This window comes from Colius striatus, chromosome 1 (assembly GCF_028858725.1).
Source record: "Colius striatus isolate bColStr4 chromosome 1, bColStr4.1.hap1, whole genome shotgun sequence".
In the NCBI taxonomy this organism is placed as follows: domain Eukaryota; kingdom Metazoa; phylum Chordata; class Aves; order Coliiformes; family Coliidae; genus Colius; species Colius striatus.
In genome coordinates, this window is record NC_084759.1 from 199524314 (window position 1) to 199668492 (window position 144179).

Below are 144179 nucleotides of genomic sequence, written 5' to 3' on the forward strand. Positions count from 1 at the left end.
GCCTCTCCTACTGAGTCCTGGACTTGGGAGACTGGTTTGGATTTTGTCACCTATCATGTGGTTCTTGTGGGCAATTTCACGTTTGCATGAGTGATTCATAGACTATTCTAAATTGTTTGAAGCTCAGTGGGGTGATCCAAAGTGACCTTCACAGTGACACCTTCCTGCCACGCTGAGAAGAGTGTCCATGAAGGGGGCACTTGGAGTTTGCATCTGTGTCAGGTGTCAGGGCTTTGACCAAGACAAACCAGAAAACCCTTTCTCCTCAGGAGGAAAAATTGTGGTATTTCTCACTGGAGAGGGTGGACATTTTGAGGGCAGCTCCAGGCATTTGTGTGAAAGGGCAGGGGAGTTCTTTGCTGGGATTTAGGAGAGCCTGGGAGCGGAAGCTGGGAAGCGTGGGTGGCTGTGATGTCCCCCGTGGCTTGTCTGGGCTGAAGAAAACCATCTGTCAGACGGAGTGCTCACTGCTGGCCTGGTGGGCAGTTAGAAGATACGGCAGACAGCATGTATGTGAACACCCATCCTCCAGCTTTCCTGTGCATCCTGTTACCAATGGCTTTTTCAGGATCCCACAGCTTTCTCCAAGCTTTACTTTTACCTCTGGAGACTTGGTGGTTTTTGCTCTGTGTCAGGGACTGAAGAGGTGCAATCTGTGTCATGGAGACATGAAGGCAGATTTTCTGCCAAGGGGAAAATGCTGTGTCCTGTCTGTGAGCAGCAGTAGCACCTCAGAAAGAAGTGGTGATGGAAGCTGGAAGATCAGACAGTGCTATAGTCCTCATATCACCTGTCTTCTTCCCATTGACATGGACTTGGAGAGATGAGTTAGGAAGGTGTAGTGATCCTTTGTTGGAGTTTCATTGAAGGTGAATCCTCTACCACTTACCACATCTTTGGGCTCCCTTTTCAATGTGTTTCCTAGGTGTCCTTTCCAGGGTTGTGCAACATCTCAAGAACCCACTGGACATGCATGTCCTGGCATACAAAGTGGACTGGTGTGCCCTAGGAAGAAGCCCAGGCATCACCAGAGGCCACAGATGAGTTGTGACTGTGAGACTGAAGTTACCCAGCCCCAACTGCCAGCCTCTAAATCTTACCAGGTCTTTGCCATGAGAGTGAAACACCTCCAAATCTGTTCTGGGGAGAGGAGTATAGCCCTCATCCCATGGGGTTTAGAGTGGGTGCTGTCACCACATCCCATAGGGTCAAGAAGCAACTTTAATGGAACAGGGAATGACTTGAGAATAAAAATAAACCTCTCTAATGCTGCCCACCCAGGAAAGCCTGTGCCAGCCATATTTTTTCCCGGGTATTTGTCTCTCTAACCAGTCTTCTCTCTGTCATTTAATTGGGCTGAACTGAACAGTGTGATTTTAACCTCAAATCTTGTTTCCAGAATATTTTAACCCTCTTTTCCACATCCTCCTTGACAGGTAGGAACAGAAACACTAAGACATGATGATCCTAAGGGTCATGTTACAAATACAGAGCATGAGGGCAGCATCACTTTCTCTATTGCCCAGTCTGGCAAATCTACAGACCTCACCAGCCTCTGCATGATGTGTGCAATGCAGGATGAGATGCCTATTTTCCTCAGCATTACCTGGCTGAAGTCTTCAAGGTGGGCTTTGCCAAAGTTGCTGAGCTGACCCCCAGCTGCTGTTTCAGAAGCTCTGGTCTTGCCAGGCAAGACAGTTTTGCCAGGATACTTTTCCCAGAGGTGCTAAGGCAAGATTTCATTTTTCTTCTGAAAAACCAGAGCATGTTCATCTACACCTTTCAGTGCTCAACCCTGAAGCTATCCTGCTATGTGCACAGCTACCATCACAGGAGCTTCAGCAGGTCTCAAGCAGGAAAGCTGAGAGAAGGGTGATTTATTCCATAGCCTCCTATAGCTCCATGCTGCGTATCAGTAGAAGACAAGCTAATGCACAGGGAAGGGGTCAAGGTGACTTAGTAGAGGAGATGAGTCAGGAGAGGAGAGGGAAGAGCTAAACAGCCAAAGCCCTGCCAGAACCATAGTCCACACTCCGCCATATGCTGACTTCTATGCAGGATGGTAGAGCTGCTGGGCTGAGGAGAAACAGAAAGGTCATCAGCATTTATTAACAGCCCAAACTACACAATGGAATAGGCTGATCATGTAGTTTGCCTCTATGTCATAGCTGGCATATGAAGCATATACACACATTTCTAAGGAATACTGGCCAGAAATGTAGCTGTTATAAATCCTCTTATCTATCCCAGAAGGCTTGTAAGAAAACCTTTTCTTTTTATCTTGGAAGTGCTGAAATATGTATGAAATGTTACTTGCCCTGTACACCCATAAATATGGCTCTTGCCTGTCACTGTGCTTTCATTCAAGACATTATTTCAGCCCCTTGGCATATCACTGTGCAGTCCCTTCCTTATCAGCCCACTCCTAACAGGAAGGAGCACTCATGTACCCCTTGGCTTTCTGATCCATTTGAATTGGGCTCATGATCTCAGTTTTGGACTGAGTACATAACCCTCTCTGCTAGACAAGACTCGTTCACAGCCTCCAGAGCCACTCGCTTGCAGCCTCCAGAGCCTTTGCTGCACCAGAAAAGTTTATCTGGGACTCAAGCCAGTCTAAACCTCTCCTCAGTGTAAGCACTGGGGACGTGAGCATCCTCCTTTCTCTCAGAAGAGTCCTTGATACCTGGTACTGAGAAAACATTCACAGCATTTACTGGACAGGGAGTATATATCAGCAGGAGTGGGAAGCACAAAGGCATTTGTTGCAATTCATTTTTTGCTCTGAGCTACCATGATGGCAAGCTCATTATGATGCTGGACACAGCCTAGAGAGAGGATACAGAGAGAGATGGCCTGATACTTCCTGGGTACAGAGAGACACATCCTAGAGAGAGCAGGTACAAAGTGCTAATTTTAAAGGATAAATAATAGATATGGTAAATATTGACTTCCCTGGTTACTGCTCTGTTTTAAACACTTTGTTTATGGACACTGCATCTGGCTCTAAGCACTTACTGTTTCTTTGGTGCAGTATTAAGTTGAAAGTTTTACTATATCACAATGAGAACAGGCAAGGGTCTATGGGGCATCCCCCCATGCTACAGTCAGAGATAGTGTGAGCTAGAGGCAGTTTCAGGCTTCAGCTGTCTGGCTTCTCTCCTGTGTAGTTGTGCAGCTGCCCTGCGTGAAGCCATCTATCTATTTGCATCCTTCCTATTGCCCTTCTCTGAACCCCTTCCAATCTAAGTATGTAACATGGAAATGTTCTTTAGATCCTTCATAAAAAGTAAGCACTCCATCTGACTGAGATACTGAAGTCTGATTAAACTTTGCCAGGAGAAGGTGGTCGCCCTATTTAGTAATAAGCCACATTGTCTGGATGCCTTGATGTTACACCTACTTGCAACATCAATGTGGTATCTTTCAGCTACAACAAATGCTTCCCCTTCATAAATTGTGGTATGCTGCAGCAAAGACTGATGGAATATATTTCATTTATCTCAGATCCCCATTGCATCCTGATCTGTATCTTTTAGGCCATCTGGCCTTTATCTCCCCAGGTGCTTTACTGGCTGGAATTTACACTTCCTGAAAAAGGAAGATGGTTTTGGAGATGGAGTGATATTTATGAATGAGAATGCAGCACTTACAGCATAAACCACTCATCTATAAGCTCAAACCCAAACTAAACATCTATGAGACATCTTGGCAACATTTCCAGAGCTGCTGCCTTCAGTGTCTGAGGAATACTGTTGTTTTTTTCATTTTCACCAAACAGGAAAATTTTTCCACTGAGATTCTTTCTAGAGGGAAGGTTCAAATTGCAGCAAGTTAATGGTGTTATCAACAAGGTGGTGAGACAGCTATTGAGCAGCTTCTTGGGAGTGAAAGATGAGGGGGAATGAAATGGTGAGGGGCATGGAAGGCCTGTCATCTACCTTTGCACCAGACACTGTCAGCTTTAGCCTACTAAAGTCGCTCTGGCCAAGAAATGTTACAGCAGGTGAAACCCAGTGTGCTGCATAGCAGACACTGCAGTGGAAAGCTGGGGAGACAGCAGAAGGTGGTGGTGCCTTCACCCATCATGTCCCACCAGTGTTGCTTGCTCTTCCTCTCCATCATTGCTGTTGACATCTCCACCCACCTTTCCCCCGTGACTTCTCTCCCCTCCCCATTCTGACTCACTAAACTGGTTTTCCTGAGCCAATTCAGGGTTTAAATCTCATTCATGGTCATATTTCCCTACTGCAAGATTATAAACAAACCTCCAATAATGTTTGCTCCCTGCCCTCTACACAGTTGCTTTGTGTAGTTGCTGTCAAAGCAATGCTGAATGGCAGCAAACTAGTCACCAACCTGTCACTTGAGAGGCTGTTGTTGTCAGCAGGTTCTCCATAACCGCCTCATCCAGCCTCCTGCTCCACGTGCTGTCTTGGCTGTGTGACAGATTTGCAATCCACACTGCATTTTTAATCAGCCTGTCCTCCCTCTTTGGACATCAAACACATCGTTCTGAAAGTCAATCTCAGCCTCTGACCTCTCTGAGCATCACTCTCATACTTAATCTGGAAATACTACTCTGAAGACGAATATGATCTCCTGCATGCTTTATGCACCAGCAGCTCCTGCCTCCCTTGCCAGCAACCACGTGGCATCTGGCCATTGCCAGTATGGAGCCCTCCAGGCTGCATCGCTCACATGCCCATGGCCAGCTCACCACCAAATGTCCCAGCAGAGCTGTATGCACAGTGTAGAGCCTGCAGGAGGGCTGCTTGTTTTTGATGGAAAACTAAGGCATGGGGAGATGGAAGTTTGTAAGCAGGAGGGGATGAAACCCTGACCACAGGCTGACTGCTGGGCTGTGCCATGGTGAGCAAAACACACTGATGTGATGCATAATCCATACTGTATCCTTTTTGCCACTGCTGCTGAGAAAGCTCTGCTGCTGATATTTATGTTCACCTTGAGAGGCTGGATGAAATCACATCTTTGTGGGTTTCTTGATGATTATCTGCTTGGCTATACTTGCAGCACGAGGTCAAGCTGTCTGTGCCATTGACTGTAACCACAGAATCATAACGATTGGAAAAGACCTCTAAGATCATCGAGTCCAACACTAACCTAACACCACCACCTCCCTGGGCAACCTGTTCCAATGCTTGATAACTTTTTTGGTGAAGAAATCTTTCCTGATATGTAATCTAAACCTCCCCATATGTAACTTGAAGCCATTTCCTCTTGTCTCTTTGCTCATTATTTGGGAGAAGAGACCAATACCCACCTCACCACAACCTCCTTTCAGTTGTAGTTATAAGGGAGTGATCATGTCTCCCCTCAGCCTCCTTTTCCCCAGACTAAACACCCTCAGCTCCCTCAGCCACTCCTCATCAGACTTGTGCTCCAGACCCTTCCCCAGCTCCAATGCCCATCTCTGGACATGCTCCAGCACCTCAGTGTCCCTCTTGTAGTGAGGTGCCCAACACCGAACACAGAACTTGAGGTGAGGCCTTACTTGGTCCTGGTACGATGGGGCATTCTCTTCCCTGGTCCTGCTGGCCCACACTGTTTCTGATACAGTAGGCAATAGGGCACATCTGATCTTCCTCAAGACATCCACAACTGTGTGTCTGTCCCAGGACAGTGCCTGGAGTTCATCCTAAACTGTCAACAGCCTCACTTCACTTATCTTGGGTGACCATCTTAGATGGGACATTCATCACCTGGAGGCACCCGTCTCTAGAGCCTACGGGGGAAACTTGGAGTAGACTTGAGGCAGACAAAACAGGAGAAAGGGTTTTCTCTTGAGCCACCTTGCCTAAAACATTAGAAGACTAATGTGGAGCCAGAGACTTGCATTGCAACCTGTGGTGATCCTTCATTCCCAGCTCTACCTTCCCCTCACTCTGCAAAATGCAGTAACAAAGCTATTTCCACCCCATCGAATGCAGCCATGTGTGTACTGTACAGGCAGCACTGGAGGCCATCAGGTTAGACTCTTACTTATATGAACCCATCTACAGAAAATATTAGGTTGCTTCTCTTACCTAAACATTGGGAGAGATGACAAGTCAGAAGATTAGCTGTGACCAGATTTTTCCTCTGATTGCAGAAGACATTCATTTCGCCAGAGGCAAAGTCTCAGGAAAGGAAACAATCCCGTCTTTCACTTTGTTGTGCATTTGGCATCTGTGGGGTTTTCAAATTAATGGAGTTAGTATTCTAACAAGAAAAAAATGAATAATTCTGGCAAAACTTTATTTATCTTCTGAAATGGACAGAGAAGCTTAATGTCTTCTGTTGACCATAAACAGGCAACAGTGGGTTTTACTGTCAAGATCAAAGCTGAGATTTTCATCTCCAGCCAGCTCTACCATTCAAATGCTGGGTGAGTTTTGTGAGGTTTCACATGATTTCTGAGGTTCACATTTCAGACTGTATCATCTGTGTGAGCTGCATTGTGAGGAAGTGATGCCTGACACAGGGCTGTTAATAGGCTTGCTTTCATGCTAGGCATAAATTACCAGACTGATGAAATGTTTTTGAGGCAATTAATGTTTCTACTTGGTATTAGCACCATTTAAAATTTTCTGTCTCTTTTTGAGTGATTTTCTCTTTTGTTTTCTATTTTCTCTTGGGAAATGCAACATAAAAGGAAGAAGATGAAGAAGAAAAAGAGGAGCCACAGAAGGAGCCAGATTTGCCAGTCTTGGAGAATGAACCCTTGCCAGGTATAAGTGACATGCAGAGCTTGCATCCACTCTGTTCTGCAAATTAAAACCTGTCTTTTCTAAATAGACCTGAACTGGGATGATAATGTGATGACATTCAGATCATTGCAAATGAAAGAGAGATATCTGTGATACCAGACCTGGGAATTTTTGTATGTCTATTATAACCTATCTGTCGTCTTGGGATATGTTTCAATTAACACAGTGATTCTATGGGACCGATATTTGCAGCTAATGCAATTAAAAATGGCTTTGACTTCATCCCTTCCAAAAGATAGTGACTGTGAGTATGTGCATTATGTGATCTCTCCTTCGATCTATACACTGGAGAGACATGTTCTTACAATGTGAATGAAGACTTTATCCATTTCCCTTTTCAAAGAACTTTTTCCTCTTTTGCTAACAAGAAACGATGGGCCATGAAATCCCTCTATAAAGTTTTGGATATGAATCACAGCCAGACTGAAGGTTGTTAACTCCAGCTTTGTAGATCTGGCTGTTAAAATCATTGGCAGTTCCCAAAACATCTGTGAAAAAGATATCCAGCAGCGTCTATTCCCTCCCATTCTGAGCTTGTTTTGGTGGGAAGCTCTTGTTCCTCCTACCTTTGCCTGGCCAGACTTGTTTTTATGAGTCTCATGCACCTCCTACTCCTAGACATGCATTGAAAGAGGTGGACAACAGGTATTTCCTAAAAAGAGAAGACTTCAGCCCTGCTAAGAGAGTATCCATCATCAATACGCCGGTCACTTATCAGGTTTAGCTGCTGCATAGGCCTTGCAGGCTCCAAACTCAGCAGGGTGGTTAATCTGGTCCTGTGCCCAGTCCCTGTTTAAATTTGGGGTGATTTGGTAAAACTGTGGATTCTGCTAGTCACATGGGTGGAAGGACATCTCAGTGAAATGCCCTCGTCTCCTAAGACATGGACTCTGCCTGCCAGCAGTGAGAGGGAGGAGATCTTAAGGGTGATCCCAGATGGGTATGACCATAAACATCCATATTTCTTGCACAGATGCTTATTATCACAGATTCCCATAATCTTTGCAAGTGCTGAGCACACATTGATGCCACAGGAGTTCTGCACGTGGGGTTGGACTCAGAGGTACTATATCTTACCCTGGTGGATTCCTAGATAAGGCAAAACAATCAGGCCAGCACAGGTTTCAGCTGTGTAGGATCTCCTCCACCTTTCCCTCCCTGACTGGTTTGCTATGAGCAGACCAAGAAAATAAAACATTCTCAGCAACTCTGCAGTTATAGATTGAAGTGAGGCCAGTGTTTAATATGGGCCCACCCAGGCAGCAAGTGAGAGAATAGAGCTGGCAAAAGAGCCTGGAAAAAGCTGCCCAAGCATCTATTTAGAATGTTTAAAATTGTATGGGCAAGTGAATGAATTGCTTGATAATATCATTATATTATAATATCCAGTGCTTGAACATACGTGAGCTCTAACCCAAACCCTCAGCTTCTTGATGACAATACAAGCCCCTGTGTAAATGGTTGCTACCAGCCACAGATCCTGAGATTCAGATTGCTCCAGAGAAAGGAAAAAGCCACAGCATCAACTGAGCTGCTACTGCAGTAGGGCTGCCCATGCTGATGGGGACAAGGCAGCAGGACAAAGATGCTGAGGGATGGCATCGACCCATTATGGTCATGGAAAAAGTGTAGGGGTGAAAAAAAAGCATAAAAAACCCCCTCTCTCATCTTCTCCATTCATGTTAGTGCTGAATCTGCCCAGCTTTTACACAGGGGGTTCAGGGGCAGTGTCTGTGCCACATCACAGAGGCAGCATTGCAAGGAAGTGGCAACGAAACGAAACGTTTCTCCTATTGTAGCTTTTACCCTTTGTCAGTTAGAATCAGTTGCACAATTGCTTTTATCTCTTGTGGCAGAGAAAGGAAAGCAAACCTTCCAGCTCTTATGTTTGCAATCCAACAGACAAATTAATGATCGGAGATGTTCTGGGCAGCACACAGCTCTGGGACTGGTGTAAGAACAGTCAGCTGGAGATCAATATTGAACTGAAGAGTTGCCCTCTGAGCTGTGGCTTATCTAAATTCCACTAAAGAGAGAACCTGAGCAAGACTTATGTCTGAGCAGAAGAACAGTAAACATTTTCCACATAAAGTCTGAAAAGTTCAAACAGTATTTTGTTGTTGTTTTTTAGCACTGCTCACAGGAATGGGTCATTTTTAAAACTGAAAACCCACGTATTTTCCTGACTTAAAAACAAGGCAGTGACAAATGAAAGCTTGGAAAGAAAATACCCCTTAGAAAAGAGTTGTTTTTCATAAATATGTGAGCAAAATCCAGTTCAGGGTTGGCAAGATGCCAAGAGGAACTGTGAGAAGAGACCAAAGCACCAGGAGCTGATGCCCAGCTGCCATCAACATCTGTCTGCAGATAACTGTGCAGCACAGAACAGCCTTTCCCCACCCAGACTCCTACAATATGGGAGATGATGCTCGTGTGAAGGTGGCAGAGGATGCGCTGGGTGGCTGTGAAGCTGCTTTCTCAATCCTCTATGTTGAGGCAGAGGGAGTTTCCCCTTGGCACTTCCTTAGATTTACCCCTAGGTAAGGACTAGATTAAGTCTTCCACAGCTGTGATTGCCCATGACCTGGTACTGGCAAAAAGGAGTTAACTGCCTCCCGGCAGTACCCATATGTTGCTGTGGACCATCTTGGCAGACATGCCAAGTAAAAAGTCCTAATGAGCTGTAAGAAGGAAGGGAGCAGTGGAAGAAGGAGCAGCTGAGATCCATTGCACTTCCAGGCAGAGCCAGGAGGAAGAGAGAGTGTTTCACTGCTTGAGGAGTGAAAGGGGATGGGAAGCTCTGCCACAAATCACAGAATCACAGAATCTTAATGGTTGGAAGGGACCTTAAAAGATCATCCGGTCCAACCCCGCTGCCAGAGCAGGACCACCTAGAGTAGGTCACACAGGAACTCATCCACTACTAATGTCTTCTAAGCTAGCTGCAGGAGGCCTGCTCCATGTTCCCTTGCTGGCCTAGAGCAAGCTGTCACTCCCCTCTCTTGCTCTCTGCTGGTATGTTCCTCCTTAGCTCTGGGCCATAGCTTAAAACAGGAATCCATGCTAGCTGTTTCAGTGTAAGCCCTGTGCAATGCAAAGTGGAGGTTTTGACAGCCTTCTCATCACTACATCTTCATCAGCTCCATTGTTTGGCACTTCTGCCAGCAGCCAGTCAGTGTCACGGGGACACAGTGCCCGCTGAAATGTAAACACCACAAACCAGCTCAAAACCACCCATTCCTCCTCCACAAACCTTCAAAGCAAAGACAAAGAAGAAAACCAAGGGAAATGAAGAAAACCCCATTATTTTGGCTTCTTGCTAGCAGAAATCCCCAGTCAGCTCCTTGTGCCTTGCTGCTGTGGTGTGGTTATGTGCTGTGTTGTACCATGAGCGGCCTGACTGCCCGCCAAGCAAAGCAAGAAGCACATTCCTGCACAGAAACCAGGGTGTTTGCAGGTAATCAGCAAGTGCATGTAGCTTCAGTAATGCAAGGCATTGAGGACTCCAGCTGGAAGTGCTGCTCACCTGCTTCTGCACCAGGGTTGGAGAATGAAGGTGCTTAAAGCAACTCATAGTGATAAAGAAGATGAAAATGGGGATGCTGGATGGTGAGCTGCCTGGTAAGCCATGGACACAGCTTCATTTCTGCTGCTTTTCAGGTGACACTAAAGCAAACATCTGCAGCATTGCAAAATGTTGGGTTTTTTTTCAAATGCCTTTCTTAACCCAGGCCAGACTTCCTGCAATTGCACCAGGGGTGGGCCATAGGTATTTTTAACCAGTGCTGAAGCAACTGCATTGTTGCTCAGCTGCAAAACACACATAGATTTCCTGGTTCAGCAGGTCTGCCCTCCACTCATGGCTCTCTGCTGCCTGCAGGGCTTCTCCTTTAAGCCACAGCTTCCTTCTTCAGTTACCAGAGAATGAAATATTTTGTCATCTGGAACTTTGTCCTTTTGTAAGATAGCAACTAATGCAAGAAAAGCCTAAACTGGCCAAGATGTGTATATCCTTGGCAAAAAATCTACTGGAGCAGAAATGGAGCAGCAGGTTAAAAAATGACAAAGGGAGCAGGGTCTAAAAAGGTATTTTGCTGAAATAACTCGCTGGTGCCAAGCAGAGTTCAAAGCAAAGTGAATCTGTGTCTTGCAAACCAGGAAATACCCCGTGTTTCTGATTTACCTCCCTTCCACTTCCCCCAAGCACGTGTGCCGATTTCTTTGTGTGTGTGACCGATGACAGAGCCAGTCATGACCCTGCAACAAAAGCATGAGGCTGTGGGCAGGGAGATCTGGATTCTGTTTCCATGCTTTTTACATAGCAACCACATCTTAGGGTCCAAAGATACTTCTCTCTGCAATGCCACATACAAATGGAATGCTGAAAAATCATAGGGAATGCTGGAAATAGATGGGGAGAAAGGGTTAATGATGGGGGGGGGGTTATTACAAGGAACTCCCTCAAAGTAGCTTACCCTACAGAAACAAAAATGGAGTGTTTTTTTCCTCAAAGCATCTGCACAGATACCCTTTCAAACTATGACTCGTTTGTTTGTAGTGAGATCAAAATAATAACTTTTAGAAACTCCCTTCCTGCAGTGCAGGGTGTAGATATACATCAGACACTGTGAATGCAATTTGAAATAATCAATGGCACATGTGACTTAGTCCAACATATAAATGTCATGTAATATGTCAGGGCTCAGAAAGCAGATCCCTTCATGTTATATCCCTTCAGGTCCATTCCCCTGCCCTCGGCTGCTGTGTAGAGAGGGTGCAGGGCAGGAAGCACCAGCCAATGCAGGAGCAAACTGCATTCAGTATCACTTGTCAAATAGATCACAGAATCACAGAATGGTGGAGGTTGGAAAGGCCCTGTAGTGATCATCCAGCCCAACTCCCTGCTAAAGTAGGTTCACTTCAATCAAGGGGCACAGGAACGTGTCCAGGCAGATTTGAAAACCTCCAAAGAAGGAGACTCCACAACTTCCCTGGGCAGCCTGTGCCAGGGCTCCCTCACCTCAACAGTAAAGAAGTTTCTCTTCAAGTGAAACTTCTTGTGTTCTAGCTTGTGCCTGTTACCCCTTGTCCTGTCACTGGGCACTATAGAAAAAAGACTGTCCCATCCTCTTGACAGCTGCCCTTTAGATATTTTTAAGTGTTAATGAGATCCTCAGTCTTCTCTGGGCTAAACAGCCCCAGATCACTCAGCCTTTATTTGTAAGAGTGATGTTCCAATCCCCTCATCTTCTCGGTGGCCCTGCACTGGACTCTCTCCAGCACTTCCCTGTCTCTCTTGAGCTGAGGAGCCTAGAACTGGACACAGGACTCCAGATGAGGCCTCACCAGGGCAGAGCAGAGAGGGAGAAGAACCTCCCTTGACCTGCTGACCACACTCTTCTTGATGCATCCCAGGATGCCATTGGCCTTCTTGACCACAGGGCAAATTGCTTGCTCATGGTTAGTTTATTGTCAACGAGCACTTCCATCTCTCTCTCTTCAGAGCTGCTCTCCAGCAGATCACCCCCAGCCTGTACTGGTGAATGGGGTTGTTCCTTCCCAGATGTAGGACTCTGCACTTGCTATGTTAAATCTCCTGAGGTTCCTCTCTGCCCAGTTCTCAAGCCAGTCAAGATCCTGCTGAATAGCAGCACAGTCTTGCAGGGAACTAGACAGTCCTCTCAGTTTCGTGTCATCAGCATGAGATAGTTTGCAGTTTCCCATTAGTGTGGCTGACAAGAAAGCAGATGTTGGGGGATTTATCTGTGTTTCTTGAAATGGCCAAGTGAGACTAGGAATCAGGAGGGATTTCTGGTATTTCCTACTTCCAGTCAGGCTAAATATACTCAAGGATGACCTTTATCTTGATATCTTAACCTTGCCTCTTCTAATCTTGATGTGAAAAGCAAAGCAAAGTGATTCCTGGAAATGTGAGGTTAAAAAAAAAGGTGCCAGTCCTTTTTTCCATCTCTGGAAAGGGAATGTGATCATTAAGGGGTTTGGCAGTTCAACCTGGTTATTATTTTATTCCTTATAAATCCAGAGCTCTTTCATTGTGCTCTGTGAAGCTGTCCTCACCTCCTGCTTTTTTTTTAATAGAAAATGTAAATCACTTCTTCTTAAATTCCTTTTGGACCACTTCAGATCCCTAGCCATCAAAAATGTCTTGCTGGAGAATGTAATGTTCTCAGTTAAAATACCAGTATCCATGAAACAGAGTGAGAATAACTCCTGACCATTTAAAACTTTTGTTTTTAATTAGAAAAGTTGTTTCCCAAAGCAAATCCCAGAGGAGAAATCTGTAGCCAGCGTGGCCTTTAGGTAACATTGAACCTTTGGCAGACCTGCTAGATAGAAATCCTCTTCTGGAAGCTCCTTCAAAGAGTTTTCTTCAGGTTTTTTGCACCTCACAGATTTTTATTCTCCAAAACTAGGTGTTTCCCTGCACTCTATGAGGAAATCAGACACTTTGGCACTATGGACTTGATCCAGGTGGCAATCCTATCTCTCACTCTGGATCGTCAAGCAGCTCCAAGCTAACTTAGAAAAAAAACTCGACTGTTATTGTTTTTTAAAGGAAGTTTTGTATTTTAAAATATTGCATGCCAAAGTAAGGAAAGTGAGGTAAGTCTGTGTGCAAGGATCCAGGTGAACTTTCCTTCTCTGAGTCTGCTTGTGTAAGGAAGGACAAACCTTGGTTCTTTTAACTCAAGGTGATAACTGCTATATTTTGAGGAGGTAAATTGAGATGTTAGAATTTCTCAAAATCTTCAGTCTCAAGTTTGGGGTTTTTTCAGTTGGAACCTACAGGGTTTATAAGGGGCCAGATAGGGCAGGAAAGCTACATAAAGACCAAATCTAAGGATTTGCAAGTTATCAGCACTTCTGGAAGAGAGATATAATCATCATGGATGAAGAGGTATGCTTATCTGTTCTTAAAGTCACTGGTTTGAGCCTTGCTTGGGGACTGGATACTGAGATAATTGGACATCAGATCAGATCATCACACCCCATTTTTCCACTCGCATGCCACACTGCAGCTAAACTCTTTGTGATGAATGAGGTTTGTGCCTAGGTTGGGTCGAGCCCTGCCTCTCTGGTCTCACAGTAGTAGCCTCTAAACTGAGTGCATATGCAACAGAGCATGTGTATGGTCTGCAGAGCAGGTATGGGGCATGGGGTTCAAGGTCTGTCAGTGGTTAGTGGGGACCATTCCTTGGCTCTGCAGCTTTGCTGTGTCTCTTTGGTCAGCCCGCAAAGGCAAAGCCATTATTGCCACAGCAAAGCTTCAGTCCCAGCTGGGGCATTAGGATGCTGCTAGAAAGCAAATCACAGTAAGAAGGAGCTACTTGCAAGAAGCTGAAGGATCTGGCAGATGCTCTTACTCAAATTAGTAGAAAATAACATCATTCTCTTCCAAGCTCTGAGTGTCACTCTGCAAGTTTGGTGGCACTGTGTTTACTGTGAAAGAAGAGCTGCAAACAAAGCTCTGGCTATTGTCTCCAGGAGCGGGGGAGGCTGCATTTCCTGCAGGGAGGAAGCTGGGCAGGTGGTGAAAACTTTGTGGAAAGATTTGTTTTGCCAGCTGTGGTGCAGTGGGATACATCTCAAACACCCCACACCTACGGTGCCTGCTGTTTGTCATACAGAGAGAATAAAACCCAGAGTCTCTGCGGATTTGTTTGCACTGGAAAGTGCCTCTCTAGGGCCAAAGAGATTAGTAGAGTATTTTGTGTGTCCACCCTGCAGAAAGTGGGATGTCAGAGAGTAACATCACATCTCTTAGGGCTAAGAGGAGACAGGGAAAACCACTGAGAGGTTACACAGAGGCCAAGTGTAATGCTGGAAACTGCAAAGAGACAGTGTAATATCACAGAAACACAGGATGATGGGGTTGGAAAGGCCCTTCAGAGCTCATCCATCTCAACTCCCTGCTAAAGCAGGTTCACCTTGGTCAGGCCACACAAGAATGGGTCCAAGAGGGTTTGGAAACCTCCAGAGAAGGAGACTCCACACCCTCCCTGGTCAGCATGTGCCAGGTCTCCCTCACCTGAACAGTAAAGAAGTTTCTCCTCATGTTCAAGTGGAACTTCCTCTGTTTCAGCTTGTGCCCATTAATGCCTTGTCCTGTCACAGGGCATTATAGAATGAAGACTGGCCCCATCCTCTCAACACCCACCCTTTAGGTATTGGTAAGCACTGATAAGGGCCCCTCTCAGTCTTTTCTTCTCCAGGCTGAACAGCCCCAGGTCTTGCAGCCTTTTCTCGTGAGCGAGATGTTCCAGTCCCCTCATCATCTTAATAGCTCTCTGCTGGATTGCAGAGAGAGATGGGTTTCTATATTTTCTGCTACTGACAGCATAAAGCACCCACAGCCCCCAACACTGAGGCACATCCTGAGCATTGGACCAGGTTGTTGTCCCAAGCAGGGATCTAGGCTCCTGGTGCTCTGGGGTTAGAGCATGCAGGGCTGCAGCTCACAGGGGTTAGCATGGACAGATTAAACAGGTCTGCAAAAAGACCGAGGAGAGTGGGACAAGAGGTATGCCAAGATGTACCTACAGGTCATCCAACAACACTGATGGAGGAGTAAATAAAGAAGCAGGTGAAGTTAGGGGTTTAGTTTTCCAGCTGATGCAGCAAAAATTGTGTTTTTCCTCATCTGATTGCTGGAGAAAGGGCCCTCCTTGCTAATAGGTGGAACTGCATGAAGCCTTCCGACCCCAGGCCCTGCCTGGAGAGGAGTAAATGATTTGATTTGTAAAATATGGTCAGGTTTCAGTATCAGATTGGCTAAATACGCTTCTGAGACAGCAAGGTCTTCTCCACGCTAGACTATGCTGATGTGTTTAAAATAGCTCCTACACTTCAGCAAAAGTCATTTCGTGCTCTTGCTGAGGCTCCTCCAATCCGTCTGCTCATGCTGGCAGAGCCCAACTGCAAGAAGCAACAAGTTGCAGGACCATCTGGCTCCAAAACACCAGTGCCAGGCACAGCATGGTCCAGTGCAAAAGAGCAAGAAGAGGAGAGATCCACCAGGAGTGGTCTGTGGCCACCGTGTGCCAGCAGGCCTCATGCTAAGTGTCCACAAAGCACATCTGCACTTATTTCCCAGAAGAATACCCCCAGGGAGGGAGAGGAGAAGAAAATCTCATGTCATCCTGGGTAACTTTAGGGTGTTAAAGCTCAAGATACAAGTAAGAATAACACATAGTGCTGTTGTGATTGGCCCCAGGAAAACCAACCTCTGTGCTGGGAGCCTCGGGCTGAGGAGAGATGAATCATCTGCCCCGAGTGCCTCTTCAATATTCAGCATTGTTGCAGGAGGAGACTTGGGCCCAGTTGCCTTCAGGAAACATAAAGAGGAAGAAAATAGAGTATTTTTCTGTTTTCAGTCTGAGAAGTACTCACTGTGACATGTCAGATGATGACTCAGTACTGATTTCTGTAGGAATACTCCCATATGTGGCAATAAGGTGAACATCCCAGGCCATTGAAAGGGCATGGCCATGGGTGGGAGCATGGTCCAAGGGTTAGAACAACAACCTGAGGACCTGGGTTCAGGCTTTGGTCTGCCACAGACCCTCTGTATGAAACAAGAGGACAGAATATTCACACGTAGAGGATCACATGATTTTTTGTCTAAGAGATATCTAAGCTTGTTGTCTCTGAAGCACTGGGATACATACAGAAGGCAGATGGGAAGAGAAGCTCAGTGTACCTGAATATCACCACTCAATTCATGTCTTACTCACCTGGTGTTAATGGAGGACAATGCCACTTTCCTTGCTAACTGGGATGTGGAAGAAGAAAGACATGCAAGACTGTGAAGGGCTCAGATGTTGCAGTAGAAGCACAGGACATAGGTAAATGCAAGGAAGCTGAGGGCACACAAGAAATCCATCCCAGTGGCAATTTCTTATGTTTCCACTTGGTGCTTTCTTATGCTTCCACTTGGCCTCCTGACCCAATCCAGCTCCCCACCCTCTCACTGAATATCTGATTTCCCAGCTAGTAATCTTCACCCTGTCCACATCCCCTCTGAATGTGGTCTAGACACTCTAATTGTATATAATCCTGGAACTATACTGAACACCTGACACTAAGCCCTACAGTTCTGTGCATGCCAGGGATTCATTTGTGGTTGTCTTTGCTGAGCATTCAGAGCATGTTTTATTAAGGAGGACTTCAGGGATTAAAAGGTTGGAGTGAAGTGAAGATGAAAGCACATTCTTTGCAGTGTGTGAGAAACAACACGGCCTTGTACTGAGTTTTGCTTAGGAAATGACAAATGTTGAAAGGAGTCACAATGTTATCTCTGTCTCTTGTGTTCTTTCTCTGACTCTTTGCATCTCTTGCTCTCCTACTGACCTTGCACACTCTCCTCTGCCACCCAGATGTGGACATCTGTGCACACTCTGCCATCTGAAGATGGGAACAACTACCAGAAAGACTCAATGGTGTCTCTGCATGCTCAACCTGCCTTGCACAGGCAGCCAGCTTCTTCATGAATTCAGTTCAGTGTTGCCTTCTCATTTTCAGCTGTAGAAGCTAGAAATCCCTTAATATTTCAACCTCTTTCCCTTTTTGTTTCCTACCCCTCACTGGTGAGGGGAATCAGCCTTCAGCAGGGCCCCTCTATCAGTCCCAGTGGAGACCCAAGCTGAAGAGCTGACCTCTGAATTGATCCTCCAGCCTCCACTGAATCAGACCAAGTGCTCTGTGAGGTGCTGGCACAGGCTGTTGCACAGCAAAGGCCTGGCTGGTGTTTTTGCCTAACACAAGCTGTTTTTAATCAGTCTCAAGGGCTCATCAGCATGCAAGTTTAAAATTTTGGAAAGTGTGAAAACGAGTTGGACCAAATCAAGAAAGGAACTTATCTGGCTTTGTGGTAAGAGACAGGAGCCAGATGCCTAGAGATTACTGGGAAAGGAGGTTTTGAATGGCAAGGGTTTATCTTTCATTGCTCATAAGCATTCTTTGTCAGGCGGGGATGGGTGGAGAAGAACAACATGTTTTTCTGGGCTTTACTATGACAAATATTCTTGCAAGGTATGACATTCACATGCAGTGAGGAAGCACCAGAGCAAGTGGGAGAGTTTCTTGGCAAATAATGTTGGGGAGATAACACTGGCTGGTGGCACCTCAAATAAAGTTTGAAGGGAAACTTCACAGGAGTCAGGGGCAGAGGGCAGACAGGGGCAAATCTTTTCACAGGGCTGGGCTCTTTGGGGTGGGACAAGGAAGGTGTTGGAGTTGCTCCATCCAAGTGACGAAATTTTAAGGACCTGTGTGTAGCAGAAATGAGTCAAACACAGCTCCCGAAGAGAGGACATCCTGAAGGAGATTTATGAAGCAGACAGAGGTGGTCAGTAAGGGAACTCTTGATAGTACTGATCTGTAGCACAGCTGAAAGGACAGCCAGGGCATACCCACGAAAGAGCCAGCCCCTCACACTGACATGCACAGCTACTGAAATATCCCCGGTGAAGCCAGTTTTTAGTATATTTACCTTCCCTTCACTGACTTCTTTTTTTGATTTCCCTTTTTTCTTTACTACACCCAAAGTAAACCAAACACTCTGTTCAGACTCCTGCCCTGACACAGCAAGTTGGGCTGGGTTTAATAACAATCCATGTTTTCAAAGCTCCATGAGATGAAGTGTGAAGGACTTCCAGTCCTGCTGGCAGGCTGACTCCCAGAGGGGTCAGCGGCTGGTGCACAGAGCAGCACGCTTCCTGCCCTGCCGCAGAGAACAGGAGGTGAAGGGAGGAAACAGATGTGGAAAATCTCTCTTTCCCTATTCCCCAGCCTATTGCTCAAAAGCAGCAAAAAGCAGATTCAGGCTCTTTTTTGGTGTGGTGATAATGACTGCTGAGTCTTGCTAACGGAAAAAGGCTACTGATCCTGATAGAGGGGTTATCATGTCGCTACACAAGTAAGCAAGAAAGGAGGAAAACAGATGTTGTTTTGTTCTCTTGATATTTTTTCTGACTTATCATTCAGGTAAAAAACTTCACAGGGTTTCTCAAGTGCAGTCAACAGAAATACTCTTCTTTTGTACCCTTGACTGCAGTGATTGGGCGTGATGACTGTTACCTGCCTCCCACCTCCTTGCAGTGACAGCTAAAAGGCATTGAGTTAGGTTCAGCCATCACAAGTAAGCAGAAGCAGGTTTTATCTCCAACAGAGGTGAGCATTCATTACAGTCAGTTTGCATTGTTAACAGCTCAGCTCACTACAGGGGAACAAATACACAATTTACAGATGCATTACAGACGCTGTGGTTACCTAAAGCCTGAGTACATAAACCCTGAAACATTCATTCAGGTTTCCTCTGAAAATGAAGTTTGATGGGACTAAGCCTTTTTGCATATGAATTTCCTTAAAGACAAGGACTGCATTCTGCACAGCTCTGAGCAGAGGTTTGCTGATGCTCATTAGATAGCATCCTATGTGTTATAACTAATGCACATGCTGTTCCTCTCATCCTAATGTGTTATATCTAGCTGGGAAAAACTGTGATGGAAACCTCTGCAGTTATTAGCTATACACTTACAACTTAGTCTTGGTTCACATTCGATCAGGAAGAAAAGACTGATAAGGGCTTGTGAGAGGGTATGAACTCTTCAAAATATTTTGAAGTGAATAAAAACATGGGGGAATATTTGATTTTCTGTTTGTCATGCTAGAAGGATGGTGTGAAGATTACAGCTGCTTCTATGGGGCCAGCCAGGATCCAAGTTCTGCAGTACAGATACGAAAGAAGGGGCAGTCACCTCATTTTCCTGATGGCAAATTCAAAGACATCGACAAAGAGTAACATCCCTTCATGCAAAGCCTACGAGATACAGGAGTATCTTGTGTTTAAGGGAGTATCTATGGGAGCAGGACCCAGAACTGAGGCCATCTGTTTTGCATAGACAGAGGAGTCACTTTTACGTAGACAGGATCCACTGGGCCAAAACTTGAATTGGAGGAAAGTCTTGATGCATACTGTGTCTCTTAGTTAAATATCTGTGTGTGATCCCAAAATACCTCTGTAGCTCTTCCTTTGGGTGACTTTCCCAAAGAAATTCCCATTAGTTGCTGTAATCTCCCCCAAATACCTGGAAACCCAGGAGACTCCTAGAGCATCACTGGTGCAGCCTCCTTCCTCTTCTCTTTGCATTTGCCATGGACAAGAGAAGTTTTATAAGTTGCCAGAATGCAAACACCAGAGCCAAGGGGGCTGGGACTGCTGCCTGGTTCAGCCTATCGATCCAATAAATAATTCCAAAATGAAGAAAGCTCTGCTGTAGCTATACAAACTAGTGGAAATTTTATCTTTGATTTCACAGGAAACTGGATGGGCCCCTTAATCTTCCCTACTTAGGAAGGAGTATGGGTGGGAAAATACAACTTTTGCTAAGGAAGAAAAAAACAACGCAGATAATGTGTAGTGTTTTTGTCAGGCTCTTAATTGTTGTTGCCAAGGAAATGTGTCCTCTTGGGTCAGGGGTAGAGTAATGACAAAATGCAAACAACTTGATTCGTGTTTATAGAGAGACAGTGCCAAATTCATCCCTGGTGCAACTCGACCGACACGCAGAGATGGATTTGGCTCGTTACCTAGCTAGCAGTTCTGTATTAACATGTTCTCCTGAGCTATTTTATAAACACCTAATTTATTAAAAGGAAGAGTTTAGGAAATGTTTTTTCCATGATTTATTGCTACTTGCCTGCCAGTTGTTCAAACAAGTACTCCACCAGTCTGTTCATCTTTGCATTTTTGTTGGCTAAAACAAATACTCTAGCTCTGGGATTTTGACTCAGCCTCAGCAAGCTTTTAAATCACCAGCAGTAATCCCTTTCACTCTTGATTATCACTTATTTCTATGTCTTTTTTACAAGGCAACATTTCCAAAGTAATCAGCAATTCTTAAACTCCCATTTGCAATATCACACCGACTGTGCAATAGTTTTAGTACAGATCTGCAGTATAAATTACCACTATAGATCATGGTTACAGTCTTAAAGTGAGAGGCTGTAATTAAAACACTTACAAAGCTCTCCTGTGTGTGAAGTGTTTCCTCAGTCCCAGCTCATTCATGTCCTCATCCCACATAATGAAGATCTATGGGAACTTTTCCATATGTGTAGGATCACGTACACCGACCTAGCCCACGATCGTGAAATAACTCCAGCTCTCTGTGTCTGCACAGGATCCTCTTTGACTTCAGCACAGCCTTAAGCATTATTCAGTCCTTGTTTTTTAATTTCTGTGCCTCTATGCTACGCTGTGCTGGGAGTCTGTACTCAATGCCTCCTCCTTTGCTACACAAAGTGGGAAAATCAGAGCACTCAGCTTGCAAAGACAAGGAGTTTGGGAATGCTCAGCCACTTAGCTTTCAGATCAGGGCAGATCATGTCCAGTCAAGTTCAAGAAGAGCTCAGATCTCTATGTACTTCTATTTGTACTTTGGGGATACCTACAGCCCTTCATTCCCCAGCAGAGTTTGCAGCAGCTTTTCCCAGCAAAGCTGACGTCGGTTTCTGCTGCTTTTCCAGCAGAACCAGAGAGAAAAGCAGCACTTCTCCAAAACCAAAATGTGTTTTTGAAGGAAACATATCTTCCAAGAAGCTTCTGATGTAAACCTCATGGAAAAAATGAAAATGTTTCAAGGTTTGCAATGCAAAACTGAAAATGATCTGATCCTAACTCAGCATTTTGGATTTTTTTGGTTTACAGAGAGCCCCAAACATGCCTGTAGAGGAAACATCCAGTTAGCAGATATCTGACTGGATTCTTGCAACTTATGTTAAGTATTGATATGGGAACTATCAGGGTGGCTAAATCTGTCTCTAAAATGCCAAAGAGGAAGCAAGCAGAGAAAGAAGTGAAGGAGGGGTATGAGCAGATCATTGATAATGGGTAGCTTTTAAGTTGTAAAATGAACTTGCCATGCAGTTAGAGGAGAGCCTGGATGCTATCTTTAGGAGCCAGGAAAGATTAACCTTAATCTTCCAAAAGGCCTTGCTACCCCAGCAGAAAATGATAGATGCAGTTGGATGCAATGACATCATCTTTCATAACTCTTTTAGGTGGATATTAGCAGGGCCCATCAGTGTGTAGGGGGCAAACTCCTGTAACAGTCCACATACCAACAATTCTTTCACTGATAGTGGGTCTGTGTTTGCATCAACCTGGATTTTTGTTCCCAAGGTCTGGGGCCTAACAGTACTGGTAAATACAGAGATGAAGAAGGTGTTGAGAACCTCTGCTTTTTCAGCGTTATTGATGAGTAACCCCCCATTCCTGTTTAACAGGGGGCTAATATTTTCCTTCTGTGTCTGCTTGGTTTTTATATACCTTAAACCCTTTCATGTAGTTTTTGACATCTCCAGCCAATTTCAACTCAAGCTGAGCTTTTCTATCTGCATCTTTGCATGCCCTGGCAATGCCCTTGTAGTTGTCCAAGGGTATTTTCCATCTCTGATACTCTTCTTGTTTGGTTTTGAGCAGACTCAAAAGCTTACAGTTAAGCCAAGGGAGTGGTTTTGTGCTTCCAGGAGAGTGTTCTTGAAAAACTCTCAATACTCACTAGCTCTTTTATCCTCTATGGAAGCTTCACACAGAATCTCTTCCCAGCTGAGCTCTATGTGAGCTGAAGTTTGCTTTTCCAAAACTTTTGTTTTAGTGTTAACCTTCAGGGTGTTCAGCAGGGTCCCAGACTCCACAGACTGTGATCACTGTAGCCAAGGCTATCACTAACCAAAATGTTACAAAGCAAGTTTTCCTGGTTTATAAGTAGCAAGTCCAGCAGTGCCTCATTCCTGGTTGGCACATCTAACATTTGTATGAGGAAGCAGTCGACTATGCATTCCAAGGACTTGATGGATGATATGTCAGCTGCTGTATTGTTCTTCCAACAAATGTCTAGATAGTTGAAGTCACCCATAAGAACCAGGTTCTGTTGACCTGAAGCTTGCTTAGGTGGCCCAAATATTGCTTTGTTGGCATTATCATCTTGGTTTGGAGGTCGGTAGCAGATGCTTACTCTAAGATCTGCCTTGGAGACAATCCCTCTGATCTTGACTCGCAGGCATTCAATAAGGCTTCCACAATTGCCAAAGTTGGCAATGCTTCTCCTTATCATAGAGTGCAATCTCTCCTCTTCTTCTTCCCTGCCTGTCTTTACAAAACAACCTACAACCATCCATCATGATCCTCCAGTCATGTGAATTGTCCCGTCATGTTTCATTTAGCCCTGTGATATCATAACTCTCTGACTGGACGTAGAGCTTGTTCCTCCTCTTTGTTCCCCAGGTTCCTGCATTGGGATACATATACTTGGGGTGGCTGATCTTCTGATTCTCATCTTGGAAGTCAGCTAAAGAACTTTGGTCACTGCTTTGGTTGCAATGGTGTGAGTGTTGTCACTTTGGATCCTGCCTCCCAAGCCATTCAGTTTAAAACCCACCTCACCGTTGGCCAGCCTCCTGCCAAATATTCCCTTGCCACTCATAGACAAGAAGGGGTGGATCCCATCCGTCCCTAACAGACTGTAGTCATTGAAAAATGTCCTGTCACCACAATCTTTCCTATGGATGAAAGGCACTTACAGCCAAAACAGATATTTCTTGCTAACTTGTCCTTCACAGATGTCTACTGTTATTTTTTTCCCATATAACCCTAACATTGTCTATTTTTAACTTGCTTTTTACCGTTATCTGTTGCACAAGAACACTGCAAAAGCAGAATTCAAACAGATCAAGTTTTATATAATTTGGGATACCCTGGAGAGACCTTCTGCTGGTGGTTTTGTTTTCAGTTTCAAGAAGCTGTTGCATTTTGTAGACATGTAATACCACATTAAAAAAAAAATTAAAATCCAAGATCAAATTAGGCTGCTCATGGGCAAACTTAACAAAGTTTTTCTATTTCCTGTCAGACACACAGACTGTTGTGCTCAGGAATTTGTGCCTTTCAGTCCACATTTAATTTCATTTGCTGCCTAATTTCTATTTATAATGCACAAAGCAATATTATTTGCCAGTAATACTTTAAACAATGACAGCAATATATTGCAATGTGAGTGGTACAAGCAAGAGGAGAAGGCCTTCCTAAATAAGTTAACTGACTACATTTCTGTCTCATTTGGATGTTCAGGGAACCACAGGAATGAATTAGAAGTATTCAAGGTTCGTAGAGGAGCCTGACAATTCTGCATTAATAAGGGGTTGGGGAATAAAGGTTCTGTTAACCATGTGGTGGAAAGAGTCAGAGTCCTTTCCAAAGAGATCTTGTTTTCCTCAGTTTATGACATTCCTATAGTCTGTGATTTTCTTAATTCTGCATACACATTCAAATAAATTATTGCAAACAGCATGCAGAACAATGGGCTTTTTTCCTCCCTCCATCCTGTTGACCTCCTCATCTATTACTGTACCTCTGTACATGTGCCTTCTCCAGATCTTTTCAGAGACACTCATTTTCCCTCTCACTGAGCTGTCTTCCTCTCCTTTTGCAGTGTGTTCCTCTACCTCCTTTCATGTTTCCTCTGAATACTTAAGCGTCCAAACTTTTGTTGAGTGTCTCAGCGAGTTACACAGGTAAAAGCAAAGTTATTGAACCATTGAGCTTATGACTGAATATCCACATTTTTAGATCCTTCAAACACATTTGTTAATTCTTTCCTCACAGGGAACTCAACCTCAGGTTTGATGATCAGCAGAGACGAACAAAAATGGGACAACTGGATTTCTGAGTCTTGTCTCAAGTATCTGTTGGTCTCTTCTGTTGGTCTGAAGTATCTCATGCTGTCAGTTAAACTCTGTTACAACCTGAATACCATGTTACACCTAAATACCATGTAGGAAGTGTAGTGATTAGCAAACAGCAAGTACAAAACAAACAAAAGGAGAATGTTCTTCACACGTTTGCTTGAGTGGTGGGATGTTTGGGCTGACAGCAGTTTACATGAGTTCAATAATGGACAAATTCATAGAAATCACTGAAATGACTGAAATGGGAAGTTAAACCGGTGGCATCTTGCACAGGATGACTGTCTTTGGCTTTGCTGCTGCCTTAAGTTTACTGTTTGATAAAGTTACAGTAATTCAGAACAGAGGCATTCACAGTCCAAAGCAATTAGCTCTTAGTCAGGAAGTTCTCTCAATGTCAAGAGCATAAATCTCCCAGCCCACGCAGAACTTTGCATTCCTGGAGCACATGGGGCCCATTAACTCCCTATGCAGTGCTTAGGAATGGTAATGCTGGAGCAGCTCCATTACAGTGTCTTTTAGCTGCTACATCTGCCCTGTTTGTCCCTCATCTCTTTGGGAATACTTCTGGTTTGGTTAGTATGCCATACACTACCATGATGGCAGACCCCTCAGAAAACTCTTAGTTGATCCTCTGCCTTGATCCTGAGTCAGTGCCAGGTAGTGCAGGAAGGCTTGATAGCTCTTATTTTGCTGACTTTGAGGAGGGTTACAGTGTTGAATTGCTGAGTGGTGCCAGCAAACCCAGTAATTTTGCCTCATTATGTTCTAATGAAGCAGTATGAGACAGAGCTTCAAATTAGTGCTGTTCTTTTCTGACAAGGCTGGAGGAGAAATGTCATCTGTCACTGAGCAATGAACCTCAGAGGACTCAGCAGTGTCTGAGTTAAGATTCATCTTGTTCAGATTAATTCTTTGAAGTAAGAGGCTTTTATAGGAAAAAAAAAAAAAGAAAAAAAAAAGATTCTTCCAAACCCCTCATTCTTTTCAGCATAAAATTTACAAATAAGTCAGGACTAGTCTGCAGCATCAGTGGGGAAATGTGCTCTGGCACCTCATCCTGGCTGTGGAGTAGCACTCAATTCTAAGACAGGACATCCATGATGGAGGACCTGTGTCAGTAGCACTTTGAGAGAGCCATATCTCACCTCATGCCTTGGCCTCTTGTCCACATTTCAGCTGTGCTGCAGCATGGTGAGGGAACCAGGAGCGCAGTGTACAGCCACAGACACCTCTTCATATGGCCTCACTACCAGGTTTCTGTCAACTATGTCTGGCCAGGGCTATTTGTTGGAGCCTAGGACAGATGATTGCTTCCCCTGTGATTCTTCTATGTAGAAGGAAAGGGGTTGTAAAAAATCACAGAATGGTAGGGGTTAGAAGGGACCTTTAGAAATCATCTAGTCCAACCCCCCCTGAAAAACGTGCAGGTTTTTTTTTCACATGGAGAAAAATGCATATGTGGTCTCCTACCAGAAAAAAAGGAGGCAGATATGGCCCATAGCATATGCATGGAGTATCTAGAGCCATCTGGACTAAGCCTGCCTGGATTTCAAGGTTATTTATCATTATCAACAGGCATTTTAAGAAACCAATGCTAGCAGAGATTTCTTTTACTTCTCCTCAAGGGTGATGCGTAATGTGTTTGAGGCTTGAAAAGTCTTACATCATTTTCACTCTGAAGAGTTTCTTCTAAAGTCAGGTCTCTGGGATTTGCCTGAAAGGAATATGCTTTTAGGTAACTGTACAAGATGTGAAGATTATTGGGAGCTTCTTTGCTCAGTGTGAACATGTCCAAAGCCCTAAGCTAATGCCTGAGGGGAGGCAATTACCTGGAACCTGTATTCAGTCGTACATGGCTTGTCAGAAAGGTTTGCATGTCCACCATCTGAGACTTCACTCTGTCTAAACAAAGACCTAACTGTGACCTTCAGTCTCAGTAAGTCCTGTGATTACTAAGGTAGAGTCAGCCAGTCTTCCTAGAGTTGAATCAGTGTTTTAGATGAGGCCACATCAAAGCCATTGGGAAGGAATCACTGGTAGCCTCGCAGGCAGGGCATGCACTGAAGATGTGAGACCTCAGAACCAATTACTTCTGAATTAAGAAAAGTGAGATTTGACATGGGCACCCATAGGTTAAGTAAAAGCTCTAAATTCTGAGTTCTTGCTATTCTGAGGTGGGTAAAGTTGATTATTGCTCTATGTGGTTGTCCCCAGAAATGCCATCATTGTTGAAACTGGCATGAACATTCCCCCAAACCCCTCAGCTCAGGCTAAATCAGTTTTTTTTTCTTTGTTTCCCAGCAAAACAGCCACCTCAGTGGAAAATTCCCAACCTTGTCTAAGCATTGTCCTTTTAATTTGCACCCATGGATATATAATTGCAGGTGCATTTTGTTTTCCACAATTGGGCACAGATGAAGCAGTGCCTGCTGTTTTGCTAAGGCCTCCGAGAGGCACAAATTATAATCTTACATAACAGATGACAGAAAATCACACCCACAGTCATCTGCAGGTGCAAAAGAATTAAAAATAAAAAAGGAAGAAATAGAGTCAAGGCCATGTCACAGAGCAGGGCCCCAAGTCTGCCAGGTTCAAATACACATTCAGAGTGGGAAAGGGCACAGGGGTGAAAGAAGACGGTGTGGGTGAGAGAGAGAAGTAGCTGCATCAGTTGTCTGAGGAATTTAAAGCCGTGCCAGGAAAGCAGGAAAGCAAAGTGAGAAGATAAAACAGTGTGGAGAGTTGCATGCTGATTAATGGACTCCTTGCTCTCAATGTCTGCTACAGGCCAAAGAGATGGGCACAAGAATGTCCTGCAGCTGCGCCTTTGTGCACACAATTGAAACTGTCTATTAATGAAAGTAGTAGAATTCTACTCAATTCTATCACTTTTAATTCATAGCATGACTAGGAAGGAGTTCATGTTGTAGTCCAAGCACATAAGCAGGGATGTGGGATCTGACCTGAACTGTTCAAACCAAACACAAGGTGGGCAAACCTATGATGGTGTCATTCATACATTCCTCCATACATGTGCAAGTTTATTACAACTGGGACTCCTTTTGTTTACAGGTTAGTTATTCTGGGTCAAGGGCACTCCACACCGTAAGGACTAAGGATGTAAGAAATGCTTCAATGCTCAGATCAGTGGTCCAGTTGCAAGTCTTTCTCCATCATGGTCTGACCATGACCAGTTTTATCTGGGAGGCCTCCTTGCCTTCCCTGGTGGTGGTGTGTCCCTGGGCAGAGCACCCTTGGCAGCAGTGCATCAAGTCAGTGGATCCTCCAACGAAGAATCTGGTGCTCTTGGGGTGCTGTACTAGTTAGAACATTGAGGGTTGGGTAAATGACTGTTCTTTGACATTACCCACCATCTTTGTGAGCTGGTAGGTCTCAGCCATATCTCTTCTCAACTGCCTCTTCTCCAAACCAGAGAGTCCCAGCCTTTCCCATCTCTCCTTGTAAGGCAGTTGCTCCATCTTCTTGACTTCAGCTGCCTTTCTCTGTACTTTCTCCAGCTCCAGTAGATTCTCTGCTGCCTTTCATGCACCAAAGCTTTCAGTTCACTACTGAGATGAATTGTGCTGGTTTTAAGTCCTACAAAGCCCTCTGATTTGTGTGACAAAACTATGCTGTGCAAATTATGACTGTCCCACAGTCCCAGTTCATGAAACTTGGAGACCAAGAATTATCTCTAACTTGTAACATATTGTATATCAGTTATTTCAATAGCGAATAAATGCTTTCACATTTGTCTTCTTGTTTTAATTTTGCAGTCTGCTCATGAACAGTTTATGAACCTAAATGGTGCAAAATACATGGGGAAATAATATATGCTTGGAGTATTTTGTTTGCCCTGAGTTTCCAGCCCTTGTTTCAGTTAAGTTCTCACTTTAATTTCTTCAGCATTCCTTGTTTTTAATCCCAGTCTTGTGAGTGAGAATCCCCCAGAAAGACCTTGCTTGCTGGTTCCTAGCAAATAGATCAGCTTGCAGCTGGGTTTAAGTACAGTTGATGAGAAAAGCATTTCATTGTTTCAGTCTAACTACTCCCTTCTCCTTGTTTCCCTCCACTATGAACTCCCTAGTTATCAGATTATTTCCTACAGCAGAAGAGAAGCATTGAGCCTTTGGTAAGGCTTCAGCTCTGCTAGAAAAGCCCTTGGGCTGATGGACTGAATACTTCTCACTCTCTTCCTCTGTCCTATCTTGCCATCACTTCAGCACATTCCCATGATCCCAGGGCCCCAAGTGGATTTGCAGACCGAAGTCCTATATCCTGTAGTCAGACATAGAGCTGTACCAAGGGATTTCAATATCGAGTCCTTCCTTTAGGAACTGGTGTATTAAGGAAATTGACTGGGACTATTGCATCATGTATGAAATATGACAATCTCCTAACCCATATGTGCAATTTATTAATGATAGTTGAGATGAAAGGAGATAAAGTGACAATATAACCATTCATGCTCTGGAGGTCTGAACAATCTAAAATGTTAGAAGCACTGAAATTTAGTCTGGTTCTGCAGATCTAAATAGCTCAGGATTGTTTTAATTGGGTTATGTATTTAGTTTAAATGAGCACGGGATGACTCTAAGCAGTCATTGAATAATAAGATTAACAAAGGAGATAGATTGAAATCAGAACCATTTATCTAACACTTCCCAGTCAGGGACTTTTGATTACATCCTGGCCATTCCCACTTTGGATTTTGCAAAACCAAAACTTGTCTGGCATACACTGCCCCTGCAAGCAAGACTTCAGATTCAGTGCTCGGACTCGTAAAGTATTTGTTTGCAAGACACAGCATGGATCACTGCTGCCATGAGCATGTACATCTTCCATGAGACCAGGTTGTTCACAGCCCCATTCAACCTGCCCTTCAACTGGGGATGGAATATCCTCAGTTTCACTGGGCAGCCTGTGCCAGGACCTTACCACTCTTGCAGTGAAGAAGTTTGTCCTAATATCTAACCTAAACCTTTCCTCTTTCAGTTTCAAGCCATTACCCTTTGTTCTACTACTTTGAGCCCTTGTGAAAAGCCTCTCTGTTGCTTTCTTGTTGGTCCCTTTAGGGGCTGGAGGGCTGCTATAAGGTGTCCCTGATCATCTTTGTGGACCTTCTCTGAACTCACTCCCAAGCCAATGTTTCTGGGGATTCCAGAGCTGGACACAGGACTCCAGGTGAGGTCCAGGAGAGTGGAGCAGAAGGGGAGAATCATCTACATCTCTTCAGTTTAGAGACAAGGATGTTGTATGGGATGGTATCAAACGCTTTGCACAGTCCAGGTGCAAAGATGATGTTGGTTACTCTTCCCTTATCCACCAATGATGTAACTCCATTGTAGAAGGCCACAAAATTTGTCAGGCACAATTTACCCTTAGTGAAGCCATGTTGACTGTCACCAGTCACCTCCTTATTTTCTATGTGCCTTGGTGTAGTTTTCATGAAGATCTGCTCCACGATGTTGTCTCATATAGAGGTGAGACTGATCAACTTGTAGTTCCCCAGATCCTCCTTTTTTCTCTTTTTAAAAATGAAGATTATGTTTCCTCTTTTCCAGTCAGCAGGGACTTCACCCAACTGCCATTTTTATCAAATATGATGAATAGAGGCTTAGCTGCTTCATCTTCCAGTTTTCTCAGGCCTCATGGATGCATCTCATCAGGTCACAATGGACTGGTGCACCTTCAAGTTCCCCAGATGGTCTTGAACTCTGTCTTCTCCTATGGTGGGTGGTTCTTCATTGTCCCAATTCTTGCTTTTGTCTTTTGTGACTTGGGTGGTGAGGATGGAGAACTTGTCGGTGAAGACTGAAGCCAAAAAGTCATGGAGTACCTCAGCCTTCTCCATGGCACAGGCAACCAGGTCTCTTGTTCCCTTCTAGAGAGAGCCCACATTTTCCCTAGTCTTCCTTTTATGCTTTCCTAACACAACTCCCAGCTGCTCAGTTTCCCTATACTCCTCCCAGGAAGCAGGTCCAGCACAGCATCTCATCTTTTTTGGCTTCTTTGTCACTTGGAGAAAGAAGTTATCATCAATGCATTCCAGGAACCTCCTGTATTGCTTATGCCCTGCATGTTGTTCCTCCAACAGATATTGAGGTGGCTGAAGTGCCCCATGAAGACCAGGGCTTGTTCATAGAAGGCCTCAGCTGCTTGGTCTTCCTGGTTGGGTGACCTCTAGTAGATCATCACTGCAATGTCACTCGTTCCTGCTCTCCCTTTAATCCTGGCCCATAAAATCTCAGTTGTCTCCTCATCCATGGTAAGCTTCAGCTTGTTTTCTCTGAATCCCTTATCTCATAGGTCTATGAAACAAAATGTGCTATGGGCCCAAATTTGCCAACCTTTGTCCACTGATTTCATTGTCCTGGTCTAAGACATACATCTTGTTAGTAGTGGACAAAACCAAAGGGCCATGACTAAATACTCCTGAGCTTCTCTCTCCAAAATCTATCCTGTAACACATACATAAACAACAAAAAAATCCCCATTGATTTTCCATCCTGTCTCTTTCTAAGAAGGGACATATGGGAAACCACCACTCATCACAGATGAAGGAAATGTCCCTGCACTGCCTTTAAATCCATGGTATACAGACAATGAGATACACACAGGGGATGATGTGATGTTAAAGGCAATGGATATGCTATTTGTCCAGAGCTTAATGCATAGGAGGGAGCTGTAAGGTGCCTACGAGGAAGAAAAACTGAGAATCACCCACATTATAGGTTCTGACCAGGATCACCATGAGTCTAACATCAGTTTTTCTAGAACTGCTATCTTCAAAAGAGTTTTCCTAGAAATGGGTTTTTAGACTACATGGTAAATATTTGTCAGAAGTTTTAGAAAGGCATGTAGGTTTTTTTGTTAATATATGAGCAAACTCTGAAAACATGTTTAATTTTAAATTGAAACAAAATAATTTTCAAGATTTTATTGAAGTATTTTGCAAGAAAACCAGAAATAATGTCTAAACAACTCCTTTTATCAGGCCAGAATCAGCTTGGGTATTATATGTGTACCAATAAAGACAAATTTGCAACTCAGTAAAACAGGGCAGAGGAGTTTACTGCCAAAAACACACTCTGCAACTGTCCATCCAAGTGGTGCTTTTTCCCTTTGTGGTTTGCACAGTACAAGGACATTTAGTTTGAATAAAGATTAAGTGCTTTCTCTGGGGCTGTGATGGTAAGTGAATGCACTGTGAAAACTTCATTCCTCTCAAAAGGCAAGATGTTTACTATTTCACTTTCAGGACTGTATTTTTGTTAAGGTTCATTTCTAATGCTTTCTAACTACCCTTTATTTCCATAAGACACTAAAGTGAATTATTTCACTTCTATGCTTCCAGGAAAAGCTAGCAGGAAGCTTTTTGTTTCTTTTTTTCCCCCTCTTTTGTGCTAAAGGGATTTATTTAATACAGCTGGGAGGCCAGGGCCCCCTGAGGTCTATTTGTACGTAAATCTACAACTGACTTGTATTATAAAAGAATGCAAATGCAATACATATTGACTATATGGGTCAGGCTGGCACATCTAGTTCAGGGAAATATTGAAGTTATCTGTTAGTACATAAATAAGAGGGTCCTCTTCACAGAAGTATACTGTATTTACAGGGTACCTCTGCACAGTAAAAAATAGCTGATCAAAACCAGAATTTAAATGGCATAAATTTGAGGGAATTACAAGGAGATCATCTGGATTTAAATCCTTTGATAATAGGGGCCATAATTTAGCTAGATGAGTTCTGTAGCCATGTAAATAAGAGCAGAGCTTTTTATTGGACCTATTTGTGTCCATAATTGCTTGTCGTGAGGCAGCCTCACTCACCAGTCATCCTTTCATCTTTCCTTAAGAAAGACTCTGTAGCTTTTTTTGAAGTAAAATCAATTTTTTGATGAATCCTGCTGGAAACCAAAGCAGTATTATACAAAGTCAGAACTGCACTAAAGGATACTGGCTACATAGGAGAAATTAAATCTCACTTTGACTGTATCATAATTTAGAATATGTTTTTCTTTCTGGCAGCTAGGAATTGTGGACCTAACTAAAATTGAGAATCTCCTGCTGTTTTTGAGGAGGCTTGAGTTAGACCATATTGCTGAAGTCCAACACCAGAGAAGCTTTTACAAGTTTGCCTCCATTTATTGAAGAGTCATGTTTCCTACAAGAAAAATTGTACTAAGTGATAGTGATTAACAGTTACAAAGCATATTGATAACCAGTGGTAGCACAGTGACCTCTCCCATGAGAAGACTATAGAGGTTTGCAATTTCTTGCCAAAAGATACTGCCAAAACCTTACATAAACTTAAGAGGATGCTGTACAGCTTCAAGGAAAAATGATCTGTTGAGAGTTATTTATAGAAATCTAAATCTATTTATAAAAATGAGTAGAAATGTCCATTCATCTCAGAAGGCTGTGGGTGCCTGGGACTGTGATTGGGATATCATGTATGTTTGCCATTTTCTTGTAGTATTTCCTGGGCATCTGCTTTTGTTCACTGCTGGAAATGGGTCTAGACAGATTTGCAATCTGAACACTGGAGCCACTCTTATAGTCTTTTTATGTCTTTATACTACGACTGATGAGGAGGAAGTTCAAGAAAATAGGTTTCTAAAAGGATCCTACGTGTCCACAGAACAGACACTGCTCCCTTGGGCTGACAACGTAGGCTGAGCTTGAGGAAGGATGATCTGTGTGTAGTCCCACCATGTCCTCAGATGAGTTCCCCTACTTGTATCACCTGATATCCCAACCTATCTTGTCCTCCTTGGCACAAATTAATGATCTAACAAACAGCAAATAGCAGCAATGAGACAGCTAATTCATTTCCCACCAGAGACTGCAAAATTCACTTATTATTTGGATCTGGGTAGTAATATTCTTCCCTTAGAAAGAAATGCCGTGGAATAAACATAATCTGGGTTTTTAATGCACAATTAGAGTAAGTCATTAAAGTTACATTGAGTTCAACTGTCATATAACCTTGGCTTGTGTTCACAAGTTCCATTAATTTAGTTGCTAGATGTGCATTTGCCCCCAAATGAAAGAAATCCTTCTGTTTTGTCCTATTTATCCAGACAAAAACACAAAGCTGTAAATAAAAGGTCATCTATCAAGTAATGCTCAAATACACTTTTCAGATTTGTATAGACAATATGAAACTTAACGCTTTCTCCAGTGAAAATGTGCTCAAAAAAGGTGAGGTTCAGGGAAGGCAGGACCTGCAAAGCTGGACATTGGTGCTACAATGTGTGTGGAAGGCCATGGAAACTGATGGCAGCTGTCTTAATTGCTGGAATTTGCAGCAGGTACTGACCCAACAGGAGCACTAACAGGCTCCTTTATTCAACCTTTATTTTTTTATGGTAGGATGCTTCCACAGCACAAGATATTTTTCTTCATAGAGCTATGAACTAGACTAACTCATCTCCATCAGCACTGATGTGTTGAACTCACCCTGCAATCCAGGACATAATTTATCTGCCTAATGTGCAAAAATGTTAAGATAAGCTTGTTCCTTTTCCATTTTGTCTCTGACATTCATTGATGTCATAAATGAAATGTTCTTCCTGTATCTTGGCATGGACATGAAACATCTCTCAAGGCTTTCTGTGGCAGACTGGGGAGTCAAAAGTAAGTGACTTATCCAGTACCTTTCCTAGGGCTGTCACCTGAGTTGTCATATATGTGGTTCTTGCAGACAGACATACTTACAGGTAGTTCTACTGACAGATGTATGGACATCTAGTTTTTTACCAAGTTTTGTGGGGAAAGAACAGTCAACATTAACAGGAGTAGCACCATAAATATTCCATCAGAAGTCGCATGCAAATCAGAAGGACACTAGCCTGGAAATATTCAGCTTCACTCTTGAGTATTCATGTTTACCCTACTTAGGAATAGTTTATCTCATTTCCTGTTCACTGGGAAAGCCACTTCTTGAATTGTACACTCCAATAATTGAAGAGACATGCAGGATTAGATCAGGTTTTATAATGAGGGGAAAGCATCCTTGAGACAGATGCTCTTAAGAAGAGCTATAATTTACTGGCAACCTTATCTAAGATATGATTATTCAATAAGAAAGCCTCAGAGGACTTCAGGGTAGCCACAGCCTCAATCAACCTGCTGATTTCTTTATAAGGAATGCCAGCTGGCTACTAAACTGCAGGGGGTAGATAAAAATCAAGAGTTATGGACACAATAATCATGTATTTCAACTGGAAAACCAGGAAAAAAAGTTGAAATTCTGTTTCTGTTAATTGCTCATGTTGCTGTCATTACTCTTTGGTATTATTTGTGTTAGAATCAATGACTAGAGCCTCAGCTGAGATTATAAACTGATCAAGCTGAAATGGATCTATTGTGCTCACACTGCCTTCACTACCCTCTCCTGAAGGCTCTGATACAGTGTTCCCCATATTTTCTTTCTTGATCATATAGGATACACTATTACCCAGCTTTGAAGCCATGGTTGGAAGTGCAGGCTGTGGTTCTGCTTTCCCTTGGGATGACAGTTCATTTACTTTGTCTCTTCCCACAGTTTTCCCCATGTGTCTAGAAGACCAAGACAAGTGATGAATGACTCACTGAGAAAGAATCAGAGAGACTTTGAACTTATTTTAGCACAACTTCCCCAGGAAGAATGACCCCAGAAGTCCTAGTAGCATGCAGGGCCAGAGATAATGCAGGCAGAATTCCACAATGCAACAGCCTCAGATGTGCCTTAGACAGAGGGAGATGTCACACGCAGACCTGAGCCAGTTCTGAGGTGAGCATGAACTCCAGTGCACAACTCACCTGTGACTGGGACAGGAAGAACCAGGAGCTCTGACTCCTGTTCCCAGAATTGCTACTAGCCCAGTGTGTTGACTTGGGTGTCTCTGTCGACTCTGCCACTTCTCTAAGTCATCTATCATCCTGCGCCTTTTCTTTGTAGGAATTTATGTAAAACCAGATGTGGTGGTTTAGCCTGATGTCCACCAAGTCATAAAATCACCCCCCCTCCTCAACTGGACAGGAGAGAGAGAGAAATATAACAAAAGGCTTGTGAGTTGAGATAAGGATTGAGAGATCACTCGGCAATTAGTGTCATGGGCAAAACAGACTCAACATAGGGAGAAAAAGGTTTGATTTATTAAAGAAACAATAAGACCAGGGAGATGAGAAATAAAACTGTATTAAAAACACCTCCCCCCCACTCCTCTTCTTCCCAGGACTCTCCTTCCTTCCCCCACAGTGGCGCAGGGGATGGGGGATGGGGGTTGTGGTCAGTTCATTACAGATGGACTTTGCTGCTGCTTCTTCTTAGGGGGAGGCCTCATCACACTTCCTACTGCTACAGTGTGGGGTCCCTCCCATGGAAGACAGTCCCTCATGAACTTCTCCAGTGTGGGTCCTTCTCATGGGCTGCAGCTCCTCATGAACTGCAACAGCATGGTGTTACCCACCGGGAGAACAGTCCTTCAGGTACCGACTGCTCCAGCCTAAGTCCCTCACAGGATCACAAGTCCTGGCAGCAAATGTGCTCTGGCATGGGCTCCTCTCTCCCCATGGGCTCCCAGGTCCTGTCAGGAACTTGCTCCAGGGTGAACTTCTTATGGAGTCACAGCCTCCTTCAGGCATCCACCCTCTGGCATGGGCTCCTCCACAGGCTGTGAGTGGGTCTCTGCTTCCCGGTGGTCCTCCAAGGACTTCAGGGGGACAACCTGCTTCACCATGGCACTCACCACAGGTCACAGGGCAGCCTTTTCTTTCAGCGCCTAAGCACCCTCTTCCCCCCTCCTCCACCCACCTTGGTGTCTGTGGAGATGTCTTCACATTCTCACTCCCTGTTGCTGCTGCAGTTTTGCAACTGCGCGACAACTTCTTCTCCTTCTCAAATACGTTACTCACAGAGGCGTTACCTCCATCACTAATTGGCTAGGCCTGGGTCAGGTGCAGGGTCAGCTTAGAATTGACTCTGTGAGCTACAGGGGAAGCCTCTGCCAACTCTTTGTTTAAAGAAGCCACCCCTGCAGCCCCCCGCTACCAAAACACCTGACCCAGGCAAAACCATGACACCAGATCAGCTAATATTAAGGATTTCTAGGTCTCAGTAACTGTTGTGCTATGATAAGCAGGGCTAGTCTGTCCATGCAAGGGGATTTGGACACACTGAAAACTATTTGGACATACTGTGCATGTACCCACTGATTTTGTGGAGCTTACACAGAAGGTCTGAGATTTTGAGCTTGCACAAGACTTGCCGCTCTACACAACATGACTCATGTTTGTGGATTTCTGCATAGGAAATCCTATGTTGAAATGTAGGGCACTCAATACCTAGAGGTTAAACTTTTTGCTTTTAGGTGTCAAATGTCAGCAGCTGTGATGTGGGTTTTTTTCCTTTATCTACTTCATTTTCAGTTGTGGTGATCTCATTAACTTCAACTTGCATTTGCAGTTGTTGGAAAATGAAAATCTGTAGTTTATCATCCTGAAATGTGCCATCTCTAGACATGTTTATATATTCTGGTGATAGACATGCTGGAAATGGCATGGTTATTGATTTCTTACACTTGTTAGATTTAACCAGCACTTTGAGATCCTGTGATGGAAGATGCTGTAGAGTTTCAGTACATGTGCATGTTCCTTTGCATGTATGTGGCCTATGGAAAGTCTTTGGAGTGCAATTTTAATACATGAAAGAAACAAAAAAGCTACTTGCCACTTGCATGTACTGTATGGTTCAGAGCACAGAGACTATCTTCTCCTTCATGGGGGAAAGGGTACTTGATTACTTGCTTTAGTGGGAATTGGTACGAGATTCTCTGTTCCAACTGCCATAAGGCCTCCCTCAGTACAGTCTGCTAACAGCCTGTCATCTCTGGTAAATAAACCAGCTTGGGAATGGAAAAATGTGCCCAGCCTGTGCAACAGTCCATATGTGTCGTGGCTGGAGGTAGAGACAGACCTCAGAGGCCTGTCTCACATTTTTCTGTGTCTCTAGATATTACAGCTGTGTTTTTATAGACTTTTCTGTATCATCCCTAGCAAGATAGCTAGGTATGTCTTTGTAGGCCCAGTCCAAGCAAAATTCCTTGTGATCTCCATAGGAGCAGGTGCAGTTTCCAAGCCTTCATCAGGCTTTGCTGCTTCATCTCATCTAGGAGGAAGGCAGAAATGGGGGCTCAGTCTAAACTTACTTTAGTGCTTTAACTTTTTTTTTTCCAAGGTTTTAACCCTACAGTAGATAACCAGTGCACATGTTCATAGAATCATAAAATCATAGAATCATAGAATGGTTTGAGCTGGAAGGGAACTTCAAAGATCATCTAGTCCAACCCCCCTGCCATGGGCAGGGACACCTTCCACTAGACCAGGTTGCTCAAAGTCCTGTCTAACCTGGCCTTCAATACTTCTACAGGGATCGGCATCCACAGTCTCTTTGAGCAACCTGTTCCAGTGCGTCACCACCCTCACAGGGAAGAATTTCTTCCTAATACCTAACCTCAATCTCCTCTTTCAGGTTGAAGCCATTTCCCCTCATCCTATCAATACAGGCTCATGTAAATGTCCCTCTCTGGCTTTCTTGTTGGCCCCTTTAGGTACCATACAGCTGCTAAAGTTCTCCCTGGAGCCTTCTCCAGGCTGAACAACCTCAACTCTTGCAGCCTGTTTTTATAAGGAGAGGTGCTCAAGCACCCTGACCATCTTCGTAGTCTCATCCCTAACCACTCTAACAGGTCCATGTTCATGTTGTTTGAGTTTGTATAATGTTCTGCATTACAGCTCTGAGCCCACCTATTACTGTATGTTTGAGGTTCTGATTTCCCCAGAAAAGTGCCTGTGTATTTGTAATATACACGATGAGCATTGCGTTCACAGATCCTGTGTCCTTCAGGATAAAACTGATACACAGGCTCAGAAATCTTCACACCTGCTTACCTATTCCAGGGCCAGTGGTACAGTTTATGTTATTAGAATGATGTAAGATTACTAAAATAACATGAGAAGGCAAACACAACCTATGGCATATCAGAATTTCAAGACAGTGGAAGAAGGTGGCCAGAAAACCATGATCAAAGCACAGCTATGATTTTCTGAGCTAATCCTGTGAGATATCTAGATTCTAGGGGTTAATATCTAGTTTTGTGTAAAGATGAACCTAAGGATGAGAGTTGTTTAGTGTCTTCTATCTGCAAGTTTCAAAGTGTGTCAGCAAGGAAGTCAGAATGATTTTTGTTGTTCTACTAGACTAGAAATGGAGGCAAAGTGACTCATTTCAGGTTGCCACTGAGCCAGTAGTGGAGGCCATAGTGGACCCTGAGAAGCTGGGTCTTGAATCTAGCTGATGAAGAACAGAACAGCTCTTCAGAGACCAACTGACAGGAAGGCATAAAATCAGTCTCCAAAAGAGTGATCAAATGAAATGTTGTGGTTTGAAGGTAAATTGAATCCCTTGTTTTTCTGCAGCCTGGGGAATGAGCATGTTTTGAATCCAACTGTGCAACATTAATCACAATACGGAATATTTGAGCCAAAGGTCAGCCACAGGGGTTCAACTATTAACATATGGGATTTATCTGTCTCCTTCTTCCACAAAGATGCAGCATGCTGGATAATTAAACTTCTGACTGCCAGCGTGGAGCGTAGCCTCTTTTTTTCCACTGCTCTTTGTTGATTCGATCCAGAACCATTTCCTCTCACTATATGCTCAGAAGGGGAGGAAACAAAGGTGGCATCCTGATCTTCATTATTAATACACAGGAAAACTTGGAGGAAATCCCTTTTATACGCTTGGCTTTGTGTAAAGAAAACCCTGCAAACTCAAACGTCATATTGTTCAGTTCCTATATATATTTATACATCTATGTGCATAGCAGATGTTTCTTCAGATACTTAACTGATGTTTCTGCAGATTTATTGTATGGGAAAACCTTCATAGCAACCTGCATCTCAGTTGATTTGCTTTGATTAAATTGGAAATACAGAAAAAAGCATTTAAAGTGGCCACATTGGATTAAGAAATCTTGTGACATAGTCAGTGCTTCTCCAAGTTATGTGAAATAAAAATATTGGTATACAGGCAGCTCTCATCTCTTGTTTACAAATGGAAGCAGGTATTGGGGAGGCATTTTGCCATTTTGGGTAAAGGAATTACTCAAGAAATTCTGAGGAAGGCATCTAGCTGAAGCTTGCCAGGCTGCTGCCTTGTATAATCAGCAGAAGCACTTCCAAGAACAATTAAACAATTCTACTACAGATACCTAAGGTAGGAGGCATGAATCTCCATTTGGAGGCACCCACCTCTCCCCCAGCCTACATGACCTGCTTAGACAAGATGTCTGCTTTCAGACAGCTAAAATTAGGCAAGGGGAATCCCACAGCAGCTGACTCCATACTCCACTTTGTTTCTGCCACAGTAAAATGGATATTATTATTTATGGTTACATTATGGTAACACTCAAAGGCCAGGTGTGGTACAGGCATGGAGTAAAATGCAATTCACTATCCCACAAAGAGGACAACTCAAGTAATTAAAGGATGATTTTGCTTTTAATTCTGCAGTTTGGCTGAGAAGAAAGAAAAACACCAACAAGCAATTAAAATACATAATACTTGATTCATAAGATACAAAAATGCCAAACTACATACTACATACATCCCATGACACTTGTACAATAGCAATGACTATGTACTTTTGGCTACAGTGTTAATAAAAATGGAATTTGTCTTGTTAAGTATTTCCACTGCATCATTCTTTCTGAGAGTTGTTCTAAAGGGCAGCCAGTTTATTCATTTTTTGGATTCCAGTACACTATTTTTCATTTAAAATAAAACGGTAATGTCTTACATTTATATAACACTTTTCATCTAGAAGATCCCTGAGGCTTTCTCAAGTACTTTCTGGAGCTGCAGTACCCACAGTGCTGGAGGAAGAGGAGTTATCATGAGTAAAATGCAGTTGTGGCCAAATTTATCATATGAACAATGAACTATAATCTTCCTGTGCTCAAGAGGCACGAGACACATGTGACGTGTCTTAAAGAAGCAAGGGGAAAGCCAGGAACCTGAGTGGCTCACAGATGCGAGACAATACTGACTCCTCATGTGTCCCTGTTCCTCACTTAGAGGCTGGAGCCTAGCTGGACTGATTCACTCTCTCCCCAACCAGAGTTTGGGGTACCTAGCAGCTCTTGCACCAAAACCAGGTGACCTGATGACTCAAACTGTCCCTTAAATTACTTGTGAGGTGGTTAACTCAAGGCTATGATTTGACCTCTTATGTGAGGCACTGAGTGAGGAATTAGGATAGTAAGACAGTAGGTTAATCTCAGTCATTACTGGTCCTCAGTTGTGTTCTTGGTATGTACTTTCAACTTTCTGCCTCTTCCAAATCTTCCTCTTTATTGCTTATGTCTAGCAATAGTTTCCAGGTCTGGATACAGTTAAGGCAGCTTTAGGAGTTGCATGGCATTACAGTCATTTGATAGGATGTGTGGGGGAGAGATTTGGCTAAATCTGCACCTGATACCCCCAAGGGTACCACATAGTCACACACTTAAACTGAAAGTAACACTGGAACAAAGTAGCTGTCACCATGAAAATTGCATATGCTCTTTTTGACAAGCGGTGGCAACATACTCAGAAACTTTTGGTAGCTTCAGCAAAGTGTTACATTCCATTTAAAGGTGTGGACATGTAGGGTTTGCTGGGCAGAAGGTACATATTGCCACAAAATAGCTGTCTGAGCTGAGAAAGGGTTGGGAAACACTGATGTAAAGTGTCAGATATCAGAGCAGGGACAACTCCCTGTGCAGTGTCTAAGGCAATTGAGATAAAATTTGGTCAGGACTACAAAGTCTCTTTGGAATACAAATGGTTAATGCTTACATACAGAAATGATATGGAGAGGTCCATAAGGTCAAGAATGCAAAAGATAGGGACACCCAACATTCCAGCTGGCCTTGCAGCTCACGTTATTTCTTTGCTGTTTGACACTCCCTGGTCATACACCATCTCCTAGTGCTTCAGAAGGAAGGTTGACTGTAGAACAGGGAATTATTCAGTTTTTATATTCACTTATTCATCTAGCACCATCATTGTATTGCATTTAATAATAATAAAAAAATCAATTTTAATGAGGTTTTACTCTACACAGTATCCATGGGCTCTATATACAGAACAATACTGCTATGAAGGAAAGGACACCTGATGAATGAAGCTGCAAATAACCAGGGCTGACATTGAACATGGACAACACAAACGAGTAGCCAACTTGTCACACCACAAGTGACTTTTTGAGGAGCATGTAATATTTTACAGCATTTCATTTGTTTACAACATAGCTCTGATTGCATATGTTGGTGCTCAGCAACAGACTCAAATTAAATCAGAACTGACAGTGGCCATCCATGCTCTGGATTTCATCCATTCGTTAGGTTTCACACAGGCTGGTTTTTTCTTCCTAGTCAAACACACAAAGACTGTTTGTCTTTCAGGATGTAACAGCACTCTGGATTTCAGCCCTGGTCCTCAGAAAACATATTCCTCCTGACCCACTCGTTCCTTTTACCATGCAGGGGCAGTGGGTTACTTAGGACAGATTCGGTGGAAATAGCACCATCTACTGAGCACCCAATATCCTTCCTGAAGGGACCTGGGAGTTTTGGAGAAGAGTCCGTCTCTGTAGTCCAAGTGATGTTGAATGTTTGGTTCTTTAAGTTACTGAGCTCCTCAAATCAGCCTGAAACTTTCCATTCCTGGGGTGAATTTGCATCTGTCACTTTGCTGGTATTCAGGTCTTCTGCTCTGAAGATATCATAGAATCATAGAATGGTAGGGGTTGGAAGCGACCTTTGGAGATCATCTAGTACAACTCCCCTGCAGAAGCAGGTCCACCTAGATCAGGTCACACAGGAACGTGTCCGGGTAAAGAAAACCATCCAACCCAAGTGTGCACACCAATGTATGAAAACGTATTTCGTCCTCAAAGGTCTCTTTTTTGGGTTAATTCCGAAAGTCTGTGCACGCTATGTTGTGTTCCAGGCTCTCTGTCGTGTCCCATTGCACAGTAGTCACTATGAAACAGATTCTGGGGTAGGATGAGGCATGTTTTGGCTGACTGACTGTGATTTCATGGTCTCTTACTTGGAAGGGTCCCCTCGAAGAGTGGGGACCTCAATTCCTACAGACTGGGAGGTGCAAACAGTTATGGGAGACAGAGATCTGGAAAGCGAGGAGAAACCACGCTGGGAAAGTTAAACAAAGGCACAGGTGGGAGATTCCTGTTCCTTGAAGAGAGGGGTGGCTCTTGCAGGTGAGTGAGGCCACTCAGAAGAACCAGCAGCCCCAGCAGCCGTTGCAAACCTCGCCCTCCCAACGCCCCGGTGAGTCGGGGCTCCTCACTCCGCTTTTTTCCCCCGTTTCCCTCGGGATTTCCACCCAGCCAGGCTCCATCTTCCACCCCGGATTTTTCCACGCCTGACAACAAAGGAGGCGGCCGGGCGGCCGCGGCGGTGACTCAGCGGCGGGCCCGCCCCCGGCCCGCCCCGCCGCTCCCCTCAGGCGAGGCCGGGCCGGCTCCGCGCGTGTGGCGGGGCCGCGCTGGCGGGCGGGCAGTCAGTGAGCCGCTGCCTTCCTCCCTCCCTCGCTCCCGCCTTCCTTCCCTCCTCCTGCCCGGCGCCTCGGGGTCTCGCTACCCTCGTCCTCCGCTCTGCCGGCGGGGAGAGCTGCTTCGCCGAGGTAGGTTTTGTGTCTCCTCACACAAAGGCGCGGCGCTGGCGGGGTGGGATGGACGGCCCAGAGGTGGCTGAGGGAAGGCGGCTCCCCGGTGTGAGGGGGGTCCCGTCCGCGCACCTCCCCCCCAGGCTGTCGGGGTGCCGGTGGTGAGAGGGCTGCAGGCGGCGGCATCCCCGGCCGTGGGGCTCCCGCGGCAAAGCCCCGTTCCTGCTCCTTTATTCGTGAAGAGAAACCCGGGGAGCTAATTGTGGCTCTGCAGAAAGGGGAAAAAAGGGGAGCGAAGCAGAACGGTGCCCGTGGGGGCTGTGCAGAGATGCGGCCGGTCCTGCCGGCCGGGTGCACGCTGACCCTCGCGGCCGAGGCGGGGATGTGGAGCCGGGGGGACGTTTGGGGTTGCCCGTGGGGGCAAATTGATTCTCTGGTGACTTTGGCTGTGGTCGGGGCACCCACGGTCCGTGGGCTGCAGCCTGGTGGGACCGGGGACCTGTGGTGCCAGATAGGATGAAGAGGTGAAAAAGGAAAAGCAAAACCCAACTGTACTTTATTTTCTATATATCCTGTGCTGTAAATAATAATTCAGAAACTTCTGATGTGGGCAGTATATGTTTCCTTACAAATCTTTGAAGAAAGCTGAAAGTGCTGACGACTTGGGGTGTCTACTGGTGCTTCTATCCCTGCTAGGGTTGATCTGTCAAAGTTTCCCTCAAGGGCCCCAAGAACCCACATGTCCAGATTTTCCAGTGTTGGGTTGAAAGGCAGCGCAGCTGACCAAGGGTAACTGCAGGGATGAATGTATTTTAGGGGTTCACAAAGGGAAGGGGTGCAATGTGGAAGCTCTTGTAACTTCTTTGCATCTTCTGTTGAATCTTTCTCATAGCTTAATGAGTTCTGGCATATGTCAATACTTTGTGAAAGCAGTGTACAGCCGTGGCTGGCACTGGAGTAGAATCTGGTCCTGTAATCTCAGGGCATGCAAACTTTAGGGAGAGGCAGGACTATGCCAACTTTGAGTTTTGTTGAGAATTTCCAAAGTCAAACCTAAACAAGGAAAAGATGCTTCTGTGTGAGCACAGCATGGTTGCTGCATGTAATTTGTGGTGGAAGTATTGTTGAATAACTCTTTGGTGACAGTGCACCATATGCACAGATATGTGTGCACACTAAATCCTGTAACACCAATGAGGGTGTTTAACTTGCATTGACTTGGCAGAGAAGTAGGAATGGGGAAGAATGTTGTTAAGAAAATGGGAATAATTGCTTGTGGTTCTTTTGTAGGCAGTTTGAGAGGCATTTAAACTGTCTTTAATCTTGTGATATGAACAGGACTCTGATAATCTCCTGCTTTATTGATGGTTGTTTGTCTAGCAATATATGGACAGATAGTGTGTACTGTGAATGTGATAGCTGCTTGTTTATTGTTAGTGATATTTGCTCAGGGATAATAAACAATCATTTACTGGGCTTTATTAGAAAGAACTACAAATGCTCCATATCTCCTAAAACAAAGCCTTTATTGTGTTAAAGCAACTGTGTGCCAATTTCATGCTTGGTGTAGTTCCACTGATATCAGTGGACTTTTGCCAGGGATCATTCTGGCAGGTGAAGTGTCACTTCTGTTTTTCAGAGTCCAAAATGATCAAAAGTAACATTGCTATTTATCCTCTAGTACTTAAGTACTGCTAATTAAATTGTTATGCTTATGCTTCCTAAAAGTAAGATGTACAGGTAGGAGAGTCATCTCACCAGGCCCTCTAAATACTTTCCACCTTGTATACTCCTTTCTGCTTCAGCTCTTCTATGCCTTAATTTAGTTTCTTCCTTCTTTTTCAGTCTTGGTATCTTTTTTCTCTCTGCAAAATTAAGAAGTTTCTCTGAACTCCAGCTCACTCTTGATCATTTAAGATTTTGAGACTACCTGTGTTGAACCCTACACCACCCTTGCATGACTAGGTAAGTGAGGAGCTGTATGACAGCTGCAGTTGGGAGATCTTTCTTGTACATGCCTCTTCTTTACAAGCTGATTTGTAGGGTGGCTATGGTCAGTGCATTTGCTGAAGTGGCAAATGGTTTGACAGAGTCACACAGTGAAACAACTGGGCTTGGGAGAGACTGAGCAGACCAGGGTGAGCATGGGGCAGGGAGAGCACTCATTTTTTACATAGTACCATCCTCTGGATGTTAAGAAACAACTTTTTGAGAAGGCTCCCTTCATAACATCAGTAAAGACAGCAAAATCATCTAAAAATGTGGAGGGGAAGGAAAAATGGGGAAAGAAAGAAGGAAATACTCTTGTTTTACTATCTGTGGGGAAGAAGAGTGGAAGTGTTTAATCAGTAATGGGTTTGAAGAGAATTTTGGCTCCATCAAATAAACTATGAATAAACTGAATAAAACTATGTTATCTCTGTACGTGGCTAACTTAAATTCATGTGTCCAACTCTAAGGCTGTTCTGGGACTGTGGTAATTTTAAACAGAGCAAGTTTCAGTGCTCAGTTTTGCAGAGTCTCTGCTGAAACGTTTTTGTATCTGACATCTTTGTGCTGTACAACTGTGGCTCTATTTGCATCTCGTAAGTACACAAAAAGAGCGTGTCAGACACAACTCAGCTGATACTATTCTGGCACTTTTGGAAAAAGCAAGCATCAAAGAGCAAGATGCTGCACTGTCTAGCTTTGGAGGAGGAAAGAATGTGCTTAATGCTGCTTCAATTCAGTGGTTAGTCTAAAGTTTATTCTGGTTTGGCCAGACCTAGCATGTTCTTTAGTATCAGTGGAAGTGTGGTCTGCAGCTTAACGTGATGTTGCAACTCTTTTGTATTTACTTAAACAGCATGTAAGTTGAGGTTTTGATGTTTAATTTTAACATGAGACCATGGGAGGATTCAGCTGGGGAAAGTTAATTAGTCACATGCTAACTTGAATACAGAGCTGCAGATTGATTGGAAAAGCGTGTTTTAGGTGATAGGTAAGTTATCTGGCTAGAACTACATTTCTCAGTGATACTACGTCTTTCCACATTTTGCATGTTCTTGTCAGGTTTATCTCTCTGTGTGCTTCACTTGTACTAATCCTCTCAAAGTCGTGGTGAAGTGGAAAGGTGTTGAACGTTCCCACTGTGAGGAAGACACCTTCCTTTTGCAGGTAGGGAGTAAAACCACAAGAAAGTAAATGGGTCACCCGTGACTATGCAGGAACTCTGTAGTGGTGCAAGAACTTGAACTTGTCACCTGAAATATTGGCTAGTATTGAAATGAAAGAACTTCCCCATGTGTGAAGAAGTAAGAGAATTGAAGAGGCAAAGTGCAAAAGGCACAGTATGAAAATCATTTTAGTTACCCAGCTGTGATACAGCCTGCTTTAGCAGAGAGAGTTAGACTGGATGATCTCTAAAGATCCTTTCCAACCCCTACCGTTCTGTATTCTATGACTGCTCTTCCCCCAACATGATTGTTGGTCATTGTTAGATCATGAAGATAGGAAGGTTTTGTAATGGTAAGTGTTTAAATACATTCAGCATACACAGGAGAGAGGAAAAACAGTAGGGGATATTCTTTCTACACCTGCTTTTAGGTAGTGGGTGCTGTTTTTACTGTCTGAGTCTTTTGGAGGTCCTTCATCTTACATGTACAGCAGAAGGGAAGAGAATGCTTTGCAGAGCCAGGAGGGTTGTGGCAAAGATCATGATTGCCTTTCTGACTCCAGCAGCTGGGTGGGACGATGTGAGTGCAGCTCTCCACCTTGAGAGATCAGACTCGTGTTCCTTTTTGAAGGTGGTTTCTAAAGGGATGGCTGCTCTCACTTTTGCTATGCACAGATGTTCACGTAGCTGCTGTTCTTGCTTGGCTGCTCTTCTGCTTCAGGGCGTTGGTGCAAAGGGCTGTGTGTGGCAATTCTCTTGTGACAGAAGTCTTATAGGGAGTATATGAACAGGGAGCACCAACACTTGCAAGAAAAGGAAGGATGTGGTCTTTTTTTCCCCCTTTCTATGTAACTCCAAAACAGAGAAGGATACCTGTTACCTCCAGGTTTTGTCACATTGGGAAACCCGAGGTCTGAAGTAACACTTTTCCTTACAGCACTGTGTTTGGCAGTTGTCTGTTTTAATTGCAAAACCTGTCTGTCATAGTTTTAACTTCAGTTTCAAAACATGTTTCAAGCTGGCAGCCTACTGCTTGTGTTTAGGCTAACGCTGCAAGTTTTGTGCAATGAAGGGTGGGAAACTCACAGGTGCGAGAGCAGCATTTCCAAGTTGTGTCTGTAAGAGAATAGCCATGAAGATTTTTGAGCAATTGTGTGCAGTGCTCTTGACCACTGATCTGTATCACATTTAAAAATAACATTTGAAATCAGTAGTTCCTCTAATTTTTTTAGCCTGGGTCTATAGCTGGAAGGGCAGGGTTTGTCGTGGCTTGGTGCAGTTTGCTTTCTAGTGGAGATCCAGTCTGACTTGGAGTTAGTCTTCAGCAGGCCATCAGCCTGCCTAGGTGAGGGAAGTATCCTAATTTCATGGTGACAGCAAGGAGCAAAAATGCAATAAGCTTTGCCTTATTTAGCTTTATTTATTCTAGAAGCAAAACTACTGGATTTGCTTGCATTTTTAAAATGTCTCTGGCAGCGTGGAGCCAGAAGGTTGACTTTGAAGAGGAGCAAATACATGCTACTCTTCAAAGGCAGTTATTTAGGAACATTGGATCAAACTAATTTCTTTGAGATGAGATTAATTTCTTTATTTTTTTAAAATTATACCATAATTTCAGACAATGCATATGCCTGAACTGTAACACCTCTGTTCTATCCTTTAGCAAATTTCAACCTCTGACATTTACTGTCCCCCTGTATGAGCTGCATTAGAGTCCTGTAGAGAACTGTCTTTATGATGATGAAGCATGGAATGTGATGAGGAATGTGCTCTTGCTATAAGGGATGCTTTAATGTCCTGGACAACAACTTGCTGCTTGTTTTTAGTGGGATGTGTCTTTTTTTTTTCCTCATACCCAGGAATTATTCATTTTTCCCATAAGCTGGAGAGCTAAATTCCTCATCTATGTGCATGTAAAGGAGAACCTGCACTCACGTTTGATTTTGGTTGAGGCAGACGCTTTGCTTTGCAGTATTGTATATTTCAGGGCAGGGAAACTGAGTCTTGAAATAGTTTGTTCCACTGTAGAGAGAAATCGACATTAAGCTGCTTTTGCTTGCTTGAATATTAAGAGCTGTCTTGTCCATCTCAGCTGGTACATTCAGCATACTTGTGCCTGCTGGTGCTGGCTGACTCACCGGGTCCGATGGCATCTGCTCTGAATGGGAGCCAAATGCTGCCAGTCAGAGGTATTTCAGTAGCAGTGGCATTCAGTGGGTCTTTCGGTGGGCTGGCGAGAGGAGGATGATGATGGAAAATAACAGAACGATTCTTTTCATTCCTTGCCTGTACAGTGAATGGGCATTCATGAGACTCATGTACATACACAGGCTTTTGTTCGGGTGCTAATAATAAAACAGAGTTCACAGCTCTGAGTAGTCAAGACAATGTGGTGAGAAGTGGGTCAAGACCATTCGTGTGTGCATAACTGCGCTCCTGATCTAGGCCACCGACTGTGCTGGGTACTTCTAAACAAGCTGAACAGATTTCAGGGAAGCTGGAGTTTGTGCTGTCAGATGTGCAGTGCCCCTCTAGCTCAGTAGAGCACTGGAGGATGGGGATTTGAATGAATGGTCTTGAGTCACTTTGCGTGTTAATACGATCGTATAGGAAAAGCTTTACTGTTTAGTATCTCTGGAGAGTAAGGAATTTGGTTTGAGCCAAAGGAAATGTTCTTCTTCCTGGCAGGATGAGTTGCTGAGCAGCTCTTCAAATATGTGCATGCCACTGCTGTTTCAACTGAGAAATATCTCTACTACCTCAGTTTCCTCAGTGTCATGGGAAAAAAAGGTGACTTGCAGAGTATCCCACTGTATTGCTGCTATGTCCTGCGGGCTTGCTGTGGTGGTTGAGCTCCTCTGTTCCCTTCAAGGAAGAGGAGATGCCTGGGCTTGCTTTGAGATGCAGTCTGGGGCTTGGCTGTTGGTAGAGGAGGAAAGCCAATTCTCATTTGAAGTCACTGGGATTTGGGGAGGTTATTTTTAGAGAGAACAGGGAGGAGTGATGTGATTATGATACTCTTTACATTATATATGTCTTTTTCTTTTTTCATCCTAGAGCTTTTCCAGGTAACTGTCCTTTAAGATGAGCTATACCATATAATGCAAGCTGTAATATATGTGTTTTAACTTGCATACTACCTGGAACATCACCGCTGCTCTCCGAAAACAGACTGAGAGAAATTTATAGCTAGTTTGGGTGTCTTAAGAGAATAAATGAAAGGAAAAAAGTCTTGGTGATTTTGGGGTTTTTTTCTTTGGGTGGGAGGTTTTTGGTTTTTTTTTTTTGGTATTTCTAAAAGTAAACTAACATTTTCTTCCAAGCCTTAGAAGTACTTTTGGCCATTCTTCCATGTAACATACAGAACCAAACCAGAGTGCTTGAGGATTGCAACACACTTCCCAGTTGTGCTGGCAGTAAATTTGGCAAGGTGGAGAGATGACTTTTGTAGGGGTCTGCTAGGGTAAGGGCTGTTTGCCTTGCCTCTCCCAGCTTCCTCCTGTGTCTTTAGCCATAGTGATCAGCTCAACAACACACTAACTGATCAGAAATGCTCAGGCACAGGGAGTCTTGTGTGTTCTGGAAGGACACACAACTGTCCTGTCTGTGCCTGGGGTTGTCCTGTGTGCACGGGCACAGGCTGCCCAGGGAGGTTGTGGAGTCTCCTTCTCTGGAGGTTTCCAAATTCACCTGGATGTATTCCTGTGTGACCTGATTGATGTGAACCTACTTTAGCAGAGGGTTGGGCTGGATGACCTCTGGAGGTCTCTTTCAACTCCCACCATTCTGTGCTTCTGTGACCACAGACAGCAACTGTGAGGAGCAGGATGGCTCTCCAAAGACAGCCTAAATATGCCTTTTACTCTCCAGTTACCCATTTCTTCTTTCAAGTACAAGAAGGCAGAACAAGGCATAAACTTCTTATGCGAAGTATGAGCAAACATTTTCTTCCTTTTTCAGAAAATATCTTAAAAGCTAGCTTTAGTATTTGAGAAATTCAATATTTCTGAAAAGCAGAAAGCAGGTATCTCTTGGGGTGAAGCGGTATCCCATTGAAAAGATTTACAGAACCATTTTCCTGAAGTTTGAGCAGCTAGAAAGCCAACCTTGAAGATTGTTAGGAAGCCTGCAGTTTGTGAGTGTCCGTGCCTGTCAGTCTCTGGTGAGGGATTTAGTTTAAAAGCCTGAAGCATGTGTTACAGATGCCAATGTACCAAAACACTGACTCGTTTGAAGAAACTCAGATCTGAGTTCTTGGGCCTGTCTTGCTTTCTCTTTAGTTAGTGACTGATGATACCAACTGAAAAGAGGGAGAGGCTGGAGGGATCAACTAGCTGTGTTATATACCACATCCTTTTCCTAATCGTGCAAAAGTGATATACTTTCAACATTTCCCTTATAAACCAAAGAGTTGACTGAAAGTGCAATGACTGAATTATTTTTTGTGATATAGTATATAAGCAGAACAATTTTGCTTGAGGATGTGAGGACAAATTAGCACATCAAGTTAGAAAATCTGGGCCAACTCTCAGTTTTGTTTTCCAGTAACCTGAGGGCCCTTCCTGTATAGCACTGTCCCATAGAGACAGCCTCTGCCCTGGGGAACTTAGTTTAAGTAGGGAGGAGAGGCACAAAAAGGTTAAGTGTGTTGTTTAGTGTGAGACCAGCTCAATGTTTTGCAAACCTGAAGTAAGAAATTTTCTTGTGATAGAGATCAGATTTGCACTGAATGCAGATGCTTTGCTGGAGAGAAATTTTTACTGAAACTTCCAGTGTAGATATAGCTTTATGTATCTATATTAAAGTACTTTGTCGCTCCTGTTTATTACTTGAACAAATTTTAACACTCTAGGTTACCCTGTAGGGATCTATACTTTCCATATAGTTAAGGACTACTTCTCTGTAGAAGTGCTAAAAAGAGTATCTCCTCAACCTTGTTACCTGTATCCAGATAATTAAAAGGATTAAGAGAGCTAAGACAACATGTTCCTTTAGCTGAATGTAATCCATTTGCCAGTTTGAAATAAAAATTATATTTCAGGGAGGAGAAGCACAGGTCTATACAGTAAATCCCATTTTCAAAGAAAACCACAAAGAAGTTAGATGAGTACTTTTCACTAGGTAATTTCTGCAACTGATGTCACTTTTATTGTGAAATTTGATAGCAGATGACTCTAAAACTGGGGACCTGTTTGAGATGCAGAGTTGGAGATTGGTCTGGTTAGTGATGGTGGTAAAGGAACTGGATGAAGAACTTCAAAAGAGGGCCAAGTCTTTAAATCCTGGGAGACTTCTTGGATGCTGTAGCAGGGGATCATATCAGTAGATAGATCGTTTTTCTACTTAATTTGTAATTCTAGTATTTGTTTGGTCTTTTCCTTATCCACTACCACGATTTCCTGTGGTGAAATTCCTCAAAGCTCTCAAGGTATTGCTGGTGTGGGATGACTACAGGCAGCATCTGCCAGGGAAAGGCTCCCATTTCGCTGGTGCTGAGGTTGTGGTTGGCTCAGTTTGTCCTGTGCTCAGCTCTGCACCCAGCAGGATGCCAGGTTTTATAATCTAATGGTAGTTAAGGTCTTGGTGTCTGCTGTATGAAATCTTAGTTGCTGAAGCATTACCATATCAGCTTTCAGTAAAAGAGGTTTTTGGAGCTTTTTTCCCCTTTCTCAGAATTATTTAAGAAAAAAGACCCTGTAGCTGCTGAAACACAATGCTATCACCCATTTTTACTTTGCTATGTTTTTTTTCTGTATTGATGGAAGAGTTTCTTTTAATGCTTGATTCTTTTGACTGCCATTATCTGGTAGCATACAGGGGGAGGGCTGTATTTGGAGTGCCTGTTCTGTGCAACGAAAGGTGAGAGTTTAGAATGAACTTTCAGGTAGAGCAATGTGTACTTTCAAAGAACTTGTTCCTTCTAGCATTGACTGAAATGGAATTAATGAAGAGTCTCATCAAATTGGGCATAACATGCATTGATAAAATAGTGCTTCATTAAATGTCTACTCTACCTGATCATTTTGATCCCTTTGCCCCATTTTTGTATTAGATCTTGATCTCTTTATTACGAGTAACATTGAAGTTTGAGCCAGCTCATTTATTCCTTTATCTTTAATGGTGAAGAAGCCTCATCTCATTTCCTGTTCAGGTTTGATGTTTCACAAGACTACAAATTCATCTTTATTTTGTCTCCAGAATCTTTGGTTTAGTGTATTTTTTTTTAATTTCTATTAGGAAGCTGATTAATTGACTGCTAAAACAGCCACAGATGTAGTTAATTTACTTTCCAAGTGCAAACGTTGGGAGTGCTGTGAAGTCAGACAGAGATTAGATTTAGAAAACACCAGATTATACATACTAGTCAACAAAATATTGTCTGTCAGAGAACTCATTACTGTAAAATCAATTAATAAAGAGCTCTCCTTACTTCTAGGTGTTCTCCTCCAAGAAGAAGCCTGAAAGCTCTAAAATAGAACCATTTGTAATCTTAAGATGAAAAGTACTTGAGATGCCATGAACTCGGCCTAAGGTATCATGGTTTGCCAAATGACAGGCTTAGAGCTTATGGTGTCCCTCAGGAAGGAAAGGCTTTGTGAAAGCTCAACAAGCCCTTTACAGCAATTACAATCATTTCAGTTAATGTGGTTAAACCAGGTAATTTCTGCTTAGAATTTAGAGAGTCATTGTGTATCTGAAAAAAAACCAAAACAACAAAACCCCACTGTTAAGGTGAACAAATGCTTCCAATATCTATTTAAAAGAGATAAATATTATTGTCCTTTTATGGATTGAGAAACAAGGCTTGAATTGACTTGCCTACAGCTATAACCAATTAGTGCAAGGATAAAATGTGGATTTAGGGCTTTGAACCAAGAGAAAAACAAGTGAGATGAAACATTGTAAACGGAAACATAAAGAAAAGATAATATAAACTTCATATTTCAAATATAAACTTACTACCCTAATATAGAAATCATCTTCCCAAAAAGGCCTTTAGGCAAGAAGGCAGCCTAAAAAGCTACTGCTTACTAAAAGCAGGATCTGGTTAGACCATGATCATTATCTTACTTGTGTGTCTTACATTACTGGTGTGAGTCACCTGAAGCTGTTGTACTAAATGTGGAAATGGAGCTGACTCCAAGACAAGTAATTGGCATCGTTTTGGACTGTCAGTATCTGCTGCTTTCTCTCTATCCTGGTCCAATGTTAATTTTCATTACAATTTGGGCTAAGCATAGAATAAACTTCTTTTCTTTGTCATTTTTTTGACAAGATCCAGAACAAGGACCAGGACCTTTGCTTTTCTTTTTTTTTTTTTAATGTAAAAGACAATGCATCTTGAAGTGCAATACTTGCTTTTCTGGAGGGGACTGGCAGTACTCACATGATTTCTGTACCTCTTCAGTATTTCAGCATTTTGGGAGAACTGTGTGGTCCCCTTTCCTGGAGATACATTTGGAAAGATTTTAATTAATTACAGTACCTATTGTTTAAAGTCAAGTCCTTTGTGTCACAGATGAAAATGGAGAGGGACTTTTATGTAAGTTTAAGCAATTTCAGACTTTCTTAATGATAATGTTTTTGTTTAGAAACATGCCAAGTTAAAAAACAAAAGCAAACTTCTCTTGGTTTTCTGAACTTCTAAGTGTTTCCTGCACTGGATGTTGTTTGAATTGGATTCCTTTGCCTTAACTGTCTTGTTTGCTCTTGTGATGGTTTGAATGTTGAACTAGCCATCACTTGACTAATGGAAGGCCTAAAGTAAATAGGTGATAGTGCACACTGTAGCATCAAAAGGTCTTACAGTGAGCCATGGTGCTCTTGAAAACAGTTTAAATATCTTTCTGTAAACCAATTGTTGAATGAAGAGTGGATGAATGGCAATTTAAAAGCTTGAATCATTAAAGTTTGAGGCATTGAAAGCCTAGACTAGATTTAATTAAGTGTTATTACTTGGAAGTCCTTAATGGAAAGGGACTAGAAGAGCATTGTATAAGGATGTTCTTTATCTTTTCCTAGGTTTTATGATTGAATCTAGCACTTGGATTTGACAGGGTTGGTTTGGCATTGGAGCGGAAGCATCGACAAAATGCAGGGTGGTCAACTTAAATGATACCAGTTTTTCAGTGTCTTACTCTCAACCCTCTAACAGTTTGGTTTCTACTGTGAGTTGGGTTTTTTTAATATGCAAATCTTTAACATCTTTTATGGGAGATAAATTTACAGTGCAATTCCTGTCTCTTTGGCCTGAGCAGTGTTTAAGAATATGAAACTTTTTATCCAGAGCCAGCTGTTTTGAAGCTGAAAACCTAACTGCAGAAGTTAAAGACTCTCAACTGAAATCTGGTGAAGGTGTACACATATATGTGCACTAAATCAATGCAAGCTACCTTGCCTCTCATGGTGGTACCAGGCTTTCTCTCCTCAACAGCCTCATTCTGGACTCCATGTGTTTGTTTTTCATAGGTAGAGTATAAAGTACAGAGCAAAACTGTGTGGCTCAGTGCAAGCATGTATGTGTCTTCCAGAGCCAAATGAAGATCATAGAATTATAGAATTGTTTAGGTTAGAAGAGACTTTTAAGATCACTGAGCCCAACTATTAATCCCACACTGCCATGGCCACCACTAAATCACGTCCCTAAGCACCCCATCTACACATCTTTAAAATATCTTTAGGGATGGTGACTCCATCACCTCTTTGGGAAGCCCGTGACAGTGTTTAACAACCCTTTAAGTGAAAAAGTTTATCCTAATATCCAATATAAACCTCCTTTGGTACAACTGCAGCCAGGTCTGTACCTGATTCTGCTTTAGGTATTAACAACTTAGCAAGAGAAGTAAAGGCGAAGTAAACAGTAACCGGAAAGGTTTTTGGTGATATGACTTTTCCTCAACTGAATAACTACTGGTTTGGGATTAAACTGGGTTTATTCTCATTGCAGCAGGATCAGACCTCAGTACATTACCACATGTAAGACAACTTGTTTTTATTTCTTTTCCTAGAGTGAAAGGTGCTTTAGATTATAGGTGTCAGGTAACTGACAAATGACAGGAAGTTTGTGAAGTGACCAAAAGAGGTTCTTGCAAGAATCTGAAATGTTAATGTTATGTTTTTCTTGATATAAAAGGTATTTGTACTTAAAGCTGGAATAGATTTTGCTTTTGGGGCTTTTTTGATAGTAGTGGTTTCTTGGTTCTTTTTTTGTTTTTTTAAAATTTTTCTTACTTAAGTGTGCTGCAGCAGCCAGAGATCTCCTACAACACAGCTATGTGCCTGCATTCTTTCTCAAACTACATACATTAGAGTTGACCTCTTCATCTTCATCATGTTTGATAATATTATGTTTGATATTTGATAATATGTTTGATATATGTTTTGTGTTAGCACTGGGATAAGCCCTGTCAGAGCCTAGTCTCCTGGTTGGAGTCTTCTGTTACTCTGCCACCAGTTTGTTAAAATCTAGGGGAGCTTTGTGTCTTGGAGGCTTCAGACACTTTAAAAATTTCTGAAACCAGTGAACACTTATGAGGAGAGATGGGAAGATACACTTAAATTATCATATAAGGAATCTAAGAAGATCATTTAACTTAAATACCTGACCTGATCTTGTGCTTCCTTCTTGGTTATGAAACAGTCTCTCTGGATATATTTTTCAGCATAGCTTTGTACCAAGGGAACTCCCTGTGCTGGCTCTTTTAGCCCAGCTCTTGCAGTCTGGTTTTGTTGGAGCTGTACCAATTTCACTAAGATGTCAACATCAGAATAACATCCCCCCCCTACTTTTTGTCTAAATTCTTTACAACATGGTTCCTTCCTCTTTAGAAAGTCTGTTAGGTAAGCAAACCACATGGATTTCCTTCAGCTCTGTTTAACTGTCATTTGGTGGGTAGCTGAGATGGGAATTAGCTGAGACACTTTCATTCTTGTTAACTTTCCAACCAATGAACCACATGAAAATTTTGTAAAGCTGAAGACAGGAGAAAAACCCCTATGTATTATAGTCCCCTCGTTTACAATTGCAAAGGTGCAATGTTCATTTATCACTTTGTCCTAGAAGCTTTTTGTAAGCAAATGAGTTATTCCTGAAATTCAGTGACATGTACATCACAAAGACTTGAAAATTGGAATGGACAGGAAACTCCTGCTATTTCAAATTAAGCATGTAAACTGGCTTCAGACCTTTGAGTGGAAAGATTAATCATTGAATTCAACGTACTACTTGGCTATTTCACAGAAAGATAAAAGCCAGTTTTACATGAAGTAGAAACTTACCAGTATGAAACTCAGTAAGCCACAGTAAGTATACACTGGATGGATGTTTTGGGGTTTATTGTTGTGGTGTTTGGCTGCTTTTTTTTTCCTTTTACAGTCAAGGATCATATCATAAAGCATTTTTTCTTTTATTCAGTGTCCAGTCACATTGTATCACATCAATCTTTGCTTAAAGAGGAAATATTTATCAATGAATGCTGCTGCAGACCTGAGCATGTGTTCTGACTCTTATTATCTCTGCTGGCCAGTAACCACATGTTTTATCTGGTATACTTCCCAGTGCACAAACATGCCTTGTGAGTAACACTTGAAAAACAAATATAACAAGGGTTGATACATTTTGCCAACTTTAATTTTTACTTTGTGCCTTTTTTTTATTTGAAACATACTTTTTTCATACAACTTTTCCACTTCACAGCCCATGCAAAGTTCTTCCCCATTTCATCTGCATGTTAGTGTTTCTAGGGGAATGGCTATGTTAATGATGAATTCAGTTTTGATTTATTTATTCAGGCAGTAGATTTTTATTTGGATTTTGCAGGAAGTTGCAGAGTACCTTTTTTCTTAATTTGTTTTTTGCTATTGTATAGAAAAGAAAGGCCAAGGACTCCATTCTATAGGGGGGGAAAAAAGAAGGATGTAAAAAATGTACTACATACTCCTATCAATAAAACTTTTATTAACAAAATACTCTGTCCAATTTCTCACTCGTGTAATAAAATCAGAGGGACTCTCCTAAGTCATTATTACCTGATATCAAAAATACTTTTGTTTCCATTTACATTTCTATCCCACTGTGAAGCTGAAGAAAAAATGGTTATCAAGTGTCTATATGCAAAGAAATCGTGCTTTTATTTGGGTTACATGGTTCCCTACATTTGTGTGTTTGCACTGGTGTCATCAAGGTAATCTGTATTATATATACAGAGTATGGATCCTGCAACAGGAGTCCTGTTGACTTTGCTTGTAACGTCTGCCCAGGGTTGTCTCGAATTACTGCAATATGCAGGATGTCACCTGCAGAATTCCTTAGAGAGGAAAATTCCTGCCTGCCAAAGCCTATATCTTGCCTCCTCTCATAGCATTAACCTGGTTCATCTTGATGCAAGGCCTTCCTGCAGGTGCTTCTGAACCCAGTAAGTCTGGATTTAAACCGTCTGAGCAGGTATTGGACAGCTGGGCTGCCAACACAGACAATGGCTCATATTGCCTCCCCCCAAGAAGGAATGAACCTCTCGGATCCAAACCTGTGCAAAGTACTTCTCAGATTTTCCTGCTGGATACTGGTAGTGGCTTACCCGCCTCTCCAGAAGAAATTGAACCCCTGTCAGTGCTGTCTGTAAATGGTTGTCTTTGAGGTGCAGTTACAGTGATGAGTAATGAGGAAGGAAACAACTCTTGACTGCCTAGCTTCACTTTTTGTTCCTGAATCTCCTGGTTTTTATCTCTAATCTTCAGGCTCAGCCAATGAGGTTTAAGTGCAGCTCCTACCACTGAGCTGATTACACTCAGATCTGTGGGTGAAACATTAAGCTGTCAGAAAGGAGACTTGCTGTGCTGCCTGAGATCTTCATCATGCAGACCACATGTTACTGTGACCTTCCAGAACCCTCCTGCTGGAGCCAGAGCTGTGGGGGTCCCTGAGCACCAACCCATACTGCACAAGGGAAGAGCACAGGGGCAGCATCCACATTGGGCTTTCAGTGCGATCCTGACAGCAGGTGGTAGCTGGGACTCAGCTGCAGCTTGGGGTGACTCTCGTTAGGTCATCCTGTGGGCTCGTGCTGGGGGACTGTGGGACCCTCTTTCCAAAGGATCACCTGCTGCAGGAACTGCTGGGACTGAACTCTGGTTGGCCCCGCACAATCTGGGTGCTGGCAGACAGATATCAACTCCAGGCAGCATTCCCCACACCCCTCAGCTAGCCATTTCCCATAAATCACAGACACTGTCAGAGCATGTCCTGGCTCAGCTTTGTGTTGGCACAGTTTTTGCAAGATTGTATTTTTAGTAGCTGCTTTTCACTACCAAAAAAATTATTTTTCTGTGAATCAGAACTGACTTATAAGAAGTGCAGGTGAAGGTGACTCCCTAAGCCAGGGTGCTTGTCCCAGACCCCTGAAGTAGTTAACTGCACATTAGCTGTCCTGAGCTGGCTTACAGCTTCTCTGTATCCCAGAGGAAGGTTTACTGCAGCTGATAGCAGCGTCTTGTGACAGCCAGCAAAGGGTGGGGTAAAGGAAACATCATCTTGAATCCCCACTCCCTACAGATAGAAAGTCCTGGCAACCATCAAGTGGGATTCTCTGTTTAGAGCTGGAACTTCCCAGCGCTGCTTCTTGAGGCACAGGAAAATCCATCATTTTCTTCCAGCCATTTTTTTCATTTCCTGGTTCAGCACTCAAGTTAAATTTCTTTTTAAGTTTCGTTTACGTTCGCAGCCTTAAAAATGTGGAAGGGCACTCTCCTGGCAGGCTGTAATATAGCACAGTAATTATTTCAGAGATGGCCCGTGGGTTGCCTCTTGCCCTCTCATCTGTCATCAGCTTCCTCCTGTGTTTCATGAAGTTTTTGCTTTGCTGCTGACTGTGGCACAGCAAAAAGTGAGCTCATAGAGAGCTCAAATTACTCTTGAACCAGTTCAGATCTGTTTAATGGAAACCTTCCTGCTCCAAACCCTTTTCATTCATTTTACTTGAGTCATAAAACTTCTGTTTGAACTTTATGAAAACAAACCAAAACCTTCTCCTGTGTTAGTTACAAAACACTTTGGTTCTTTTCCCTGTTTTTGTTTTGTATTATTTACTTAACTGCCACTGGAGTAGGTCTTGGGGTAAAAAGACACTGCTTCTTAGCCAAACAATTTAAATTTTTCATAAAGGAAGTATAAAGTCTGTGAAATGAGTTAAACATCCATTGCAGCTCAAGCTTGAAATAGGATGTGTGGATCACTTAAAAAACCAGAACAATTTGGATATGATAAAGTTTGGATGTGTTAACACTTCTCAGCAGCTGTGGAAATAAAGGAAAGCTTCTGACCGTTTCTGGCAAAAGCTTGCAGAAATTTATAACGTAGGGTGTATGCACAAGATCTCATGAGATGGCACATTTTTGCAACCACATGTAACTGCCTTATGTGAGCATCAACCCATATTTACAAAATCCTACGGTAAGTGTCTCTTCAATTTTTGTTTTTCTTTTTTTCCTGAGGCAGAGATGTGCCAGGATCTATTGTAGACCTTAAATTCTGTCGCTCCTTTTGTATTCTTGTTTTGCTTTTTGGCTTTCTGTGTTGCTGGCTAATCTGCTAGTGATGCTTAAGTTTAAAGGGACCTCAGTTGCACAGTCATTCATGTGAAGAAAAAACTCAAATTTTGTATGCTTCTGAGTTGTTTCTCTGAACTCATTGTTACCCTTGTTGGTTTTTCTTTCTGAGATGGCGTGATATTGTCTGACTTGGCAGGCTGTAAAAAGCTTTTTAAAATGGTCAGCCTTGCATTTATGCAGGAAAAGCTTTTGTGTCTTCTGCTTTCAGAATTTCAGTGAACCCATGATTGCTGCAGAATCATTTGGGTATGGGTTCTGTCTAGTTGCTGTGTTTGACTTTTACAAGGAACTGTGCATGTTTAAAAGAAAAAAAAAGTAATGAGAAATAATGAAATGCTTTAGCCCTACAGACTCAGCCCTCTGTAAGCATTCAGTAAATGACTCTGAGATCAATGGTTTCCTGTGTTTTATTAGCATGGCAGTTTCAGCTGGTCCTGTAATCTCATATTTCTTTTTATAACTATTTTATAAGAGAAGGACCCAATTAAAGCAGTTCAAGTTTCTCTGTTACAGTGCTGTTATCCTTGCTCTCATCATACCATGTCTGCCTTGGCTGTCCCTCTGCTGAGCTTCACAAGCTCTGGTGTGTCCTACTGGAACTTCTGCATTTACATCAAAAGCTCCTACAGTCTCTTATGCAGCAGTATCCTTTTGACCCTCTTTGCCTCCTTTTATTCTGATGTGTACACAACAGCGCACAGTCCCATGTTTGCTTTGTATTTTGGAGACAACACAGGCTGAGATGAGAAGGTGGTTCCACCTCTCTGTGTGGGACAGCTCCAGACACTGAAACCTCCCAAGCTGGAGCTACCTGCCTTTCATCCTCTGTGCAATTCCTGAATCCTGTGCCAGCTTCCCAGAGCAGGGCTGGCGAGGTGGCAAAGGACAGAGGAGGGTGGGAAAGCAGGTGGCAGCTGCTGTGTGGTGATTAGGACAGCTTCTGCTATCTGATCTAGTAGCCAGGTGGTTTCTGTTGTTGCCAGTAAAGGGGAGGACAGAAGGTAGAAAGGAAAGAGGGACCGTCCTCTACTCACAGTGGCCATCACTCAAATGCAGGTAACTGGGCTGTAGCAGGAAGAAAAGGAAGACTTTTAGCTCTTGGGGCAGTGTGTCTCTCAGAGTAATTTTCTGCTTCTCCAAGGAAGAATAACACAGGTGAGCAGTGCCTGAGGACTTTCTGCTGGATGTAAGTTGGACATGAATCTGCTCTTACTCTGGGTTCTTGGTGTGTGGTAAAGCAGCTCTGCTGTCATCTTCACTGCTCTACTGTTTATCTGGTAGCTCCATGAGGTATAGAAGCATCCACTATGTTTCTACCTTTGTCTTACTGTACAAGCATCCTACCAATGTTGTGATACAGAAGTGAGTTGTGTCTAAGATAAGGTCAGAGGAGTGTTTGTTAGATTCTCTGTTGGGGATATAAGACTTAAACACTAACTGTAAACTAATGATTGGCAAAGACCTGGTTTAGGATGGAGTGCCCCATGACTTTGGCGTGTCTGCTTTGAGATATAAGTATTTTGTTGAATGGAGGAATGTCTTCAGAATTGTGTAGGTTGAAACATTAATTTCAACAGGATGAGAAATACATAAAAATAACAGGAGGGGAAAAAACTTATTTACAAATAAGTTTAAAATAAATGTGTAGCTTAGCCATAATGAAATAGTCTAACTTAACCTTCCCTGCCACCCTTTATCTAAGCACTTTAAGGCTTCCTCCATGCCCCCAACATTTGTGTCTTGTTGACATTTACTGATTAAGAAGTTATAACCAGTTTTTTTGAGAAACAAACAAAATTTTCCACTGGTCTTTCTGTCAAATCCAGAGATTTTTCCTTGGTTTTCATGTAATGAATTAAGTTACTAGTTGTTTCAATTCAATAAGCAGTTACTCCAAAGTTGAGAAAATGATGAATAGTTAGGAATATGATTAAGATAGACAAGCATGAATTTAATAGTTCTAAAATCTGGAATCAGGACCGAAATTAATCAAATTGCTAACTGTAGATAATAATGAATTTCATAAATTTGATCTATAAACAAAATGCCAGTTCCACTTTGTGCCCTGCCTGCTTCAGGGGATTTTATCTAAGTAAATAAAATCAGTTTTGTTTTGATGGTTTTGTGAACTTACTCTGCTTTCACTTACATCTCTTAATGCAACCTTGATAACAGCTGAAAATGTGTTCACTTAGAACATTAGAACTGAGTCATTTTCTGTGCGCAATAAAGAATTTGAATAAGTATGTGTTATGTGTGACCAATTAGTGGTGTAACTTATCTGTCTCTTCACCAAACAAAAGGCTCATGTTACAGCAACCCTTCTGCAGAGAATAACTGAAACACAGAAAATGCTACAAATATTTAACAATTGTGACTTTTGCTTAAATAATTTTAATTCTTAGCATCTGCTCATTTCTAGAATACAAATCAACACCAGTGTTTTATCCTCTGATGTGACTCGTTGAATCCCTTTTAGCTGAAGCAATAAATGAAGGCATGAGATTATTTTGAACCCTGTATGTTCTTTGCTCTGAAAGCAGTAAAGTAAAGCACTGACACTTGTAGGTTTTGACACACAGAAGTTGCCCCTGGCCGTTTGGGAAGATACTGATATGTGCAGAACATGAAGAAACTTTGTGGTCTTTTAAGGAAGGACTGAACTAGAAGGCTTGAACGAGTTTCAAAGTTGAAGTTTGCTATGATTTCTTTCTTAAACATCATAGATGCCTGGGTGAAGGGAATTAGTCAAGAGAAAGAAATCTTAAAACTGTTTTGATTAGATTTCAAAGGTGAGGCTTATGTCGGTCATTTAAAACTCTGGATATCTCACCACTGCCAGAGTCAATAAATGGCAAACTAACACAAGGTTCTGACAAGATACAGTCTGGGCTGTATGCATGTTAACAGATGTGTTTTGAGATCATCTTTAGCATCTGTGGCTGGTGATAGAGTAGTGCCTGAGAGGGGATGACTTGTTCTCACCTGCACAGGATGGTTGTACATTCAGCTGATAAGGACCAGTCATTTATGTACATTTTGCCTAGTCCTCCAACACTGAGTTGGGGAATATAGGTCAAGGGCACCAGTGAGGCTCTGGTTTCTGAAAGAAGGTTTGTAATCTTCTCCCAGTGCCTCTTTCTTTTTTTTTGGAGTACCATGTGGAAGACACTGCTTTCCTGTGTCACCTGAAGCCAGCGTCCTGCAGCCCATGCACAAAATGCATGGGCCGGAAAGGGACCTGCTTCTGCACAGGCCCCTGTTTTTAGTCACTGTGAACCTCTCACGTGGCTTTCTGGCTCGCTGGAGGAAAACACGTGCTGCTTTGCATATTTGCTCAGTAAATAAAGGAAATAGGTATCAAGTACATTACATCCTTCCAAAGCTGTAACAATTTCCCCACTACCACCTTTAATATTAATCTGAATATTAACACAATCGCATTAGATTAAATAGCATTTTCAATTCCAACTTGATGTGATTGCTGTAATTGTTGCCAGGCAGGATGTGAAGACATTTCTATCTAAATACAAAACCTAACTGATGGAAGAAGGAAGAAGAGACTGCTAATGAGATAAAGAAGTAAACTACTGATGAACAATGTTCTCTGTCATGGAGACTGGGAAAGGAGGAGAGCAATTAATGCAAGAGGAGAATCACCAGAGGACTTAGTTTGCATATTAATTATGGATTAAAATTTGTAGTTTAAACAATGGAATTTAATCTGTTTGCTGAATTCGGGTTTTATAGTTAAAGTATGTGGAATGGGCTGAGTTGGGGAAAAATAATCAAAGCCTAAGTATTTAAACCAGAAGCAGGAGGATGAAGGGAGAGAAGTTGGAAGCAATTGGTTTCTCTTTCTGTAAAATACTCAGACTAGGACTTGTGTATCCAGCTGAGGATTTTCCTTTGAAGCCTTTTGAAGGGCAGTCAGTAATACACATGCCTTCTCTGGGAAGTCAAGGAGCACTCAGAAATTAACTTGGGTTATCAAATAAAAACATGTTTTAATTTGCTTTGCAATTTAAAACAACAGACTATTTCAGCTTCTATAGCTCTCACCTCCTATTACATTTTTTTCAACATCAAAGATCTTTCACCAAGGATAAGTTTTCTTCTGTTTCATGTGGTCCACACTTCATTTTGGTGCTTAGATTCAGCATATGGCTGGTTGCTGTGATGACATTTGTGTGAAGGACTTGTGCTGTTTCTCACATACATCCTTCTGTGCAGACTTTGCACGGGGTAATGAAGCCACTTGATGTCTTGGTAAAGAGGTTTTTTTCTGTAGTTAGGAATTAATCAATTTTTACTACAGAAAACATTTGCACAGTGATGGCACCTATTAAACATAAAATGCTTCTGTAATATCCACTAGAAAGACTAGCATGAATAAAAAATGAACTACTTGAATCAATGCTGTTGTTTTTCATTCTGTGCTTTCTTCGCCTTGCCTGTTGCTTTTATTCTCTTTATTAGCTTTCCATGATGGTGGAGTTTTCTTTGCAAAAGAGGCAACATAGCCCTGTTATTCTCCATTGCTTTGTTTCATCTGCAGCACATGCAGTAATGGGATAGGGAAGCTGGGAGTTATAATTTCAGAACTGCTCATGCAGATAGTTTCTCTTTAAAACATTCCCCCCACTCCCTTCTGCCTCTTGCCATATCAGCTTTTTCCTTTTACCTCTTTTTATTGTTTTGTTTTATGGTATGTTGCACATACTCTGTGAACACAAAGTAAATTGTTGCCCTCTGAGTCGGAGGCTATTAGAACATATTCCTGATGAGATGAGGTCTCCTGGCTCTTGCTTATATAAATCTTAAATAATCCAGAGTGCTTTAGGTACAAATATGGTTTTAATAATAAAACCTACCCTGTCTTAAATTCCTGGATATCTTTTATCTTTGTAATAGCAATCCTCATCACGGTTATTAATTTTCAGATGTTCACCAAGGCCATGTCTTGTTCACTTCTCTTCAGTGTTCTTTTACTGGTTTAATAAAATAGCATTGTCTCTGTTACACAGCTGGACCTGTCTCCTGTGTGCAGAGGGTAGTGATGATTTACTGTTTCAATTTTCCAAATTTCCAAATTTTATGTGAAGCACAGTGGCCAGTGTTCAGTGAAGCTGATAAGCCTTCCCCAGAGGAGGGCTAGTTTGATAACAACAAAGGATGAGGAGAATGATGGAGTCACTGGTTTGGAGAAGTGAGCATTAATGCTAGGCAAAGAATAAGTGTGCATATGATAGACAGCTAGTGAGAGTAACCCTCCAGCATTGACTTCGCTTCACATTGATTGTGTTCCCTTATTCTTCTCGTCATCACAGAACTAGATTCTAAGTTAGTGCACGTTTTTATCTTCCTTATCCTTGTTAGTGTGGAGCTGGTCACAGCTGCTGGCAGCAATGAGCCCAGGTACTGTACCAGCTCAGGGCGACTGCAGATCGTCACCACTGAGCCCAGCCCCACGTAAGAAAGCTTTTTGAGAGCACACAGCACTAGTGCATGCATTTTGTAATGATGACAGTCTGTTAGGTCTTAAATGTGATTTCTTTCCAGAAGCATGACAGGGTTTTTCATGCACCTTGTTGCTGTATTGAAGGTTACATCGCCATTTCCATAATAAACATATTTCCAGTTATAATGCTGTGCAGTAGCCCTGTTACAAAGTAGCACCAGAAAAATGCTTTGTCAAGATGCAGAATGGAAAAAAATTCAGCCTCTTCTAATGTTATGCTCACTAAAAATATTGAGAGGGAAGAAAGCCTCCTTGTCCATGATTAATATGGGCTTGGATGGAGTTTAAGGTGCTTGGAATAAGAGGCATGTCCTTTGTACTGTGGGAACACGGGGAAGGTTGAAGCTAGAGCGGGGTAGCACTTTTCAGTAGGTAAGGACTGTGAAGCTGTTGGCATTGACCTAGAGTAGGACACACAAATCTGAGCAAGGCTCCTGCAGTGAGCAGGGCTGTGAGCCCCTGGGAGGTTGTTATGCTAGAGTCCGTCACACCCGTGCAGTGGGAGCTGTGCCAACCACAAGCACTGACTGCTGCAGAACTGCTCCTCTGTACTGGTGTTTCTGTTAAATATTTGCCAAAGAAGAGCTCTGGCTCATTTTAGTCAGCTTGGTGCTTCTGTTTTTCTGGTAATTGTCTCTAGTTTTGGAAGGGAGACTCTTGGATCTCTACTGGTGGCATATTTGTGACTTATAATAGACTATTCTGTGACTTTGGACCATGTGCTTCACAAAAAATGAAAGAGAAAATGAATGGAATATCTGACCTCACTTTTTAAGACTTGGACTTTCATTTTTACTTTCTGGACTAAAGTTTTGTGAGTTCTAAGTTAATCCAAATTGCAGTGACTTTTTGACTAGGATGAAGCAATATCTTCTCTTTTTTTCTGTCCCCATTTAAAAACTTCCCTTTTCTTGGTCTCTGAAACTAATTCCCCTTGGTCCATAAGATAATCATTCTGTGCTCGTACACTCAGATCTAAACTCATAATAGTTGGAGGCAGTCTGTGGTATTCAATTAGTGGAAAGGAAAGCTTTGAGATAAACAACTCTATTCTAATTAGTAAATGAAATCTTAATAGTTATATTGACAGACTTCTAATGCTACCCATGTGGACTGTTGTAGCAATTCATCAGCATGCAATAATATTGACTTCCAAACTGAAAGTCTGTTAAAAAAAGAAGTGCTGTGTTTGCATGACTTCAGTTCTAAATCATCTGTATTAATTTCTAATTTCCTACTTCTAATGTAAAGTAAACGAATGATTGATTTAGAGCTATTAAAGCAAATGGTATGTCAGATTTTTAGAGTGAGAGGGGATCTGGCATTAATGCTAAACAGGCTCATGACTTATTCAGCCTACAACTTTAGTCTGCGAATCAGACCTTGTTTTTTCACATATTTTTGTAATAATTTGCACATTGGCAGATTGCTTTTCACAAGAATCACTGTAAAAAATCAAATAGATTTATCAAGATCTGTTCTGATTATTAAGAACAGCTATATATATGTGTAAGTGTACATATGTATGTACATAGATATCTGTATGATTTAAAATAGCAGGCTTCAGGCTTTAACCATATGCAGAATGCAAGCACTTTGTTTTTTCTTTGCCACATTTGTGGCCAAGCAATGGACTTGGCCAAGGAATGAACTACTTATTCTCCTTTTAAGTCCATTTATGGAGTAGATATAAGCTGAAGAGACACTTGGGATTATAAGGGAGTCTAGTATTTTCTGCCAGGGTTAGGGTTGTATTTTTTTGCAATGATGGAAATTCAAGAGTCTTCTGTTAAAGTTTGACTAGGCAGGATTTGAAATTGCATCTAGAAGTGTAGTAGACGGTCAAACACAGAAGGGCTGATGTTACAAGGCTCAACAGAGATTTGTGTGACCAAACTTTAGTTTCCAGTTCTACCTAAGTTCTCATATAGCTTTGGGCAAAAACTGTATTTATGGGTTGTGGGTTTTTTCATCTTACCAAATAAGGAGATTTGAAGTGTTCGGTGGACAGCTACGGACTTCTGCTTCTAACTTTAGCCCTGAGCTACCATGATAACCAGTCAGGTAGGGAGAGACATCTTCAGAAAGTGACTCTAGATTGATGCACTTCAGAAAATGTCAGCGAGTGAATGTGAGTTGCTCAAGAGTTGTGGCATAGTCTGTGTTCACTAGTGTTGGGGCCTTTCTATAGTCTGTTTTTCCTTCTAAGCAGCTGGGGAGTCGCTGACCTGGGTTTGCTCAGCACATGATCAGAGTGGGTGTGCGGGTGTGCCTCTGCTCATCAGTTGTTGGCTCTGTTCTGCCATTGGTTCCTGTGAAACACTTGAATGACTGATGATTGATATGAAGCATGTCTTTAGTAGACATATTTCCATAGCTCTACCATCTCTAATGACAAAGTATTCTCAACTCCATTTTTTAACTGGGGGGAAATGTGTGTAGGTTTGTGAAGCAGCACCATGCTGCAGCTGCCTTCCTGCATAAGCACATGCTCCTAAGGACAGAGTGCAAAGCAGTTCAAAAAAGCTCTTAAAACCTGGAAAAAAAAAAAAAGGCCTGTGCCTAATGAGAAATCTTTTGCTGATTTAAACACGTATTTGAATTGAGTCTATTTAAATAACTGTGAGAACATATGCTACCAAAGCCACTTTTCTCAAGACCTAATTGCTTTGAAGTCTTGAAAAACTCATCTTGTACATGCAGGTCTACAATTCTAAACATCTTTAAGATAAATGTAGATTAATGAAGTGGCTTGAGAGTACTTGCCTATACATGCACTTAACCTAAATGGATGATGAACTGAATATATGAATGCTTCATTACAGCAAGACAGAGGCGAGTCTTAAGTTTTTAATTTGAATGAAAAAAGCTGGGACTGACTTTCATACGTGTCCAAATTGTGCTTGCTTGGCTCTTTGCTAGGAGTCTGCCATGCATTTACAGTCTGATCTCATTCCTCTCAAAATGGGAGCAGATGAGGATTCTTGAACTTGGCCCAAATTCCTAGAAAGTCACTCCTCTGACATATTACAAAGGTGTAAGAGGGAGTGGGAATTTGGATGGCAGAGGGTGCTATAGCAGAGAATGATACAAGCAAGAAGCAGCAACACTTTCTTTGACTTTATTCAACACTGTGGCAATGACTGTGAATATAAAATATTTCAGTGTGGTAGAATAAATACTTCTCTCTTGCCATCTAGATGCCACATCAAACTGATCCTCTTTGCTTGATTTTTGTTTCACTCCCAATGTAATTAGCTCAGAATTGTCATTCTTAATAACACTTTCAAATTGGAACAGCCTAATACTTGACTCTTTCCCTCCTTCCTTCCCAGTTCAGATTGTATGGGAATTTTGGCTTCCTTGTGGGTGTTTTGAGGCTGACGAAGAAGATGGGTCTGAGAGCCATGTGTGGGTATTTCCTACTCATCTTTCCCCTGCACATGCCTGCCTGTTTCCCCGTGCTCTCAGCATTGCAGTTTCCCTCTGGGAGAGGGTGAGGGAGTGCTCAAATCCCAAATTTTGGCTCTGCTCGCTGTTGTTATCTAATGGAACAAGCAGAGATGAGTGAATATTCATTATTGTCAATGAAATCATACCATTCTATGATTCTATGAAATAAGGGGGGTGGAAAATCTGAGCTGTTATATTTAGTAATTTTAAAGTTTTCCCCATGGAAATGAGCTTCTGCCTTTTTTTTAACAGGCTGTTCTCACTTGCAGGCCAGGCTGGTAATCCTCTTTGTCTACAACTTTTTTGATCGAGTTTTTTTTTGCTCTGCCTGAGGGATTGGAGATTCTGTGAGCAATCTTACAAGTTGGTTATCCCTAATTTAAAACAAAGTGTTTAAGAAAACAACGTGTCCTTCTGATGGAATAACTACTAAACGTTAAATTCTCTTGCTTCTCTCAAAACATTAAATGTTCACACTAGGCAGGATCTAGTAGCTTTCCTTGAAAAGGAAAGGGCTTCTGCCCCAGTGCCAGTAAGATTTTGTGTTAGATTGAAATTGTCATATTGCATCAAACTATAGTTGTCTCTGTTTATTAGATACCTACTTTCATAATGAGCACATCTTTTGTTCTACGTAGCATTAGTTTAATATATGATTCTATAAAACCCGTGTCTCTGTGTGTATGTAAAATTACACACTGAATCACTGCTTTTCAATTGGTGATCTTCCATTTTTTGCAATTTTTTTTTCTTTTAATTTTAATGTTTAAGTTTCAATCAGTTATTTTGTTCCAGGAAAATAAAAATCATGTCTTTTGGACAGATGAAACTGTGTAAGAGAAAATTGAAGCAAGAAAGGGAACTATTGCTGGTGAGTGATTAGATATTTGCTGTTTTTCAGCATCTATCAAGAAAACTGGCAGATGTGTAGGCTGCAAACCTGGTATCTATATAATGCAGGCTGTTGGAGTTATTATCTGTAATACTCAGCTCTGACTAGCATGGACTAGTCATGCGTGCATGTTACGGTATGAGTCATTTGCTGCTCTCCTCGCTGCAGAGGTTTCTGTCTCTTGCTGACTCTTACTGACTGCTTCCTTCTTTGTCTGTCCTCATGACAAAATAACTAGCACTGGATATGGTTCCTGCTGATGCAAACCTGCTGAGCTGTGTCCTCAAAAATTATGTGACAACTTTCCAGGCATCTCTGGCATCAGTACATTTCTGTTTCGGTGTGCTGTGTAAACCATGTGCAGTTTTGACTAGGCACTTATTGAGCCTAAAGGTACTCTGGTCCCATATGAAAAAATGCTGCTGTTTGTCACTGCTGCATCCGCAAAGCAGTTTAGCAGTACAGCTAAAAGACATACCAAAGAAAATACAAGGAATATTCCTCTTTCTGCTTTGGAGCAGCAACCCTACCAGTTCCTGTAAAACCAGTTGTCTGGGTACACTTGATAATAGCATCCCTCACTGTTGAATCTCCTGCCTTATAAGGAGCAGGTCTCAGCTGACATTTCTCATGGCTTTTACCCCTGTTTTCAGGCCTGCACATGTGTTTGTAGTGTAGATCTCTTTCAAACAGTATGATACAGTTCCCATAGTGAGTCTTAATTGTCTGACAAAGGTCCTCTTGTCTCTTTTACATGAAGCATATGCTGACATCCACTCAGTTCTTTTCATCAAGTATTTGGCAGCACAATTTTGTATGAAGAATTGTTCGAACCATGTTGACTTGTACCTGCTGAAAGATCTGGCTCACATTTATCTCTAGGTTTGGATTTACTGGGCATTTGGAAGGTAAGTGGAAGTATTGGAAGGCAGAGGAATAACCATCGATATTTAAAATCTGCAATTGTTTCTTTATTTCACTTTTAACTATTAGGGTTTGCTATATGAAACTAAAACCAGTAATCCACACTTGCTGATATATAGATTGTATAAAAGATTTAGAGGGATATGAAAAAAAGGAAACTTGAGGATTTTGGTGACTGTGAGGCTAATGATTCACTACTGAAGGCTTTATAATTGCTGTTCCTCTTGGAGGGACTGAACCTCAAGGCATTGCTTGGATAAAGAATTCTCCTTGAGTCATGACTGTCTCGTTCCTTTGTTCAATGGCAAGTTAGGACCTAATAAGAGATCAGTTAAGAGGCAATTTTTTTAGCCTCTTATTTAACATAGCTTTTAGCAGCTGGTGGGCTGTTAGACTTCTGTAAGTCTACCCTGGACATCCGTGGGACAGCTGGCCATGGGTCCAAAATTCAGTTAATGTGCAAGCTAACAGTTGTGCAATTCTTGCACTTGTGTATGCTATATGGGATTCAGCTTCAGCATGTTTGTATACAGATGTCCTGGATCCCTCATTGGTAACTCACTTTTCATGAGACAGGTTTGCAATATTCAAGTTCAGGCAGTCTTTCACAGTGAATACACCCTGAGAGTTTATCTGGTCAGTGACCTGTTTTCTTGTTGTCTGAGCTTTGCTGTGGTCGCAGTCTGTATTTCACAGCACACAACTGAGTGATGGGCAGCACTGGGGATTGACACTGGGACAACCCTCTGACTTCAGAGGTGATAAGCCAACATACAGCTACTTCTAGAGATGCAAGTACAGAAGCTATAGTTACAGAAGAGCTCAGCATTACTCCAGCTTCTACATCCTTTTTACCCCATTTGAACATTGTCAAAGAACAAGCAGGTGATGCACCAAGTGAACAAATTACAAGACTTCTGTAGCAACGTGAGGAAACATCAGAATTTCCCACTTCCATCAGCTGGGGCAGTGCTGACTGTTGCAGCAACTGGCTGTTCCTTGCTAAAGTGGAGCAGTTGTTTTTATTGCAACTGCCAAATGAGACCAGTTGGGTATTCAGGAGGGCATGAACTGGTGCAGAACACCTCCTGCTTCGTGGGGATAACTGTGCTTGTTGCCTCTCAGCAAATGTGTCAGAGGAGGGCAGAAAAGTTTCTTGCATGGGCAGCTGTGAGAATTCAAGCCCCAGGATGGAAAGCTGCCAGCACAGCTCTCTGACCACAACATGTACAACATCTTTATTGTGGGTCATGGGAAGGCTCACACATTTGTCACCCAAGAGATACTCTGCCTGTCACTTGTACAGAAAGAAACAGAGCCACTACAGATGCTCCTTGTTCAGTACTTCAGCCTTTTCTTGGTGATTTTATAATTTACTGAGGATTTTTAATCCTGAAAGACAAATTATTTTATGTATTATGGCTTCTAAGACAACACTTTGCAGGGCTCCATCTCATTAATGGCTTTCTTCAGAGTGAGGGCTAATAATAGAGTTTAACGTTACTTTTGATTTGAGAACTGCATGAAGAATGTAGTAAAATTAAAATACATAGTGTTTTGTGTGTTGCTCTTTCTAGTCTGAAATCCTTTTGTGACAAGTGACATTGCTTTTCATACAGTTCTGGAAGAAAGTAATCAGATATCCATTTCTAATTGCTACTGGTTAGGAATGTGATATGTGTGTAACATAGGATAGATTGATTAGACTCATTATGACATGAAATGAAAATGTCAGACCACAAAAATAAGCAATAGAGTAGCTGCATTTTTATTACACTCTTGCCTTAGGTTTTGCATAATTGAAAAAGGATCATACACATAAAAAATAACCTTGCCCTGAAAAACAGAGCATCAGAGAAGAAAAAGGCCCTCTCAATTATTGAAATAAACTGGGTCTCAGGAGATTGAGGAATACAATTTGTCTGAATAATTGCATGCAAAGAAATGTATGTGGAAAAAATAGAAGAAATACATATCCTGGTTTAGAATCCCAAATGAGGAGTTGCATCTCTTTACAAGCACAAAATTGTTTACAGGACTGTGGCAGAAGCAATGGAAACACTTCCAAGCAGATCCTAGTGATGGCATGCCTGGAAGATGTGGAAGGAAAAAAAATGTTCATATTAGTGCTTTGTTTTCTTGAAATAAGCTGCACTGCCTTCTTACAAGAACTGATGCCTTGCTTAATAATTTAAAACTCTTCTAAGACTAGGCTCTGATGTCTTGAACCTTCTCGCTTTACCTCACCACAGAAGCACCATCATTAGCACTGTTACTGCTGAATCGTTCATTGCTGATGGGAATCATCCAGGTACTTTTTTACAAAATGGCACACTTACTGGCCTTCCCTGCCAGCCTCCCCGTTCCACCCTCCACAGACTCAATCTCTGGATTTGTGCCCTGGGAGGTAGGAGAGCCAGGAGCCATCTTGCTCTGTGGGACTTTCTTCTAAGCCTGTGACTTTCTAGTGGGAGAAGAGGGTGGAGAAGAACTATGTGCCCCTGTGCTGTTGCAAGGAGACTTTGTCACAAGTTTGTAAAAGCAAGGGGATGGAAAACAGGCTTGGTCAGAGCAATGCTGGAGACAGCAGTGCTGTCTGGGAACAGAGTGGCCTCTTGTACAGCAGCGTGAGGGTATGTATACCCACTGCCTCTCATGGAGAGGATGGCCTCAATGAGAGCATTGCAGATTTTCTCATGACCTCTTTGGCCTCCTCCATTGGTACTAAAAATATCTCTTGCAATGGAGATCTGTTGAACAGATTTATTTGATTTCTGTTATGTTTGACTCTTGCTCTAAAAAAAACCCATCAGTCCTACCTGTTTATATCTTCTGCTGTCCCTGCATTAGCAAAGGCTCAGCTCTGTGTTCGTGTAGGAACTAGCATCCAGTTTCATGTTCTGTATGTTAGCATTAAAGACCAACACCTGGAGCTTAAAATTAGATGAACGACTAGTTTTAAATCACATCTCGTTTTGAACTGAGATCACGAATAAAAGTTTTGGCTCCAAATTTAAGTGGAAGGAGACATCAGGGGTGAGTAGGTGTGCTACAGCTTGCCCTGGGGCAGGGAAGGGATGAATGGCCTCTTGAAGTTCCATCCGGTCCAGTTTTCTATGATTCTGCAAAAATGTGATTACAATGGTTACTAGCAGTGCAAATTTCTGTAGATAAATTGCTTTCAGCAACTTGTAAGAGTTTTATGGCTGTTTCCATCCTTTTAGTTGATGCACTCTTTTGTGGGAGCACTGTTAGGGGTGCATTCATTCAGGTCTCCTGCATGACACTGCTGCATGTGAAGGTTAACCAAGGCCATTGCCCTTGCCAGCACTTCTGCATATGCAACTCCATGGAGAACTCAAATATTAATATTGCACACATTCCCGGAGTGAGTCAGATAAGCTGGGGAAGATTAATTGATTTTAGCAGACTGGCTTGAGCTCATGCCAGCTGAGAGCCTAACCTGATGCTATTTATGGTGGTATTTCATCTGATTGTGTAAAAATTTGAAATTTCTTGAATGTTTGTGTCTGATTCTCCAAGTACACCTGAAATTTCTGAGCTCCTCAATGCTTGGTACCTGAATTGAGCTGCATATAAAGTAGCCTTTATTTAAGATTGCATCTACTTAGGTATTTAAAAAAAAAACAAACAAACCCAAAACATCCTCCAATCCTTTCCCAAAAACCTGATTGAAAACAAACAAACAAACAAAAAGACACAGAAACAGCAACAACAACAAAAGCACTGCCACAAATCCAGGCTGTAAGAATATCAGGTTAATCACCTGGAAACAGAGTATTCTAAAATGCTGTCTTTACATTTGCTGCCTATTTAATACTGAGAACTATCTGTTCCAATATATTTTTTAACAGGTGCTCTGAGAACGCAAGTGAAAATGTTTCAAGTGTTTCCACACAGACCTATTTTGGTAGAATTTATTCTGAGATTCATCTTTGTTGAAAAACATCACTGGGCCAGATTTATCCCTGGAGTAATTTTCCTTGATTTTTTAATAGCATTGCAGGAAGGGTGAATTTGGTTTGTGTTTTAATTTATACCACAGGAAATATGTACAAGTGACAGCACATCTTTGCCCAGGGTATGGTACACAAGGGAAAATCATGCATGATTCTATCAGTACTTTGTTAATTTAATTATAACAACAGATGCAGCATTTAATCTATTTGACTTTTGTTATTGAGTTACTAAATCCTACTTAAAGAATACTTTTATTTTCCTGAGCTACAGCACTGAGTGAAAAGCCTCACAGCTTCTTGAAATGTTAAGCAGCTTTGCAACTTCCTCTCTCTCTGCAACAATAACCTAATATTTTTGCTGATAGCATTTTGTTTTGAAACTGGGAGATGTAAATCTGTCTTCCTTTCTGCTTGTACCAACACCTATTTCTTCCTGTGTTTGCAGAAAGAAAAATTACACAAAAGAGACCTTCTTCCTATTTTCCTCTTTTTCTTTTGTTATTTTTCCCCTCTTCTCCCTTTTTAGGTTAGAACATGCTCAAGGTTAATTTGAAAACAGAGCTCTCTTGGAGACGCAGTTTAGGCACATTTATGTTCAGTGGCATTTGGTATGTGTTCAAGAAAGTGCTTTTGTTAAAGACATTACTCAAATTGGAAACCAGACCAGTAAACTAGTAAGTGCTATTGATGTTTGATGGCCTGGAAATAACAGAAGTATTTCCACTGGTATTTCCAGAAGTGTGGTTTATATTGCCTTCAAACAGAAATCTGTGGTTCTTGCTTAATGAGGATACCCAGAAATGAGACATTTCCAGCCATGAGAGCTGCATCAGATGGTGATACCTGGCCATGTCTGTGATTAGGGAGAGCAGTAATTCTGCTGGACGGCTTCCTTCCCTTGTGTGCATATCCTGAGTCCAGGAGAGCCCGGTCACCTGGAGTGTGGCATCTCTTAGTATCAGGCTGCTTTTGTTGATCAGTACAAGCACTCTCAAAAATACATTTACCTCATCCAAATATAAATGTGATCAGTCATAGTATCACAGAAGGGTTTGAGTCAGAGGGATCTTTAAAGTTCATCTCATCTACACCCCCCTGCCATGGCCAGGGGCAAATTCCCCTAGACCAGGTTGCTCAGAGCCCTGTGCAGTCTGGCCTTAAACACTTCTAATGATAGGGCAGTCACCGCTTCTCGGGGTAACCTGTGCCAGTGCTTCCCCACCCTCACTGTAAAAAATGTCTTTCTTATGTCCAATCTAAACCTACTGTCTTTTCAGTTAAAACCATTGCCCCATGTCCCATCACTGCAGGTCCTTCGTCTTTCTTGTAACTCTTCTTTATGTATTGAAAGGCTGCAATAATGTCTCCCTAGAGCTATCTCCAGACAGCCCCTATTTTCTCAGCCTTTCCTCACAAGAGAGGTGTTCTAGATTCTGACCATTTTCATGGTCTTCCTCTTGACCTACTCTAACAAGTAATTTCCTGGAGGTCTAGAGTGGCTTGGCCTAGCTGAAAGGACCAGCTTAGCTTGGGTGTGCATCTTTTAGATGTCACTGTTAGATGAAATGGATCATGTGGTGACTGTGGTTTCGTTCCACCCATGCTCTGCTCTCAGTGTGCCAAGAGATAAGCATTTCTGGCCCAGTTTATGTGCTTGGGTAGAAGGCGGGGTATGTACACCTCTGAGTAGACATATTGGGGATACACTGGGCTCCACAGTGAGTTCAGCCATTGATGGTGTTGCACTACTCTTTGAGACTCTACATACAGGAATAAAAAGAGTTTTCACCATATAGCACTGACTGTGTAGTAAGTTAGTGTACTGACTGATAAGAAGACCCAGCCATGTTATTGGTGACCCTCCTCTCCATTCTTTTGAACAGTTTGGCTTCCAGATAGAAAAGCCTTTTCCTCTCTTTTTTTCCTCCCATCTCCAGTCATTGGAATTTTGCAGTTGCATAATGGTTTAGTCACCTTCCTGCATGGGGAGGAAGGGTTTTTTCTCACCAGTATGTAGCAGGTAGAAGGGCTTCTTCTTCCATTCAGCTTCCCTCAGCCATAAATCATAGGAGCACGTTGCTGTACTTCTTTAGATGAATACTTCAGACCAACATTAATGCACTTGCAGTCATTTTGTTATGTAGGTAATTAATCCACAAGGTATTGCATACAACGTGGTGAATAATACAGGAAATGATTAAACTGAGTATTTTCCCTGATTTTACGTTACTGAGTATGTGAAGCTGGCAGTAATTGGCATAATGGACATAATGCAGAAAGCAGTGGCACATTTGATTTGTTCAGTGTTACTGTAGTTTATGAAATTTGAGCTGGAAGATCTAACTACTTTGATATTTGAAAGGATGTTTTTCACTGCTATAAAAAGCAGTTTGGGAGTCCAGGCTTTCTGGACTTCTCCTAACCCCTGTGGAAGAAGGCAAGTGTCTCTAGAAGCTGCTTGAGAGCGATGATATTTGACATTAGTGCTCAGTATAGTTGCTTTGATTTGACCTCTGAATAACCATGCTAATGCTATAAGGAGCTTGCTTTCCCATTTTAGCTACAGCAGTTAAAGACCTAAAGGTAGGTGACATGAATTCTTCTCTAAAGATGTATGTTTTAATCAAGCCATTGTTTATAATTAGATGATAATCATAATATTATAAGCAAGGGCTAGAGTGGGATGTAGAAAAGGTCTTAAGAGAGGGACGAGTGGTTGATGTCTTCAGTTTTTAGCTGAGGTCTTGGGTAAGATTAACAGAAGGCGTTTGCGACTGAACTGTGTTGGTTTATCTGATGTAAGGGAGGGGAGAACGAGACATGAGAATTTGGATGAAATTCTTGTTGCCTCGGCCTTCTATGTGTCTGCTGTAGGCATTTAACATACTGTCTCCTCTTGCCTCCCAAGTCCCTTGTTGAAGTGATGCAGCTGCCCCATGGGTGATTTTGGGAAGGGGCATTTAGAAGATACATTCAGAAGCTTTATCCAAAATGGATGTCAGCACTCTCTAGCAATGGAAATAACCCCCAGAGAAGATTACAGAACTCTGTGCATCAACCTCTTTTCCCTGACAAGATCCTGTGCTCTGTCCTCTACAAACCCAACATCCAACAAATTTGTTAATCTCCCTTCTAGTAAGACTGGTACTTCTGATTGTGGGCATGCACTCAAGTAAACCCACTGCAGCTGACTTACAGAGTTTATCCATTGACTTAAAACTTTTAATGGTCTATTGTAATTTTTTATCACTGTGTGAATTTAACTAAACATTGTTTTCCTGGAAACACTGGCTTTTCAATGGTGATAAATGTTTATGTTGAATAGAAGCCATAGGAAGACACTGAGCGCAGTAGGATGTGGATCAAAATTTATTTGCAGACATATACTTCCTTGAATCAAAATCTGTACCTCTGTACAACCACAAAGACTTATTGTTTGCTGCACCAGACCCTGAGGTGTTTGTTTATTTAAGTGTTTTTTGTGAGAGGGAAATGGCTCTTGAAAAAGGGTGTTTAACCTGAAACTGTGGGGTTGTTAGCTTAGCTCTGTTCAAGATGATGCCATGTTGGTTGGTGGACTCTCATGGAGGTGACACATAATATTGCATCTCATGCAGCAAATAGGTTAATAGTGGTGGCAAGGTGAGATCTGGGGATGAAGGTGGCAACCAGCATTTTTTGTTTGGAAAATTGAAACTAAACAGTTATGTAAAGCCTGAGTGGGATGTTATCTTCGTGTGAAAGATGAGCTGAGGGTTGTGCCTCTCTGCAAGGATACAACAGAGCAGTCAAAGGTAAAATTTCCAAAAGTTCTGATATTTTATAAGCCCCAAAGGCTTTCTGGAAGATAAGGGATATGAAATGGGGGTAATGGTTCAGCCCTCTGCATAGACTAAGCTCAGGGAGCATAATGACTCTTTCACTTGTGTGTGGACTGAGGTTGTTCTAAGCTTGACTTTAATTGCTACATGCAAAATAAATGTAGTACATGAGCTCTAATGAAACTCCAATAATAATGACTAAAATCTTGCCATTTCAGCTTCTCGTAACTCCTGTCTCATTGCCTGCATATATCATGAAAGATGAAGAAGCTCAGATTTTTTTCTGACAATGTCCTTAATAGAGATATTTCACTTTTCCACCTGCACTTAGTCTGATTTTACATTTTACTGGGATTTTAACTTTCTCCTACAAGTTGTGCAGCTTTGTCTGTAGGGTTGAAGTGGTAGGGTTCTCTGCAATAGCTGACTGTGTGTGTGCTGGCAAAGCTGTTCCTAGTCTGCAATAACTGCTTGATACTGATACAGATAGACCTGTGCACTTATTTTTGCGAATACCTTGCACTGGTAGAAGTTATGTGATCCCAGCTGACTGTGTCTTGCCTCTTCTGGAGGTTTTGTTTCCTTGTAGGGCCTGTTTGCTTATGTGAGTGCAGCAGGAGCTGATCACTGCTATAGTTTCTCAAACACAACTGATTTGAGACTGACTGGAGCAAGCTGTCATCTGCTGGAAAGATCATAGAATCGTAGAATAGTAGGGGTTGGAAGGGACTTTTAGAGATCATCTAGTCCAACCCCCCTGCAGAAGCAGGTCAACCTAGATCAAGTTGCAATACACACATCTGGTTGAGCAAACACCATGTTCAAACAGTGTTTGCCATGTTAAAACATTTACCAGTTGTAGTTTGGTGCCATTGGTAGCTGTGATGTTCCTGCTTTCAGCAGTGCTAGAACAGTGTAGGTGAGGGAACAAGCAGCATTAATGACAAGTTGTGCAGGGGCAGGCTCCTGGATGACTTCTGATAGCCTATTTGCTTTCATAACCATTTCTAAACCGGAAGTGTATCCTGTTGCTGTCTGGCAGTAAAAATGCTGCCTTTGTTGTGCTTCTCTGCAGCTTTTCCAAGCACTTTTCTTTGGGATCAGTATCAAAGGTGGGACAATATTCTCTGTGTAGTCAGGCTTCTGGATTCAGCGCAATGGGTAGGAATCCTGGGTTTACAACACCATATATCTCCATGAGATGAAAAAAAACTATGGTTGACTTGTTAACATTCATATTAAAGGATGACTATTAACATTCTCTTGATGAAACAGGACTTAACTGCAGCAAACACTTGCTGTAATCTTAAAGACTAATGCATATGGTAAACTTGCATTGATGTAATGCCTCAAGATGCAATATTTCCCCCCTGCTGAGCACTGAGACTGTTGAGGAGTACATGCTGTTTTAAAGAGGATAGATTTTGATAAATGGGTTTCTGTCTTATTACTAACATGCTTGGGAAGATCATGCTGAATTCAGTAGTGGGATAGGAAGGCCCTCAGGCTCCCAGCTCTCATTCCTGGTTTTCAATGGGGGTCTTCGTCTTGGAGTTGTTCCCGAGAATGTATTTACTAGTGCATCTTACAAAAGCCATGTGTTTAATGTGTCTTTTTTGTGGTTGAGATGATAAATCCGTAACTTTTTAGCTTATTTTAAACATAATCAATGTTCATTTTCTAAACTTCATTCAGCAAATTACCCATTTGGATTTTGCCTCTTGATTCTAAAACAAGATTCTAAAAAAAGAGTGCTTAATGTGAAATCACTCCAAAACACGTCCTATAATAGAACAAAGAATGGTGTTGTCATAATTTATGATGTTTCTTACTGGTCTGTTCATCCAAAAAAGCCCGTCTTGCTCTCTCAGCCTTTGGCATCCAACATGTCATCTTGTGCTGACAACCACAGCCTGTTCCAGATTAATTTAAGCTTCACTGACTTGCTCAGCATCAGGTTTTGGTAGAGCTGAGAACAGAACCCCTCTCTTTTGTCATGACTTGATGTAATTACAGGGCAGCTTTTCTGCTGAGTGAGAGAGCCTCTGTTGTGACCAAGCCCCTTATAATGGACAGGTCTCACTTCATATTTTTATGGGTTCCCCTTGCTCAGTATTTTTTATTCAATTTTAAAACATAATTCCTCAGTGAATCATGGCAAATCATGATTGTTTAATTGAAAAAGAAAAAAAAAAGCAGCAGATGTTAATTTTCTCCTTTGGCAATCTGGAATTCTCCACGACTTAAGTACACAGGTTGAGAAAGACATTCTGTTGTGACAAGCTGTGATGTATGTAGGAACTTGAATAACTCGGGTTAAAATGTTGGAAAGTGTTGTGGAAGGTTGATTTGTTTTACTCAGATTTATGAGACTAATAACAGGTTGAGAATTTATGGTAAAAGAAAGGGGCTTGCACCTTCTTTTATTTTTTAGAAGTAATGCTCAGATTTGCAGACCGCCTTTCGTGTAGTGTGGTACAACCCAGGGAATCAAGGATGCATGAGGTGCCCACACAATTATCAATTCCTCTTTCACCCTTGGTCACAAAGACAGTTCCTCTCTTTCTAACAAGTCTATAATGTCTTTGTAGTGTATACAGTCAAGGAGAAAACTAGTAACGAATTCAGTGATAGGGAACATGAAAGGCAATGCTTGCTAGGACACTGGAGTGCCGAGTATCCACCCATGACCATTTGTTGATCTGATTGCAAAACAGATCTGTGCTTTTTTAAAAACACGGTAGTCATATAGCTTTACTGCAATTGTAATGAAAATTTTCTGTTGGGGAGGTTGTGCCTTTGGTTTTTTTTAAATAAACCATTTAACCACTGAAGGGGGGCAGGAAGAGGACTGCAGAAACACCTCCTGCCATTTCTGCCTGCCTTCTACAAACAGCTGAGACAGTAAGATGATATCCTGCTGGGGATACCACATGGTAATAGTTTTAAGGAGTCCTTAACATTCAGTTTATTGCCATCATATAAAGTTTGTTGGCCTGAAAGCTTCCTCATTTGCTTCTAGGCCCAGCAGGTGCTAAGAGCCCCCTGAGTTGCCTGTTCAGCAGAGAAACAAAAGAACAGGGCTAGCTTAAGGCATGAAGAGGTGCAGCTGGCAATTGGTGGTTATGATTGCCTATCAATTGGTATTCATTGTATTAATGAAGCTGCTGCTGCTGCTGTTAAAACCAGAGCTAGGGAACAGCTTTTCAGCCTGCCTGTTCTAAAGTAAGCTGGGTCACCTGTGATATGGTGTTAATAAGAGGGCTTCGAGGCTTGAGAGAAGGCTTTTTTTTTTTTTTAACCTTAAACCTTTTCTCTTCAGACTTCTTTCAGAGATGGGACCGAATGACAAATGGCATTCACTTCTCTGGAAGCTCTGTATGCTGCTTTAGTGAGCCTTGACTACCAAGAGCCAAGCTCTGACCTAATACCACTTTTGTTCCTCAGCTGCAGGCATCTTAAAACAAAGACTTTCAGCCCCTTTCTTGGCTCTGTGTGTCCTGTTTTGCAGCCCTTTGGATTTTGGCATCTTTAGAGTTTTTATTTATTTCTCAGCATGAAGAGAATATGCACATTTTATTTTCTTTTATCAGACCATTGTGAGTTAGTGTGTGACTCTTTGGGATGCAGGTTGTTTATTTTAACAGTTTGATGGAGATCCCTGGTAGTGCCTCTTAGGACTATTGAGGTTTGGTTTTTGCTTGTTTAACTTTGGAGTTCTTCCAGTTCGGTTCCACTTCTGTAGCACATAAAGTAAGCGAGAAGTCTTCTCAGAAGCCCTGGAGAAGGATGTGAGGAGCAGAGTTGAGCAGTCCCAGTAACTCTGGTGGCAGACCTGGCTCTGAGTGCTGTTGTGGAAAGACAGTCTGTGAGACTTTCCTCCAGGTGGTCTGTCAAGCAGAAAGGTAACAATTGTAGGAAATTCCTTTCCTGCCACCAGCTCACAAGCTCAACAAACAATCCCTTTGTGGAGAGGCTGGGGTCATCCCTCTAGTTTCTTGTTTGTCTTCATAAAGTATTTGGAATTTGTTGAGCAGTTCCTTTCTGGAGGGATTAGGCAGTGATGCTCTGATTCTCCCTCCTTGAACCTCTTCAAGCCTCTCTAAGAAAATAACAACAAAAAAGATATAGAAATGATGTAGAAAACATCCTAGAAACAGTCCTGTGTCACCATATGTGACTTTTGCCAGGGGAAAAGCTAAATCTCACCTGTGTACATAGAATCATAGAATGGTAGGGGTTGGAAGGGACCTTTAGAGATCATCTAGTCCAACTCTCCTGCAGAAGCAGGTTCACCTAGATCAGGTCACACAGGAACGTGTCCAGGTGGGTCTTGAAGACCTCCAAAGGAGACTCCACACTCTCCCTGGGCAGCCTGGGCTAGGGCCCTCTCATATTAAAACAGTTTTTTCTTATGTTTAAGTGGAACTTTTTGTGTTCCAGCTTCACCCCATTACCCCTTGTTCTGTTGCTAGATACCATTTGAGGTGTTGACATTCAGAGTTCTTCATTCCAGGGAGGTTAGAAGGCCAAAGGCAAGGCAGCTGTGTGAGTTCATCGGTTTTTTGTTCAGATGGGGGCATGTTTCTTTGCAGAAAACGCCCTTCCGCCTGAGGAGCGAGGCAGGCTGTGTTAGCCTTTTAAGTGCTTGCTGATACTCAGCCCTGCCCTGGTGTCAGAGCTTCCTGATTTATGAGGTTGCGGTAGAAGCTGCTGATGGGAGCTGCCCATAAAGAACATGTAAAAAATCACCAGCTTTGGCAGATGTTACCTGGTGTCAATATTTTTTTTTCTTCAATTTTGGTTTTCTATAAATCCTTGTTCTTTAGAACTCTTGTTTCTTCCCTCTGTGAGACGATGGAATTCCATTAAATAGCCTGTGGCATGTCCTGTTCTGTGCAGGGCCCCCATTGGTCACTGTTGCAGTTTAATAGTTTCATGTGTATCAGGCTGGGGTGTCCTAAACCCATACGGTGTATGCCCTTGCCTCCTGTAGCATATGTTTCCAGGAGGCTTGTTCTGGTAGATATACCTTCTTCCACCCTCTCATTTCTTTTAAACCCATCAAGGTATCATGCCTTTGGTTAAGATCATGAGTAGGATGTGGAACATGGAACAGTCTTCTCTTTATTTTCTTGCTTCACCTTGCTTTTGGAAGATCAGGTCACCAGTTTTACTGAGAGAGGATAAAAAAGGTCTCAGCAAGGAAGGGTGTCTCTGGTCACAGTGCAGGCTGGAATGTGGATGTTGTTGTCTGAGCCAAGACTAACTCTTCGAGGGGAAGGTTTTCTTTCTTTCCTGTGAGCAAGCTGGGAGTCTGTTAGCTTGGAGTAGCAATAGGTTTAAGAAAACAGCGTCTTTTTGTTCCCTTTTATCTGTTTTTAAGAAAGGATACTCCTTGTGCTAAGAAATCAAAGCAGAGACTGGATGCTTGCTCTCAGCCAATTGCACCAGAGAGCAAAAAAAGCAATCTTTACTAGTGTGGATTTTTTTTTTGGTCTTTTTCTACCCCTTCCTAGGAAAGGAGTTTCTTCCTAGAAATGAAGGGAATGGGAGTTGTTGAGTTGGCAGGTAATTGATACATATCTGAAGAAGTACTTAAGTTTTACATAGCTACCTATGAATATATTTAAGAAACTGGCAAGCTGCAGTGGCCTGTGTGGTTTTCATTATGTCTGTGTTTTTAAATTTGTTGAAAATGAGCTGCTTTTATGGGTGGTAGAATTCCTTTTAAGTTGTCATTCAGAAACAGCCAGAGGGGAGGGGAGGTGAGGCGTGACAGCACGGCAGATCGTGCTGTGCCATGTCTCCAGGCAGGATGCTGGTGTGCCCTAAGGAACAGCTTGTGGCACGAAGTGTAGTCTGGAGGTTCACCAGCCCTGCTCTGCTCCCATGGGCAAGGCTTGGGGGTTTACAGCACTGCTCTAACTTAGTCAGCATGTGAAATACTTAGCTTGCTTGGTCTCATTTTTTTTGCTGCTATAGCTACTGAATGCATTAAAGCAGAGATTGTAATCTTCTGACCCCCTTGCAAACACTTATTAATTGCATTCGGAGATTTATAAATTTGTAAAATTAGAAGAGATCATTATGGTCCTGTAATTTGGTCTCTCCTTATGACTGAACACAAATCTTTTATTAAATCTAGAGGTTTATTCCCCTTGCTTTTGAAGTGTGTGCTTTATTGTGGGCATTTGATTTCTATCCTTGATCTCCAGTCAATGAAATGTCTCAAACTGTTGTCAGACTTGAGGATAATCAGACTAGTCTTAATCTTCACTTTATAAATATCAAATAAGCAGAGCTTCGAGCTGCCTCCATATAGAGCACGTTCTGCAGTTCACAGATGTCGTTCTTCTGTTTTCTTCTTAACTTTCTGTTTTCTTATAAATAAGAAAACTGTGTTTGCTGTGCCAACCATATTTAAGTGGGTACCAAGTAACCTGTCTCTTTTCTTGCTCCAAAATTCTGTTGCATACATCAAAGGTAATTTTTCCCTTTCTGGCTTATATCAGGCACAATAATCTGCCTGGTTGAATATTTTCTAGGACCCTCCATCATCATTTTCATCACTACAGCATGCAGAGGAGGATTTCTGTTTCAGGACCATGACCTATACTCTTTTGTTCCTAGACCTTGCTTGGCCTTACCGTGACACATGTTACTGTCTCATCTCACTCAAGAGATGTTGTGAAGAGAATAAGGAACAAATGTAGAAACAAACACCATCAGTGTGTTTCTTCTGTGGCAGAATCTTGCTGACTCTAGGAGCATTCAGGAATCACCAGGGTCCTTTTAAGCATCTAAATCCAGATGTTTGAAATGTTTCTGCTCTCTTAGTTAATAAGAAGCTGATGACTACTCTGGCTTTCCCCCCAGTGCTCCCTCTGGGATACACCTCTTTAGTGTTAAACCTTTTATATTTGAAGAATCATAATTCTAATATTTTTCAGAAATAAGATAACTTAGAAGTAAGACTTGCTACTGAAATGGGGTGAGATTTAGTCTGTTTTCTCTTCTAGTTTAGCGGTTTTGTTACATAAACATGGATTTAGGTCAGTTGTTCCCCTTCTCTCCTCCAGCTTCTACTCTCTTCCTGTCTGCAGGAAGTCCTTTACCACTGGGTGACACTGTTTGATAGTTCTTAACATTTGCAACGGTGAAGCCCTGAAGAAACTGTCCTCTGACTCTTTGGACTTCTGATTTTTTATCAAGCTTTGCTTATCATACCAAATCCCGTATTTTAACATAGTTTAGTTGGATTCAATCAAACCCACCCAGAATTTCAATGTAGTGGTCCAAATTGAGGAGACTAGAACACTGATGGTACACTGTAGCTGCAGGGAGTATAAACTGATTTTACTTGCTTTTCTAATCCTAAAATCTCTCTTTAAAATGAGTCATTTCAGAATTGCATATAGGTCACTGTTCACCTATGTATAAATAAATTGCTAGTTACCTTTTGGGATTAATCTAGTTGCAAACTGTGCCGTGGGTTGCATTTCCTAGGAGGTGTAATTTCAGTGATCTGCTCCTGAAAGTCATGTTTACCATGGTGTGATAATTACCTGTGTAGTGTAGTGGTGAAAGTCAGATCTAGATGCAGTTGCATGCCTGTGGTAGTCATGATTTATTCCTTTCAAATGAATGACATTAGATGAGGTGGAGGGGAGGGGTGTGTGCATGACATGCTGTTCTGCAGGGAGAAAGCAGTATCATTGCTAAGGGCCTTTCTGATGAGAGGTGTCTAGAACACTGGATGTTATTCTTGCTATCAGGATGGCTTTCTGCATCCCCAACCCTACCTAGGGATTTCAGTAATCGCAAAGAACTGAGCAAAATAAATATGGAGAATATAAAGTTCTTAATAAACAGGAAAGACTTTTGGGGAAGTGATGTATGATACATAGTCTGCTTTATCTGCTGTAAGTCTCAGATTGGAAACATGGTGTTACAGTGGTTTGAGCATAGACCAGGAAGATGGGTGCTGTTCACAGTGTCCTAGTCTTCAACCCGTGTCTTTCTTTTTTACTGTCTGTATTAAAAATTACATGCCCAGTAGTTTTTTTCAGGGAAATTCTGTATCTGAGTGTGGCCTGTGTCTGAAAAAAAGGTGTCTAGTCTCTAACTGTGGTGGTGAACGAAGGTGATTTTCTCTCCCAGTGCTCTTGCAGCCCATGTTGCATGGGGCAGTAGGAGTGGAGAGCCACTTTCTTCCATCTTCCACTTATGCACAGCTGCATTGACACCTCTTTAGCCTTTTAACTGAGCAAAGAGAAGAATGAGATGGAACTGCTTAGAGCTGGTGCTTTCAGCTGGTCTCAAAGCTAGTGGCAGAGAGCTTCATCACAGATCTTGCAGCTTGAGGGAAAATCCTTTTGTATTAATATAACTTCCTGTTCATCTGGCCTGGTGATTGTAGTAGAAGGTGAGGCTCTTCTTAAAGGCATTTGTGTCTTTCTGCATCTCTTTTCCAAGTAGACTGAGACCAACAGGAACCAGCTGTTCTCACCAGCATTGCTCTTTAGCCTCTGGGGGGATTGAAGCTCTTCCCTTAGCACCCAAGACTTGGCTGAACTGCGAAGCAGAGGAAGAGAGACTGCCTGGTGATGTTTGAATGGAATGAGAGCCATTAGTGACTCATTGCGTTGGATACAATTGGAACTGTGTGGAGCACCGTCCCAAGTCTTGCACTCTGGTTCCCTTTAGGTGTCAGTGCCAACGCAAGCATCTTCAAAATGACCCTCTTTCTTCTGGTTTTTCATCTAGTGGATGTTTTAGCTGTGCTTTGTTGACATTACACTCTCAGCAGCACTTAAGAAAATGAGCATTAACAGGATTTCCTTGAGATTTTGAGTTGCTTATTTCATTTTATTTTTGCAAGTGATAAAATGAACAATTTTGGTAGTCACCAAGCCCTGCTTCTTTCCATATCCTTGACATCTCTGAGGTTGCTTTGGGCAGCCTGGACCAAGCGAGCAGCACTCTTGTTCCTCAGAAAAGTGTATGTGGTGTGTCAGTCTCTTTTGACAGCCATGCAACTAATGAAGCCATCAACTGGTGATACCCAGTGTAAGGAGGGTGTTGTGATTTAAATGATTCTGGCATAATGGGCATAGAAGTTTTTCTGTCTTCCTACTTCCTTTTGTCTGGATCTGGAGATTTTTAAGAGCATGACAAAAAGCAGTGAGATTGGCCATGCAGAACCTTGTGGTGCTTTCGAAGATGCTCTTCTCTTGTATATGTGTGAGTTGGGGCACATGGAGGTGAAATAACCTGCCTAAGAGCAGTAAGGCAAGGCTAGAGCCATAAACAAAAGCCAGATGCCCACCAAAGAGTTTGAAAGTCTGATGGTCTTAATTTGATTAGAATAGTAATGTAGTAATTAAGCTGGTAACAGGCACAGTGGGTACATGCTGCCCTAAAAGCATCTGATTTTGAGGCAGATGAAGACACTTTGCTCTTCTGATCTAGACGCAGAAGCCTTGTAGCTGGAAAGTGGTAGTGTTTTTGGATAAATTGTGAGGGATCCAGAGGAACTGCAGCCATCAGGACCTCTGTAGTCCTTCCCTCTCCCTCTGTAGGCAGGCTGCCTGTGTTTTGCCATGATCCGAACCCTGACATACCTTTCAGTCACAAAAGACCATGTGAATAAGAGCCAAACACCTTGAACAGTGGCTGGCTTGAGCATCCTGACTGGGAAGAATATTTCGTGTTCTGTTTTCAGGAACTCTTACCTTGAGTTTAAGGTTGCACTGTGGGAACTTATTAATAATATCTATAATCAAGGATTAATCAAGTAAATCTCTCTAGTCAAGTACCTCTTACTGCACTGGGAGCATACAGATAAAACTGATAAGGGTGAGCTTTCATGTGCAAACAGTGCTGAGGTGGTACCTGGAAAAGCCCACTCTGCATTTCAGTAGCTCTTTTACTTTCCACCTGAGCTGGCTGATGGGAGGCAGTGCTGGTCCTGTGGTGTCTGAGCAGAGACATGATGATGAATTTTCATGCCAGTTCCTCTCAAAATCAGAAGGGGGAGAGTAAAACCCATATTTCTTCTCAAGGAATGCCTTTGGGTTACTTGTACCAAACCGCAAGCCTACACGGTAGTTTAAAGAGCTAAAAATGTAAGTCTTAAAAAATAGCATTTGATAGTTTACTCCACAGCTCAGAGCAGATGTTGAAGCTTTTTTGAGAATAAAATCTTCGGGAGACATTCAGCATTTGAGCTAATGCTTCTGTGGAAGATATTAATTCAAGAATTTATTAAGTCAAAGAGGAAATCATGGGAATTTAGCCTTAACATAACTGGACTAGTCTATATTTTGATGTTCATTGGTATTTTTAGGCATTTATTTATCTGCTTTTTAAGGGGCCTCAACCCTACGTCTACTTTTGCATCTGGAAATAATTGTGGGAATCGTTTGAAGGGTGAAAATGCCATATTTGTGTGTAATAATATAAATATATGGTGTCTCGCAGGAATTTTTATATTCAAATTCCACATGTAGAGGGTGATTTCTGGTATGAGGAATACCAGATAGAAAATAAATGCAAATCCCTGAATGCCATATAAACACAAGAGGTTTTTTGGCATGAACTTCCTTCTCTTGCAGAAGCCACAGGAGTCCTGTTGCAGCAAAAGCTCTGGCAGCTACTGAAGCCTTAATCCGATGTTGTTAAGATCTACTTTGAATGTGTCTGTAGCTTTCTGTAGCATTCGTTGTACATGTTTTAATGTTACTACCATTAAGGGACTTTTGCTGAAAAAAACCCCCACATACAGATAGAATAAAAAATAGCATTGGAAGCAAGTGTGCCTGTTGGATGTGTTCCCCAGACTGTAACTTGCATGCTTCTGGCACATTCTGGTTCTATTGTATCTATTCAGTATGATCAACTGAAAGTGTCTCTTCTGTTCTCCCTGAATTTACTTGCACTTCAAGGAAAAGAAATGAGATAATTGCAAATATCTGACACCTTGGTCTTGGCTCTCTGAGGTATCTCAAAAACACTTCCTGATTGTCTAAGAGCACTTTGTCTAGTGGGATTTTGAAATTGCTTTGCAGTTCTGTTTGAGGACATAAAATTCTTCTTCCATGAAGGATTCCAGTTTTATTCTTGATGAAAATCTACATGTACATAAGAAGTCACAGACAAAATCTGTGAGAGTTAGGCAGGACAAGCTAGGGTAGATAAATGCTTTTGTGCTGCTTGTGCTGCAACAGCTAATTCAGCAAACACACTGCTGAACCACTTGCCAAATTAGTGGGTGTATTAAACTTGAGTCAAACTCAGCTAAAACATCCCCCAAATCCAAATCTCTTTCTTTCCTCTCGGAGCAAAGTAATGGGGAAACAAAAATGGGTTTTGCCTTCTCAATTGGTCATGTAACAGCAGGTGGTTAAAAGGAGCATCTCGGATGCTCTTAGGGCAATATATTGCTGCTAAGTTAGTATTTGTCTTGTTCCTGTCCCACTGTAGTATTTGTCTTGTTCCTGTCCCACTGTTGCATCTAGTAATGATCTCAAAGCAGTTTTATGTGGTGATGAGCTCATGGAATTAATATTTTTTTAATTGTTATTGCTTGAACATTGATTTCACTTTAAGGACTTTTAAGAGATTCTGTAATCAAGCTTGGCTGGTTTATTGGTGTAAGCCCGAACCTCAGAATAGAAACTCTGGGGCTGCACTGCCAGCTCTGTTCCTGTCTACCCTTGTACCTCAGTTTCCTTTGTAAGTGAAACTTGCCTGTGCTTTTGCAAATGTTTGCTTTGAAAGGGTGTGGGTAGAACTCACACCATCTTAATTGTATTGTTTGCATATAATATTTCACGGTGGCTTTGCAGGACTGGGTTAGTGGCTTCCAGCCAGACCAAGGTTTGCAAAGGATGTGAGAGGATTGACCAAGTGAGAACTGGGTGCCCTATTTCACTGGCTCTGTTTGGAAATCCCACCTGAAAATTTGCAGCTTAATCACACACGGAAGGCATTTACAGCTCCCAAGGGAGTTTTATTCATTCCAGTTTGCTGCTAGTACAGTTCAGGTTACGTTAGGAAACCACAATTTCTGACCTCTGAGTTAAATATGTGTTTAAAAAACAGAGATGGGACAGAAAAAAAGAATAAAAACACTAAGGCTTACCAAAAGCAAATCTGTGTGCTGCAAGATATTACATGAAACTTTCTGAGAAATGATTGAATCAAATCGTTTGTCAGGGGCTTGTGTTAAAAAAAGGTACATTGTTTATGACAGACAGTTGTAGGGTAATTATGCATTTGTCTTGTTTGCCTGAACAAACAGAAGACTTGCCTTGAAGAAGCAGCAGGTTACTTTGAGATTTACTTCCGCAGAGAGCTGTCATTGATAAATGCCTTCTAGGAGACTTGCAGACCCATCAATGCAATGGAACTGGTGGAGGAGTACAGAAAAGCAAATGTTTACCGAGCAGGTTTATTTTGGGTGGAGGGTAGATATGTAACATTTGAGTTGGTTTAGGTGTGGTAAACCTGCTGCAAACACCGAGGAAGTAAGAATCATGTCCTCATTTAGAAAAAAAAAAAAAAAAGAACTGTAGCTAGTTTGTTTATCATCTGTGGTGAAGAGAATAAAGAGCTAGAATTAAGGGCGTGGTGCTATGTGGTATATGTTGTGGTTGTTGTCTACCTATACTTTAGTAAAGCCCTTGACACTGTTCCCCACAGCATCTTCCTGGAGAAGCTGTCTGCCCACAGCTTGGATGGATGTTGGGTGGAAAACTGGCTGGATGGCTGGGCTCAGAGTGGAGGGGAACGGAGTTTAATCCATTTGTTGGCTGGTCACCAGTGGTGTTCCCCAAGGCTCAGTGTTAGCGTTTTTGCAGGGATGGAAGTGAGGCTGACTGGCCTGTAGTTTCCTAGATCAGCCTTCTTACCCTTTTTGAAGACTGGAGTGACATTGGCCTTTCTCCAGTCCTCAGGCACCTCACCTGTCCTCCATGATTGTTAAAAAATGATGGAAATCAGTTTAGCAATCACATCAGCCAGCTCCCTCAACACTCTTGGATGCATCCCATCAGGTTCCATTGACTCATGAGCCTTAAGCTAGGCCAACAAGTCTTTAACCTCTTCCACCCAGGCCAAGTCCTCTGTTGTCCAGGCCATCCTACTATCCTTGCTGGACTGGGCTTCCCAAGGTCTGGCCTTTGTTGTAAAGACTGAAGCAAAGAAGACATTCATTGTTCAATGCTGTGTTCAGTGTTGGGCCCTTCATTACAAGAAAGACACTGAGGTGCTGGAGCATGTCCAGAGACGGGCACTGGAGCTGGTGAAAGGTCTGGAGCACAAGCCTGATGAGGAGCAGCTGAGGGAGCTGGGAGTGTTTACTCTGGAGGAGAGGAGGCTGAGGGGAGACATGATCACTCTCTGCAACTACTTGAAAGGAGTGTGGGGGGAGTTGGTCTCTTCTCCCAAGTAACAAGTGATAGGACAAGAGGAAACACCCTGAAGTTGCATCAGGGGAAATTTACATTGGAGATTGGGAAAAACTTCCTCATTGAAAAGGTTGTTAGATGCTGGCACAGGCTGCCCAGGAAGGTGGTGGAGTCACCATCCCTGGAAGACATGTAACTGAGGTGAAGAGGGACGTGGTTGATGGGTCAGTGATGAGCTTGACAGTGGGAGGTTAGTGGTTGTACTTGATCTTAAAGATCTTTTCCAACCAAAATAATTCTGTGACTCTATGATATTTTGAGAAGTATGCTGCAGTTCAGATTCTGGGGGACTGTGGGTTCTTATTTGTCTTTTTTTTATATGGTGTTCAATTAAACATTGAGGGATTTGAGGCATGAGTGAAGGGCCCCTGAGCTGGGCTGAGAGCTGGGATGCAGGGTGAGGGACCTGTGCTGGCTCAGGGTCTGCTGGAGCAGAGATAGAACTGGGGGCACCTGATAGCAGTGTCCTGTGCCTGGGAGGAACTTACTGAAAACATGGAGATAGGCTCTTCACCATGATACCTGACCAGAGGGCAAGAGGCAGTGGGCATGAGTTGAAACAGGAGGTTCACATGGGTGTCACAAAACCTTTACCATGAAAACAGGCAAGGAGAGTTGCCCATAGAGGCTGTGCAGCCTTGGAGGACTTGCTCTGATCTCATAGCTGTTCCTGCTGTCAGTAGGAGGTCGATGTAGAAGTATTCCTTTGACCTCAGTTTTCCAACGATCCTGTACATTTGGCACATAGTGATAGCTAGTTGCTTGATTGAAGAGAGAAGGATTCTGAAGGGGTGACGGAGGTATTTTTATTGCATGGTCAATGTCAGTAAGAGGTTTATGTCATGCACAGCAATCTACTTACATAGTTCTGAACTGTGGGCAATTTTTATATTAGTTTCAGAGGTCCTTGTGAGAACTAACACCCCCCCAGAGTTCAAAAACACTACATATAAACTTGCTTTGAAAAATCAACGTAGAGGCCACCCTGAGAGCACTTTACACTGACTGGTAAGCTGTTTCTCATTGGATTTGCTCCACAGAAACTTGGTCTGTGAGATGTAGCACCAATAAAACATAAATCACATTATCCATTCCAACAAAGAAGCTGAAAGGGCTGTGCCAGGTCCACTGGACACATTCAAATCCAGAGTGGTTTCCCTGCAGCCACTGAAAGCTTAGTCCTGTCATTTTGCTCTTTCATCTGTACGCACACAGGCAGCTGAAGCAGTTTGACAGTGATTCTGTTCAGTATGAACATACTAAAGTATTAGTGGAAATCTTCCCATTATATCAAGTGGATTTTGAATCAGACCTGAGCAACAATATGAGATTCCTAATGAAAGAAAATAGTTCAGGAAATAAACTGAGACTGAATTTAGACAGGATTTACAGCCTGCAGAGTGAGAGAGGGAGGGAAGGGCTGCTAACAGTGGGATCTAAATTAAAGTACACAGTCAGCTTTTACTGGAAAATACGCAGTGAATCCCAGTGCTTCTCTCATTTGTCTCATAGCCCAGTACAGTGTGCAGCATTCAGCTGCCCTGCCTGTCAGGCTAATGGAGGTTTCTCTGCTTTTCTTTCATGTCCCATTGATTCATCTCTGTAAGCCCACATGCTGTGAGGTTATTTTTTGGGGGTCTGTTGGAGAGGCCAGTGTTTCATCAGACTGATAATTGCACATTCTGCTTGTGGATTTCCACGACAGCGAATGGAGGCAGAGTTGCTCTCAATGTGCTTTGTTTTGGATGCAGAACTTTTTGTGACTGAGGCTTTTTTTAATGGAAGGGAGTATGAATGATCACATATCAATTATTTGAAGACTATAGCTTACTTGTCAGCTGCTGATTAAAAGAGTTGGTGTACAGACACATTTTCTGTATCAGGATAGGAAAATGTCACTTTGCCAGGTGATATAAATCAAGACTTTGTTACCTTCAGATTGGTGAATTTTTGTGGATTTTAACTGAGTGAAATAGGGCCTTTAAGAAACAACCTCACCCAACTTTTTATCCTCCACCTTTCCACTCAAAAATCTGTCCCCCATCCCAACAATGGCAGATCTGGCAATTTCCACATGCAAGCTTTTGCTCGATACAGTACAGTTCAGGACTTAACCACTGAAGGTGTTTTCCCCCTAGCTCACATGATACTGATGCCAGAAAATCAGACTCTGTACAGTTTAGGTACCATTTTGAAAGTATTTAAAATAACCAGTATTTAAAATGTCTTTAGGGTCTTGGTATTGCTGATCTAAAAATGCATCATCTCAGTAGGCTTATTAAAATCAATAGAGCTCTTCACACAACCTGAATTACTTGTTTAGTTCTTCTTAAAAAGGGGGGAAATCTGTGTCTCTGAGTCAATGGATGAAGGTTGTTGGAGATGACTTTGTTGTGAAATTGCCATCTATTTAAAAAGATGCTACAGACCTTTGTTCTGAGAGCCCTTGCTTACTACAGCCAAAATTAATCTAGGCAAATCATAACTGTTACCTATGTAGTATTCAGCCTTCATGTTTTAATACATCTCTAAAAGGCCTTTCGATGTAGATTTACTGCAGTTTTTCTCCTCTTTTACAGATACCAAGAACAAGGACACTGAACCCAAAGATCCATATCCCTTTCCAAGAAAGATTATGGCTGAACCAGACTACATAGATGATGACAATCCTGAATTAATTAGACCTCAGAAATTAATTAATCCTGTGAAGTCATCTCGGAATCATCAAGATCTCCATAGAGAGCTACTTATGAATCAGAAAAGGTAAGAATCTACAAATCACTTGTGCCATCCTCCCACCCTGAATGCACAGCTTGAATTTTAGTTCATCAAAATGACATTCTACCCAAACCCCAGCAAACACTTCGAGTTGATTCAGTTCTTGTAGATGAAAAGACTTTGATTCTTAAGCGTGGCATTTATTTCTGTTTGAATTTCAGTTGCTCTGCGAAAGTTTGCTGTAAAAGACTTCTCGTTTTTGTGAGTACTCACAAAGGGTCAGTTTCAAGAGGAAGCAGTTTAGTTCTCTCCTATCACATTTCAGATTGGTTATATGGGACTGTAATTTGTCTTTAACTCTTAATTATCAAGTATTTGACAAAACTTTGCCATTAGCAGTAAGATGATAAATTTGTGGGTTTTCACCACTCCCAGTGCACTGATTTTATGGGACCACTTTTAAATCAAAGAAGTCTTACATTTTGTTTCACATGAAACCATTATCTACTTGGTTGATCTTTCTTGCAGTGTGATAGTCTGGTGTCTGCTCTGCTGATGCATAAGGGTTTCTTTGTGTGTTATGCAAATACTGCTTCCTCCATTCTGGGATGGGATGCACAGCTGTTGCTCTATGTATTGTTTCTAAAGATATAAATAACTGGAATTTTATTTCATCAACTTCAGAGACACAGGCATTTGGCCCAGAAATGGCTGAAGCTCTATTATTAAAGCTCTTCAGCAATGGAGAACTCAGTTAGAAAACATACTAACAAAGCCATCAGACTACGTGGTGGAAAAAAAAGCCACTAAGGTTGTTCATGCTTCTCCATTTAATCAAAGAGAATCTAACTATGATATAAATTAGTGATTTGCATTGAAGCCACCCAAAGTGGATTTTCCAAAGGCAAGGGTATGGGGATCCATAAAACAGAAGTGGAAAAACAGTTTTTCAGAGTGTATTTGAGAATAAAGTTGGTGGTAGCAGCTATTCAGGCTTTTTGAGACTCAGGACCTTGATAAAGGAGAGGAGGAAGCTACTGCATTGGCTACTCCAGCACAACTGGATTTGGCAGGAAGAGTCATATGATGAAGGTTTGTGGATTGGGGTTTTTTTCCTCCCTTTGGCAGGGTAGTATTTTGAGGGGAGGAGTCTTTTCTACGTGTAATAGCAAAATCCTCACAAATGTGAGGCTTAGGTACTTATATTCAAAATGAATTACAGAGATGAAGACACAGAAGTGGTTTACAGAATGCCAGCTGAATTGGAAGAAACTGGCCTAAATAGGTGTTTGCCCTATTTTTTGTTAATGGGATTAAACATCAAAGTCAGTTTGTATCACCAAGAAGTTTATAGTCATTGAAGGAAAGAGAGTTGAAGTTTCCTGACTTATGATCTTATTTGAAAGGATGTGGAGGCTGCAATAAATTAAGGCTATTTTTTTCTTTTCAGTTTATGAAAGCATAAAGCATTTTTAAATAGCAGGGAGTTCTTTTCTTCTAGGAGAAGATCCTCTTACACAGAGGAGTTGTGCAGTACCCATTCTTCTCTTACTGTGACTTTGATTAGCTGCAGGTATTAATTTTAGAATCTTATTTATTGGTGAAGAAATTAGATACTTTGAGGGTTTTCACCAGCAGAAAACTTGGTATTTTTGAGAAGAAGGATAGTCTTCTGTGCTTCATGCCACTGTTCTAGCTCTGATATGAGGCTTCTTGGTAATCATAGAATCATAGAGTCATTTCAGTCGGAAAAGACCTTTAAGATCGAGTCCAACCACTAATCTTACACTGCCAAACCATGTCCCTCAGCACCTCATCTACATGGCTTCGGAATCCCTCCAGGGATGGGGACTCCAACACCTCCCTGGGCAGCCTGGGCCAGGTTTTGACAACTGTCGAAGAAGTTTTTTTCCCTAATCTCCAATCTAAACCCCACTTTGCACAACTTGAGGCCATGTAGATATTAAACTTGTGTTCTGCTTTGGTACTGCAAACTGTCGTATGTATGGGGGACTTTTTGTGCTCTTACAGAAATCTGTTTAACATGCAGCTCATTTTATTGTGAAGACTCAGTGTAGGTACCAGTAACTTCACTTTTTGACCAATCAGCTTTGAACAGCCATTTCTGAATCTTAGAAGATAACTGACCAGTGCTGGTCTGATCATTCTCCATTCCTGCTGTGAGCAGTGGCTATTGGGTCTTGAACCGATGTATTTACTTACTTGCAGAAACTATGGTTGTTTTGAGTGAACAAAAATCCATGTAGTGTTATCTTAAGGCACTGAGGATATCTTAAACTGGTTTTATGTGTTAAAAGTCAGACTCAGCTCTGCAAAGTATTGGTCCTGTCCCTTCCAGAGGTTTTAACCCTATCAGCTCTAAATTGTGTGACAGCACAGTTTGCTCATTCTAAATCAAAGCTTTAGGATTTTTTATTTAACAGTCACTAGGAGGTGATACAAGACTCTCAGTTAATCCAGTAGCCTCCTGCTTGTTGCTTTTCTTTTTTAAATATGAGAGTGGAAATAGGATTGCCCTTCCAGTTGTTTCATTGCAGATGTAACCACCAACCCCACTTGACTAGCCTGATATTTACTTGTATCTCCTGCAGGTCCCCTTTATTATAGCTACTGTACATCTACATCAGTCTCACGTTTCTGCTTTATTATAGTACAACTTGACTGAAAAAAAAAAGCAAGAACCAGTAAGGTTACTTAGCAGCTTGCCTCTGGTTTGTGGCTCTCTTGGTTGCTAGTTACCAACGTGGAAGTTTTCATTGATTCAGCTCTCACTAATCCAGCAGTAGTAGTAGCAGTAATAAAAAAATCACTCCAACTTTTCTCTGCTTGAGTTTTACGTGTTAAGTCTAATTAAAATAGTATGAAACATAAAACACAAACAGGATCTTGTAGCTTCTGTTGCATTCAGGCCATTATGAGAAATAGGGAACAGCATTTGGTGGTGGTAAATATTTGATTTTGATGTCAGTGTTGAATAATATATGGAGTAATTCATAGATCTCACCATAAAATGGCATTTTAATGTATTATTGGACATGCTGTCAGATACGCTGTGGTGGTTTGGCCCTGGCTGGGTGCCAGGTGCCCACCAAGTTGTTCTGTCACTCTCTCTTCTAACTGGACAGGGGGGAGAGAGAGAGAGAGATATAACAAGTGGCTTGTGAGTCAAGATAAGGACAGAGAGATCACTCAGCAATTAGCATCAGGGGCAAAACAGACACAGCTTGGGGTAAAATGCTTTGATTTATTAATGAACAATCAAACCAAAGCAAGGAACATGAGAAATAAAGCCAAATCCTAAAACATCTCCCTTATTCCCAGGACTCTCCGTCCTCCCCCCACAGCAGTGCAGGGGATAAGGGATGGGGGTTGTGTTCATTACAGTTCATTACAGATGGCCTTTGCCACTGCTTCTTCTCAGGGGGAGGCCTCCTCACACCACTGCTACAATGTGGGTCCCTCCCAGGGGACACAGCTCCTCACAAACTCCTCCAGCATGGGGCCTGCCACAGGGGCAGCTCCTCACACCCTGCCCCAACATGGGTCACCCACTGTGAGAACAGTCCTTCAGGTACTGACTGCTCCAGCCTGGGTCCATCACGGGATCACAAGTCCTGGCAGCAAACCTGGTCTGGTGTGGGCTCCTCTCTTCCCACAGGCTCCCAGGTCCTGCCAGGCACTTGCTCCAGGGTGAGCTTCCCACAATCACAGCCTCCTTCATGCATCCACCTGCTCCAGTGTGGGCTCCTCCACAGGCTGTGAGTGGATCTCTGCTCCCCTGGGGCCTCCATGGACTGCAGGGGCACAGCTGCCTCACCGTGGTCTTCACCACAGGGCACAGGGGAGTCTTTCTTTCAGTACCTGGGCACTTCCTCCCCTTTTTCCACTGACCTTGGTGTCTGCAGAGATGTTTTCACATTCTCACTCCCTGTTGCTGCTGCAGTTTAGCACTGCCCCACAACTTCTTCCCCTTCTCCAATCCATTAATCACAGAGGTGTTACCTCAGTCACTAATTGGCCAGGCTTTGGTCAGCTGTGGGTCCATCTTAGAATTGACTGGCACTGGCCCTATCAGCTACAGTGGAAGCTTCTGGCAGCTCTTTGTTTAAAGAAGCCACCCCTGTAGCTCCCCTTGCTACGAAAAAACCTGGCCCAGGCAAAACCACTACATATGCAGATCATGGAAGAATTAGGCAACCACAGATATGTGGCAAGTAGGGAGGAGTATAACTACACTTTCTGAAAGCTTGTTCAGATTGCTGAATTTCTTAAAGTTGCAATAAAAAATGGTAGGTATTAAACAGTGCTGAATGTTTTCACATAATAGTCTTCACAGGGAAGACAACAATAACAAAGGCAAATTTTGGAACATTCTGCTCTGAGATGACACTAATATCCGAGAAACGAGGAGAGCTTTGAGGCTTATCATAACAAATTTTGAAAACATTGTAGCATAACAGAGATAAAAGAGATAGCTGATGTCACAAAAAGAAGTAGGAGTGAGCGTGTATCTCTGTGCGTGCCTGTATCATGCATCTGCTCAAAGAGTAAGCTCTCTCATTTTAGAGCAGCTGGCTTGGAAAGCAATTTGTGCTGAACAGACACGAAACATCAGTTGATGTAGTACTTAAAGTCTTGTGAGAGGGAGAGTCATCCAGCCTTGGTCTGGTCTCCAAGGTGGCTGCAACTTGTTTTATTCTGGAGTTTTATCGTCTGGGCCTCTTTGTGACTTTGAGTGTATCCTGGGAGCTATCACTGGAAATAGCTTTGCACACAGGCATAGGTAAAGCTCTCACGTTTTCAAGGAAGGACGGGATTCATGATTTCCAGGAGCAGAGTGACAAAATACAGAGGGACACCACTTCTTACATCTGTCTGTGAAAATGTCTGTGGGTGTAATACCCTGTCTGAATACAATCTCTGCAAGTTATCAGCCAGCAAGGGAAGGTGTTTGGTCCAAAAGTTGTTTCTGAGTCTTGATTTGTTATTTCTTTTTAATTATATTTTTATTTTTTAAATCCATTCTTCTGGAATGGAGAGAATAGAGGGAAGGCTAAAGATGAGTCAAAATAGTGAATTATACAGGAGAAATACTTACATGCACATTGCAAGGAGATACCCTCAGTAGTAATATGGCTTAAATTCTAGTTTAGGGGGTTTGTTAGAAACCAGGCAAATATCTGTATGATTTTTCTAGGTGGATTTGGCAGGGGGGTTGGACTGGATGATCCCTAAAGGTCCCTTCCAACCCATACCATTCTATGATTTATGAATTAATTATATTTCAGTGTATCTAAATAAGCAATTACTTGACTTCAGAAGACCTGGCTACAGTTCTGTGTGAATTTCTGCAAATTAAAACTGATTTCTTTCTTTTCTGTTTCCCTTACCACTCCTCCCATTTGTATTTGAAGGGGTCTTGCACCTCAGAACAAACCAGAGCTACAGAAGGTGATGGAGAAAAGGAAACGAGATCAAGTTATTAAACAACAAAAAGAAGAGGAAGCACAAAAGAAGAAATCAGACCTGGAAATAGAGCTACTGAAACGCCAGCAGAAACTGGAGCAGGTAAGATGGAGGATAACACTACCTTTACACAGCTACATCTGAGCTGCTCACCCCAGGCTGTCTTTGTAGGCAGGAAAGAAGCAGCAGCTGGTTTTTGGCACATTTCCTCTGATCATATGCAGGTATCTTTCCAATCACACTCTGTGATTACCTATTTGTTGTCACTGTGTAGGAGCTGCATATGACGTCTGCCTTTGGTCAGATGAATCCTGCACCAGACAGCAGGAGTATGTGTGGAGCACTGACCTTATTTAGCCATTGAAACTGTAGTGAATTAGTCAGCTTTTGACATCTAACTCTTAAGAGATGATCCACTAAGAATGCCTGTCAGGTTGTAGTGCACCAAAACTGGTGGATGCTTAAAGACTGAAAGAATCAATTGGTTCCTTCTCCCAAGTTACCTAAGAAACTAGGTGACTTCAAAAAGACCTTTTGCCTCCTTAAAACATGTGAGCCCATTGGCATTTTCAAATGAAGGAAAAGACCCTTAGACCCTGGGTATGGAGGTAATGTGGCACTGGAGTTCATTGTGGTGAAGCTTACTGCTAGGCACAGGGCCAGCCAAACCTCTCTGAGCCTCTTAAAGCACTTGCTGTACCTGCAAGGAAACATCTCTGCAGCAAAACACCTCATCTAAGAAGCCACTGTGCATCAAGCACTGCATTTATTTCTAAATAAACAAATGCTTTAAAACAGTATGTCCTGTTTTCCTCAATGGAAATCAATTGAGTCAAATAAGCAGGTGTAATCCAATCATTATTTAGGTTGTGGGGGTTTTACAATAGTTTTGGGTTTTGGTTTTTTTTTTAATTCAGCTCATAAGTATTTTTTGAGAGAGAAAACTGTTGTGTTTGTATCATCCTGTCACTTTCCCTTGCTGCTCTTAAGGACCCAACTTCCACTGGTTGAGATGGTGGTAATTTGAAACTGAGCCACTCAAGGGTGTATGTAGAATAAAAAATTCTGTTGGAAGAGGAAAAGACTGCCCATTGCAAACAGTGTTGTGACTTTGTAAACATCACAGGAATGGCATTAATTGACAACAGGACTCATGGAGGAATGTTGTCATGATTTACTGTAGCAAGGCATGTCTCTTGCCAGTGATCCAGAGTCAAAGGAGAGATTATTTAGGTGAGCTGTACGTGATCCCCATTAATCAGGGAGACCTTTGTCTGTTAAGAAACAACAATAAAAGCTCCTTTCAGGAGCTTTTGTTAGTTTTCTAAAGGATTGTTTCTTTCTTTCTTTGATTTCTCTGCCTTCACTGAAGATTGCCAGGCAATCCATAGTCTGTGTGCCTTGCCCTATCGAGCACTTTCTAACCTCGTGTGGCAATTGTAAGTGGCTGCGTGGGCAGGAGCTCCAACTGGCTTAAAAATGTCACCAAATGGGCTCTCAAAAATGAACTAAGGGCCAAGGAGGATTTCTTGAGTTGTTTATTGCATTGTGTGATAGACAAAACAGATACACCAGAAGAGGCTCAAGTTAGATACAGAAATCCATAGCTAGACACTCAGAAAGAAATTCCGCAAGTGTGCTCAGTAGCAGCTGTTGGCTTGTTTTCTCTCACAGGCCACATTTGTCCTTGACCTGTTGTAAAAGCCAGAGAAGAGAATTATCATTGTTTCTTTAATGAAGATGTCCAAGAATTTCTTCAGAAATGCTTCATCTCGTTCTTGTACTAGGCTCATAGAGTTTTTGTGGCAAAGGTTGACATCTGACACAAGCTAGAGCCAAGGATTTGAAAAGGTTTATCATTTATGAGAACCAATACTCCCAAAGACATGCAATTTTATCTTTTCCATAAGATAAAGAAAGGAAGCAGTTCCAAGAGCTTTACATGGCCAGTTATTGAAACCTTTAGGTTTTTTGGCTTGTATTTCAAGGGTCTGTTTCATATAATTGTTTTTTACATATGATTCTCTTTTTAGCTTGAACTGGAGCAACAGAAGATACAGGAAGAGCAGGAAAACACGCCTGAATTTGTCAAAGTCAAGGGCAACTTGAGGAGGACGGTCCAGGAAGCAACAGAAGCACCAGAGTCCTAAAGCCAGAGCCTGCTAAGACTTCCAGCTTTCCTGCAGAGAGAGGCTTTTGCAAGTTGTCTCAGATTTTGCCCCTCAAGAGGAAAGATAACGTGTGGATTAAACAGACAGTCCCATAAACAGATTGACTTGCCAAATGCAGTCCTGAGATCAATGGATGAGGCGGCTGCTTGTCAGTTGGGTGTCATGGACCAGTCTGACGTGCTTACTCAGAGATTTGAACCAGGGATACTAGAGAAGTTCCTTCAGTGTTGCACTGCTTTATCTCTTGTGATCCTAGTTTAGTGGAGATACACAGATTATATTTTGCTTTAAAACAGAACAAAAAATCCTCCTGTGATATCTGATGAAGCTTTGCTGTGCAGGTAGATTTCCTCCATCTAGACCTACAGCCTGTGTTTATCTCACAATACTTTGTGTCTAGTTGGAATTTTTATCAAATCTGGGAGGATACAAAGTGTGTTGATCACTGCTGCCCATCCCCACTAGGATAGGCAGGCTGTGGGCAAGATCAGAATGCTTAGAATTCACCAGCAGTGAAGAGTTAAGCAGCCTTAAAGCCCATTTCTCCACATTCATCATGTAGAATTTGGGCTATGAAAGAGCTGATGATCCTCTCACCAGGGAGAATCCAGAAGCTGATTTATCTCAGTCTCTAAACCATTGTGTACAGGCCTGTGCAGTGCTACCTGTGAATTTACCTCTCAATGCAAAATAATCTGTCTTCTACTTCTTGTCTTTTGAAATCTTACTTCCTTTGCTGTTGTGGCCTTTCTCCTCTGAGGACATGCTGATCTGAGTGCAGTGTTAACCCATTATTTGGTAGTGTTTAAACTCATTTGCTGGAACTGATACCAGGAATCTGATTTGCCATCAGTTCCTGCTCTTTGCTCGTAGGAACTTGTTGCTGTGTCTGCAACAGCACACTGTTTAAGCCACACCAAACTGATCACTGAAATCTACTGAAATGGAGATTTTTTTCCCTCACTTCCCAAAGTGAGGCATAAAATGAAATTCAGTTAATCCTATCCTGCCTTCAGTCTCAAGAAAGAAAGGAAATATGTTACCACTGAGTCTTAGGGTCCACTTCTGTCACCTTTTGCCTTTCCACAAGTTGCCCCTGTGACTTGCCATTAATAAAATGTTGCTCAGCTTGCACAGGGATTGCAGAATCTGGTCCTTCAGCCTGGGATGAGGAAGGAGGAATAGATTACTCACGTAGAATTATAGAGCTGGATTCTTAACTGATGTGAATGGGTGCAGCTATCTTCAGAATCTGGGGAGAGATAGAGCCTCATCTTCCTTGGTCGGCACAGTCCTAGCTCTCACTGAACCTGTGCTCATCCCTATCAGCTGAGGATCTAATCCTAGTCTTTGCCTTATGATGCTGAACAAAACAATTTTTGCTCTGTAATTACATTGGACATAAGTGTTAGAGAACATTTTTTCTTAATACCAGCAGTGGCATGGTTTTTTTTGTAGAGGTGGTGGGGGAGGGTTTGTTGGTTTGGTTTTTAGTTCCTTCTGCCTTTCCTGTAAGTATTGGATGTTTTAAATACAATTTCAGCAGAGCACTTGGGACAAAATGCTCACAATTAGAAATGTTTCCTAGATACAGACTTCGATTTGTCAACATCCAGGCATTTTTTTATGAGGCCATAATCATACTGAGAGTATATTGAATTGTGATAAGTGTGTTGCCATTGATTTACACTTGCAGTGTGACTCACGTCTAGAAGATGAAATGTGAAGTTGGCCTACCAGACTGTTTGGATTATGGACATATAAAAGACAAAGGCCAAACGTAAGATTCTTCCACGTATTTTCTCAACCAAGGACATGTTGAGTGCTGCACGTCCTTCCCTCTCTCCTTCCCTTCTTCTGGAAGGAAAGAATCTTCCTTTCTGGCAGTACATTAGCACTGATTGAGTTTGTTTTGTATCATTGAGACAGCACTATAAATGAGCTTTTCCACACCATGCTCATGTTTTATCTTAGCCTCTCCCAGCCTACCAAGCTTCATACCTCTTGGTTTCCACTCCACAATTCACCTTCTGCTTGGTATGGAAATGTCTGGAAGTTGGAGAGGAAACCCTCCTCTGGCCTGAGCAGACCATTGCTTCTCAGCTGGTTCCCCTCGGTGAGCATGGCTATCCTACCACATGTGCACAGTGAAAGGACTTGGTGTAATCTACCTGGCTTGATGGGAGACGAGGACCTCTCCTTGGCTTCAGGGAGCGTGTTGGCTTGGGCCCTTCAAGGCTGAAGGCATTCTGTTTTCTGTCTGTGTCAGTCTGTGATTCAGGGTAGGGTTTCTCTTTCTGGAACACAGGAGGCCAGAAAACTCCCTTGTACATACAGCTTGAAAGTAGATTTTTGTTTTCAGTTACAATTAATTTCCTGTGTGAACAGAACATCAACGTGTGTGTTAGAACATCTTCGATTCCTGCTGACCTTGTAGTCTAGAAATCCCATCCACCTCCACATCAGTTTGATAGGCAAAGGTTTGTCTTTAAAGTCAGGATTGGGCTAGAATGGTCAACCCTTAAATGTGGATGGTCAGCTAGTCACACCACAAGTGTCCTGGGAGGCTTCTCAAGGGAGAAACTGCTTGCCAGTGAGCATAAGCAATTCCTCATCTGCCCTTTAGCTATATGGGTTTTGGAGCAATCTGGAAAATACTTCAGTGATTTGAAAACAGCTGACTTACCACTTTGTACTTTTTTAAAACTCTTGCTTTTGATAGTATAGTAGTAAATTTTTTAGCATTTTTGTGGCTTTAACCTTCTGTTCATATCTGCACTTGTTTGAGTGTACATATATAAATATATATAAATATAAAATGGGAGCCTTAATGGATTTGTTTTCATAATTTAATATTTTTTGTATTTGCCTCTTGTATAATTGTTTTTAACTAAAGGTATTACGAGAATGAGGGTGAAATACTTAGAACCAAAGTTATGCTTAATAAAATCTACTCCATGCTTGGCGTATGCAGTGATGTCTGTCCTATCCTGCTGGAAACAAAGCCTCTGAGATCATGCTGAGAAATCCAGGTTGGTTAAAATTCTGCCGTGCAGGGAGAGGTATCAAGATCATGATGACTTTTGGGTTCCTTACAAGTGCATCTGTGTTTATATATGCAAATTTATTAGCAAATTAATTAGCAAAGATAAAGCTCATTGTGTCTTGGCCTTATTGTGAGTAGTTTTGATGCAGAATGTGTTTGGGACTGGATGGATGTTCAGTGAGTGCAAGGTGAGGCAGAGCATGAGGGAAAACTTAGTGGGAATTAAACCATTGTGGAACTCACTCCCTGTCCTGCGAACTTCATCAAAGTGCACCAGGCAAAATGCAACCCTGGAATCAGCAGCGCAACGGCTCCATCCTAAAACAGAGCGTGGAAAGCATAATGAGCCTGGTCCTGGGTTCCACCCTGCAAAGGTCCTTTTAATTTAGCCAGCACTCAAGCCTGTGGTTCTGGTAGGGAAAACATGGACATGTGAAGGAAAGTGCATGCACAACTGATTTGCTGGGTTAGGGTCTGATTGCTCAGGACCATTGCTAAGAGCAAAATCCCGAGTCAACAGCAGATGGAGAAAAATAGCAGGGGGGGAAGAGAGGTGGAACAGGTGTGGGCCATGGATTCTCCTTGAAGATCCTCAGCTCTTACTGGTGAGCCCTGGTGAGCCAGGGACAGGTGGTGATGGAGGGGTAGCTGGAGAGGAGTGTGGGGTGAAACAGAGTGGGGGAGGAGAAGAGCAGCGAATTCAGAACAGATGTCAGGAAATGCTTTTTCCTTCAGAAACTGCTCAGCGTGTGGAATGGGTCCTGGCAGCCCTGCTGATGCAATGGCGCTGGACTCGCTCCAGGAGCTGTCAAATGTGGGGGAGGTAAGAAAGAACAGAGAGTTAATGAGGGCTGAGTTTCTTTGGTGGTTTGAGATACTGCCCTGTGCTTTCCTACCTCAAGCATATCCAAATGTGTTTTGAATTACCTTTTGATACTCCAGCTCCAGAAAGAAAACAGCAAGGGCACATGATCTGCTTTTGTAGCATGTCCAGCAGAAGAAATGATCTTCCTTTTGTATCCATTTTCGGCTTGCATTGAGCTAATATGTTTTGTCATGTGGCTTTGCAAGTGCTGGTCTGCTGGGGGCTTCGTTTGTGCTCCTGTGGATGTATGCAGATGGGTTGTGTCATGCCATAGCTATGTGGAAAGAAGTACCTCGAGGTCCCTTGCCTGCTGTTATGGGGTCCATGAATGGCCTCCATAACCTACAACGGCTGAAGGCACTTGTAGTGGTCAGTTGTGGTGAAGAACTGAGACAGCTGGAGACAGGACAGCAGTGTGGTTTGCATAAGATCAGAGCTGACATCTTCAGGGTGAAGAATGGGAGGGCAAGTTGGGCTCTCAAGGCATTGAATCATAAAATCACAGAATGAGAGAGGTTGGAATGGACCTCTAGAGATCATCTAGTCCAAGCCCCTGCTGAAGCCCAGGGACACGGGAAAAGCTTTTATACTGTTGAGGTGAAGGAGCCCTGGCACAGGCTGCCCAGGGAGCGTGTGGAGTCTTCTCTGGAGGTTTTCAAATCCACCTGGACATGTTCCTGTGTGACCTGATCTAGGTGGATCTGCTGTAGCGGGGAGGCTGGACAAGATGATCTCTACAGGGCCCTTCCAACCCTTACCATTCTGTGATTCTGTGATTGTAAGTGATGACAAGGTTTCCCCCTCTCCAGACTAAACAGCCCATGATCCTACAGCCTTTCCTCATAAGGAATATGCTCCAGTCCCCTGATTATCTTGGTGGCCCTGTGCTGGGCTCTTTCCAGAAGATCCTTGTCTCTGTTGAGCTGGGGAGCCCAGAACTGGACACAGGACTCCAGATGTGGCCTCCCCCAACCTGCTGGCCACACTTTCCTTGATGCCCGCCAGGCTGCCTTGCCCACAAGGGCACATTGCTGGCTCATGTTTCATTTGCTGCTCACCCAAACTCAGGTCTCTCTCTGCAGAGCTGCTTTCCAGCAGGTCACCCCCAGCCTGTACTGGTGCATGGCGTTGTTCCTCCCTAGCTTTGAAACTGCACTTACCCTTTTGTACCTCATGAGGTTCCTCTCTGCCCAGCTCTCAAGCTGGTCAACATCCTGCTGAATGGCAGCACAGCTGATTAAAGGCCCATCTCTCCACTGTGCTCCCCAGCTCTGGTGCTTGGTGTAGTGCCATGGAAGCCTCAGCCCTCGAGGTGCTGGGGGGCACATGTGGCCTGTACAGGGCTGGGGAGAAGGGACCTGCCCCAGGCCAAATGCCAGCCAGCAGGAGCGGAGGCAGCATCTCCACAGTGAGAGGAGGCATAAAGCACCTGAGAGGGGGCTCCAAGAGTTAAAATCATCCAGTAGGCTGTAGTACTTCATTATCTGAGCAATCATTTTTGGAATTAACTTCTATTATGTACCCAAGAAGAATCTCTCCAGTGGATGGCATGAGCAATTTAACACAGATTGAGGCTGGCACTGGGAAACTTCAGCCTGATTAGGTGGGAAGAAGAAATGTACTTCTTTCCCCCTCTTCAGCTGTTCGGAAACAAATCTTTCATAATGCAATTGGAATGCTAAATCTGCTTCATTGTGCTCGAAAATTAAAGAGCACCCAGCCAGCCTAAGCCCCTTAGCAGGGTTCATTTGCAAGGTGTGTATCACTCAGTGTGGACTGGTAAGGGAGCACCAGATCCCAGACATGGGCATGGCAGCCCAGCCTGTCTGAAATGGCCTCCCTGAAAAAGGGGTTGTGTCCAGCAGGATGTGTATCTTTGAACTCTCCTTCGGTAAATGAAGCCTAAAAGATTCTCTGATGAAAAGCTGATCACAGAATTACAGGATCTTAAGGGTTGGAAGGGATCTTGAACGATCATCTAGTGCAACCCTGCTGCCAGAGCAGAACCACCTAGAGTAGGTCACACAGGAACTCATCTGGGTGGGTTTTGAATGTCTCCAGAGAAGGAGACTCCACAACCCATCTGGGCAGCCCCTTCCAGTGCTCAGGACTTTGCTTTCATCAGTAGCAGCAGGAGAAGAGAGAGATCATTTAAAGCTCTGCTGCCAAACCTGGAAGGTATTACATTGGTATAGTCATGGACTGTGACGACGAATTTCCTCCCGTGTACAATTTTGGCACTTGTCTTCATCCAGCTTTACTTCTGTGCAAATTATTTAGGTGAATTCTCCTCTCTTCAATGTCAGGGATCCACCTTCACAAGCTGGGCTCAGGGGAAAAAAGTGTCTTCTGGAAATGTGCTAAGAGCAGTGGGCCCTATGCTTCACAGCCAGTGGTTTGTTAGGGAAATTTTCCTCTCATTTCTAATACAAATTGAATTATCTCATTAAATACCAAGGAACAAATTCTCTTCAAAACACAGATCTTGGATTTTTAGTTCTTTTCTTATGGCAAGGGAGCTGCTTCTGTTCTACACCAAACACTATTTCCTACATATTAGGAAGCTGTGCTGATAACCAGATTAGAAATGAACTGCACACTAACTACAGCTTTACAAGTGGGCAGGTCTGCTCAGTCCTGATGCTGAAGAGCAGAGATTGCCATCTGAGGAGCAAAAATGAGATGCCAGAAAGGAGGAATAAAGCATGGGAAGGCGAGTCCACCTCATATCTAAGGTTGAGCAGCAAGACTGAGGAGAATGCACAGCCTGTGCATGGCATGGTGTGCTCCTGTGCATGGCATAGTGTGCTCCTGTGCATTGCATGGTGTGCTCCTGTGCATGGCATAGTGTGTTCGGTGCATGGCATGGTGTGCTCCTGTGCATGGCATGGTGTGTCCTGTGCATTGCATGGTGTGCTCCTGTGCATGGCATAGTGTGCTTCTGTGCATGGCATGGTGTGTTCCTGTGCATGGCATGGTGTGTTCTGTGCATTGCATGGTGTGTTCCTGTACATGGCATGGTGTGTTCAGTGCTTGGCATGGTGTGTTCCTGTGCATGGCATGGTGTGTTCTGTGCATGGCATGGTGTGTTCCTGTGCATGGTATGGTGTGTTCTGTGCATGGCATGGTGTGTTCCTGTGCATGGCATGGTGTGTTCTGTGCATGGCATGGTGTGTTCCTGTGCATGGTATGGTGTGTCCTGTGCATGGCATGGTGTGTTCTGTGCATGGCATGGTGTGTTCAGTGCTTGGCATGGTGTGTTCCTGTGCATGGCATGGTGTGTTCCTGTGCATGGTATGGTGTGTCCTGTGCATGGCATGGTGTGTTCCTGTGCATGGCATGGTGTGTTCCTGTGCATGGCATGGTGTGTTCTGTGCATGGCATGGTGTGTTCCTGTGCATGGCATGGTGTGTTCTGTGCATGGCATGGTGTGTTCCTGTGCATGGTATGGTGTGTCCTGTGCATGGTATGGTGTGTCCTGTGCATGGCATGGTGTGTTCTGTGCATGGCATGGTGTGTTCAGTGCTTGGCATGGTGTGTTCCTGTGCATGGCATGGTGTGTTCTGTGCATGGCATGGTGTGTTCCTGTGCATGGTATGGTGTGTCCTGTGCATGGCATGGTGTGTTCCTGTGCATGGCATGGTGTGTTCTGTGCATGGCATGGTGTGTTCCTGTGCATGGCATGGTGTGTTCTGTGCATGGCATGGTGTGTTCCTGTGCATGGTATGGTGTGTCCTGTGCATGGCATGGTGTGTTCTGTGCATGGCATGGTGTGTTCCTGTGCATGGTATGGTGTGTCCTGTGCATGGCATGGTGTGCTTCTGTGCATGGTATGGTGTGCTTCTGTGCATGGTATGGTGTGTTCTGTGCATGGCATGGTGTGTTCCTGTGCATGGTATGGTATGTTCTGTGCATGGCATGGTGTGTTCCTGTGCATGGCATGGTGTGTTCCTGTGCATGGCATGGTGTGCTCCTGTGCATGGCATAGTGTGTTCCATGCATGGCATGGTGTGCTCCTGTGCATGGCATGGTGTGTTCTGTGCATGGCATGGTGTGTTCTGTGCATGGCATGGTGTGTCCTGTGCATGGCATGGTGTGTTCTGTGCATGGCATGGTGTGTTCCTGTGCATGGTATGGTATGTTCTGTGCATGGCATGGTGTGTTCCTGTACATGGCATGGTGTGTTCAGTGCTTGGCATGGTGTGTTCCTGTGCATGGCATGGTGTGTTCTGTGCATGGCATGGTGTGTTCCTGTACATGGCATGGTGTGTTCTGTGCATGGCATGGTGTGTTCCTGTACATGGCATGGTGTGTTCTGTGCATGGCATGGTGTGTTCCTGTGCATGGTATGGTGTGTCCTGTGCATGGCATGGTGTGTTCTGTGCATGGCATGGTGTGTTCCTGTGCATGGCATGGTGTGTTCCTGTGCATGGCATGGTGTGTTCTGTGCATGGCATGGTGTGTTCCTGTGCATGGTATGGTGTGTCCTGTGCATGGCATGGTGTGTTCTGTGCATGGCATGGTGTGTTCCTGTGCATGGCATGGTGTGTTCTGTGCATGGCATGGTGTGTTCCTGTGCATGGTATGGTATGTTCTGTGCATGGCATGGTGTGTTCTGTGCATGGCATGGTGTGTTCCTGTGCATGGTACAATGTGTTCAGTGCTTGCATCAAATGTACCCTGTGTCTCCTTTTATTTTTTCCCCTCAAAGCCTCATTGTGCTTTTTATTCTTTTCCTATTGTTTCCCTTCACCCCAAGCTCTTGCTGCTTACTCAGGCCTCGCTGCCCTTGGACTATTTCCCAGGGCTGGTTTGTAATCAAAGGCATTTAATTAGTGAGGAATCCTAGGGATGGATCCTAAAATGGCTTGTTTGAGGCTGACCAGAGGCGAGAGGAAACCCGGCCTGAGCCTTCAGCCTGTGGCGAGTGGAAAGGAGAACTCTGTGTGCAAGAGCAAAGAGTGGATGGCAATAAAATGGCAGTGGATGTCTGACAGCACAAAGGAGCAGCTGGTATGGCTGTACTGAACATTTTCTCTCAGAGAGACACGTAAATGGAAGGGCCACGACGGGAAGACTGACAGGGCTGAGAAGGAGGATGGAAGATGTGCGATTAGCAAGAAGCCTAAAACACGTCGAGCAAAGTGAACTCGGTGCAGCTTCAAGCGATGAAAAGGCCCGTCTGAGCGCTTTGCCGAGCGGGCATTGCCCGCCCTGCCGCAGGCCGCAGTGCCCGGTGCCGCCCGCGCTCAGCTCACACGCTGCTGCCGCCATCTCCTGGCAAAGCGCTGCGCAGCGGGCTCTGAGGGGGCTGGAGGCTTTGACCCCGCCGAGTGGCTGGCAAAGGCTCTCCCTGCGCCCCCCTCCAAACCTTCCTGCCCAAAGCACGGCGGTGCTGAGCTCTTCAGGCTGTGATCTGGTGCTTTCCTGGGGAAATGCAAGGTGAATTAGTGGTTGTTGGTCCGCTGATGTCATTAGCAGTTCCACTGAGCTGAGGCATCGGGTGGAAAAGCCTTGAGTGTGTTTCAAGGTCTTGGTAATTCCAGGGTCATTCACAGAGGGGGTTTTGGTGTCCTGGTTTCTGTTAGAATGCTCAGTCTGGTTTGCCATGGAGAGGTCTGTGACGCCTGTTGTGGTTTCTCCAGGACGGTTTCTTGGGGACCTCTCGTTTCTTTGGGAAGCCACTCTTACATTTCTCTTGTCCAAGGCACTGTGAGAACAGCCAGCAAAGCTGCCCCGCCAGCAATGGTGTTGGTCCTGCTGCCGCTGTGGAGAGCTTTGCTGTGCCGTGGTGGCCTGGCAGCCCTTCCCTTGCCCGGCAGGACACAGACTCAGGCCAGACCCTCGCCCTGCCTGGGGGATCGGCCTTGATGAGACACCATCTGCATGCAGCTGGGGACAATCCTCTGGTCCCACATATCTCCTCCATCCCTCTGTAGTTTCCATCCTGGTCTCCAGACCTTTGACTTCTCCCTTTCTTTGTCTGTTAAAACTCCCTTTGCTTTCTAAAAGTGTCCCCCTTCCCCACCCTCCCACTCCATCCTCTCCGCTGACAGCAGTCTCCTCCTGTTGCTATAACAACGAGCAGCAGCCCGGCCAAATTGGCCAGACCCCGCTGCACTTCCCTGCTGCAGCCAAATCACCTCCTTATGTGCGAACACACTCTCTTCCTTCTCCAGCCTTCGCCATCTGCCTGGGAGGGGGAGATTGCTCTGTTCAGGGGGCTGCCGACCCTTTTCCTCCCCCATGTGCCTCCTTCTCCCCTCATGCACGCTTTGCAGCCCTACAGATAGAACCACACACGTGATATGGACTATATTCACTGTCCCACACATGCTCTGAGCCAAAACACGGCTGTTTTGGCCCATGAAACTCATGCAGATTAAATGATGAACATATGAAAATGGGAGGATTGCTTGGAAAATGTTGAAAAAGCTGTGTCCAGGGTTGTGTCCTGTCCTGGTCTGAAAGCTGGAAGGCATGTCTGGCATCAAAGTGCAGGAAAAAATAAATAAATTAGAAAGCAAAATCACTGGGTGTCCTTGCAAAATCACTGTGGTCTGAGCCTGGAGTCCAGCCCTTGGAGTATATGCTGGTGCTGAGTAAAGCCTCTCTGTTACTGCAGGCTGAGAGTAGAGTGCCGGCAGTAGGGTGCTGTGGGCAGAGCTTGCTGTTTTGCAGAGAGTGTGAAAAGCAGCCCTGCCACCTTTGAGCTCCTGAGAGCCCTCCTGAACCCACCAGCAAGCAAGTATTCATGGTGGCCTTTTCACCCTGGGCTGTGAGCTCCAGTTACAACTCCTTTCTTGAAGCCTTTCTGGGAAAAAAGATGCAGATGGGAAGATGCAGGTGGGAGATGGTGAGTTCCCCTCTGTCAGGGAAGTGTGGCACCAAGCTCTTCCCTGCTGAGCTCCGACTCTGCTGGGCTCCTTGGGCAGCTGCTGCTCCCAGGGTTCATCATGAGGTCTTCAGACCTCCATAATGAAGATGACCTAGGACAGCCTCCCAGGCCAACACCAGGCTGATGGGACATTGGGAACCCCACCTTGTCTTCTGTCATCTCTGAAGACTTCAGGGTGGTCCAGCTGACATTTTACCTGTAGCCTTTTCCATGCCAGACTCCAGGTTAGGGCAATTTTGAGGATTGCACAAAACGAAGCCCTGTATTTCTCTGTGGCAGGCTAGTGAGCCTCAGGAGCTTCTCTGCTCTGACACTCTGGGTTTATCTGATGAGCAAGGTGCCCAGATATATCCAAAGAGACCTGCTGAGAAGTTTTTCCCCCAAAAACTGCTCTTATGTGCACTTTAAAATTCTCCATCCCTTGACACCCCTTGTCCTCACTAACTGAAGTGAAATAACTTCTACACCAGCAAATTAAAAAGCAAGCTAGAAAGCCTACAGCAATTCCTGCCCCTTACAGCAGTTCCTGCTCCTTACAGCAATGAACTAGTTTTGCAGTCCTGCCTGCAGCTGGATCTGCATATCAGCTACTGATATATTTGGTGTTTTTGTGGCCTCAACCGCAACATAAATTCACTTCTTTATATACATAGTTTTGGATTAAAGAACTGTTTTTCAGCTCAGCTTGTATTACTGGTTTCAAGAGCTCCTTTGTTCCAAAGCTACTGGTCTTTTCTCTTTTTTTAAAACAGCTTTTAGGTACAGAATGCTTTTGGCTCAATGTACAGGTGGACTTCTCACACAGCCTGGTTTTGGTAATTGGGAAAAGGCTGGAGACAAATTTGAGGTGCCACTCTTCCATGAGGAGGAAGCATATGTTCTTCCTGTGAGCACAGGGGATGGGACCCCTTCATACTGAGTTTTCCATCCTCTAAGAAGTGAGGATATCTTTAGTGAAGCTGGTAAGTGCTATGGCTTCTCTTGCCAGCCAGAAGTTTGCTCCCATAAGTGGAACCCCCCAGCTTCTGGTCTTTGCTACTGTGTGCTTCTGAGCAGGCTCAGCTGGAAGCTGTGGCAGATCCAGGCTGTGCCATCCTGACAGCAGCAAGCTGACACAGATGTTTTTGTCCTTACTTTGGTTATCAGCTGACTTGCAGCTTCCTAGTTGACTCTCCATTTTCAGTGGTGCTGCCTGCCTTCCCCAGCATCAGGATGCTCCAGAGGCAGGGGCAAGAGGTGCTGGCCAAGGAGTGACATGCTCTGCTACACAGAAGATATCCCTTACCCTAGGTTGACTTACCCAGTGAAATGGAAGAAATCCCGGCAGTGGATCACTTTGTCACCAGCACCACACATTTCTCAAAGGAAAGCATCATTCTTTGAGCCCATCTAAATAAGTGTGTAAGATGGAGCCTGGTCAAGGGCTTTTGGAGGAAAACATTGACATTTTTTAAGAGCATCTTTGTTTTCCCATAGTCTGGGGCTTTCTGTTCCTCACTAGTCTGAAGAGTGCTCATCTGATCTCGCTACAAAGCACCGGAGAGTTGCCTGTTCATGTAGATGAAGTATTTAGACCCCTTGATCCCATGCACTGTTTCCCATAAGGATACAGTCCCCCATAGACCCCATGCTACTGTTCTTAAGGCAACCTTGGCTTCTTCCTCTACAAATCCTTGCTCTATTCCTCTGTCAATCCGTTATTTATTCTTCAATTTGGACATTAGCAGAGACTTCTGAATTTGGGGTGTTTTTTGAGGAAGGGTCAGACAGAATCTGCCTCCAAGCAGTGACTACCCAAACGAGTTTTACACTGTTTCATACCACAAATCACAAATCAAGGACCCTTCTGATACTGCCAGGCTCCTGTGCCTTTCTGACACTATTTTTTCTATTCCCAGTTTTTAACTTAACTAGATGGGGTTGTGTAGTGGTTTATGGTAGCAAGGGGACTATAGGGGTGGCTTCTTTAAACAAAGATCTGCCAGAAGCTTCCCTTATAGCTCACAGGGCTAATGCCAGTCAGTTCTAAGATGGACCCACAGCTGATCAAAGCCTGGCCAATTAGTGACTGAGGTAACACCTATGTGATTAACAGACTGGAGAAGGGGAAGAAGTTGCTGTGCAGTTGTAACAGGGTGTGAGTATGTGAAAACATTTCCACAGACACCAAGATCTGTGGAGGAGGGAGAGGACATGGTGCTTAGGCCCTGAAAGAAAGATTCATGTGAAAGATCCACATGGTGAGGACCATGGTGAGGCAGCTGTGCCCCTGCAGTCCATGGAGGCCACTGGGGTGCAGAGATCCACTTGCAGCCCGTGCAGGAGCCCATACCAGAGCAGGTGGATGTCTGAAGGAGGCTGTGACTTGAAGATATTTGGAGTATCTAAGCTTCTCAATAAGATGACAGCATCTAAGAAAACATCTGCATGGTTAAGTAATGCTGTGCAGTGAAGGCATTTTGTAGGTACAACTCCTTCAAAGCAGCTGTCTTCATAAAGACCAGTATTCAACCAAGGAGGTCTCAGAAATCACCCATTGTCTTAAAAATGCCATAATTATCCCAAACATAGCAAGAATGGGGCTAGGAGACACACATGATCCTTCTTCCATCCATGACCGACTGATTATTGTGTTTCACCTCTTGTGAGGCAGGGGTTAGCTCATAAGAGTACTGGATTCAGTTCAGAAATAACTCAGCTGATACTGAAGTTCAGAACTGGTTGCATTGCAGTGTCAGTGTTTGTCAGAAGCTCTGGGAGCAGTGCTGGAGATGTTTGCAGATGCTGCTCCCTGCACATGCAGCTCCAGCACTCTCCATTGTGTTTAAGCATGGCTTGAGTCTGCCATAGTACAAGCACAGCTCCTGCAACATGAGGTTTTTTGCATGTGTGCCAGGAGAAAACTGCCTCAAGATAGTTTGTTAAGAAAAACAGAACAGAGGGTGATGCTTGGATCATCTCATATGTGTAATTTGTTCATGCTTTAATGAGTGGCTTTTTGTCATGAGCAGCCACTTTAGCAGTTTATTCTGTTAAAAATTCAGGGCCCCTTTTATAATGTATTTCAGCATTTCCATTTTGTAGAGGGCTGAGGAAACACAGCGTTAAGCCTCATACAAAGTTGTTAGTACTCCTGCAGGTCTACAAATGCCCATTGTTTTATTCCCATATTGCTGTACCAGATAGTGTCATGAGCTATGTCTTTCATTCTTTTCAGATCTTAGCTTTTGACCTAGTTGTTTGTCCAGCTCTGTTTTGTTTTCTCTCCATTAATTGTATTCAGATTTGGTTACATCCCCCTCCTCAGATGTTTTCTCTGCCAGTTACTTGGAGTATCAGTGACTGTGAATGCAAAGCTGCACAGACCATTTCCAAATCATGTGTGTAGCCTTCCAATGTCATCTTTTATTGCTCTTACATGAAATCACTGTAGAGAGGAAGCCCAGTCTTGTGTCCTGAATGGGGAACAAAAAGCCAGGAAGCTCCTGGGTTTCATTCTTGGCACTCTTTCTAGCTCACTGTGTGGTCCTGGCCTCCTCCTTGAGGCTCTGATTCAGCCAACCATTGCAGCTCTTTGCTGCTGTTGAGACTCAAAATAGCCCACTGAGTTCAATGGGAAGACAACAGACTAAATGCTTTTGTGTTTAGGTCTAAATCCTCTGATATTAAGTGTTCTGATGTCAATATGTTGGGTATATCATGTGCCTAGAATGAAAAAAATATGAATGTGCCTGAAGAATGGAGGTGAAGATATTTACATCTGGGTTTCTTGTTGCCATTTGTAGTAGTTTAGGAGGCAAAAACTGATGAGATATAATTCAACCACAAATGCAACATGAGAGTGAAAGTTCATAACACCAATTAAGCTGACATTTCATCTGCAGTAATGAGAAGATAGGTGCCATTTTGGCTGGTGTATTGTTTGTGTCCGCATAGACCTGCAGAGTTGACATATATTCTTTCCCCCTCTGTTAAAAAAGCAAAGAGATCCTGATGTTGTATGGAGTGGATGCTTCAGTGAGTGAGACCTCCATGGAGGTGCTGCAGATCACATGTCTCAGTTGCCTCTCAGATCCTTCCTAGGCATGTGCAAAGAAAGTGGCTTCCTGAAGCAAAAAAAGCTTCAGCCTTGCTCCTGCACTTGGGTACTCTCCCTCTGCTTTGCTCTTTGCCTGGACAGAAAATCACCTTCAGGTATGATTTAAAACTTGTCATTGTGATTTAGGGATGGAAATCCCTTTACTTTTTAGACATGGTCTCTCTGCCTCTAAGTGCCACTTTGAAAATACATTCCCTGGTGATTAAAACTGATGGGGTGGTGTAGAGGAAGGAGAGTGGCATTCTGTATTCTCTGCTTTCTGAGTTTGGGAAGGTTGCCTGGGAATATTTCTAAATTTCAGAAGCTTTCTGAGAAAAATCTGTAAAACTGAAAAGCAAGAGGAGAGTTCAAGTAACATGGATTATTTTAATGCCTAGCTAATGAAGATCAAATAAATACATTTGTTCTCAAGCTGTGGTTTATATCTGGAAACTCGAACCGTAGCGTGACACTAGGTGAGATGGATATCATTCCCTCCCCATCCTTTGGAAGGGCCAGAGCAAGACCTATCACCAACAATCACAGTCTTATGGTCCTTTCTTTGGGACTCATCTGTGATCATAGGCTTGTAGCACAATTTAGGTGTGAAGGGACTTCTGGGTGTCTCTGATACACCCCTAAAAGCAGGGCCAACTTAGGGGAGGCCGCTCACGGCCTGATCCAGATGAGTATTAATATCTCCAAGGGTAAAGATTTCACAGCCTCTCAGAGCAGCTTGCTCCAGTCTCTCATCACATTCCTCATGCTTCAGTTTGGTACCTCTTGTGCTTTTCTGCTTCCCCTTTTGGGCTCATTTAGGTAAGGGCATTGCAATTTCAGTTGCCTGAACACTGGTATCTGTTCTCAGTTTCTGTGCCAGTGGGGTCTATTGCCCCAGGTAATACCCACTTGGAGGGTTGCATGGGGGCTAGGGGTGGGGATAAACTGGAGGTGATATTGCAGCCCAGGCCAAGAAAACATTCCTGATGGAGACCTGCATGCTGAGAAGCACCATCAGTGCTCAGCACCGCTGCCATCTTTGTCATGCCATCCTCCTGCCACGCTGCTGCCAAGGGATGGCATCTTAGCCCAGTGCCAGAGGTAGGCTGGGGACACCATGGGGCTTCATAAGGGGCATGGCCTGGGGAGCAGCCATAGAGCTGGCACCATCTTCAAAGGAGAAAGCAGCTTAAAAGTGTCTGCAGGTAGCGAGTACTGGTGTCTTACTATCACAGGGGTGCTTAAGGCATGTGGCAGGAGAACATGGACACCCACTCCAGTGGGCAGCTGTGGAGGCAAAGTGAGATGGCATCTTCTGTGCCTGCACCCAGGCCAAGCTATTTGTGACCTGCAGCTTCCCAGTCTCTCCATGCCTGGCAAGAATCAAACCTCCTTCTTCTGGCTGTTGAGTTGTGTGGCCTGAGGCACTCAGGTAATGCTGAGCATGGGCTTGGAGACCCAGGAGTAAGAGCTTGCAGTGCTACTGGTGTGGGATGAAGGGGAGGAAGACGCTGCCAGTCCATCATTCTGTCAATTGGCAGAGCTGCAGTAGTGGCTTTACATTGATTTTGGCTTGTCAACCAGTTCAAACTCTGATGCATGACAGGAATATCGTGTGATTGCTGGAGCTGCAACCTAAGCAGGATGTGACAGTCAAAATCACTTTGAAAGGACTTCTAGAGATTTAATATATATACAATATCTTTTGTCAGAGTTATAATAATACAGATATTTAATGTATGATGTTAAATTTATAACATAGCCAAGCGTTTATCCTCTGATAGGTGCCATCCTCAGCTATATGGGAGAGCTGATGGTGTGGAGCATGATGAATAGTTAAATGAGCTGCAGGGGACAACCACAGTCAGGCAAGCCATAAATTTAAGCTCTTTGTTCTCTTCTGAGACGAACCTCTAGTGATTATGTATAAAATGGTGCATACTCCACCTGAAAAAGAGGGCTTGACAATACCAAGATTCCCCTGTGCAGAGTTTGTGTTTTGCCTGTCAGAGGTGCATCACAACAGACACAAACATTAGCATTTTCTGCTTCACATGGCAAATGCTGGATGGGGAATTTTTCACCCAGTAGTGTGGAAATAAAAGAATGTTCGACAGAGGCAGAGTCTGAATGGCATGTGTCAATAATCAAAGGCACCAGCCTACATCTGGGGTTTACAAAATGCTGTAGCACACTGAAGTTTGCCTAAAAAACATCCTTGAAGTTTGAATTCTTGGGCTTCCAGATTTCTCAAGGCCCAAAGGCACTGAAGAAGAAAACAAAGATGTACAAATAGAATTTTATATAAAGCACTCTCTAGGGAAGAAACTAAAAAAGAATAAGACTTTGCTCCTGTAAGGGAGAAAAAGAGCCAAACACACAGGTCCTTTGTTGCATTAGACCCTTGAACATATCTTCGTGGTGCCGTCATTTCCAGCAGCTTTGGCACAAGGTGTCTAACACCAGGAAAAACCAATGCACGACTTTATCACTCTGCTTTATTTTGGGGGAAGATTCCAGCAACGAAAAATCCTGCCTAAACTGGTAGATTTTTAATTTTGTGAGGTGACAAAACAAAGTCTGGAGGAAGGAATCCCTGTGGAGATAGTCAATGGAGCAGCTCCTTCCACGTTAGCACAGCCTTTGTGTTTGGCACTGGGCAGGAGATCCAACCCAAGGAGCTGACAGTCTGCTTGAATTCAGAAACAAGGAGAGAATTTGAAGTGTTCTGCACATTGGACATTAAAGCTCTTGCTTCATTATGTAAATCTCAGTCCTAATGTGAATGGCCAAGCTGCAATTCATAGAATCATAGAATGGTAGGGGTTGGAAGGGACCTTTAGAGATCGTCTAGTCCAACCCCCCTGCAGAAGCAGGGTCACCTAGATCAGGTCACATAGGAACATGTCCAGACAGGTCTTGAAGACCTCCAAGGAGGGAGACTCCACAACCCCTCTGGGAAGCCTGTGCCACTGCTCCATCACCCTCATTTCCTTAGTGGCCTGGTCTTTAATTCCTATTGAAATCACATTAGCATGGATCTAATATCACCATCCAGAAGGACAGGCAACCTTGAAAGAGACCACCTGTGTCTGTCTTCATAGAGATGCTATCAAGGCAGGGTCTTCCGTTGGGTTTGATCCCTGGAAATCTTTAAAGATGCCTTTGCCTTTCTGTTGACTATACAAAGGGTTTGGATACTTTAGGAAGATTTGTCATTCTCTACATAATCAGGGCAAATACGTAGTACCTACATCTGTCACCTGATGCTCATTTCCGGATGGAGATTTAAAGGATGTGCTTACAGTCAAGAGACTTCATTAGAAATGTGGCAGACATCCAAAGATAATCCTGCACCACTGAGCCTAGGTGGGATGGAGCACACTGCAAAAGATAGTCTTGACTACATGCAAGCTTTGAGTAGGCAAAATAAAAGTCCAAGGAGTCTATAAAGGAGAAACTTGTCCACAACAAGAAGTTACAATCAACTGGTGCTTAAGTGAACTTTACAGAGAAACTGGCTTCTTTTTCAGCCTGCTGAACAATCATTTAAAGATTCTTTCTGAGTTTCTGGCTCAGTGGAGGTCTTATAAATGGGTAAAAAAAATGAGCAAAAATGAAGAGGAGAAAAAGCTGCAGTCACCTCAAAGCACTCCAGGTTTAAATAGCTCCTTATGCATTGCTATGTAAGCGTGTTGATCCCAGACAAATAAAGGAGCACATACCCATTGGAAAAAATGTAAGGAATTGTTTTCCAGGAAAACCCTTTTAGGGATGATTTGCATGCTAGAGGGAGGAAGCAATCTCAGCTGTGCAAGTCCTATGGTATTTCAAAAATGACTCCAGACGTACCTGTGCTGTAATAACTCCCAGGACTATAAAGCAGAGCAGAAGGAATGAAGGATGAGCCTGAGAACGTTCCTCTGGGAAATTCATTGTCCTGTGATGAGCAAGAAGCCTTTAACCCTTGCAAAATGCCTCCATTGTGGATGTGAAAAATGTTCCCTGCGTGGCAGTTCTCATGTGAGAGCTAACAATAAATGGGGTCATGTTGTACCCCATGTCGTTACAGAAGACTGGTCTAATTGTTGCTGAATATAATTTCCTTCTGGCCTGGGATTAAAAATTACTTAAATCTGAGCAGAGGATCCCACTGGGGACCTCCCATCCTTGGTAGGGAGGTGCCAGTGATTTTTTTTGTATCTCTCTCCCTGAATCTCAAGTCCAAGGGAGAGGGAAAGAACCGGCTGCTGTCCTTCAGCTGCCCTTACTGGGGATTTGTTCCTGCCAGGCCATTGCAGGCTGTCATGGGGTACAGCAGGCACCAGCAACCAGCTCTTCTTAATTCTTCTGCCAGAAACAACAAAATCAAGGATCTAGAGTTATTGGTCCCAAATGTTCGAAAAAATCAAATGAGATTTACAAAACTCATGAAACAAGCCTTGAAAAACAGCTTGAAAAACACTCAATGGGATAATTTTGTCTCCAGCTTTGGAGGACAGAAGCTGATAGATAAGCTGTGCATGCAGGTCAGGAGGCACAAACATTAGCAAATATGTCAAATCTTTCTAAATACCAAAGTATTTACCAATTGTTTACTTACAGCCCTCAATTTTGCAGTGCTGTTCATGGAAAATAGGGAGAAGCATCTCTGGAGAGCTTTCCTCTGTAGTGCTGCATTACTAGGGAGCTCCTGATATTTCACTCCTTTCTACTTGCCCATAGTGGTATCTGAACAACTTCTTGTTGAGCCTAAAGCACGAGTAAGATCTGTCAGAACTGATTACAGCTTTACTGCTTCTGAGACACTGCAATGTCAATTCTTCTTACATTTAGCTCCTCAATAGCCCCACTCTGAATTCAGATGTTTGCTGTAATTTAATAAAATACTCTAACAAATATATTTGTGTCAAACAGAAGTGTCCTCTGTGGTAAGTAATAAAACATTTAATCCAGCTGCAGAAGCGTGAAGTGTAATATTTCCTGTAATCATTTCCTTTTCTCTGTTGCAAGATGGCCTTAAAATCTCACCAAATGCATCAAGCTCCAGCGCTGGAACAGTTCTGATTTACTCTTCATCACCTAATGACCGTTTTTTTTCTTCTATGGCCTCCATTCTGAAAGGAGAAGATATAAAAGAGTAAGTACCGTGTCTATTGCAGCACTGGATGATTTCAGCTGCACACTGCTCAGTTTGTTTGTTAATTTAACACTTTCTTTTTTCTTTTTTTGATTATTTTGAATGCCAAAAAGGGTAGAAAGACAATCAAACAGTTGTTCTCATTTGAGAATATATTTTGCTTTGATAATTAATTCAATTAGGAAACTAATAAAATCCTAAGGAGTAGAGTAAGAGTATCTTTCCTCCTACTGCTTTCTTTTTCCTACTCCTTTTTCTTTTATCCCAAATTATTGCAGAATACCTTCTAAATACCAGAACACTGTATCCTGGAGGAGCACTTCGTGTTTTATCCTACAGCTTGCTGGAAAGCCTGAAAGGATTTTGTGTGGTTGGCCCCTGGACTTTGGAATAGTAGCAGGTAGGAGAGCTTTCTTCATTTCCTCTACATTTCCTCCCTGGGGCTTTTGAGCATGAGAAAAAAACTCAATTAGGAGCTGCAAAGAGTAAGTGCACAAGGGTGCAGCAAAGTGCACCTCGGAAAGGTGTGAACATCACACCATGGCCCCAGCTTGGTATTATGGACAGCTGCTACTGAGAGAGGGGGCCCTGCAACATGCTCTCATGGTTTATTTCTTTGTCTGGCACATAGAAATTTCTTTCTATGCTGTGGCAGATCCTCTCCCAGAGCCTCATTTATTTATACAATCATTTAAAATCCACACATTTAAAAAGTGAAAAAAGAAGATAGATAAGAAAAAAACCCAAATCCCAGAGAGATGCCTTGACTAGGTAAACTTCAAAGCCATTCCTCCCTGCTACCTCCTGTGTCTATATGATTCTCAGTTATGAGCTGCCTGTGTTTCATTTAACTCGCTGCCACTAGCACAGCACAACCTTCGCTGTTTATTCTGGATAGAAAGAAGAAACTGTGTCTCAAGGGAGTCTCAGTGTCTCAGTGGGCACCACAGCTGCTGGGAGAGAAGGCTGAGGAGCCAAAGCTTGGCCATGTGTTTGCAGTGCACAGTCCTGTCCCAGGCAATGCCCAGCATTTGGCTTTCTGCAGACTCTTTCCATCCACCACAGATGGGACTCACCAGGAAGCAGCAGAGACTTGGGAGGTCCACACTGAGTGACAGGGTTTGCCATGAGGAAGGTATCAGTTGCTTCTCTGTAGGTCCCTTCTTTTGCTATGGAGATGTGTAGCTGTCAAGACAAGGTGAAGCTAAACTGAGTATTTCAGGCAAACTGGAAAGAAAAAAACCCTCAGAAGTGTACCAGGAAATCAACCTTTCTAATATTTTTATGGCTGTTGCACATTGACTCTTTTTCAGCAAGCACTGGTGAAGGGTGAGGGACATGACACACAGCAGAGCCCTTGGTTTCTAAGAGATGAATATTCTCTGTTCTTAATATCCCCTTGAAATTGGTTCCTAGGGGTCAGAGTTTGGATAGGGTCAGCACTTGGACAGATGAGATCAAGGGAGTTCTTTGAGACTGGCAAGAAATGAAGAGGATGTGACCTGGGCATTTAGAAAGGCCTGATGGCCTTGGAAAGCAGGACTCTATCCCTGAAACAGACATTTGCAGTTTCTGAAGTAGCAGTAATGCCTCTTCTGGATAACAGATCTACTTGCAAAAGCAGAACTTGATGTGCTAGAATGCTGGGACAGAAAAGCCTGGGGCTGTTGTGCCCAAATCATCATCAGCTGAGTCTTTGTGCTTCAGGCATTCAACCGATATACCAGGTAAAGGACAAGGTCACACTTCCTCTGCTGACGTATTGCTTATTGCCAGACCTATGGCAATGTTCAAGCAATCTAATTCCAATTTCCAGTGATTAGGACCCGAGTTTAGATTTGGTAAGAAGAAAAGGCACAGGGCACAGCCAGAAGTTTGAGTCATATAGACGACTAATAGCCAGCAATTAGATCATTCTCTGGAGCGTGAAAAAGCCAGGTGCTGCTCCCTCCTCTGCTTCAGTTGCAATTTGCATTGAACTTGAGGCTTCTGCCTCCCTGGGGACTTACATACCTCTTGGGCATTTAGAGATGTCATAAGCTGTGTCTGTCTTTGCTGGCACTTATCCACTTTCTATGATAATTGAGATGGTGGAAGAAGAGAAAATAAATGAGAAAGCTTGTGAAGGGCAGCTAATGTAAGGCATTATAAATTTATTAAGTGTATTTTAAAAGATGTAAATCATCTAAAGGCCTAATACTTAAAATTCCAGCTAATAATATGTTCTGATTTACTCTTAAAGAAAATTCAGGGCTAGGTTTATTTCAACTGATATAGTCTATTTGGTTGCCAATTTTTGTTAAACTCAGTTGTGTGGATCTTCAGTTTGTGAAGAATGGGTTGGCACCATGACACCAGACAGAGCTTTCAAGCTGAGCTTTTATTATTCAGTCTCCAGACATGTGTAGAGGTTCAGGATAAAACCTGATTTGGTGACTCTTTCTTTGGATTCCTGGTAGCTGGATGGAGTAGCCATCAAGAACAATCACTGGTTTTACTTTGACAGAGTTTTAAAGACTTTAGCTTAACTATACTGTTGTGCATCAAGCAGAAGAGCTCAGCTGTGCTAATCAGTTTTCTTCTCTCATTTTCACCTGCTCCCATGAAATCTGGAGAGATGTGAGTCCCCTGCAGGTACAGCACTTTTTCTTAAAATATTAGAATAATTCCTCCAGGTCCATCAGAGTCTGGTGTAATTTCAATCACAACGTCCAAGTGGAATTTGATCTATACAGACTCTGTGGATCTGCTCATCTCTCTGCTCTGATTAAACAGACACATCAGCTCATCTCTGTTCTCAGTCACAGACTCCTTGGAGTTCATTCTTCAGAAACATTAATTACTCCAGTGCTTGATTCTGGGAAGCCCCTTTTCATATCCTCCAAATTGTGCTTCCTCTTCATGGTATTCATGGATGGCTGGAAAAGCAGCAAGTCTCTGCAAGCAGACTCGGAACAAATGTCTGGGGAGGGGCTGTGCAATGCCCTCACCTCTTCTGGTGAGGAGCAGATCAAGGGGGAAATCACAAATAAAGACAAGGAGACAGCCAGCAGTATGCCCTTCATTCTCTCTGTGGATACCTGCAATATACTATGTGAAAATGAAATGCACTTTAAACTAGATTTGAAAAGAGAAAGGGATAAAACCACGCTTGCCAGAGAGAAGCCTGATGGTGGCATGCCAGTGCTTGAGGGGCAGTCTGGTAACCTTCAGTCTTCCATCTCAGATGGAGATCCATGAAGCAAAGATGCAAGGGGGATCAATGTGTTAGAAACCATGGAAGTGCCTGAGAGCAGTAGTGCAGAAATTAGGGCATCTCCCCACAAAACGTTGGTGGGATCAATAGCCCAACTGAAATGTATCCACACCAATGCACGCAGCATGGGCAACAAACAGGAGGAGCTTCCAGCTCCTGGGCAGCAGGAAAACTGGTGTAGTTGCCATCATGGACACATGATGGGATGTCTCACACAACTGGAGTGCTGCGATGGATGACTACAGACTCTTCAGACAGGACAGCCAGTGGCATGTATGAAAGCATCAAGTAGAATGTGGCCAGCAGGTCGAGGAAGATTCTTCTCTCCCTCTACTCTGCCCTGCTGAGGCCTCATCTGGAGTCCTGTGTCCAGTTCTGGGCTCCCCAGCTCAAGAGGGACAGGGAACTGCTGGAGAGAGTCCAGCACAGGACCACCAAGATGATCAGGGGACTGGAACATCTTCCTTACGAGGAAAGGCTGCGGGAACTGGGGCTGTTTAGTCTGGAGGAGACTGAGGAGGAACCACATTAACACTTAGAAATATTTTAAAAGTGTTTGTCAAGAGGATGGGGCAGCACTTTTTTTCTGTTGTTTCTAGTCACAGGACAAGGGGTAACAGACACAAGCTGGATCAGAGAAAGTTCCTCTCAAACATAAGGAAGAACTGTTTTACTGTAAGGGTGAGGGAGCCCTGGCCGAGGCTGCCCAAGGAGGGTGTGGAGTCCCCTTCTCTGGTGGTTCCAAACCCAACTGGACATATTCCTGTGTGACCTGATTGAGGGGAACCTACTTTATCAAGGAGTTGGACTGGGTGATCTTTAGAGGTCCCTTCCAACCTTTAGTATTCTATTATTCTATGATTTTCTGGTAGGCAAGGGAGGAGAGGTGGTGGGGTATTCCTGTATGTTAGGACTATTACGTTAGGACTACTAATTTTTATTGTCTCGAACTTAATGATGGTGACATGCTTCAAGAAGGAAATCTTAAAGTTGCAGGAGCAGACTGTCCCCACGTGCTGTAAGATGAGCCAAAGGAGAAGACAACCAGCCTGGCTGCCCAGAGAGCTTTGTCTGGAACTCAGGAAAAAAAAAGGAGAGTCTATGACATTTGGAAGAAGAGGCAGGCAACTCGGGAGGACTATAAGGAGGTCATGAAGTTATGCAGGGAGAAAATTAGACTTAATCTGGCTATTGCTGTATTGGATCTGTGGGGAAACATAGTGATAAAAAGTTGAGGAAAAGGCTGAGGCACTTAATGACTTCTTTGCCTCAGTCTTTAATAACAAGACCAATTGTTCTCCAAGTGCCCAGTCCCCTGAGCTGGAAGACAGGGACAGGGAGAGGATTGAAGCCCCCATAATGGAAGGTGAAACAGTCAGTGACAATACTACAATACTGTATATAACCTGATTCTCTGGAAAATCGGCATCCTTTCATTTGGACATTGTGAAGGATCCTTGCTGGATCCATAGAATCATAGAATCGTAGAATGGTAGGGGTTGGAAGAGAACTTTAGAGATCATCTAGTCCAACTTCCCTGCTAAAGCTGATCCACCTAGATCAGGCCACACAGGAACGTATCCAGGTGGGTCTTGGAGACCTCCAAGGAAGGAGACTCCACCCAACTATTAGATTCATAGTCTGAAAGGGTCCTTGCACAGATGGTCTCTGACCATTTACATCTGTACCAAGTCCCAAAACAGCAGATACTTTCAGAAGCCTTCTGAACACCAGCTCAAAATGTACAAGCAGAGAGCCAGAGGAACAAAGGGGTTTGTCAGCTTCCTGCAGCTGTATTTATAACTGGTATTTTTGCATGCACTGAAGGTTAAGTAGCCCTTTTTGAAACATGTTTTGCAGTTGCCAAGAAAAATGAAAAATTAGATTTTTTTTTCTCCATTACCCTTCTAATAAAAACAGGAAAAAAAAAAAGCTTGTGTTAAGCAACATGAAATCTGAAGTACTTTTCAAAGTTAATAGCATTTGCCTCCTTTTTCTTTATGGGACAGAATTGTCATCAAATCCACTTCATGGAAAAAAAATCCTTGATGTTTTCCAGTTGTAAGAGTCCAGGTAGACCAGTGACTGGGCTGGTGACCACAGTGGTGGCTGATGCAGCCAACACAGTCACCACCTCCAGCCTGGCACCTGAAATCCCCAGCCCTGAGTTCTCCTTTGAAATGAGCTGCTGTTTGCAATGGGAGATGACAGCAATGGGCTTTTGTCCCACTCAACAATGGAGTGAGCTGTTCAAATTATTTGGCAGAATTTAGGATGTAGCCCTCACCTTTCTCACCAAGTCTTGAACCATTGAGTTTGACTTTTTCCCACCAGGAGACACATTTGTGGAAATAATTGTTTTTTAAAAGGCTTGAGACCCAGAAATAATAACAAGAAATATGGATTCTACCTGGCTTGTCTTTATGAACCACTGTGTGGATGGTTCCTACATCCAGGCAGACTCCTCCTGGCTCTGACAGGCAGATCACTGGGGCCAGGGCTAGAGAAAAGGTGCCAGGTCAATTCTAGGGAGGTAAGAAACCATCCTCTGCAGACACTGCTCTCCCAAAGGATGTACTACCTATTTAAAGCCCCTCCTTGACTGTTGAGTGATAAGCAGAGGTCTTTGCTGCAGCTGAGAGTAATCCCCAGCACACTACTGGGAATAAATTTCATGGCTGGAAGTAGAAGTAGGAAAAAACCTTATCTTGTCTTTAAATACGTCATCACATAGCACCCAAGCTGTTCTGGAGGCAAGAAGAGAAAATAAGACTCCACTACCATGTGCCCAGAGGTGTCATCTCTCTCTGGCAGAAATAGTTCTCCCTCTCCTGTCAAAGGAACTGCAGGAGTTTCCAGCAGGCTCCCGTGATCCTGTACAAACCCACCTCTGCACATCACCCCAGTGCCGGTTACCCCAAGGCCACCCTTGTGATCAGCCATTCAGACACTCACACTGTGCTCTGTGAAAGAAGACACACCAGGACAGAAGGAAGAGGGGAAAAAAAAGCCCTAATTGACAGGAGTGGAAAAACCCAATTACAGAGATAAAAGAGGCAGGCCAGGCATATGTTTCTCAGCTTTGGATCATCAGACCTGCCAGTTCTCATTATTTTCCAGCAAGCCTCACTCTCTCCCAAGAAGGGGATCTGGTAGTATATGGCCTTTTGGAGTAACACTGTTCCTGCCTGACTCACCTGAGCCCACGAGCAAAGCAGCCAGTGGCAGAAGCAGCAGCACAGGTGCATTGTTACTGTGAGAAGAAAGGGGGATTAAAGGTAGATCAGAGAAAGGAGGAGGGAGCAAGGGGGTGGGAGTGGGGTGTGTGGAAAGCACGTCCCAGGAGAATAAACTAATCAAAACCACAGCATTAAATAAAACAAAGCATCTCCCATTAATAATTGAGGCAGCACGCCAGCGCCCGGCGTGCGCCGTGGGTATCTCATTTGTCTGAAGAATGGAAGGAGCAAAAGGGAGCGAAGCAGGTATGAAAAGCATCATTTCCCTGGGTCTCTAATGAGCACTGCTGCTTGCTTTTTTTTCCCATAGCACCTCCTCCCCCATTATGCTCCCTTTTACCCTCTCCTATTTGTCATCCTCAGATATCTGAAGAGGACACTGGTGTGGTGTCAGGTCTGAGGGAGGCAGCAGGGCTGCTTTGTCCTTGGGCGATAGTCAGGGCTCGTCCCTTGATTAGGAGATTTCTCTGAAAGGAGAGGAGGACTCGATGTGCTGTGGCTTTTCAATCCTGGACAGTGGCTGATACACACAGACACTGTGTTTTCTTTAGGTGGAGAGACACAGGGATTGGTATGTAAATACCTAACTCCTTCACACAGCATATAAAATACAGCTTTGAAACATTAATTGGGAGAAATCAGGCATTGTAAATGAGGAGAGGGCAGGGTCAGAGTTATAACCCAGTCTGATCCCTGTCATATGTGCTGATACAATGCTTTCTTGTGTGACTGACTATGATTTTAAGCAGAGCAATGAGTGAGGCTGGGTTGGTAGCTCATGATACCCTGCCTTGTGTGCTGCAGCCGCAGGTGATGGCAGACAGCAACTGGAGTTTAATCCTGTGCCTTAAGGGGTCAAATGCACCCTCCATAGCTGTACCCCAATGTCTCCCCAGGACAGTTCCCCACATGAAGAGTTTCATGATGGATGGTGGCACACATCTCTCGTTCCTGGGATGCCCTCTTAGGAAACTGCTCCTTGCAGCTCTGTTTAGTCTGTCTTTTTTTCTTGATACATCTTTGTTTTATTAGTCACAGGAACTGTTAGAGCTTACATGAAACAAAGGTTAATCTTGTCAGAGCCTGGCCTTTCGGTGCTGTCATTCGCTTTGTCTCATCCCCAAATATCAGCACCAGGCAAGGGCATGCAGAGGTGGCAGTGGGACTGTCATGTGGGAATACCATCCCTCTGGATGGGACCCTTTCTGCTTGAGAAGCAATCACAGGCTGTCCTCCCTGGAAGGAAGGCAAGGGACTAGACAAGATTCACCCAGATGACCAAATATTTCCCACAGAAACAGGCTCATCTTTTAGCTAGACACTCATAGGGTTTTGCTTTGAAAAACAGCCTTTTCATTCCTGGGAATAAGTGACACAGTGACCAGTTCTGTAGTTGGACAAAGCAAGCTGCTCCCAAGAGACGTATCTAAAGCTGTCTCCTCCATCAATAGAACAACAAATGGTCTGCACTTCTGAACCAAGCCTGAATTTGAATGGCCTGATGATTTCTTTTTGCCTTCTGAACATTCCTGTGGTTCTGGGTGATCACTTTGGCAATCACTTGTCCCTTCTTTGCTAACTTCTAGATTCTGGTGGTGTCACTACTGCAGGCAGAGGCAATATCTGCAATCCTTATGGGCACACCATTCTGACACCACATATACATGCAGCGGTATTACCCCAGCTCAGCATGTCCCTGGGATGCAGTTCTGTGTGTCAGACATGTCCTTGCTCCTTTAAAGAGGTAAATTATTTCTACCTCATAGTCTTACCTGAAAAATACCTTGTGAAGGATCATAGGTTAAGAACAAAAGTGTTTTCTCCTCATACTGTAACAAGGATTAAGCTGCGAATGTATTTTAACTGAGCTTAGTATGACCTGACCCTAAACTCATTGAAGGCAATGCAGATACTCCTTGTCCTCCTCCTGCAGAGTTTTGGCCGGACTCAGTACTCTCAAACAACTGCCCTTCCACTGATGCAGATCAGGAGTACCTCAAAGGAAACCATCCAGCATGTACTAGTTTGGAGACGCAGTTGGAGAATCAGCATCTGCTCTATGACAGGACTATGGGGGAATTTATCCCTGCATCACTCCCTGTCCTCTCTGCTCAGGTCCATCTAGAGAGCCTACCCAAAAAGGGAACTCAGCACTTTCTATGAACATCCCCATCTGAAGGGATGACAAAGATTAAAACCCCTCCCATCTTCACTCAGGTTCCTGTTTGAGTTCCCAGCATCTGAAAGCAGATCTGTTGCCTGGTTAATAGAGAGAAATAGGAAACTCCTGACATTTACCACCCAGGAGGACTGAGTCTACCACGTGGGGCAAGCCCACCTCTGCCTCCACAGCACAGGAAGCCCAGGGCCACCCAAGATGCCTACAGCTGGCTGCAGAAACACAGACAGTGTGGAAGAACAAAGCTGAGAAGGCAGCTGGGGCTTTTGACTCTTTCTAGTGCTGTTGCCCAGGCTGTGTTTCTGCTCAGGGAGGCAGGATTGTTCCCTTTTTTCTCTCCAGCTTCCTTTCCAAATTCATTTACTGAGGCAGTGATCATTGCCTTTCCCAACCAACAAAGCAGTGGCCACACACCAGGCTCAACTTTCAGACAGGGTGGATACAGGGACCCTGTGGACACATACTGCTCTGGGTGGGGTAAAGAAGCTGTGGTAGCTTTGGGAACGTTTCTACAAGCAAACACATAGAGGGGGATCCAATAGCCCTTGTTGGGCCTTGGAAGTGGAGCTGTTCCTGTTTCAGTTTACACAAACAGAAGCAAAATCAGATCTGTACATTGCTACCAAAGGCCAGAGTGACATTTTCAAGATGGTAATGTGTGCCAAAGTGACACGCAAAGACCCCAGCAAGGATCACAGCCTTATTTTGGTCAGATGCAGGCTTGTCCTTTAAAATCCATGTAGTCTAAAGCTGCATCCACATTAGCCATTTGCTTTGGAGCCTTGGTGAGATTTTGAAGTGAATTCCCGAGCAGTAGTATCCACTCAAGATTTGGTTTTCAGATGAGGTTTGGTGTGCACGGATTGGATTCCTTGTGCAGGACACATGAGCTCTGCTACCACCACTAACGCTCTGCATCTCCTCATGGGGATATACGGGTCCAACAAGACCAATGGTGGACTTCCAGATACTTGGAAAACACCTGTGTGGTGTGAACATTTCGTGCAAGGCACTGGACTAAACTGAATCTCACTGAAATGCCCACAATAGAGTTGCAGAGGTTTCGTCACTGTCAGCTTCCATCTCCTGATATCCCACTGCACCAGATTACTTGACAGTGAAGGTGAAGCCTTCAGTGAAAAAGGACAGTAATTAGGACCTAAATGCCTGAATCGTTTCTGATAAGGGAACATAGGTGCTTTCTGATTACACCTGTCTGTACTGATAAGCAGCTGCCTAGGACCAGAGAGAACCCCGTGCTTAGAATGAAGAGAAGGAGGCCACACTCTTCAGTGAGCCCCAAACTGTCAGTCTGAAAGGGCATATGGATGGAAGGGAGCCAAAGGAGCTTTTCAGTTTAAAGGAACTCTGATAGGAAATTGCAGAACTACTTGCAGCAGTGTGTAACCTATCACTGGAATCAATTCCACTGGCAGAGAAATTCTGTTAAAAATCAGTTCTACATTAAAAAGGACTCTGGGGAGTTCAGGGAACTGTGACTTGGACTGAAATAGTTATTAACTATACCCATGCAAGTATATCTGTTCACTAGTGTATCTGATGAGTGTATTTGGCTTCTACACCAGGCTGTAATAGAAAATAATCAGTGGACACATGAATAAATACATTAGGGGAATAGGCATGACTTCTGTAGAGAGAAACCATGCATCACAGATGTGCCAGAGCTCTGCAGGGGTCTCAGAGAGCGTGTGTTCAGGGTACAGAATAACTGAGTGGTCTGACCTGGAAAAGAGGTGTATGCAGGGCCAGGAAGCTGAGCAAAACAGAAGGTGCCTGAGGCCCAGCTACTTTTCCTTTCAGTGTTGAGATTGCACCAAAAGAGACATGCAGGTGCCAGGCTTCTGAAAGCAAGCTAAAGGACACAGGGACAGCCATGCAGTGGGGGTGCACAGCAGCAAGGGTGTACTGTAGGGGCTAAGCTGTTTTTTCACACAGCTTAAATGATTGGACTCCTTGATGTGGGATGAACTTGAAAATGTACAAGGATTCAAAGAGAAACTGGACAAGTAAATGGAAGAAAGATCCATTAAAGACTGTTAAATACAAAAGCAGAGTCTGAATCAGGAAGCCCTTAAGCCACAGGTTTCTGGTTCTGGGAAAAGGATTCAGGGATGGCTCACAACCTTCTGAGTGTCGTCCCCTCTCCCTCTTCCACGGAAAACTCTTGGTCACTGTCAGAGACAGCACGGAGCTGGACTCTCCTTTAATCTTCACCCATGTGTCCCTCCTTATGCTCTTATTGCACAGTGCTCAGGGTCTTCAAAATGTCTAAGCAGTACATTTTAAATGAGCAATGGAAAGATGTGTTCTCAGAACACCAGCAAAACTGTGACAGCTGTTCTATCAAGTTATCAGGGAATCCAAAGTTAAAATGGATTTGAAAAAAAGCTGGACAAATTCATGGCAAATACATTCCTCCTGTACTATTAAACATGTAGAGAAGCAGCGTGAGACTTGGAAGTGCCTGTGCCACTGGTGGTTAGAAGCTCCTTGGAGATGCCAAGGGTAAGGATCACAGTTTCATATCTCATCTCTTAATGTTCAGTATTAACTGGTGTAAAAAATTATGTCAGCTAAACTTTGGTGCAATCTATTAGGACTATTCAAATATCTCATGTCCATTTCAGCAGATCACATAAGGGAACATTGTCTTAGCCCCCATTGCTGCAGGAGTCTGTGAAAACAGTTGCTGTGATGACAGTCCTGTGAAAATCTTTAACAACTCCAAGCTTTTACCATGCAGGAGAATGACTCCAGCCCAAATATTCTGGCAGGGAGTGATACATTGACAGAGGTGTAGCTATGCTAGTGGTTACTGACTTCCTGAATGTGGTAACCCTGGTGTAGGCAGAAGCCTGAGCCTTCAGTTTAAGCTGAGCTACTAAGCTATCAGCTCTCTAGCTGATACAGAGCTAGACTCCTCCAACCAGCTTGCTCCCAAAGCACTCGGTGCACAGCCTTCCCTAGGAAGGAAGGAGCACAGCACAAAGGAAGTTTTGCTCCAACAGAGCCTGAAACACTGAGAAAATTTTTTCCCTTAGCAAACCATAGCCATTTCTGCAAGCTCTACAAAAATCTGTAATTGCTAGACAGCAAAATCAGAACCAGATCTTGTTGCAAAGGAAGCCTATTCTAAAAATGCCTTTGCATTATGAAGGTACCAGTGCATTATCAGGCCAGAATATTCAACATTTCCCTAAAGACATTTTTCCCCAGGCAATCACCTTTAACTTCAGCTTCCACCCATGCATCCACAACGTTCCCAGTCTGGGAGGGGGTGTTGATGAGGCAGGAAATCTTGTATACACTGAGTTGTAAGAAAAAGTCATTTTATATCCATGAAAAGCTGAGAGAAAATTTGCTTTAAAACCTTTATTTCCCTAGAAAAATGGATAGGAGGAAAGTCTATGATCTGCCTAGAGGTTAGCTCTGTAGAAAGACCTGATATGGAAATGGAACTGAATGGAAACAGAAGATTTTATTGTTTTTGTATTTGCAGCACTGCAAACCTCATTACTATGGTAAATGAATACATGTTTTATAATCAAAAGGAGCATTATATGAGCTATTGGAATTGAGAGGAAATTAAATATGTGTTTAGGTGCTATTTTTAATGTTTAAAAGGCTTGCTAGGAAATGTATAGGGTTCTCTTTTCTTATGACTGACATTTCTAAAATGGATGCTGGGATTCCTGTGAGAGTAAAATACCTTCAGTCTATATGGCAAGTGTCAGAAGTGTATGCCTCAGTCCTGATGTATTTTTGATTCCAAAACTATGTATTCATAATATATCTGTCATGCTAAGTTGCTGAAAAATGTGTTGATGGAAGAAATGTGAGTTGAACTCCTATAGACCCACTCCAGAATACCAATGAGCAGACTGATCCAGCAGAAATACCCACAAAGACCTGATGTATTTAAAAACAACACTGTTGCTGCAAGTCGTATGATTAACACAGCTGTCACAATCTTTATCTCTTTCCCTTTCTGAAATCATAGTTTGAAACGTAGGTTTTTGCAGTCATCTGCCACCAAAAGGCAATTCAATAACATTATACACCCTAGAAGTAGTTAACACCCAGGCACTGGATGAAATCAATAGGCCTACTCTGAAGCAGATGACAACAACTTCAGGTTGAACCCCAAAGCTGCAGTGTCACTGCAAAGCTGGTGACTGCTTGGGTCTTGTTGTCCCCTGTCTTCCCTGTTAACAGAGGAGCCATGTGAATTCATGAGCAGCAGCAAAGCAGACAAGAACCTTCCTAGACCTGCTTGAGGGCAGGAAGGCTCTTCAGAGGGCCCTGGCCAGGCTGGATCAGTGGGCTGAGGCCAATTGCATGAGGTTTAACACAGCCAAGTGCCAGGTCCTGCACTTGGGCCACAACAGCCTCATGCAATGATGCAGGCTTGGGGATCTGTGACTGGAAAATTGCCTGGAAGGACTGGGGGTGTTAATTGACATCAGCTGAACATGAGCCAGCAGCGTGCCCAGGTGGCCAAGAAGGCCAGTGGCATCCTGGCCTGTATTAGAAATAATTTGACCAGCTGGACCAGGGCAGGGATTGTCCTTCTGTACTTGGCCCTGGTGAGGCTGCACCTCAAGTGCTGTGTTCAGTGTTAGGCCCCTCACTATAAGAGAGACATTGAGGTGCTGGAGCGTGCCCAGAGATGGGCAATGAAGCTGGTGAAGGGTCTGGAGCACAAGTCTGATGAGGAGCAGCTGAGGGAACTGGGGATGTTTAGCCTGGAGGAGGCTGAAGGGAGATGTGATCACTCTCTACAGCTAGCTGAAAGGCAGTTGTTGAGAGGTGGAGGATCGATCTCTTCTCTGATAATGAATGATAGAAGAAGGGGAAATGGGCTCAAGTTGTGCCAGGGGAGGTTTACATTGAAGATTAGGAAGAACTTTTTTACTGAGATGGTGGTTAGACACTGGCCCAGGCTGCCCAGGGAGGTGGTAGAGCCCCCATCCCTGGAGATATTTAATAGATGCATCACTGAGGTGCTGAGGGATATGTTTTAGTTTAGTGATGGGCTTGGCAGTGTGAGGTGACTGTTTGGACTCGATCTTAAAGGTCTTTTCCAACCATAATGATTCTGTGGTTCTAAGACATGATGAAGTTGTCATCTGCGGCTCAGTGGTGACATTCTGCAGTAGTTCAGGGTACTTCACAAAGGAAGAAAGCAACCAGGATCTTTCCCCATGGTTTGCTTCTCTCCATGCATAAAAAGAAATCTGGAAATTCTTTTGTCTTGCTTACACTAAAAACTATGCCCTTTTTGTGGCATCTTAGTGTATTAAGAAAGTACTTTTATTCTGGACAGTGTCTCAGTGCTCTCTGATGCATATTATAAACCTTTTCCAGCCCTTATTAAAAAGGTAGGGATATAACGACATTCTATCAAAGACCTTCTTTTAGCAATTTTTCCCCGAGGTGTATGAAAGACAATTAATGGAATCACACAGAAGAATAAGGCAGCCTGGTGGCAATATTTTTGTTCAGTGTATTGCATTGCAGTAGCATTTAAAAAATCAAAACATTGTCTCCCCTCTCAGGCATTTCATTTGCTTGTTCTTTGATGTCAATTTTCCAGTCTTTTAAAGACTCTTAAATAAAATGCAAGTTTTAAGAGTCTATAATTTCTAGCTAAGAAGGCAAGACTTTGTTCTAAACTCTTCAATTGTGGTTGGAAAAGAGCTTCTTGGTCTCTTTTTAATTAATTCTCCTGGGAATGTCTGTGGACTTCCCTGGTTTCAGCACTCATCAAGAACATCCAATGTGCCATTGTTCCTGTGCCCTCTCCAACTCAAGTCATGTCAAATCCCAGTTTTTATGAAGTCCTTTTTGATTCCCAGACCAAGAATCTGAACTTCCATCCTGTCAGATCTGTGCCTCTACAAAAACATCAGAGGCCCAAGAATTAAGAGGATTTAAAAAAGAATTTGTAAATAAAAAGGCAAGTTGTTTTATCTCCTGAGCTTCCTTGTTTGATTGGGAGAGCTACAGAAACACTTCTTTCTTTCTTTAAGTCAGCTGCAGCTCTCACTCAGGGCAAAGTGTCTTAAACTTCACTGAAAAAATAATGCAAAATCCCAGGATTCCAACATATTAATTAAAACTATGTTGGAACAAGAAGCAATGGTTGATATCAGTGCTTCTGGTCAATATTATTTCACATCTTATTTGTGGAGCAAGCAAATTCTTGTCCAGGTAAAGTTATGAAGCCAAGACTGATACTGATCATCAGGAACTGTTCCTGGGTTGATGCTCAGTGTTGATTCTAATTTAAGATCTGAGCCATGATGCTCTTGTAGGCACGAAGTCTCCCTTTGGTGAGTTGACTATGGCGAGCTTCATAAAGGGTTGTGGTTTAAGATAAGGTCTGAATTCAGCTAATGCAGATAACAGTGGGAAGGCATCCCATCCATACAAGGTATGACAAGATTAATAAAAGAGAGAAATGACAGATTAACTGGAACATCTTTCATATGAGGAAAGGCTGCGGGAACTGGGGCTGTTTAGTCTGGAGAAGAGGAGATTGCGGGGTGATCTTATTAACAGTTATAAATATCTAAAGGGTGGATGTGAGGAGGTTGGGACATCCCTTTTTTCTATAGTAGATAGTAACAGGACAAGGGGTAATGGGAAGAAGCTGAAACACAAAAAGTTCCACTTAAATATAAGAAAAAACTATTTGACTGTTCAGGTGAGGGAGCCCTGGCACAGGCTGCCCAGAGGGGTTGTGGAGTCTCCTTCCTTGGAGGTCTTCAAAGACCCACCTGGACATGTTCCTATGCAACCTGATCTAGGTGACCCTGCTTCTGCAGGGGGGGTTGGACTAGATGATCTCTAAAGGTCTCTCCCAACCCCTACCATTCTATGATTCTATAATTAAGGCAGATTACAACAGACAATAGGAAATGTTCTCATGTTGTGTATGTTTGACAGGCTGTTCTCAATGATGTCCAATGATAGGACAAGGGGCAACGAGTGCAAGCTGGAACATAAGAGCTTCCAATGAAACATAAGGAAAAACTTCTTCCCCGTTGAGGTGAGGGAGCACTGGAAGGGGCTGCCCAGATAGGCTGTGGAGTCTCCTTCTCTGGAGACATTCCAAACCCAGCTGGATGAGTTCCTGTGTGATCTGCTCTAGGTGGTCCTGCTCTGACAGGGGGTTGCACTGGGTGATCTTTCATGGTCCCATCCAACCTTTGAGTTTCTGTATGTGATTCTGTGACTGCTTCTGTTTTACCTATAACTAGGTCATGAACTCTTCAATATGGACCTTGTATGTGTTTGCAACAGAACAAATAAGTCCCATTTTTTTTCCACAATGAAGCCTTAAGCTGCTGCAGCCTCTGGAGATGTTGCAGTGTAACCAATACTATTAAAAGAAAGATTAACGTGAGGGAATTTGAACAGTAATGGAGGTAAGAAAAAGCTCCTCAGAGTTTCAAAGGTGAACTCTGAAAGTAGAGAAGGAAATTAATCATTATTACTGTTGTTATTAATCATTTATATTGGGCCATAAGTGCAAGTGTCAAATCTGTGAAGCGGAAGTCAGAAGAGTCAATATTTTCTTACTGCATTTATGTATTTTTGTCAAAGCTTCATAAATTGCTGCCACTTTGGAATCAGATTTTGAACTTCATGCCAAATCCAGCTGTTGTGCATTTCTAATAGAAAGCGCCACTGCCATTTATTGTTAGGCATAAAATTGAGAAACTAACCATAAAAGGATGCTCAACACTGTAGCTCTGACAAATCCGTCTGAATGAAGGCTGTTATCTAGGGATACATAAATATTGAATGGGGAGATGCTTGTTTCCTTTCAGCACATTCTCCTGGATAATCCATTTGGCATCAGAATATCAAAAGCTTTATTTTATATATCAAATAGATTTGTTTCTTCGGTCCCCACTCACTCTGCCTGTGGTTTGCCTTCCCATTAAACTAGCTGTGTTTCAATTGCCATGGGTAGGAGAGTTATTAAATACACCAGACTCTGAGCAGATCTGTCCCAGCCTGCCACTTGCCTGTACAAGCTGCCAGTGTTTAAAACTGCTTTTCTAATTACTGCTGGGCTTCTCATACAAGGAGACAGGCCAGTTAGCCTGAGGTGCTGAGAGTACCCAGCGATTGCAATGGGTGGAACTTGTGTGAGGAGAATGAACTTCAGGAGATGTAGGAATATCATTAACTCACACACGTGAAACACCAGCAGATGACATACACCTGAGCAACCATCTGCATTTGAAGCCCTCCTTTGTATGGAAAAGCAGATATTTAAATACGTTAAACTTTCTTAGGGAAGGAAGAGATTCTGTGAAGAGAGGATGGGGGAGACTATTGTGCTATAAACAGCAGCCTCCTTGAAAATGTCAAGGTTCCTATGCAATCTGATCTAGGTGGACCTGCTTTGGCAGGGAGGTCGGACTAGATGATCTCTAAAGGTCCCTTCCAACCCCTACCATTCTGTGAATAACTAACTGAATTATCTTGTAGATAAACACAGGAGAAATCTGCACAGAGAGTGCCCTTAGTTGTTCCCAGGCTCTGGCTTTGGCAGCCCTCTTTCCTCCAATGAGGCTGGTTGCCAAATATAGAGCTGGTAAAGGAAGAGAGAGAAAAATGTCAAACTTTGGAATGACATTATATGACACCACTGTCCATCAGAACAGTTTCTGTCTTCAGATGGTGAATCAAGGGATCTCTGCTGTCCTGTGTTCCTACAAGCAGCGCCAAGCATGCATTTGACGGCTTTTGTTGCTAATACTCTCCTGCTCAATTCTCAAATCCCTTTCAGCCTCACAGTCTGCCTTTATCAAGAGGAGAGTTTCATTTTGAAGGTCATCAATATTGCCTTTATTTATGTGTATAAAGTGAATACAAGAATGTACTTTCCCTATCCATTTCCAAATACTGGAATTTACGGTGGCATTGTGGTGTTCAGTATTGTTCTGGTTTAGCAAGGAGCAGCTTTTGCTTTGTAACAGGGGGAGGGGGTTGCAGTGAAGACCCGGTAAAGAGTTTGTGGACTCTCCCCCGGCTCCTGGGTTCAGACCCACCTCCGGCCCGGCTGGGCCAATCTGGCGCCTCTGCCAGCACTATTTAGGGATGGGAATTTGAAGTGCTGGCAGGAGGTGTAAGAGTGATACAAGATGGAGGCGGTGACGCGGGCCCTTCAGCCAGAGAAGGAGGAAGGAAGGAGAAGCAACAGACCAGAGACCCTTCTGCAAGCCATGGCGAGAATACAAGCTGTGCCCCTGAAACCTATGGAGATCCGTGGCAGGACTGAGAGCCACCAGCAGCTCCATGTGAGTGAGCCCGGACGGGCGAGGGACTGTGTGGGGAGACGGCCGTGGCCCAGGCCGTGTTGGAGAGCCTGTGTGCCGCAGAGCAGCCCCACACGAGAGGCAGAGAGGAGCTGCAGCCTTTGGAATGGGTGCACGTCAGAGCAGCCCGTGCAGGGCTGCCATGCGTGTGAGTTACCCCATGGACTCGCAGGGAGGATGGGTGCGGAGCCCACCTGTCCTGAGGAGGGACAAATGGCAGAAGCTATCGGGAATAGACTGACTGAGACCTCCACTGCCTGCCCCCCCGAGCCTGGGAAGAGGGGAGGTGTGGGGAGAAGGTGTTGTTAAAAAGGCTGTTTGGACTCTTCATTGTTGTACCACTCTGGGTTGTTTCATTTTGATTATGTTTTGGGTTTTTTGGGGGTATGTTTTAGTTGATGTTGCATTAGATTATTTTCTGTTTTCTCCCCCAAGCCGAGTGGCCTGATCTGTTTTGTCCTGAACCTTAAGGGGCAATAAAGCTCTCCCTGCCCTTAGGCAGTTCTTCAGTACTTGAGGCTAATCCTGATCTTTTGTTCCCGGCTGGACAAAACCACGACAAGCATTGCCTCTTGCACAAACACATTACTAGGAAGGGATCCACGTCAGAAACATACAAGATAATGAGATGGAAAATGAGGGGGTTTATGTTTTAAGCCATATATAGCCACTCCATGGTTCATTACTCTTACAAAAGTTGAAGACTTTAGAAGACTTCTGTAAGTGCCATTCAACAGATGTCCCAATAAATGCTAGAATCACAGAATGGTAGGGTTGGAAGGGACTTCTAGAGTTCATCTAGTCCAATTCCCTGGTGTGCAAAAGGGCAAGAAGAGGCATATAGAAAAATGATCTGCAATCTGAAGACTTCAGTCTTATTTCTGGCTCTTCAGTTGACAAATTCCGTGAACAAGATAGTCCACCTCCCTCTTTTGTGTCTCTTCTTCCCCTCCTGCAATTTGTGTAGCTTAATTTGTAAACTCCTTGGGCTGAGCAATTTGAGACCACTTGGTTTCTTCCCATAGGGAAGTGCAGCAGCCAGAAAGCATCACCCTTTGACTGTGGTGCCTTTAGAAACTATTATAAATTAAAACTATTAGCAACAGGCTGCATATGCTGAAAGTTTTAAGGAGATGTTATTTTGCAAATGTTTAACAGATGTACCAGGAATATTTGTATATTTTTATTGTCTGACCATCTGTAAAGCCAGGTGTACAAATTACATCACTTAAGAAGATTAGAGACAGATGTATCTAATACAACTGGAAAGTGATGAACTCACTTAAACTGCCTCTCAAGCACACAACTGTACAGCAGTTCTAAGTGTGGTGCCCTGTGTGGGCCTAGAAACCTTGTGTTTCTATACCAAGGCAAGCATTTGTTAGTAAACTGGTGGGAGCCCAGTAGTGGGCTACTAAGATGGTTAAGGGGCTGGAGCACATGGTAGAGAGGCAAAAGGAACTGGGCTTGGCTAGGCTGGAAAACATAAGTAAAGATGTAACAGCAGTTTTCAGATCCTTGGAGGGGCTTATAGGGAAAATGCAATAATCACACACTGGACAGAAGAAAGCTCTAGAACACTTTCAAAACTCAAGTGGCTGCAGCCCTGAGCAATGTGATCTAATGAGAAAGTTACCCCACCTTTGTACAGAGATCTTCCAAGGGCCCTTCAACCTAAATTGTCCTGTAGGTCTGTGCCTCCATGATATGAAGTTCCTCTATTTCTGAAGGGGTACATATGATGCTCATTTCTTGCTCACAGTTAGTTCTGACTGCCAGAATAAGTAAGTACCTTAAAATGCTTATTATGCCTCACAGCTCGTGGTGGGATGTGGCAGTGTTATTATTTCATTAGAAAAATGAGGAAATTATGTCAAACTCTGCTCAGAAGGGGAATTAATTTCACCAACTTTTTGCCTTTGGTTAGGAGTCTGATTGAACTGCAGCTTCAGCAGTGATTCAACCCAGTGACTGAGTGGGACCAGGATCTTAATGAACAGTTCTTTAGAGGTCCCTTTCAACCCCTACCACTCTGTGATTCCACATGAGACTTCCGTACACAAAATAACCTCTTCAACCAGGACTGAAAGTAGAAGGTCCATGAGAGCTCAGAGAGGTACCTGAGCAATCTTTGCATCCTTTTGATGCTGGGTAAAAATTTCTGAGTGGGAAATAATGGACTTACTAATGGACTTGTCTCATCAGCTGCTACCAATTATCAGAAAATGGCTACTGCTTCTGTCCCATGGCCTTGGGAATGAATTCCACCTCTCATTATTGATGTATTTATGAAAGGATCTTGCAAGATTATACCAAATTCTGCACATTTTCCCACTCTTTGTAAAATCGTCGTGCTATCAAAACATTAGTATTGGCACTTGTTCATGGGGAATAACCATCCTTCAGAGCTCCTCTGCGATTGAACCTGGTGTCCCCAGTTTATGAGTGGGATGTTAGTGAAGGAGGTTTGGGTTGTTTATTTCCATCTGTCAGGAGAAGAACCAAGGGAAATGTCAGGGAAACTGTGTGAGAATGAGAAAATGGTCAACCACCTTACTTGTGTGTCTTGGTAAAGCATTTTAGCACGTGTCATGTGAAACTCTGAAAATATTTCCAGATTTCCCTATCTTTTCCTTTTTTCCCCCCTATTTACTATTTTTTTTAGTTTGGAGATTTTTTTTCTTGGTGTTTTGTTTTTTTTTTCTTTTTCCAGTGACATTAAGACAATTCCAGTGACATTAAGGCACTGATGTGGGGCAATCCTTATACATGACTCTAAACAAGTCACGTAGAGATGACTTTCAAAGGCATTTTTATGTGTACTTAGATGAATTAGGCTATTCTCAGGAGGTTCTGAAATGAAAAGAAAGGAGCAACAACAGGCAGTGACTCAAAGTGGAGACCCCAAGTTTTCTGCTTCCACAAAACCCCCATACCTTGCTGTCCCATCTGTCCAGCCAGCACCCATAGACCTTGCACAGGCCACAGGATGCTTTGTGGCCTGTGCTTTATTTATGGCCCATCACTGTGAGGGCAGTACTTGGTAACCTCATGTGAAAGCTCACTTAGCCTCATATATGCATGGTGTGTGGTTTTCTTTCTTTCTTTCTCATTCTTTCAACCTGCACTTGTTGATAATAATGAGGATAATAATTCCCCCAGGGAAATTTACTGAACTGATAGAAACACAACTAGATTAAGATGGGATTTTGTGAAAGATCTATTAAAAAAAAGTAATGCAGGAAGTAAAGGACTGATGCAAACTCAACATTTTCATTTATACTAGTGCCATTAATTAGGCTTAGACAACCTAATTTCTATTCCTCTTTGCATGCCACCAGTATGCCAATATGTGTATTTCTGTGGTAATTATGTCTGTGGGCTGACATGGGGATGATAGTCAAGTACCTTCAGAGCAGAACAGCTGAGCTCTTTGAACTTTTGCAATGGGCAAGCCATCCATTTGGCCAGAACACAAAGCTGCTGAGTGGTACTACACATCTGCTCAGCAGAAGGTAGTTTTTATGCTCTCATGGGCCTTGAGTGTCTGGAGAATGGACAACAACAAAATCGTAGTGGAGTGGTGTTTTCAGTATTTGGTTGATACTACTCTGAAGAATTGTCCCTTTTGGGGAAGAAGGGAGAGGGGGAGGAGGG

At 43.1% G+C, this 144179-nt stretch overlaps 1 protein-coding gene across 2 annotated transcripts; it reads left to right on the forward strand.

Moving 5' to 3' along the window:
• The first annotated feature begins 43106 nt into the window (after positions 1–43106).
• On the forward strand, positions 43107–105413 carry FAM107B (family with sequence similarity 107 member B). 2 transcript variants are annotated; one of them, XM_062019868.1, is made up of 5 exons: positions 43193–43279; positions 45107–45226; positions 94666–94849; positions 100240–100393; positions 102325–105413. In XM_062019868.1, exons 3-5 carry the CDS (start codon positions 94722–94724, stop codon positions 102439–102441), a joined length of 399 nt encoding a protein of 132 aa, XP_061875852.1. In that variant the 5' UTR covers positions 43193–43279; positions 45107–45226; positions 94666–94721; the 3' UTR covers positions 102442–105413. The 2 variants fall into 2 exon arrangements, with proteins under 2 accessions (XP_061875857.1, XP_061875852.1); XM_062019873.1 differs by lacking the exon at positions 45107–45226 and having other exon boundaries at positions 43107–43279.
• The last annotated feature ends 38766 nt before the right edge of the window (positions 105414–144179 follow it).

Bases quoted from the DNA above. Each gene is read 5' to 3' on its own strand.
- FAM107B (XM_062019873.1), top strand. From the start codon at position 94,722: ATGGCTGAACCAGACTACATAGATGATGACAATCCTGAATTAATTAGA. The intron at 94,850-100,239 runs GTAAGAATCTAC...TTGTATTTGAAG, and splicing joins CTACTTATGAATCAGAAAAG to GGGTCTTGCACCTCAGAACA. The intron at 100,394-102,324 runs GTAAGATGGAGG...TTCTCTTTTTAG, and splicing joins GCCAGCAGAAACTGGAGCAG to CTTGAACTGGAGCAACAGAA.